Source organism: Chionomys nivalis, chromosome 18 (assembly GCF_950005125.1).
Source record: "Chionomys nivalis chromosome 18, mChiNiv1.1, whole genome shotgun sequence".
NCBI classification, from domain to species: domain Eukaryota; kingdom Metazoa; phylum Chordata; class Mammalia; order Rodentia; family Cricetidae; genus Chionomys; species Chionomys nivalis.
The window spans coordinates 50,197,059-50,341,237 of record NC_080103.1 but is presented as its reverse complement, the minus strand read 5'-3'; the positions used below and the strand labels follow the sequence as shown (position 1 = coordinate 50,341,237).

General features: G+C 39.7%; 6 protein-coding genes and 1 pseudogene across 7 annotated transcripts in view; 2 read left to right on the top strand and 5 right to left on the bottom strand.

Moving 5' to 3' along the window:
• Positions 1-10,965, top strand: part of LOC130889367 (guanylate-binding protein 1-like) — an 11,740-nt gene extending 775 nt beyond the window's left edge. Inside the window, exons 2-11 of the mRNA XM_057793006.1 lie at positions 1,730-1,857; positions 2,265-2,374; positions 3,112-3,308; positions 3,647-3,889; positions 4,445-4,725; positions 5,303-5,515; positions 6,279-6,381; positions 6,666-6,859; positions 8,961-9,054; positions 10,961-10,965. Coding sequence (XP_057648989.1) covers positions 1,730-1,857; positions 2,265-2,374; positions 3,112-3,308; positions 3,647-3,889; positions 4,445-4,725; positions 5,303-5,515; positions 6,279-6,381; positions 6,666-6,859; positions 8,961-9,054; positions 10,961-10,965 — 1,568 coding nt within the window. The remainder of the gene's footprint in view (positions 1-1,729; positions 1,858-2,264; positions 2,375-3,111; positions 3,309-3,646; positions 3,890-4,444; positions 4,726-5,302; positions 5,516-6,278; positions 6,382-6,665; positions 6,860-8,960; positions 9,055-10,960) is intronic.
• Positions 10,966-11,675: 710 nt separating this feature from the next.
• On the top strand, positions 11,676-23,681 carry LOC130889366 (guanylate-binding protein 3-like). The gene is made up of 10 exons (XM_057793005.1): positions 11,676-11,862; positions 12,774-12,901; positions 15,496-15,605; positions 15,999-16,195; positions 16,536-16,781; positions 17,807-18,087; positions 19,822-20,034; positions 22,068-22,170; positions 22,457-22,650; positions 23,475-23,681. The coding sequence occupies exons 1-10, from the start codon at positions 11,676-11,678 to the stop codon at positions 23,679-23,681; spliced, it is 1,866 nt and encodes a 621-aa protein (XP_057648988.1).
• A 17,372-nt stretch (positions 23,682-41,053) lies between these two features.
• LOC130890053 (guanylate-binding protein 2-like) lies at positions 41,054-60,818 on the bottom strand. Of its 2 annotated transcripts, XM_057793998.1 has the most exons (13): positions 60,800-60,818; positions 60,398-60,545; positions 56,927-57,137; positions 56,141-56,268; positions 55,214-55,323; positions 52,080-52,276; positions 51,490-51,732; positions 49,786-50,066; positions 48,343-48,555; positions 46,569-46,671; positions 45,705-45,898; positions 44,199-44,311; positions 41,054-41,175 (listed from the first exon to the last, which is right to left on the bottom strand). In XM_057793998.1, exons 3-12 carry the CDS (start codon positions 57,114-57,116, stop codon positions 44,201-44,203), a joined length of 1,770 nt encoding a protein of 589 aa, XP_057649981.1. In that variant the 5' UTR covers positions 57,117-57,137; positions 60,398-60,545; positions 60,800-60,818; the 3' UTR covers positions 41,054-41,175; positions 44,199-44,200. The 2 variants fall into 2 exon arrangements, with proteins under 2 accessions (XP_057649981.1, XP_057649980.1); XM_057793997.1 differs by lacking the exon at positions 41,054-41,175 and having other exon boundaries at positions 43,726-44,311.
• Positions 60,819-79,047: 18,229 nt separating this feature from the next.
• Positions 79,048-95,376, bottom strand: LOC130890051 (guanylate-binding protein 3-like). The gene is made up of 11 exons (XM_057793995.1): positions 95,327-95,376; positions 94,146-94,347; positions 90,542-90,669; positions 89,768-89,877; positions 89,376-89,572; positions 88,243-88,488; positions 87,117-87,397; positions 85,475-85,687; positions 81,968-82,070; positions 81,482-81,675; positions 79,048-79,734 (listed from the first exon to the last, which is right to left on the bottom strand). The coding sequence occupies exons 2-11, from the start codon at positions 94,315-94,317 to the stop codon at positions 79,516-79,518; spliced, it is 1,863 nt and encodes a 620-aa protein (XP_057649978.1). The 5' UTR covers positions 94,318-94,347; positions 95,327-95,376; the 3' UTR covers positions 79,048-79,515.
• A 4,863-nt stretch (positions 95,377-100,239) lies between these two features.
• LOC130889365 (acyl-protein thioesterase 1-like) lies at positions 100,240-100,914 on the bottom strand (annotated as a pseudogene).
• A 188-nt stretch (positions 100,915-101,102) lies between these two features.
• Positions 101,103-115,501, bottom strand: LOC130890060 (guanylate-binding protein 3-like). The gene is made up of 12 exons (XM_057794007.1): positions 115,468-115,501; positions 114,267-114,355; positions 112,512-112,707; positions 110,877-111,004; positions 109,830-109,939; positions 109,476-109,672; positions 107,769-108,014; positions 106,642-106,922; positions 105,624-105,836; positions 104,417-104,519; positions 103,912-104,105; positions 101,103-103,644 (listed from the first exon to the last, which is right to left on the bottom strand). The coding sequence occupies exons 3-12, from the start codon at positions 112,681-112,683 to the stop codon at positions 103,405-103,407; spliced, it is 1,884 nt and encodes a 627-aa protein (XP_057649990.1). The 5' UTR covers positions 112,684-112,707; positions 114,267-114,355; positions 115,468-115,501; the 3' UTR covers positions 101,103-103,404.
• Positions 115,502-124,253: 8,752 nt separating this feature from the next.
• Positions 124,254-134,508, bottom strand: LOC130890052 (guanylate-binding protein 5-like). The gene is made up of 10 exons (XM_057793996.1): positions 134,319-134,508; positions 133,500-133,627; positions 132,244-132,353; positions 130,091-130,284; positions 129,573-129,815; positions 128,035-128,315; positions 126,630-126,842; positions 125,741-125,843; positions 125,423-125,616; positions 124,254-124,474 (listed from the first exon to the last, which is right to left on the bottom strand). The coding sequence occupies exons 1-10, from the start codon at positions 134,506-134,508 to the stop codon at positions 124,352-124,354; spliced, it is 1,779 nt and encodes a 592-aa protein (XP_057649979.1). The 3' UTR covers positions 124,254-124,351.
• Positions 134,509-144,179: the final 9,671 nt, after the last annotated feature.

Below are 144,179 nucleotides of genomic sequence, written 5' to 3'. Positions count from 1 at the left end.
AGGCAGGAAGTAGAGGCTGGACAACCAGACAGGAAGTAGAGGAGGATCAATGAGAACAGGAGAATTGTGGGAAGAAGGAAGCAGATTCTACAGTTCTGGCCCAGCCACAGAAGAAGCAAGATGTGACCACCTCACCAAAAAAGGTACAGAACCATGTGGCTAGTTTAGACAAGAATAATGGACTAATATAAGTTATAAGAGTTAATAAGAAGCCTGAGTTAGTGGGCCAATTATTTTATAACTACCGTAGACCTCTGTGTGATTTTTTGTGGGGACTTAATGAATGTAAGAACTGGGTAGGACAGAAAACTCAGACAACACCCATCTGGCTCTAATACCATTTCATTTTTCCCTAGAGAAATGAAATCCATCCGGAACCAATCTCCTCGCATTATCTGACATTCTGTTTCTAAATTTGACAGCAGTGGGAAAGTCACATAAATGGACTCATTAGAATTGTCTTTGTAACTTATTTTATTTAACATGATAGTGTCAAGACTTACCATTACTAGGGCATGTAGCAATTTTCCTCCTTTTTTAGAGTTCAATAATTATATGTGCATAACAATTTTGTTATCTATTCATCTGCACATAGAAACATTGGCTGCTATGATAAATGCTAATATGAATGGTATAAAACTCCGTCTCAGTTTATGCAATTGTTTTAGGTTGTGTTCTTCTTGTTGCTCTGATGAAACACCTGAGTGAAACAACTTTAAGAAGAAGGATCTACTCTGACTCACAGTTAAGGAATATCAGTTCATTATGGCAGGGAAGACTTTCCACAGTAGTTTCATCCATTGTAGTGAAAGCTTATGGATTGTTCACACCACACCTACACAGCAAGAATTACAAGACCCAAGTTAGAGTCACTGTTAACAACCAAGTGTCTTCTACTAGTCTACCAGTCAATCTTCACCTTCCAAATGTCTACATCTCCAAAAATTAGCACTACCCACTAGGGACCACGTACTAAAACATATGAGTCTGAGAGTGATGGTTCACACACAAGCCAGAACATTCTGCCTTTGGTCCCTATTGGCTCTTGGCCATCTCAGAATGCAAAATTCACTGGATTCCATTTCCAAAATCCTCATAGTCATGACGTTCTGATGGCATATAAAATTCCAATGTCTCTTCTGAGATTCAAGGAAAATTTTTCTCTGTGATCTCATGGAAAATTAAAATGTCATTTATACATTTCTAGTATATGACAGTACAGAATAAAAATTCCTATTCCAAAAATAAACAGGATAGTTGGAAAGACCATACCAAAACAAGAATAAAGTCCTGACAAACGCCAAACCAAGCTTCATATCCAGCAGTCACAGAACAGGTAGAGGCTTCAGGTAGGTTCCAATAGGGTGTTTAGTTCTCCTCCTAACCATATCCTCCGTCTCAGACTGGCTACACTCAGTCCTCCTAGCTTTTCTCAGTGGATGTCACATAGTCCGGGCATCTCCTGCATCCTGGGGTATCCATAGCAACTTACACTTCACCTTCACAGCTTTATTCAGTGTACTCAGGAATTCAAATTTTTTCTGCAACCTTGGTGCAAGTCTAGATGGATGTGTGCCACTTGCACACTGAATGACTGGAAACTAGTTATTTTTCTGCTGAAACTTTAGTGTCAGTTAGCTGTCCTGGCCTTTAATATACTAATTTATATCAAGTTCTTGAAATACTTCTACTAACTATATTACTTTCTTCTCTCTTCTCTGCTTTCCAGGCTTCTCTCTGGGCTCCACAGTGCAGTCTCACACCAAAGGAATCTGGATGTGGTGTGTGCCTCATCCCCAGAAGGCAGACCACACTCTAGTTCTGCTTGACACTGAGGGCCTGGGAGATATTGAGAAAGTAAGAATTGAGGGCTCAGTTTACAATTTATACCCTCATTTCCTACGTTAGCTAGCTTTTAATGACATTTCATTTATCTAACATGTGTCTAAGTTTAGCTATCAGAGTAGAGGTAAAATGTTTACAAGAATCATAGAAGAACAATGTAGTTAATACACAGTGTCCATGGGACTAACAACAGGTACACAGCATTAACGAGAATCATTAACAAACAAAAATGCAAAAACCTTGCCATTTTCTTTGGACATTTGTGCTTGCATTTGGATGCATTGTATAGATAATAAGCATTATATAGGCTTCTCTAATTCTTTTAGAAACACTCAAGGTGATCATACTCTTGTTACACTTGGTCTGGAAAGTGGCAGAACCAAAACATAATCCTCACCCACATGTGTTCTGACTTGCAGGGTGACGGTGACAACGACTGCTGGATCTTTGCCCTGGCTGTACTTCTAAGCAGCACCTTCGTGTACAACAGCATGGGAGCCATCAACCAGCAGGCCATGGACCAGCTGCAGTATCCTTGATGTAGCACAGAGCAGAAATACACACACACACACACACACACACACACACACACACACACTGCAGACACATAAGGGGGTGGGGAGATTAAATGACTGAATCTCTTCTGTTCACAGGACAGTGGCTTATGTGTTTGTACAGTTAAATTATATATATATATATATATATACACACATGCACACACGTGAGCACACACACACACAATTATCCAAGTGCAGAAGAGCATGATAGTGACAATGTCATGTAAATGGAGACTGTTTGTTTCCTGACTGCTTAGACCCAAATAATCACACAGTAACTCTATTAATTACAACACTGTTTGGCCAATGACTCAGGCATATTTCTAACTAGGCCTTACATCTTGAATTAACCCATTTCTATTAATCTGTGTATCACCACGAGGTTGTGGCCTACCAGTAAGGTATGGCATCTTTCTCCTTTAGCAGCTACATGGCATCTCTCTGACTTTGCCAACTTTGTCTCTATCTCTCTGTTCAGATTTCCCTCCTGGCTTTACTCTATTAAGTGATTGGCTGAAAGAGCTTCTTTAATAACCCAGGGTAATAAAACATATTCATAGCATACAGAGGGGAATCTGACATCAAAGTCATACACCTATTAATCGGTTGAAAATTGGGTCAGAGAAAGGCAATGCGAAGTGTGGGGATGGAGGAGACTGATGTGAGGATTTGGACCCTGTTTGTCCACCCCTCCTCCTTAGCTTCTCAGATATGTGACAGAGCTGACCGACCGGATCAGAACAACATCTTCACCTCATAGCAATGGGACTGAGGACTCATCTGAGTTTGTGAGCTTCTTCCCTGACTTCGTGTGGACTCTCAGGGATGTGACTGTAAGGCTTGAAGCAGATGGACAAAGCCTCACAGCTGATGAGTACCTGGAGAATTCCCTGAAGCTCAAAAAAGGTACCTACCTGAATTGTTACTGGAAAACAGGGAGAAGAGCACCAGAAACTGCTTTTTGTTGCAGATGTTAATATTTACTATTTTACTTTTCTACATTATTTCTAAGAAGTGGTTTATGTATCTGTCTCAATATGTCAATTTTAATGATAGTGTTCCCTGGCAATGGAGGCACATTGACTTTGGTATTTGGTCAGATTATTTTAACAATCCTTTCAAGTTGTATAGAGATTCGCACCGCCAAAAACATGGAACAGAAGGAACATTTATTAGAAGAATCCCCAAGGAAACACATTAACACCCTACTAGCTGTGTGGCTATATTTTCTTTAATTTCTGCAGGTACCAGCAAAGAAGATAAAAATTACAACCTGCCCCGACTCTGTATTCGAAAGTTCTTCCCCAGGAAGAAATGCTTTGTGTTCTATCCACCCACTGAGTGGAAGAAGCTCTCTGAGCTTGAGAACCTGCGTGACAATGAGTTGGATTCTGACTTTGTCCAACAGGCAGCAGAGTTCTGTTCCTTCATCTTCAGCTCTTCCAAGGCTAAAGCTCTCCCAGGAGGTGTCAAGGTCAATGGAGCTCGTGAGTCTCCTGTCCAGTCCTGCTTGATAGCTTGAGAGAGTACACTCTTTGGTGGTAAAATAACACCCACACACTTCATTTTTGACAGGATTTCCAAATTCTAGATATCCTAAAGCTAATTCATAAATTTTCAGGTTAGAAAATGACCTGTAAAATATCTGTAGGATAAAGTAAAGAGACTCTTTACATACCATTTCTCTACTAGCATGAACTTGCACTGTGCAGTTTGGCATCCAAAGACATATATGTCTACATTTAATTTAAACGTAAGTTGATTTTAAAGAGTACAGATTCAATGTACATGTCCACCTTTTGACAGCAAAATAGCTTTATGAGGCTGGTGATAATGGGAGCCACAGATACAAAACATTGTTTACCTTAAGGTTCTGTTGTACAATACTGAGCTTGGCTAAACTGGAAGTGCTCGTTTGCTATCAGGCTTCTGGTTAATATTAATGCTATTGAAGAGTGTACTGATTATGCATGGACATGCTCAGAAAATATGGAGACTACTTCACTCTAAAACAAACATCATCACCTGTTTTCTAAACACAGGACTAGAGAAATTGGTGCTCTCCTACATCGATTCCATCAGCAGTGGGGATCTCCCCTGCATAGAGAATGCTGTCCTGGCCTTGGCAAAGATAGAGAACTTGGCAGCAATGCAAAAGGCCATTGCCCACTATGACCAGCAGATGAGCCAAGGGGTGCAACTGCCCACAGAGACCCTCCAGGAGCTGCTGGATCTGCACAGGACCTGTGAGAGAGAGGCCATAGAAATCTTCCTCAGGACTTCCTTTAAAGACGAAGACCATGCATTTCAAAATGAATTATTGGTAACTTTATGCCATGTTTAAATGGATAGGGCTTGTGAAATTCAGAAAATTATAAGGAAATATCAGGCATTTATTTTGAGAGGCACTTGTTACTAGATGGTGACTGTATCTTTTCATAATTATTAAAAAGAACTTACTTGTTATGAACTCAAATTTTGAAGCTTTTAAACAAATTTTATATTTGGATTTGTATAAAAATTGTATATTTACAACATTCATCCTAATTGTACACATATAAGGGATGTGTGGAGGCTCCGATTTGATAAGATATCTCCTGTCGTCATACTGATTTAAGGTCAAAACTAAGCAAAAGCAAAGAAACTTGACCAGGCCGATGTTGCATCACATGTATTCCATTTATGGTGATGATCTGCTTTAAGATGGAACTATTTCAACCAAGTGTTGTAAAAGCAGATGTAATTGTACTAAACACCCTTTAGATGGGCTGCAAGAGGAAGTCCAGGCTAAGAGCAAAAGATGAGGTAAAAAGAGTCTTCATGGAGAATTGCCTCAAGTTCTGTGGGTGAACTAAAGTTTTCCTGTTACTCCTGTTTTGCTTTTTATTTTTGGATTAAAGGCTCAGCTAGAAAAGAGGTGGGAGGACACCTGTAACAGGAATGTAAAACTATCATCGGAGCTGTGCTCAGAGTTACTTCGGAACATCTTCAGCCCTCTAGAAGAAGCAGTGACAAAGGGTGCTTATTCTCAGCCAGGTGGATATCTTCTCTTTGTTGAGAAGAGAGAAGAGTTGAAGAAAAAGTACCTTAGGGAACCCAGGAAGGGTATACAGGTAATCAAGAGCTTTATCCATTAACAGTGAAATGCTACTGACATGTCTGCATGGAACGCCAGTGTGACTAGATGTGATTGCACATGGATCTGAGGTTTTGTATGCATAGTACTTAGTTTCTAAACCAGTCAAAAAAAACCCAAAACCAAAAACCCCCGAGGGAGTCAATTAATGACATAAAATGAGTTCCAAGTGGTCACAAGTCAGTGCATTCAAATAACGTGTTTTATGAGGTAACTCAAAGTTACTGCTAGACATGTGATATTATAGAGGACAGAGATACAATGGTAGTTGCTTAAGTAGAGATGATACTTTTATAAGTTTAGCCTTCAAGCTGGCTTTAAGGGAAGCAGGACCTATGAGCGCAATGAGGGTCAACTATTCTACCTGTCAGGTGTTACCCCTGCCTCTAATTCCCTCCTGTCTTGGTCTATTTCAATTCCTCTAATTTGCTTTCCCCATAAGGCCTCATTCTTGAGCATCTTCGGCCTACATCCAGCCATAGTTCTAGTGTTTCCAGTAATGAACATAACTTTCTGTTTGAAGGGTAGCAAATTTGTTTCGATGTCCCTATAACTTATTACAAGACTCTTTCTAGAAGGTTTCACAATTCTCTTTGTGGCAGCATGTGATAAGGAGACATGAGCTCCAGAATTACCTAATACAAGAAGCATAGTTTCTTGATGAAATGATGACACAAACAGACAGAAACAAACACTTGTACCATTTCCTTCTGTTAACATGTGTTCTTGGGAACTCCAAGGCTGAAGAGATTCTGCAGGCATACTTGCAGTCCAGCGTGGTTATGGCTGAGACAATTCTACAGAGAGACCAGGCTCTCACAGTAAAGCAAAAGGAGATTGAAGGTGAGAATTGACCCAAGAACTTTACGTCCTATCTCATAAAAGTTTCTGCAATCTTCATTAAATCTGTTGCTATTAAAACCACAGCAAGAACAGCAAGATTGTATTGGCTTCTGGAGTCGTTGCTGAGTTTGGCAAATACACTCATCAACATTATGGTTACTTCAGAGGACAAACCCTTCTATGGAGTTCCCTTGTAAAAGTCACATAGCTTGCTCTTCAGAAGTGAAGAACAAGGAAAGAGATAATAATGAAGAGGTACTTACTCTTCTTCCCTTTTTCTCTAGCGGAACGGGTAAAAGCTGACTCTGCACAGGCCAGTGTAGACTTGCTGGAGGAAATGGAAAGGAAGCATGTGCAGATGATGAAGGAGAGAGAAAGACGTCATGAGGAACGAGTGAGGCAGTTGACTGAGAAGATGGATGTTGAACGAGCTCAGATAGTGAAGGAGCAAGAGAGGATTCTGGCCCTTAAACTGCAGGTATTGAGCTGGGTCATTTCAGCTTCATTATCCACTGTCCTCAGTCAAATGTACAGCAGAAGGCTAAATATCACAGTCTTCCTTAATCTTCCCCTTTAATTTGCATGAATTATTAATCCAAATGCAATTAATTTCATTAAGCACTGCAAAAACCCTCCTATGTCCCTCCATTGCCCCCACTTCTGCCCCAGTTTACCCTGGAGTTCTCTTCTATGTCCCCTTCCCAGGGAAATCCATACATCCCTCTTTGTCATCTAGCCTCCCTGGGGCTGTGGACTTTGTTATGCTGTATTTTGCTGCTAATACTCACTTAGGAGTGAGCACATATCATTTTTGTCTTTCTGGATCTGGGTTACCACACGCAAAATTATTTTTTTCTAGTTCTATCCATTTGCCTGCAAAATTCAAGAGGTCATTGGGTTTTTTTTTTTTTTTTAAACAGCTGTGTAGTCTCCATTGTGTAATGTAGCACATTTTCTTTATCCATTCTTCAGTTAAGGTTGTTTCCAGGCTTTGGCTATTATGAATAATGCTTCTATGAACATAGCTGGGCAAGATCTTTGTGGTAGGATTGAGAATCCTTTGGATATATGCCTAATATTGGTTTAGCTAGTTTTTGAGGTAGATTCGTTTCCATATTTTTCTGAGAAGCTGCCATATTGATTTCCAAAGTGTCTTACCAGTTTACACTCCTACTAGCAACGCAGGAGTGTTCCCCTTACTCCATATCCTCTCCAACATAAGCTGTCTTCAGTGTTTTTGAACTTAGCCATTCTGACAGATGTAAGACTGTATCTCAGAGTCATTTTGATTTGCATTTTCCTGATGACTAAGAATGTTAAATGTCTTTCAGTCATTTGAGATTTTTCTGTTTATATCCAATGAGGAGTTGGTGAAAATATTTTCCCATTATGTATGTAGACATATTCACTATGTCTATTGCCTTACAAAAGCTTTTCAGTTTCATGAGGTACCATTTATTAATTGTCAATCTCAGTGTTTGTGCTACTGGTGTTCTATCAGGAAGTAGTCTCCTGTGCCAATTTCATTCAAGGCCACTTTCCACTTCCTCTTTTGTCAGGGTCAGTGTAACTGGATTTACGTTGAGGTTTTCAATCCACTTGGACTTGAGTTTTGGGCATGGGGATAGATATGGATCTATTTACATTCTTCTACATGCTGACCTCCAGTTATGTCAGCACCATTTGTTGAAAATGCTTTCTTTTTTTCCATTGTATAAATTTTGTCAAAAATCAGGTGTTTATAGGTGTGTGGATTAATGTCAGGGTCTTCAATTCTATTCTTTGATCCACGTATCTGTTTTTATGCCAATACCAAGTTGTTTTTATTACTATAGCTTTATAGTACAGTTCCTTTATTGTATAAAATTTATTTCACTATTGTGGGTTTTTTGTTTTTCCATATGAAGTTGAGTATTGTTTTTTCAAGGTCTGTGAGAATTATGTTGGGATTTTGATGGGGATTACATTGAATCTGTAGGTTGATTTTGATAAGACCGTCATTTTTACTATGTTAATCCTACTTATTCAAGAACATGGGAGATCTTTCCATTTTCTGACATCTTCTTCAATGTCTTTCTATTTCTATTGGGTTGACCTTTCTCATATTAGTGTTCCCTCAGGTCAAAGTAAACCTCTGAACGAACCAATGCAATCCTGCTCATTGTAATACTGTCAATATTTAGATCACCAAATTCAAGAATGAGTTTTGTCAACCCTAGGGTGCTCTCTCTCTCCTCTCTCTCTGTCTCTGTCTCTCTCTGTATCTCCGTCTCTGTCTTTGTCTCTCTGTCTCTCTCTCTCTTTCTCTCTCCCAAGGTATGCATCCTATACCTTGAGTTCTAGAGAACCCTCCAAGTTAATGAATCCAAACTATCTCATAAGGGGATGAAGAGGATAATGGGTGATGAAAGTGACTAGAATTCATTATACACATGCATGACATTGTCAAAAATAACTAACTATAGCAACAGAGAGAAAGTATTGTAAGCTGATTGTAAAAAGAGGGCTACTTTGGCAGCTAAGAATAAATTCATTCATCTTGTTATCCTTGTACTTTTATTATTCAATTTTCTTCTTAGGAACAGGAACAACTGCTCCAGGAAGAGATGAAAGAAGAGAGTAGAAGGCTTCAAAATGAGATTCAGGTTATGGAAAAGAGAAACAAAGAGAAAGGTATTTTGCCTGCATGTTGTTATATTCTATAAATTCAAAAACAGAGTTTTCTCCTGTACAGTTTTTCCAGGACACAAATTTAAGAGCAACTCCAAGGCATCAGATGATTATCACTAAATGAACATCTACTCTTGATGCTTGCATATGTATTTTGCCTTCAAGTTTATAAAGATGAAGCCCAAGTAGGAAGAAAACATGTTAGCCACTAGCCACACAGTATTGGCTAATACAACCTTAACAGAATCCTTTGTGAAAAGTCCATCATAAGTAGAGGTGCTCTTTCAATTATATAATCAAGATGCTATTTAAAATAGGGAGTTCCCTGCCATAATCTGCATTACTTCCTTATTATCACCATGCTTCTATATGTTTTCAAACCAGAGCACTTTTCCAGAGTTTACCTGTACCTTGGTATGCACCTGAAGTGTTATGCATTATAGAATGAATCAGATGTGACTGAAAAATGTCTTTGGGTGCAGTTTGGGATCTGACCTGCTTTGTGACCAATGGTCATGTTCCCTAAGTTAGGAAAGTAGTCTGACTTTGGTGTGTAGACTGTACAAGTTCTTAGCTGGGTCAAGACAACATGGTATGTAGCCAGTGATCTGCATCCCAGCCACTGTCAGAAGAATGCTCACATCTGCGCATCACTGAACTTTTTAATCATCGAGGTTTAGCAACTGATGTCTATATAAAAGACATCAGTTGGTTAACTACCTTTGATTAACTACCACAGCTTTTCCTGATCTTACACATAAAATCATTCTACTACAGTGGTCTCAAACACACAGACACACTAGTGTTTATATAGCAAATGTGTTCTACAGTTTATAAAACTATCCATGAGTAAGGATTAAATGCAGTCAAGAGAAATGGGATTTTTTTCCAGTGAAAACTTAAGGTGACAGAATTCTTCTGTCTAACAGCAACAATAGCAAAAAGAAGAAGCTGTCACAGAAATGCTACATTAATTTTCTCATTCATTTTCCTTTTCAATCACACATGAAGAAGCTGAATATGCCCAAGCTACCATAAAAATGTTGGAGGATATGCACAAGATGGAACAGTATGTAATGGCTGAGAAAGAGGAGAGTCATCAGGAACACATGAAACAAGTCACTGAGAAAAAGAAAGAGGATCTTGGATGTCAGGTATTCTATCCCACAATATCACACAAAATAGGTAGGGAACACATAAAAATTACAAAAATGTGCTTACTTCATGTTTGGGAGGTGGACTGGTTTGATGTTTAATAATCTGTGCAGCGTCTCAAATTGATAGAAGGGTGATTATTGCATTATACCTCTGTCTTCTGGTTTCTACTTCTGTAATAAACACCATGGCCAGAAACAGCTTGGAGAGAATGGGATTATTTCATTTTAAAACTCTTAGGTCACACTCCATTTTGGAGGGAAGATAGGGCAGGACTTGAGTTAGGAACCTGGAGGCAGGCAGCTCTGGGAAAATTGAGTCAGCAGCACTTTCGACAATGGTTTAGATAGATTCATATTTATAATTGATGCCTTTATGTCTATGTTTAGAAAGGAGCTCATGCTATATTAGTTAAAGACTTTCACAGAAGTTAGAATGTGCAGTGATATTTCATTTGTGTTTTAATAAATAAAGCTTGCCTGAAGATCCAAAAGTTAAACAGCCACAAGGGTCAGCCACGCAGAGCAGGCAATGGCAGCCCACACCCATAATTCCAGTAGGCACACTAGTTTGTCACAGAAGCTGGGCAGTAGTGGTGCACACCTTTAATCTAGAACAGGGGAGGAATATAAAATGGGAGGAGACAGCTCTCATCTCAGTTTCATTTTGAAGATTCCTGGAGGCACGATCACCATTTTGGACTGAGGTAGAGGTTAGAGTCAGTGTCTGGCTATTCTGCTTTTCTGATCTTCAGGTTGAACTCCAATACCTGTCTCTGATATAAGAATGTAATGGATACAGTTTACAGTTGAGGCAATTAGGAACCTCATAGATACAGAAGGCATTCAACAGAAATCCTCCTGCTTCAATTCAGCAAGTCTAAAACACGGCCATAGGATTACTCATTCCAACAAAGGCTACTCTTCAAGAAAGAAAGGAATGGTTGCCTTTCGGTCCTCCAAGTTAGTGTCCAGATCCTAGCCACCAGAACCAGGTTCTCCAGAATTTCACCTCCAAAATTATTTTTCATGGCATTATTAAGTTATAAATCTTAAAATGAGACCACATTGGTTTCCTTTCTGGTGTGCACTTTGTCTAATTGACTTAAGTACTATAAAGAGAGAGGCAGAGGGGAGAGACAAAAGAAAGAGAAAATGAAATATCAATGAAATGACAAATGCCATGAGAAGCCTGAGTCAGCTGGCACTCAGAGATGAGCATTCACCCCCAAATCTTACCCACAGAGCACACTGCCATGCCCACTTATTAAACATTTTGACATTTGGCACAAACATGGGACAAGAAAACATTGGTGTGGTTTTCATGTGCAGCTTGTATCATCATGGTTTGATAGAGAGAGGCCCAGGAAACCAGTCCAGCTTCACAAGCAGGAAGCTCTGATGGACATGCATTGAGTGCCTTCAGGATGCAATATTGTACTGACAGCCTTTTCGATGTGACAGGTTGTTATGGCATCAGAAACCATGAAGGCCCCCATATGTCTGGTGGAAAATAAGAACAAGAAGCTGTCAGTGAATCGAAGAGCCATCGAGATTCTTAACAGTATTTCCCATCCTGTGGTGGTGGTGGGCATTGTGGGCATGTACCGCACAGGAAAATCATACCTGATGAACTGCCTGGCTGGACAGAACAATGGTGCGTGTTGTCTGGGACAACAGCCAATTGCTTGAACTCCTTACAGCTTAGGTTCTTATTGTGGTAGAGTCACATGTAGGAATGCCAATCTAGCTGAAGAAGGAAAATAAACCTTAACGTTGAGTTAATTATAGGCACCCATTCCTTTTCCTTGTTTGACTTATATCAATGAAGTAACTCATGCTGCTCCTCAGGATCCAATTAATTTGTTTAACCTTCTCTCACTCGACAGTTGTAGATGCTTCTCCTCTTTTTAGAAAAATGCTTTGCTTTCTGTGTGGAATATGCCCATCACTTTAAGGTGACTTTGGTACCTAACATGGAAAAACCCTTCTGGGCTCCACATTCCACCATGAGTACCCCATACCTCATTTACCAATTTTTTTAAAGTAAAATTATCTTCTTTCAATTTCTTTTCCACTCCCCCATAACCTCTATATCTTTCGAGTCACCAGTCTTCTATTTTACTTAAAAATTTAATTTAAACATTTATTTACATATACATTTGCTTTTTTGAGTCTGATTATTTCAGGTGTAGCAGGCTGGCCTTAAACTAACTGTGTCGCTGGAGATGATGTTAAATTGATCTTCCTGTCTGCACTCAGACTTTAAAGACTATTTGTTCAGACTTTTTCTTCATTAACACTCTTCACTTAACCCAGAAGATCCTCTTTCATTTCCATCTTGGACCCTTACGTGGCATTGTCCACATAACTGACTTCCTCTTGCTTCTTGAAATAGATGGTAAATGAAGTCAGATGCTTATAATGAAATGGAGATAACATTTTATTTCCTGGGATGTTCTGCCATGTAGAAATAAAACAGGTCCTTAGCTCTCTGGTCTATCTGATGATATATATATATATATATATATATATATATATATATATATATTCCACTCTTCCTTACAGGCTTCCCTCTGGGCTCCACAGTACAGTCTCAAACCAAGGGCATCTGGATGTGGTGTGTGCCCCACCCCACCAAGCCAAATCACACCCTCATCCTTCTAGACACCGAGGGCCTTGGGGATGTAGAAAAGGTGAGTCAGAAAGTGATGGCAGATGAAGTTACTCTTGATTTCTCTTTGTGTTTTAATAACCTCCTGAAATTCAACATATAGAATGTAACCTTCTGCCCAGAAACAAATCTATAGAAGATGAGTTGAACTTGATTCTTTCAGTCACACTTCTAGAGGAAAAAAACCACCAAGTATTGTATACCATTAGATAAGGCATTTACATATTTTCAAAGAAGGGAATAATTAGATTTCATTGAACCAAAAGTCTTTTAGAAGCTCAGTGTTAGTCCTTTGGTACCAACTTTGGAGACACTGATATAAAGAGGAAAAGGCTCTGCCCTGATGCAGTTCTTATCATGTGTATCTGGTGGTCTTAAACTGATGCTATTGATGCATCAATATTTAAAAAAAGATGGGTTCCCATAAAAGCAGACACATGGTGGGGGTTTATTGACATAAATCCCTTTATGAAAACCTGTGGGAAAGGGGGCAGTAGGAGAGGAGTAAGGTAGAGGTAAATGGGCACATTCTCAAAACTTACTCAATTTCATGAAAGTTATGTTTCAAAAATTATGCCTCTGCCTTGAACTGGAACAATTCATAATTGTAAATTTGTCATGGAGACATTTCTCATCACCTGCCTAACACCTGCAAGGTGTCAGTCATTCATCACCACTCATCAGAGCTTGCATGATAATTGCACTTTTGTTACCAGCTGCCCAGACCTGAATAATCACACAGAAGCTATATTAATTACCATACTGTTTTGCCAATGGCTTAGGCATATTCTTACCTTGCCCTTATATCTTAAATCAACCAGTTTATAATAATCTGTGTATCACCATGTGTTGGGGTCCAGGACCAACATAAATTATTTCTTATACCAGAGTGGAGGTGTGGGAATCAAAACACTATTCACACGAGAGTATCAGGAAGGAGTTCAGGGATCATTCAGATCCTGAAAATCTGAAATCACATCATAAAAATCACCCATCTTTATTTTTTAAACAGCTTTCATATCAAGGTAAACTGAAGGGGGCAGCTAATACAAACTTCTTAGCATTCTTTCCTAGGTAGCAGGTGAATGACTTAGGTCACATCCTGCCTATGTCTGTTTTGTCATGTCCTGAAAACACCTCTTCCACAGGCGACCTAATTTACAATAAAAGGAGCTAATGCATATCCTGACCACTTGTTAGGTTTGGTGTCAGGTTGTTTTACTATAAAAGAGCTAGGCAACCACCTCCTTGTGGAAGGTGCAAACTGAGCCTTGTAATTTGCTCAGATTCTCGGTTAATGTGGGATATGGTCCTCTATAAGTCGGCCCCATAGACATGAAGACATGAGTCTGTGGCTTACCAGAAAGGTTCTGGGTGTCTTTCTTCTTTAGCAGATACATGGCATCTCTCTTACTCCACCTACTCTCTTTCTCTACCTCTTTCAGCCTGGCTATATTCTGCCCTGCCATAGGCCAAGGCAGCTTCTTTATTAACCAATGGTAATAAAACATATTCATAGCATACAAAGGGGAATCCCATATCATCTCCCCTTTTCTGTCTAAATAAAAGGAAAGTTTTAACTTTAATGCAGTAAAATTATATATAACAAAACAGGTATCAAGCAAAAGCTATAGTTACAATATTTCTTTGTGAGGCTAAAGTTTCATATATAATTTATCTTTCATCATAACTAAAGAAAACTACAACTATCTGTCTTCAACTCCATCAAAGACCCCAGAGGGATATAATATTACCTAAATAAACAGGAAATGCATTGTAAGCAACTTCCAAAACTCTAGAATTGTCAGAGAGATCTCGCTATCTGGACAGTCACCCAAAGTTCCTCTATAACATTGGGGGAGACATCTTCAGCCTACAGGCCCATAGTATCAAGCAGACTTTTCAATGAAGCAGGAAATTTAAAAGACTGTTTCATCTAAAAACTGGTAGTTTGTCAAGCACTTTCTTTTGTGTCTTGTACAATATCTGGCAGGCTCTTTCATGAAGTAGGAACCCTGAAGGAATATCTCACATTCAATTTAGTGTATAAAGGTTTTATAATCCTTGTTTATTATTAATAAAAATTTCAAGTTTGTTGAATTTATCTTCTAAATTTACCATTTAAAATTACTTTTAATTTTTGTTCATGGAGTATATGAATAGTGTGAAATATCTAATTGACATAGATAACTCCTTGTTGTTTTTAATTGGATATAAGTAGAGGTCTCAATGGTGTCAAGTGTACAAGACTCAAATGTATTCTGATGGAATAAGTGTTAGTACCTTCTATTGAACATCTAATTTTATTACACATACCATGTTGGGTTTTTCTATGGATAATATATTACTCCATCTTATTGTTTATGAAACAAAGAGAGAAAGGAAGAAAGGAAGGAAACACTGTAAATAAACACATCATTCAAATTCTTTTATCAAGAAAATGTGATCAAAAAATTTCCCAATGCAATAGTTAAAGCTGAAATGTATGTTCATGTCCTTAGAACTCATTCCTCTGCAGAACTAATAAATGAAAGCTCAAGAATACAAAGATCGGATGAGCTTTAAATGAGAGTTAAGAAAAGTTAGATCCAAAGACTGTTACCATGTGCTTTCTAGGGTGACCCTACAAATGATGCCTGGATCTTTGCCCTGGCTGTTCTTCTGAGCAGCACTTTTGTCTACAACAGCATGAGCACCATCAACAATGATGCCCTGGAGAAGTTGCAGTATCCTTTAAAGAGCCAATGTACTATCCTCTATTGAAGGACTTTTAAGAATGAGATTCAGAGGCCGGGCGGTGGTGGCGCACGCCTTTAATCCCAGCACTCGGGAGGCAGAGGCAGGCGGATCTCTGTGAGTTCAAGGCCAGCCTGGTCTACAAGAGCTAGTTCCAGGACAGGAACCAAAAAGCTACGGAGAAACCCTGTCTCGAAAATCCAAAAAAAAAAAAAAAAAAAAAGAAAACAAAAGAAAGAAAAGAATGAGACTCAGATGTGAATGGGTCGCTATTGGAGGGTCAGATACTTTAGAAAATAAAGCAAAATGTTTATACTTACTTTTTAAATGGAGGGATTGTGGGAATTGTGACTTTGGATGCCTTTTCCTTAGCTGAAATCTAGTTATGTGACAAAGCTCACAGAGCTCATTAGAGCAAAGTCCTCTCCACGATCTAATGCTATAGAAGATGCTGGAGAGTTTGTGAGTTTCTTTCCGGACTTTATCTGGACTGTACGGGACTTCACCCTGGAGCTGAAGTTGGATGGTCAGTGCATCACAGAAGATGACTACCTGGAGAAAGCTTTGAAGCTAATTCCAGGTATCAGAGCTTGAACTAATACAGGGTATCTTAATATGGGGTAGGATCCATTGAACAATACCCATGATTTACGTAGTAACTGGCATTACTACTAGCACCTTCTACTCTAGATGTGCTAGCACACTCCTGTGGGCTCACATTCAGCAGGTGAAAGAAGAAGAATCATCTGTAGTGATAGAGTGAATCCTAGGTCAGCCTAGACTGGAATATTTAAATCCTTGTTTAAAAATCAAAACCAAACCAAGAAAAAAGAAACCAAAAATCTTTGAAAAGCTGTGACGTTTTTTTAAAAATCCATGAGATATGTCCATATAACTATCTGTTTTTTCCTCTTCCTAAGGGCAGAATCCCCAAATCCAGACATCCAACTGGTCCAGGGAATGCATCAGACAATTTTTTCCCAGGCGGAAATGTTTTGTCTTTGACTGGCCAGTGAGCGACCCACAGCTCTTAGCCAAGATTGAGAGCATACCAGAAAGTCAATTGAATCCTAAATTCCAGAAGCAATCGAAGACTTTCTGTTCTTATATCTTCACCCATGCAAGCACCAAGAAACTCAAAGAGGGAGTCCTGGTCACCGGGAACCGTGAGTTACTTTTGAAAGGCTTATGTCTTCTCAGGGTCAGTCCAGAGGGAAGTCTGGATTCTTTGATAGGATTAACAACCCAGTCAACTTAGCAAAATGTGTCAAGATAATAGACAAAAGAAGGAAGAGCTGAGCTCAGTGGTACAAAAAGTGCTTACAGTGGTCAAGGCCCTTGCTCAATGACCAGAATCAGAAAAAAAATGAACTAGTGGGTCAATTATTTAAATTAACAAATAGATATAAAACAGGGATGTAGACATAGTTCAATGGGAGGATTCTTAACCAGCATGCAGTAAGTATACCAGTACTATAATGCTCAGAATCACAAAACATAATAATTAATAAATAGGTAAATTAATAATTATTAAGCTAAGCTATGGATGTAGCTCAGTGGAAGAATGTTCACCTAGTAGCCTGCATATAGGATCATAGGTTCAATCCCCAGCTTCACAGTCCATTAGCCAACCAACAAAAGAGTTTAGTTGATTTACATGTGTCAGAAGAAGAAATAACAGACCTTGAATGCTGTGCACGGTTAATGAATGAGTGTGAAACAAAGTTGAACTTAATCGTCTTTACAGAGCTGACTTTGTAGCCATGGCAGCTCTGCAATAGGCCATGCTAAGATGGGTCCATGTTTCATTAACCTCTGCCTACTGCTCTGAAACTCCTGACCTTTTCAGACTAAAGGCTCTCCATTTTTATTTGAAAATGGGGCTCACAAATGAAAGATTTTTTTTGTGTGTGTAATAAGACACTTCATTTGTTTCTATGGGAAAGTATTCTAAGAAACCATCGATCATAGTGCTTTAATCATTTTAATTTTGTTGTATGGTGAAGGACAATGAAACCAAATAAATAAGAAATACAATTCAGATTTTTACATGAAAATGATTTCATAGAAGCAGGATGAAGATGGGAACAAGGAAGAAAATAAACAGAATAAAAAAAAACTTTATATTTAGTATAATGGGTTTCGGGGAGTGAAAATTTTCTAGTGTGCCCTAAATATCACATCTCCGTAGGACTGGGGACTCTAGTGGAGACGTATGTGGATACAATAAACAGCGGGACAGTTCCTTGCTTGGAGAATGCGGTGAAAACACTGGCCGAGCATGAGAACTCCGTAGCTGTGCAGAGGGCAGTTGACCACTACAGCGAGCAGATGGCCCAGAGCGTGAGGCTCCCTACAGACACTCTCCAGGAGCTGCTGGATGTGCATGCAGCCTGTGAGAAGGAAGCCATCGCTGTCTTCATGGAGCACTCCTTCTTGGATGACCAGTGGGAGTTCCAGAAGAAGCTTGTGGTGACATGCCTTAGCATTTGTCCTTACTGGTGCCTGTCCTTCTGCCATAAGGCGCTACACCTTGATCCTATGCTCCATCTTTCTTATCATGCAGGAGACAGGGTTCTTATGGGTAACAGAGTTCTTTAGCACAACTGTATCCTTTTCTCAATTAGATGTTCTTAGTTTTTAATAGTTCTTTTAAAAAATTAAAACAAATATGTGTAAGGGTGTTTTGCCTATTGTACACCTGTGTATTAAATGCATGCAGCATTCATGAAGTCTAGAATGGTACATTGGATTTCCTGTATCTGGATTACAGATGGTTTGAGCTCTCATGCAGATGCTAGGAGTTGAACCTTGGTCCTTTGGAGAAACAGTCATTATTCTTGACTGCTGTGCCATCTCTCTAGTACAACTTCATTTTTATTGCTATTAAATAGATTTTTATGTGCTTAGTGTCTTTAAAAATATATTTATATGTCACAGTTCTTCAAGTCGGGTGCAGCATTGGGTATATGCATCTCTGCTCAGTGAATCCCAATCTTAAATCCATGTGCCAAGTAGTCTTAGCCCATGTCTGGAGGCTCTGAGAATCCCTTCTGTCTTTGGTGTGTCAGTGGGGCATCTGTCCTTTCCTCACTTCTCATCTCTGTGTTTTCTTGTCTATAATCAATGGTAGAAAAGTGATTTTGACAGGTTCCTATGGTTAAGTAAACATTTCTTTTTTTCACCTTTGACAAAGTTTAAATATTAAAAATATGTTAAATGCTTCCTAAGCAGTTTATCAGACAATAATGTGATATCTGTCAATCAGAGCTGACCAACTGTTATTTCTCTTTAAAGTATCTCTATAAATTAACAAGTTCATGTATAATTCAGGGAGTTGACATATGAGCTCTTTAGGTTATGGCTGCACTTTTTGGTCAGCAAATTCAATTTCTTGAAGTTGGGCTGTGCTGTATAAAGATGCAGTCACAGGATTAATGTCCATCTTATTCTGGGACAATGAAGGATGTAGATGTCAAGTTAGGAAACTCTTGGGGAAGTAGCATCATTCTGATAACCAGAGATGCTGTCATAATGTTTTTTTTTTACTCTGTCTTTGACCATTCAAAACATGACAAACACCATCCATAGTGAGAACAGCAGCATGGTTATAACTTAAAAGGATAAATATTCAACCTTGAGTTCTTTTAACTTCGTACTCCTCACCCTCATTAAAGGAACTCTTGAAGCACTCACTGCTCAGTTCAGAATGAACCTATCTAGGACTGACAGGTGGATATTTTCACCCACACCAAAGCACATTCTCTGAGGAAGCTGTGTCCCCTCCTGGTTCAACTTTGCATCACCTTGTTTTATCAGAATTTTATGATTTGTAAGGCTGGGATTATAAGAGCATTGTGTATGCTAGGCAAGTAGTATACCAATGGATCTACAGCTTTTCCTGCTCCGTTATCATTCTTATTTATATTGTTGATGCATAGACACTCTTTATCCCAGCCCACAAAGAAGAACAGAGATGCTACGCATATTCGCCTCACTTTTATAGCTTTCGAGTTTGAGGCTAAGAAAATTAGGAAGGTTTCCCGAAGTCACTCAGAGCTCACCAATCCAGGCCTAAAGCTCTTCCTCCGATCTTCCTCCTGATCTAGTCTACTCTGAGGCTGTCACATTGCTTCACCCAAGACTACCACAGTGACACTTTCCTTCTAACAGCTTCTTTCTTCTGTCTTCCCTACTCACGTGCAGGCTACCGTAGAGAAAAGGAAGGAAGCATTCATGCAGCAGAATGAAGCAGCATCTCTCAGTTACTGCCAGGCCGAACTGGAAAAGCTTTCGGAGTCACTGACGGAGGACATCTCGTGTGGAGCTTTTTCTGTTCCTGGTGGGCACAGCCTCTACTTAGAAGTCAGGAAAAAGGTTGAGCAGGCCTACAAACAAGTGCCTAGGAAGGGAGTGAAGGTGAGGAAAGAGGGTGGGGAGGGTGGATATGGTCCTACAGCCGGGGCACAACTAGAGAAGTAACTGACTGCTGCTCCCGGGATCTAGTCATCTTCTCTGGAGAGAAATCAGAGTATCTTGTATCTTGGACATTCTAGTCTTTGCATCCACAAAATACTGTATGATACTAGATAACTAATAAATATTCATTTCTTCAGAACAAATTTATAACATAAATCCAAATGAAAGAGAATATTAATTTACTTAATAATTTACTAATTTTTTATTAGATTATATATGTTATTATAGAAAGAACTTTTATTCTCAGGAAGCTTATGATTTTAGCTAACATGAACAAATAGAGCTTGCTTGTTAATTAGGAACTAATTATTAAATGTAAAGAGGTGGTGGTAGAAGTGGAGATGATGGTGGTGGTGGCGATGACGCTGATACTACAATATTGAGTACTCATTTCCTAAATTAAGTTAGTATTATTTTTCTTGGGAAAAATCAGTTTATTACAAATGAAAGAACAAATCAGTTTTTAACAATATCTCTACTGTACAGTTGAGGGTGTGGTGAACAGAGAAACTCCCACAGATTTGCAAAAGAAGCAAGACAACTTCATTCAGAGCGAAGCAATCATACAGATAAGAGAGGAGTACACTGTTCAGATTGACAGAGATCATATAAGTGAGGGTATTCAAATGACCCAAGTTCCGCGCTGGGCCACTTCGAATAGCTCTGAAGGCAGAGGCAGTTACTGTGGTCATAATTTGAGTTGTTCTGTACATTAAAGGATAGATTAGGCCATACGTTCAATTTCCCTAATGCACATGCCTGTTCTCACAGATAGTGCATCTGATTTTAATTATGTGAATGTTCAGCAGTGCGTGGGCCTGATAGCCCTGTGCATGCACTGAAAGCTATCAGAGACCAGATCTATTCTATAGGATGCATTGGCAATATACTTGAATCTAATCTGTCAAGGCTTGATTGATTTAGGGGTGGATACTTATACTATTGTTCATAGGGAAGTGTCATCCATGCTGGAATGCTGGAGGGACTGGGGGATCGGGTGAATTGTTTGGAGAGGGGTATGTGTGCATAGTACACACAGGTAAAGAAATAAGTTTTCAGTATGCATTATTATGAGACAGGAAAGGTTGTAAACCAAATAAGGTCTAAGATTATTAATATATTCCCTAACCCTGCCTGCCTCATATGTTTTTGTGGGACTGTGTAGATTTTTTTATATTCTTTATTCTTTTGACTCTTTGCTCTTTGGGGGTCTTTCACCAAGCTCCAAGTAAATACACAGAGGCTTATTATTATTTATAAATGTCCAGCCTTAGCTTGGCTTATTTCTTGCCAACTTTTCTTAACTTAAATTATCCTATCTACCTTCTGTCTCTGAGCCTATTTCTTTTCTTACTACTGTACATCTGTCTGACTTTCACTCTTACTCCATGGCTGGCTGTGTGGCTGGCCTCTAGTATCCTCTTCTCCTTGTTCTCTCGCACCCTGATCCTCTTTTCCATCCTTTTCTCCTTTTAATTATTATTTCTGCCTGTCAGCCCTGCCTATCCTTTCTCCTGCCTTGCTATTGGCTGTTCAGCTCGTTATTAGACCAATCACATGGTAGACAAGCAAAGTAACACAACTTCACAGAGTTAAGTAAATGTAACATAAAAGAATGTGACACATTTTTGCATCATTAGACAAATGTTCCACAGTGTAAACAAATGTAAAACATCTTAAAATAATATTCTACAAAAGAACTGCACACAGTTCTGGTTGGGGCTTGTACCCCGACTGGCTAGTGAGAGACATTCCTGGGGGAAAAGGCTGGAGAGCTATCAGAGGGCTGTTACAGAGGGCTTCTTAATCTCAAAAAAGAGCATAGACTTTTTACAACCACAGAATTAAAGGATTCATGGGAACTAAAGCAGAATTCAAATATTGCAGTCAGGTTAGTAATCTCATTTAATGATAACTCTTTCATCACAAGAAAACATCTTGTCAATTAACATTTTCTCTCTTTTGGTACCCAGGCAAATGAGGTGTTCCAGAACTTCCTAAAGTCACAGATAACTATAGAAGATTCCATCTTGCAGTCAGATAAAGCTCTCACTGATGGGCAGAAAGCCATGGCAGGTACAGAGATGGGCTCAGCCCTCAAAGAGTTCCTATAAAGCCCTCTGATATCCCATACACACAAACAAGGATATCTCTTCTGTATCTTCCCTATCTAAAACCATAATTGGGACTGGTGTTGCATGGTTAACCTTTCAGTACATTTCCATCATGTATGGTATCAGTGCGTACTGATGGGAAGATGCAGAGAGTTCCTATAGGGATATCAGCTTGGTCTCTGACATCAGGAGGGTAGTTCTCAATTCTAATTATCCTTTCTTCCCTCTGCAAAACCCTTGTGTGACAGCTGAGCAGGCCAAGAAGGAGGCAGCTGAGAAGGAACTGGAGCTAATGAGGCAGCAACAGACAGAGCGAGAGCAAGCAAAGGAGGCTCAAATGAGAACTTTGTCAGAAAACATGGCCCAGCTGCAGAAGAAGATGGAAAGTGAAAGGGAGAACCTACTGAGAGAGCAGGAGAGGGTACTGGATCACAAGATCAAGGTGAGGATAGATGGGGATGGAAGTACCTGGTAGACCATGGCACCCTAGGGAAAAAAAGTGTGTCATGGAAACCATGATCCCAAAGAGAATCCCCAAGGGCACACGATCATGAAAAGCTCAAATCCACCTAGATCCTGGTGAAGCTCTTAATTCTAAAAATGCATTGCATCCTGCAGCATTAACAATCTAAGGGGTGATGGAGTGAAGAAGAAAAAAACATTCACAAGACTGTTCGTGTATATTTTAGAATAGTTTCATTTTACTCCAAATAACAATACCTCAATGCACCAGGACTCCTAAGAATTCTGCAGAGCTGTCCAGGATACCCGTCTGAAATTATCAGATTAGTCAGCGTAAGAACCTGAAGCTCTGAGCCCAACAGTGTCTGTTTCTAGATCTGGTTGGTGTATTCTACAGAATGAGAGTAAAGTGCCTCTTCCTCCCCAGTCAGAGTTTGACAGCTCTGCTTTCAGAGCAGTGGTTAGTTACCATCATGTGTTACACAGATGGGGTCAGCTTAGCTCAATGAAGCTGAGACTGAATGAGAGTCACAGATCTCCAAAATGGCATTGTGCTTTACCCTATAGTTCTCAGGGCTGTCCTAGCACCAAGTCTCCTTCATCCCAGAAAGAGAATTGTAAGCAAATATCAGTCATAGCTACTCTCACTCTTTGGTTCCAAAACTGTGAGGTGTTAGGCAAACATGTCAAATACTATTTTTTAGAAATGAAGGAAACATGTACACATATGCTCAGCTGCTGATGTTGTTAATTATGAAATATTTAGTAGTGTATATTTTTTAAATGGACTCTCTCTTTTTGTAGGCTCTAAAAGAACTAATTCTTGATGGAGTTGAGGAGAAATATGATGATTTAAGAAGAGAAATAAAGCTAAAAGAAGAAGAGATTGAAGACATTAAACACAGCTCCATTCAGAATATCCTTGATATTGCTAGCAATATATTAACTGAATCACTTCCTGTGTTATGTAATATAGGGATGCAGATTCTCAGCTCCTATGTCCTAGGTTAAGGTTTCCTATGAAGTATGGCATGAAGGCCTCTTATGTGGTAGTAAAACTATTTTTTATTATTGATTTTTATTGAACTCTACATTTTTCTCTGCTCCCCTCCCTGCCTATCCCCACCACTTCAACCCTATACACACGTTTTTAGTGTGTATGTCATAATGAGCTTATTCAGCAGATATTTCAAAGTAAATAATTACCAAAGAAGATCAGAAGCTGACAGCTTCCCCACCAAAAAGTAGAAACTCAACTAAAATTTTGTTGGGTAAATAGAAATCATTCATGAAAAAGATGTAGTTAAGGCACGAAGGAAAATAGTCTATCTATAAATTCTCACCAACATGACTGCCCAACCAGGATCTGAACAAGTACAATAAACTTGCCAAGGAAGACAGGAAAAAACCCAAGCGCTCTACCCTATGCAAAGAGCTACATATAACTAAAAAATGTTGAGAGCAAGACAAATACTCTTCTTCAGAAAAGAGCACACCAATTGCTTATCCAATATCAAATGGCTAACACTGAAAATATACACATAAATAACATTGTACAGACTGTACAGCTTATATTTAAGAATATACATGTATATACATATATGCAGGCAATAACAATTAATGAAAAGAGAAGCTATGAATTTGAAAGAGAGGAAGAAGTATATTGGGAGGGGTGGGAGGGGGAAAGTAAAGGGAGAAATATTGTAATTTCAAATTAAGTAATTACTTTTAATGTAATTTCTATAATTGTAATTTCAAAAATTAAAAAGGTCAAAAAAGTAAATATTTGCAATGCCTGTTTCAATCCTGTGCATTATTTATTATTAACCTTTGTGAGAAGAGACTATCAACTACCTTTTTAATAGGCATAAATATCAGGAAAATATGTTTTTAAGGGAATAAAATCCACAAAATATAATTAAGAGGTTCACATTTTACTTGTATTTTGAGCAAGAAAGAAGCATGTTGGCACAGCGTGAGTTAGGGCTTTATGGAATTGACAGACTCTCATGTTTGGTGGAAAGGATGGACATATTGAAATTATACTTCAACATTTAATATGCATATAGTTCTGACCTGTAAAATCCACAAATCATGAATTTCATAGGTCATTTCTCCAAGTGAAAATGACACTTGTAGTGGTAGATGTGTGGCTTAATTAGGATTTCTATTGCTGTGATGAAACACCATGAACAAAAAGCAAGTTGGGAAGAAAAGGGCTACATCATTGAAGGAAATCAGGACACCAGTTCAAACCGGGCAGGGACCTGGAGGCAGGAGCCGATGCAGAAGTCATGAAAAGATGCTGCTTACCACCTTGTTGCTCATGGCTTACTCAGCTTGTTTTCTTATAGAACTAGGGCCACCAGCCACAGGATAGCACCACCTTCAATGGGCTGAGCCCTCCCCCATTGATCACTAATTGGGAAAGTGCCTTACAGCTGGATCTCATGGAGGCATTCCTCAATCGAGGCTGTTTTCTCTCATGACTCTAGCTTGCTTGCATCAAGTTGACACAAAATCAGCCAGTACAGAGATGTGTTACAGAATTATTGTCTTGTCAAGACTCTGGAACAACTTTAGTGCTCATCTGTTAGCTCTTGGTGATGAACATAAATGGAAAGAGTACTCTACTCAAGCTAAAGGGAACCACTATCTGTACTGATATGAGAAAGTCTTCAGGATTTACTATCATTGGAAAATGATACACACAGTTTGTAATTGCGGCACTGAGCTAAGAAAATAATGAGGATTTGAATGTGTCATTATTAGTGTAAAGTAAAATACAAAATAAATTAGTATTTACATCTACCACGAGTGGAGATAGCTGAGGTAGGATAGAAGAGAACCACTAACATTGTTAGCTATTCTTTGAGTTTCACATTTCTCGTGAATTTATTACTCATTCACTCAAATACTTAAAAATGACAAACATTAAAATGCAAACAGATGTACAGAATGAGAGCATTCAGGACAATATGGAAGTCTCGAATGTGACTGCAGACAGCTTGAGTCCGCCTGTAGGACACAGAAAGCCTGTGCCATGTCTCATTCTGTTTCAAGTCTCTCAATGAGGACTTGAAATTCTAATTCCTATACTTTACAATATATGACACCCTGTATTAGTGCTTCTTTAAATCCACGTCTACACCATATGTAAAGATGATGAATCACAAAAGACATTGGTTTTTTTTTTTTTGTATCAACTCAATATGTTGAGAATCTTTTCAGAGACATAGTGGTCAAGACTGCGGTAGGAGGATAAAAGTCAAGTAATTTCCACTCTTGGAAGCTTTCTCTTGACTGAGCAACTGCATGCACCTGCACACACACACACACCTTGGAACAACCAAGCTTCTCCATCCCAGGCCCTTAATTTGAGTTTGTTTTTCCTTAAAGCCTTTCATTTCCTGATTTCTAGAGACAAAGTGAGATGGCCTGCCTCTGTGTTGCCATTGTGCCAGCTTATCACAATTATAAAATTATCTACTTCTATGGCATTGAAAAGCAAAGCAATCTGTGTCCAGCTTTTTTTCCCTGCTGTTCCTTGTTTTCAAGTGTTGATCATATTCATCATCATACCTGTGTGTGTGGTATGTGTGAGTGTGGATGCATGTGTATGGATGTGTGGGTGAGTGTGTGGGAGGAGGAGTCTGTGTGTGTATGTGTTGGTAGGGGTGGTGGTGGTATGTGTGTTCCTATGACAAGTTGGGTGTGGGTGCCATGATGTACTTTTGGAAGATAGATGAAAACCTTGGGTTCCAGTCTGTCTTTCACCTTGATTAAATAGGTTTCCATTTTGCTGTTGAATGTACCAGGTAGCTGATCTTCAGTCTTCCAGGGATTTTTGTGTCTGTTTTGCATATCTCTGTAGGAACATGGGAATCACAGACATGTTCTCCAGAGTCTGGGTTGACAAATATTCTGGGAATCCAAACTCAGGTCATCATGCTTGCAAATGTCAGCAAGGTGTAGTGAAACCACCAAGTTAGATCACTCCATGGGTAGAAAGAACAGTGTTTGGGCAAACTGCCAAGCTGCCTCAGAGATTAGAGAACAGCAGCTTGGTGAGGAAAGTCCTGCCAGTTTTACCTGGGCAGGTAGCATGAGAGGTGAGTAGGGGTCAGAACAGCTGGAGCTTTAGTGTGAGAATTTGAACTCATACTTGATTTGGGGATAATTAGGAACTAGGTACATATTGCTGTTGGTAATGGAGGAAGGAAGTAGATGCTTTTCTCATAAACAGAAACTTGACTTAGAGCCATGATTCTTAACCTCTATGTCGCAACCTGTTTTAGGGTCAAACTACACTTTACTGGGGTCACCTAAGACCATCTGCATATCAGATATTTAAATTAAGATTCATAATAGTAGCAAAATTACTGTTATGAAGTAGCAACAAAACTAATTTTATGTTTGGGGGTCACCACAACATGTGGAACTGTATTAAGGAGTTGCAGCATTAGGAAGGTTAAGAACTGCTGTCCTAGAGAATACTGAGGAAAGCCTACTTTAGGTTTCTCTTTACCTCATTACAGTCCTTCTCTTCACCTGAAAGACCCTGACCTGTTTTGGAGCTAGGTTTCCTCTTAGAAAGCTATAAGTGGCACTCAGTTTTGTAGCCTGCTTTGTGACCTACCATTCTAGCCATTCATTGATAAGGGTGATGATAATCCTCTGTCTACCCTCAGCTCTGAAGGGATATCACATCGGATAGGTGGATGAGGGGTCTCTAATTCTTGTCCAAAGTAGGGGTTCAAGCCTGCAGGTAATGGTAGGAGACTTGAGGAAATTCTACCAGAAGTGTCTGTCCCTTGGAAGAAACTGAAAAGACAGGAGCAGTCATGATTATCAAAAATACAGGTAAGAGTAGAAAAGATCTCATCCTCAGAGATAGGCAGTGGTCAGGAGACCATAAACATTAATAGTTACATTAACCCAAAGGAGCATTTATCAGGCCAGGGGTCAAGAGTTCATTTGAATTTTCATAGATAGATCTGTATCTCAACTCTCTGAAACTCAGATGCTCTTGGTATGTTAAGGATGACCAAATGTGGACCCATCCCATGTTGGTCAAGGGCCTTGTGGAGGCCCAAAAATGTGAACCTATTCCACCTTTTCAGAGAGCTTTAGCTTGCTCAAAGTTGTTGACAACAAGTGTGACTACAAACCCTGACCTGGGGTGTAGTTAGTTGGTGTTTTGGAGATTAAGACAGCCTATAGAGGTTTATCCTCTCCACCACGAGACCAAACATCAGATAATTTAAGCATACTTCTGCTCCTTTTGAATTAGGAGGTTTGACCTAGGAAGTGGCTTCCTTCAGGATACTTGATCTAGGGTATCTTCACTGTCTAAACAACAGAATGCTTTTCATATGAATTAAACACTCAAAGTATTGAAGCAAAATCTGTTTTAGTTGTTCTTTGTATCATGTTAAAGCAGTCTTTTGCCTTCTTCTCCCCTTTGGTATTGGGGAATAAAAGTATGAAAAGTTAAACATGGGTGAACCCAGAACTGAGAACTTCGTATGTATAAGGCACTGAGTGGCCTTCCTGACATGATCCTATGCCTGTGACTTTTTTATTATTCCAGTCACTCCTACCTAACTTTTCTAATCCTCATGACCCTACCCAGGAATGTATAGACTCACCATGGCTAGAAGCTTAGCAGAAGTCATCCCAAAAAGGTGGCCCACGACGATATGGCAGCCCAACTTGACGTGACTTATGACATATGGCATGGGGCTGAGAACTCAAGACAGATAACACATGCACTTACGTTTGGCCAGCAGTACAAGGGGAAAATGTGGTGGACATCACCCACAAATAAGATACCACAGGTATAAAAGTAAGAGGTGAGTACTCATGTAAATGTAGAAAATTCATATAAAGAGGTAATAATTATGTCAAGGGTAAAGCTGTAATATGGTACAAAAAAATTGTATTCAACTCTCTGTGCAGTTGCTTGCATGTATTTTAATAACCAGAGGAACTGGGGCAGAGCAGAAACAAATGCAAAGATTTTTAGAGTTTGTCGATACTGTAAACAGTATACTTCCTGCCCCTCCTGCAGCATATCTGCAGCTGTCCTCAGGCTGCTTCTGGACTTGGCAGGAACCAGTGGAGCTAAGAAATGAGTTTCCATCTATGAACCATGGACAGCTAGGTTGTGGCCCAGTGATGTGGGATTTACCTCTATATTCTATGATTACCATTAATGAATAAAGAAACTGCTTTGTCCAGTTGATAGGACAGAACTTAAGTAGGTGGGGAAAACAAAACAGAATGCTGGGAGGAAGAAAGCAGATTTGTAGAGATGCCATGGAGCCGCCAGAGTCAGACATGCTCAATTTTTCTGGTAAGTCACTGCCATGTGGCGATACACAGATTAATAGAAATGTGTTAAATTAATTAAGAGTTAGCCAGTAAGAAGTTAGAGTTAATGGGCCAAGCAGTGTTTGAATTAATATAGTTTCTGTGTGATTATTTCTGTTCAGGGCAACTGGGACAAACAAGCAGCTTTCTCCTACAACAGAGGGCCAATAGTAAATTGTGGAGTTTTGTAGGCAAGGGATTTTAGGCAGGAATGGATGAGGGTAGTGACCTTGGGGAGGAGTGTAACAGGGTTGAGAAGAGGGCAAGAATCAAGTGAGATACTAGGATTTCCTAAGAAGGTGATGTGGAAAAGTTGAAGCTTAAAGGAGGAAAAAAATAGAGGCTTTTGTGTGAAAAGGGATCTTTGAATTGATGCGTTAGGAGGACACACAGAAGAGGTCAAAAGTGAGTTTAGAGGCCTCCTGTGACAATGAGGAAGCTGTGTCTAGGACACGAATATAAAGTTGCTGTCACCTAACTGCTATATGAAGCTGTTTAGAAAGATACGTGACAGAACCTTTCACCTATTCCCAAACCACATGTCCCTTCACCAGTTTTCAGTGGTATAAAAAAAAATAAGGGTTCGTCATGATTTCAGTGGTATAAAAGATAAATGTCCTTGCACAAAGCTCGAGGAAATAGCAGAGAAAGGAGGGTGTTACAGGTCTCAGGGTGAGTGGTTCCTACTACTTCCAGGCATTGTGTTAAAACGCTCTTGTACAAAGGTTTTCCAGCTAAGAAAAAAAATCCCTTTTTGGTTTCCAACTTTTTGCCTTTTCTGAGCCAACCTGGACAAAGTAGAATGTCTTCGGGCCTCTACATTAAATATACAAACACTAATGCAAGCTGAAGAGACAAAGGAGTTTGTGCATTTTTTTTATATCTGCCACTATAGATAAGAAAAAAAAAAGGCTTTAGATAATAAGGGCTGGAAATCTCTGCAGGTCAACTAAAGGTTGCTGGAAATGTAAAGTCCTTTATCTGTTGCTCACCTGCATCCAGAAAGTGAAAGTAAAGAAGAATTACTCAGGTAAAAAGAGTGGACTCACTTCTGGAAAATCTGCTTTTTTTTTTTTTTTTTGTTAGATCAAAACAGGAGCTTGCTTTGAAAAATGAAATTCCATTGCTTATTTCATAAGGAGCATCCAAGGAGAACTAGCATACACTACACCCACTCCATGTTGAGAAGAATGCTCCATGATATGCTACACTAACACTATACTAAGTACTAAACCATTGATGGGTTGAGGTCTGGGCATTGATATTTGATGTCATGACACCTATGGGCATGTGAAAGGGGATGATTCCTGGGACACTGGATACTGCAATTGTGAGGGAAGTGTACTTACTAGTAAGGGAAAAGGAAGGACTGAGTGAGACAAGGAGAATGTAGGATAGAATGTCAGGAGACGAATGAGAGAGCATAGTCCTGCTCACATCTAATGAGCAGCAAAGGTCTCAAATGAACCATGCAAGTGGTGGAGAAGATAAGCCATTTTAAACCCAAGAAACCAAGAAAGCCAGTGGAGTGTTTAAAACATGTGTGAAGAACTGAGAACATAAACTCTAGAGTCCAAACTGTTCTGAAGAGGATCCATAAGGTAGCATGGAAGTCCCAGGGCAGAGAAAAGGAGGCATCTGTGTTAGTACTTCTATTGCTGTGGGGAAGGAAAGGAATTATTATATCATGTTACAACTCTTAGGTCACACTCCGTTAATGAAGTCAGGGCAGGAACGCAAGGTTGGAACCTCGAGGCCGGAGCTGATGCAGAGGCTATGGAGGAGTGCTGCTTACAGTCTAACTTTATTATGGCTTGCTCAGTTTGCTTTCTTATGCCATCCAGGACCATCTGCCCAGGGGTGGCATCACTCACAATGGGCTGGGCCCATCCACATCACTCATCAGTCAGCCAATACAATAACCTCACAGATTAGCCCACAGGCCAATCTTAGTGAGTCATTTTCTCAAGGAAGATTCCATTTCCAAAATATGTCTACAGTTTTGTAAAATTACCAAAATATACCAACACATTAGACAACTAAAATTTCTCTCTCTCTCTCTCTCTCTCTCCCTCTCTCTCTCTCTCTCTCTCTCTCTCCCTCTCTCTCTCTCTCTCTCTCTCTCTCTTGCACGTGCACACACACACACACACGCTCCAGTTTGTAAATGGAATATTTTTATTGTGATGATTTTCTGAGCTATTCTGTAGAGAGATTTCAATTGTAAGTACATCTACCTCTCTGAAATATCAATGAGGATGTGAGTAAACCAAACTGCAACTTCTCTCTGGTGAGTGTCTGCACACATGAGTTGTCCACTGTTCAGAGATGTCACTGGTAAGCTGCTGTCAGGTGCTCAACCTTGGTATCAGACAGTAGTGGTTCTCATGAGACGACCACACAGTATGCCGGGCCTTTGCTTTTATTGTATACATGTAAGGTTTACAGTTCCATAACTGACGTACATATGTATTATAAAATAATTGTCATAATGAGGCTTATGAACATCTGTCACTGTATAGTTAGCTTTTTATGAAGATATTACTTCGATAGGCTTCCTTAGCTGTCAGTATCCGACATTCTTTGATAACCCTTAATTTAAAACTACCCTTGAATGAATATATTGACCTACATACTAAAAACGTGAGTCACCATGCCTTCGATTGCTTTATCCAGCTCTCAATAGTTGAAGTGAATACGTTCACCAGTGTGTCATGCAGTACAGAAATACCGCATTCAACAATCTTGAGAATGGTTTCAATCTCTTTTTCTCTTTGCTCTGTTTCCCTTCTTATTATGTAGTAATATTGCTTCCCAACTCCTTCATGAAGTAGTTCTTTTAGTACCTACCAAAAAGAGAATCAACTTTTAAGAATACAAATTAGTAGTATTTCATAATTAACAACATCAGCAGATAAGCTTATTATACATGCTTCCTCCATTTACAAAAATTAGCATTTGACAAGTCTATCTAACACTTCACAGTTTTGGAACCAAAGAGTGAGAGTAGCTATGGCTGATATTTGCTTACAATTCTCTTTCTGGAATGAAGGAGACTTGGTGCTAGGACAGCCCTGAGAACTATAGGGTAAAGCACAATGCCATTTTGGAGGTCTGTGACTTTAACTCTCATTCTGTCTCAGCTTCATCGAGTTAAGCTGACCCCATCATGATGGTAACTAACCGCTGCCCTGAAAGCAGAACAGTCAAGGTCTGGGTGAGGAGGAAGAGGGCACTTTACTCTCCTTCTGTAGAAACACCAACCAGATCTGGAAACAGACACTGCCGGGCTCAGAGCTTCAGGTTCTTATGCTCACTGACCTGATAATTTCAAACAGGTATCCTGGACAGTTATGCAAGAATTCTTAGGAGTGGTGGTGTGATGAGATATTTTCATTTGGATTAAAATAAAACTGTTCTAAAACATACAAAGAATCTCCTGTGGATTTTTTTTCTTATCACTCTTCAGATTTCTAATGCTACAGAAAGTGATGCATTTTTAGAATCAATGGCTTTACCCGGATCTATATGGATTTGAGCTTTTCATGGTCACATGTCTTTGGGGTTCTCTTTGGAATCATGATTTCCTTGACAATGTCACACTTCTCCTTCCTATGGAGTCATCATTTTCCAGGTACTTCCATCCCCATCTATCCTCACCTTCAGTTCGTGATTCTTCTCTCTCAGAAGGTTCTTGCTATCCCTCTCCAACTTCTTCTGCAGCTGGGTCATTTTTTCTAACAAAGTTCTCATTTGAGCCTCCTTCACTTGCTCTTGCTCCTTCTGTTGCTGCCTCCTTAGCTCCAGTTCCTTCTCAGCCACCTCTTTCTTGGCCGGCTCAGCTGTCACACAAGGGTTTTGCAGAGGGAAGAAAGGATAATTAGAATTGAGAACTACCCTCCTGATGTCAGAGACCAAGCTTGTTTCCCCATAGGAACTCTCTGCATCTTCCCATCATTATGCACTGATTCCATACATGATGGAAATGTACTGACAGGCTAGCCATGCAACACCAGTTCCAATTATGGCTTTCAGATAGGGAAGACGATACAGGAGAGATATCCTTGGTTGTGGGGGGTATGTTTCTGTCCATACATCAGAAGGTTTTACAGGAACTCTTTGAGAGATGAGCCCTCCTCTGTACCTGCCATGGCTCTCTCTTTATCAGTGAGGGCTTTATCTGACTGCAAGATGGAATCTTCTATAGTTATCTGTGACTTCAGAAAGTCCTGGAACACCTCATTTGCCTATGTAACCAAAAGAGAGAAAATGGTAATTGACAAGATGTATTCTTATGATGAAAGAATTATTATTCAATGTGATTACTAACCTGACTGCAATATTTGAATTCTGCTTTAGTTCCCATGAATCCTTTAATTCTGTGGTTGTAAAAAGTCTATGCTCTTTTTTGAGATTAAGAGGCCCTCTGTAATAGCCCTCTGATAACTCTCCAGCCTTTTTCCCCAGGAATGTCACCCACTAGCCACTCCAGCTAATAACCCTAGCCAGATTTGTGTGCAGTTCCACAAACACATATGAGGCAGGCAGGCTTGGGAAAAATATTAATAGTCTATGGCCTTATGTGGTTTAGGGTATACATCTTCTGCATCTGGTAATGATGCACTTGCCAGCCTGGTTCCGTTACCTGAGGGTACTATGCACACATACCCCTCTCCACACAACACTCCTAACACCTCAGACACTCCTGTTGCAACTCTGCATTGGCTACACATACATTCCTCTGTGAGCAATAGCATAAGTATATCCATCCCTAAATGGAGTCAAGACAGGTTTTATTCAAATATACATCCTATAGAATAGATCTGGTCTCAAGTTGCTTTCAGTGCATGCACAGAGCTATAAGCAAACTTTGTCCTTCAAGTAAAATTTTACAAAGAATATTTATGCTTAGCATTTCATGCCTATGCACAACTGAGCATTCACATGATTAAAATCAAATGCACTATTTGAGAGAAAAGGCATGTGCATGGGGAAATTGAATGTATGGCCTAATCTATCCTCCAATATAGAGAACTCAAACTATGACCATAGTAACTGCCTCTGCCTTCTTTTTAATCCATTCAAAATGGCCTTTTGTGTACTGTGTACACTCAAGGAGTAAAACTTGAGTCATTTGTATATCCTCACTTATATGACTCTTCTCTTATCTGTATGATCTTCACTCTGAATTAAGTTGTTCTGCTTCTCTGCAAGTCTGTGGAAGTTTCTCTGTTTAGCATACCCCTCAACTGTACAATGGAGATACTGTTTAAAACTAAATCCTTCTGGCCTGAGCAATAAACTGATATTTCAATGAGAAAAAATAACACTAACTCAATTTTAAAAACAAGCACTCAATATGTTATTATCATCATCATCACCACTGATATGTCTAGGTTCTTTAAGGTCATTTAAATATGATAACTAGTCCCAACTTATCAAACAAATTCTATTTGTCTATATTAGCTAAAACCATAAACTTGCTGAGATAAAAGTTCTTTCTGTAATAACATCTATACTCTGAACAAAAAATACCACATTTATTGAGACACCAAGTTGGGAGCCTTGTTACCCTGAGGTAAAGCATATCATCACTGTAGCTGCCGCAGGGATTGATGGGAGGAGTGGGAGCTGAATCTACTGTTGCTGCCTGCTGGCTGGGATTCCTTCTTCATGGACATTAGCTGCTGAGGATGAGCATTTCATCACAGTAAATGTTTGTTGCCTGATAAAGACAGCCAACCCATTCCATAAACTGTAGAGTACATTTACGTTGAGTTCAAAGTGGCACAAAATGCATACATTCTTGAGATTTCTTCTAAGTTTTTAGTGTATTGCTTTGCCTTTTGAATCAGAGAGATGCAAAGTTAGATAAAGAATGGCTCTTATGGATGAGCATAAATGCAAGCAACAGAGATTGGACAGAATTTGTGAAGGTATTTGCCCCCAGATCATGAATGGCCTCTTGTACTTCAGCTCCTTGGTAGTACTGGGGCACCAGCAAAGACTGCACTGTGAAAATGCCCATCCTGAAGAACCTAGCCATTGTGGGCTTACACAATTCACAGTCCACTCAGGAAATACAGCAAGAGACAATTAGTGTTCACAGGTTGATCTACCAGACAAATGGCTCTCTGGTGGGGAGCCCTACCTGGAAAGGCCATGAGGTTACTGACTGTAAATGACCAGTTGCTCCTGTCTGTATTTCTCTTGTGTGCTACTTTATTTCTTCCCCAAGAACTGCTGTGGGTATTTTGCTCACTGCTTGTCTGTTTATCTCATGTAAATATTCTATCTTCTGTGCACACATATAACTGTGAATGGACAGAAGATGGTTTCTGATTAATCTGTATAATTTTGATAAGCAGAAATAATACTAGGATATTTTTCATTTTTCATACTGACATAGGAAAGTAATAGTTTCTTCAGTCATAAACACAGCTAATTTTGTACTTCAGAACATACTCAAAATAAAGTGGTTACCCCTGGAGACGAATACGCAAGAACAAACTCCCAAATGTTGCTTATTACTGAATCAAGGTCAGAAACCAGGTAACTTTGGTAGACATAAACCTCATGAAGTAATGGACTTTTTCTGCACATATTCCCTACCACTCAAGGTTCTATTAGATTACTGATATTAAGTCTTGAACTTCAATGTCTTTTCCTGTCTGGGAGCCCTAACCTTTTAGGTCATGTGCATGACCAAGTGTTACTCACTGACCAGTCAATGTGACATCCCTCGCCTAAGAAAAACTGTGAGTTATCTTGTGTTATGAGAATGGGTCAGGCCTTGAAAATGTAAAATATGCTAGTCCCGAGTTCGGCTGTGAGAGGAGCATTGGCAGTATACAAAGGAAGTCGTGTTGAGCTATATAGAGAGTTGCTGGAAAAAGTTGCAGAACATGAGTGAAGTGTGTGTGTGTGTTGTGTCTGTTGTGTGTGCATGTGTGTACTATGTGAGAGATGAAGAAGCAGATATGTATATATATATACCCATATGTAAAAAATAACTGTGCAGAGACAGAAAGATTCTCAGAGAGCATTTTTAAGATGAAACAAAAGAGAAACCAACCATCAGAAAGTGTCTGTGTTTCCTTATTATTTTCTCCTCAGATAGAAAAAGTTTAGCCCTCAAATAGGTTAAGAATTTTTCCCAAGTCCTTACCAGATTTGTGGACGTTTTTGTGTATCCTGGGTACTGGCTGGAGGCTGCCCCTCAATCATTTATATTTCATTTTCTTTTTCATTTGGATTTATGTTATAAATCTCTTCTGAGAAAATGAATATTTATTAATTCATACAGTATTTTGTGGCTGTAAAGACTAGAATGGCCAAGATAAAGTCATTCTGATTTTTTTTCCAGAGAACGTTCTTAGATTCCAGGAGCAGCAGCTACTGCTCTTGTGGTACTCATGCTGTGTGACCATACCTGCCCTCATTCCTCACCTTCACTCCCTTCCCGGGCACTCGCTCATAGTCCCGTTCAACTTTCTTTCTGGCCTCTAAGTAGAGTCTGTGCCCATCAGGAACAGAGAAAGCTCCACGTGAGATATTCTCCCTCAGGGACTCTGCAAGATTCTCCAGTGTAGCCAGGCAATAACTGTGAGATGCTGCTTCATTTTGTCGCATGAAATCTTCCTTATATTCTTCTATGGTGGCCTTCCAGTAAAGTAGGAAAGACAAAACAAAGAATATTTTAGAAGAAAGATACCACTGTGATATTTCTGGATGAAGAAATGTGATAGTCCCACAGCACACTTGGACAGAAGGAAGATTGGGAGACTTGCTTTATTCCCGGTTTGGTCAGCTCTGAGTGACTTCCAGAGACCTTCCTAATTTCCTTGGCCTCAAGCTCAAGAGCTATGAGAGTGAGTTGGGTAGTCATGAATTCTGTGTCCTTCAGAAGAAGTTTCCACACACCAATGAAGAACACAAAGTTCAACCAGGAGGAGACACAGCTTCTTCGGAGAATGTGCTTTGGTGTGGGTGAAAATATCTGCATAGCAAATCCACCTGTCAGTTGTGAGTAGGTTCATTCTGGACAGAGTAGTGAGACTGTTCCTTCAGGGAGAATGAAGGATGCGAAGGTAAGGGATGAAGATGCTAACGTGGATCCTTATAAACTGCAATCAGACTCTCTTCTTCAGGATGAGTTAATATATTTTTGTTACTTGTAAGATATTCAAATAAAGACTGACAGACAAACTGTGTGTGGCAGTGTCCCTGCTCATTAAAATTAAGAGGAAGTATTGGAGTTCTTTTCCTTTCCTCGGTGTCTTTGTCATAACATGAGATAAATGGTGATTCTCAACCTTACTGATGGCTGCAGCCTTTTAGTACCGTTCCTCATGTTGTTGTGACTCCCAAACATAAATTCATTTTTGTTGCTACTTTATAACTGATTTTGCTACTGTTATGAATGGTAATGTAAATAACTGATATGCAGGATATCTGATATGTGACCCCCTGTGAAAAGGTTATTCAAGCCAAAGAGTTTGTAGTCTACAGGTTGAGAAGCACTAACATAAATGATAGATACTCATTATTTTATAAACTTTGGGACAAAGAGCTTATTTAATGATACTAGTCCTTGAAAATCACTTGTCTATACCTGATTGTAGACAAGGGAATTCAGAGGGATAAGAAACAGGGACAGATAGAATACATTTTTATATTTTGAATATTGAAGGAGTTCTTAGAGCCTCTAGGTGAAAGCCCCTTTTGCCCCTTGCTTTAGCTTGGTGTACAGCGATGCCTTGTGCTGTATCTCAACAGCACGACCCAATAGATGCACATTGTTTCAAGATGCTGATGAAAATTAAGTGTCACATTTTAGCTCCTTAGTCACTTCACCTTTCCAAAGTTCCTTGACAAATTTTGTTGCCCCTAAGAACCCTACCTCCTTCCATGATAAGAAGGACACAACATGAGAAAAAATCCAGGGTCTATGAGGGTGACCCTAGCCCAAACTCCTAGCAATGATGAATATGGAACCTGAACCAGCAATCTCCTGTAAACAGACAAGACTTCCAGTGGAGTTATTGGGACTGCAATGCAGCAACATAACCTTTCACCAACAATTTGTCCTGCCTGCAAAATATGCAAGGGTAAAGGTGGTTCAGAAATTATGGGAAGGGTCAACCAATAAGTGGACCAAATTCAGGCCCATACCATAAGAGGGAATCTCACCCCTGACATTGCCAGCACAGCCAGAACCCAGAGGGTGGACAACCCAGAAACCTAGGATAGAACCAAACATCACTGGCAAAAAGAACATAGTCAATGAAATGATTCCTAAAAACATTCTGCTGTACTCATGGATTTATGCCTAACCCAGTCGTCATCAGAGAGTCTTCACTCAGCAACTGATAGAAACAGATCAGAAACCAACAACCAAACACTAGGTGGACACTGGAATCCCATGAAAGAGAGGGAAGAAGGATTGTGGAAGTCAGAAGGGTCAAGGGCACCACAAGAAAACCCACAGAATCAACTAACCTGGGCTCACAGAGACTGAACCAACAACCAGGGAGCCTGCATGGGACAGACCTGGGCCCTCTACACATATGTTACAGTTGTGTAGTTTGATCTTCTTGTGGGACTCTTAACAGTGGGAGCAGGAGCTGTCCCCAACTCTGTTACCTGCTTTTGGAACCTCTTCTTCCCACTAGTTTGTCTCATCCCCATTCAATCTTAACAGGAGAGAAGGCGCTTAGTCATGTAAACAGTAGTGCTAGTCTAGTTAGGAGTTTCAACTTGATGTAGCATGACTGGCTGTTACACATGGGAAGACTGACCTCTGAAGAAAAAGGAGGAGGAGTGGATGGGAGAGAGAGGTCGAGGGAGGGACTAGGAGACAAGGGAGGGAGAGGAAAATGTGATAGCATTGGAAAAAATTAATTAGATATTAATTTTTTTAAATGCAGGGTCAAAGTCACATTGAAGAATGGCAGGCAACAGTAAGGAGAAATGTTAAGGCATATTACCACAAGTTTCTTCTGGAACTCCCGCTTGTCATCCTTGAAGGAGTGCTCCATGAAGACAGCGATGGCTTCCTTCTCACAGGCTGCATGCACATCCAGCAGCTCCTGGAGAGTGTCTGTAGGGAGCCTGAGTTTCTGGACGATCTGCACAGTGTAGCACTCAGCTGCCTTCTGGACAGCTGCTCGGTTCTTATGCTTAGCCAAGATCATCGCTGCATTCTCCAAACAAGGCAGAGTCCCACTGTTGATGGAATCTATGTAGGTCTGCACTAGAATCCCCAGTTCTGATGAGACATGACAGGTAAATTCCCATTTGTGTTTCGTTTTATGGTCTACGTGCTTAAATGGTACATTATACTAAAGACACCTTTTTCGTTTTTCTTCATCTTTGACCCCATGTCATTCTATGAATCCTCTTTTATGGAATATCATAACCATTTTCTTGTTCATTTTGTATTATATTGTTCTTTAATTCATTACATTATAAAATTAAATTAATGATTCAAGAGCATTATGTTCAGATGTCTTTTGGAAGAACATTTTACTACAGAAACTAAATTAAGTGACTTATTAAATGCTTTAACTTGTGAACCCTCTTTCCAAGTTGAGTCCGTGTCAAAAATGTCTTTAATTAGAAGGCAATGAGACAACAGTTAATGTACAATGAGCTTGTTAGAGTCATGAGGCAGCATAAATGACAGAGGGCAGACAGAGACCATAATCTAACCTACTACAGACAGCATTATTGTTTGTACCATACATAGTAAGGTGTAACCTCTCTCTCAGGGGAAACTAGGGAGTCTTCCAGGGGAGAGAGCTTCCTAGGACCCTTTATAGGGCCGCAGTGAGGGGCTTGGGCGTGAGGAAATTATTGCATCCATAGCCTATATTTCTCTACTTCAGTCTCCTTCCTGAAATTAATTATTTGCCCAAGGTGAGGTGGAATGTCTTGGGAGACGGGTTGTATCTACCAGCACTCCTCTCTGTGCTGACCACTAAGACTGGGCAAGGCCACCAGCAATTTCATAGGAATCCTGTTCTATCACCGAGGTACTCTATCAAGACCAACTTCACTACGGTCACTGTGATTCCACAGGGGTGTAATGTCTACACATGAATATCTTACTATTTGTGTGACTTTGAAATGCACGTATAGCAGTAGCCTGTATTATCTACTAGTGAAAGACCCTCACCCACTTGGGTGCAGGCCCAAGAGGGAGAAGCCCCACGACTCAATTAACCAGTCCAGCAGATGCAAGAAGCAAGAGGCTTTATTAACGATAGCGCCACACAGTGTCTCTAGTCTCCAAAGAGGTAGAGCACCCCGAACAGCAATTCCAGCAAGTTTTTGTAGGCAAAAACCGCAACATTAATATAATGGGTATGGGGTACAGCATGATTGGATACAACATCAGCATATTGGGTCAATCCTAGGCCACAGTTGTTTGTTTCATCAAATTTCACAGAAATACCATAAAAGATGGTGACAACGGCCACGAACTCTGTCTGTCCTTGTTTTGACACTAGATATTTCCTGACTGGTGGGTAGAACAAGGTACTGCGGTCAAGGTGCAAATGACAATTGGAGATGGTTTGCAAGTTTTGCAAGTTTTGTGCTTTTCCACTGCTGGTTGCCACTCTTAGGTGTATGCTGAAGAGAAACCAGGTGTCCACGCAAACCTTGATGCACAACTGTGTAAAATACTATTTATAATAGCTAAGTGGTTAAATCAGAGCAAAAGATGAACTGACAAATGGATAAATATATGTGGTGCTAATAACATTTATTGTTTGTCAACAAGATAAAGAATCAATACATGTGAACATTGGTAAAACTCAAAAGACTGTGATAAGATTAGAGATGGGGGAGAGTATGCATTTTATCTTTTTATTTATATGAAATGTAGTAATCAGCTAAAATTACAGAATTAGAAAGCATACTAGAATTTTCCAGAAGTTGGGGTGGGGTGACAGAAAAATGTTATACAAAAACTCTTAATGGCTTGGGGGTTCTGTTGTGGTAGAATTTCTTTAACAAGCGTGCTAACACCATTGGGAGTAGCAGACAGGACATATCCCTGATGAGTCCAGGGAACTCCTGAAAGGCTTCTGTGCCAGGTCCGGTTTGAATTCTCATGGTAACTCTAAAACGACAAGGTAAGGCAGGAAAGCCAGTGAGACTTCACAGGAGCACATGTGTCAGTCAGTCTTTTGTCTTAAAAGGCATTGGTCGGCTTGACAGCTGGAACCTTTTGGGGTCAGGGTGCCAAGGCCAATGACGTGTTGTTTCAACAATTTTGCCAGGTTGTTCTGTTCCAGGTAGCAACAGAAGTCATGCATGGAAATGAGCAATATAAACTACTAATTGGTTTTCCTAACTTATTCTACTTTATTTCTATTTAGAATGTTGGAAAAATTAAAACTAAAGAGCTGTGACATCATACAGTATTTCATGCCCAGAGATTTTATCGCTAAGATTTTTTAAATGATATATTTTATGTTATGTCTATGATAGCATAGTAACTTTGACAAAACTAACATGTGGAAACGGATTGGAGCAGGCCCCAAATGCTTCTCTAAAATGGTCACATTCTCTGTTTCCATTTTCAAAGGACTGACATCGTTGTGTTTAGTTCTAGAAAATTACAACAGAGAGAAGTGGCTGATGGCCTGAGACGTGCCTCTCAGGTTTTTACCCGAGCGTATACACTTCCTGTTACTCTGTCTGAAATGAAAGAATAACTTCACACTGACTTAACGCTGCTTGTCATAGTCTTTCATGAATGTGTAATTTAGTCTAGCTGAATGCCGTGAAAGGCCATGTAATAATTGGTATGCTCTAAAAGCCACATGGTCAGATGGACCCCAGCAATGGTCCCCCTGTGGGTACCAATGTTTTGTATTAGTTATTTTTTTTTCTGCTGCAACAAAATATTTTACAAAGGGAACTTGGAGAATAGAAGGTTTCCTTTGGCTCTTGGTTACAGGATACAGCCCACCATGGAGAAGATGTCATGGTGGCAGGAGTTTGAGGTTGCTGGCACCTTGCATCTGCAGCCAGGAAGCAGAGACAGATGCTGGAGTCCTGCCCAGGCTCCGCCCATATCTGAGACCCCCACCACTGTAATGATACTGCCCACATTCAGTGTGAGTGCTCTAAACTCAATTAGCCAGTCTTGAAATCCTTTCACAGATGTGCCCAGAGGTTTGCCTCCCAGGGGATTCTAGACTTTGCCAAGTTGACAAACAACATTAACTATTATATCCAGGCAGAGACAAAGTTGACGGCAGTCTATGGAAATTATGGAAAATCATTGTCACCAATAACTGAAAACTTCCTCTCAACTCACTGCCCACTAGAACCAGACACATATATTCACTAACCAAATGCATTAGGTGCTGTGCTGATGGTTAACCCCCTCTCAGCATTTCCACAGCAGCAGCCTTTAACAAGAAAAATACATGAAATTTCCTTTCACTGTGTGGTTTTTTTTATTTTTCTGCCTGCTTCTGAGTCTCTGTGAGATCCCAATAGTGGCCAATCCCTCGCTATCAGAATCTCTGAACAAACCAACACCCCTGTTCTTCTCTGTATAGCCTCAGTTACTTGCAGTTTTCTCAGAGGTCCTACTGAGGCATTTAGCAGTCTGTTGCTATAGATCCTGTTCTGTAAGCAGTAGCTGATACCTTGTCTTACTGCTCAGTTTGTCCAGGATGTGATGTGTGGTAAGACAGTATCATTCCAAGCATGGAACTCCTGGTTTTGTTACTCCCTCCATGGACCAACCTAAGCTTCAGTGCTTGATACATTCCTGAGTTCAGACTCTAGCCTGAATACATGGCTCACAATGCCCTCGTTCTACTTCATCACTATCAATAAAAACATTTTAAACATTCCCAAAACATCCTGTATTCTTTCTTACTCTGCTTTGAAAGGAATTTTAGCAAGCTGCAGCTGAGCCAACGAGACCAGCCTGGTCTATAAGAGCTAGTTCCAGGACAGGCTCCAAAACCACAGAGAAACCCTGTCTCGAAAAAACCAAAAAAATAGCTTTCATCCTCATGTGCATGCTTGTTAGGCACTATACCGACTGAGCTACATCACCAGTGCTATAATACACACTTTGAATAAAGGAAAGTTTTGGTGTGTGAGTCAACCTATCAACTCTAATTAGCTGAAGATTTCATCACCCAGATGTGATTTCCAGGGTCAAACAGTAAACTCTCCTGTTGTGCTACCCAAAAGGCATTGCCAACCTGTTAGCTGTAAAAAAAAAAATTCTTGATTTAGCCATCAGAACAGATGCAAGTAATACTATAATGTAATTCTATCTCTTTCCAGTTAGAATCAACATTACAGAACAAATAACTAGCGTGTGCTAGTGAATATTGGGAGAAAGGAGACAGAGTCAGAGAGAAGCCATGTAGCCCAGCTGGAGCCAGACAGAACTTTACCTGGCAAGCCACAGCCACATGGTGATACACAGATTACTAGAAATGGGTTAAATTAAGATATAAGAGTTAGCCAGAAATACAGTTAAGCTATTGGCCAAACAGTATTGCAAATAATATGGTTTCTGAGTGATTATTTTGGGTTTGAGCAGCCAGAACTATCAGCCTTCTTACAACAAAGTACAAATTAAATACACATTCTGAAACAATTACAGTGGGATAATACTTTTTATTAACTTTTGTTGAGAATCTTCAAGGCATGATGTCACAGCAGGGAAATAAAAGGGAAAGTAGAGGTGGGGTTTAGTTTTTGAAGGACTGTAGGGAAAAAAATCAGAGTCCTTAGAGAAATGAAAAGGACTTCATTTTGAAAGTTAGTTAAAAGTTGCTTGCTCTGTGATTGTAAATGCTATACTGTAGGAAAGAAAAAAAGAGAAGATTATAAAGGAGAAACATACGTGACCTGGGGGTGGTGCAGGTCAAGAAGACCTCTGAAACACAGAAGGCAGAGCTTCTGCTCATACATGCATTCTGCACAGAGGGAGACTTCCTCTGACATTGCCCAGGGGTCATACAGTGACCATAGCCTGGAGTTACAGGTGATTTTGAGTTGATGTGAGTTGAGTTTAATAGCAGTTGTTTCAAACGCTGAAGGTTCTCAGTCGACATACTCCTTGATAAAGGATTGCTCGACAGAGCAGTTTGAAAATCAGACCTTCAGAGTATGGTGCAGCCCTTAGGTGGTTTGCTACTCTTGATTTTGTCGATCTCTTGATGAAGTTTCCTGCTCTCATTCTGGAATCCTTCATTGAGAAGTCGCTTCTGTTCCTAAAATGGAGATGGAGACTGAACTCAGACAGCTTCCCACATTTCACAGTGTCTCACAGACTCTCTGATAGTTATATTATTTTTTGGAGTAATTTTGGTGTTTTTCTTGACACCTTTTTTTTCTTTAACTTCCCTTTCCTTCCTCTTCCTCTTCCTCCTCTTCCTCTTCCTCCTCCTTCTTACTCTCTCTCTCTCTCTCTCTCTCTCTCTCTCTCTCTCTCTCTCTCTCATCAGTTTTCTATGATTTCTCCAGCTTAAGAAATGTTGTCTAACAGTTGCTAAAACACCAGTGGCCCACAACTCTTCTGTGACTTAGTAAAATTCATTTTTTTTTCTATAAAAGCACCAGCTTCCCTCTTCTTTCTTGCTTCATCTCTGGTTTGTGTTGTTTGAACTCTCAAACACATCTAAGATGGGTATAAACCAAGTGAAAGGTTTCTACTTGATTCAGAACCAGGGCAGTTATTCAATCAGGGAATTTAGTACATGTCTAAAATTTTAATAACAGAGAGAGATGACAGAAATATACCGAAGCAACTGTAGTCCGCAGGCCTAATGGGACATTCTGGGATATCACTGAGACTCAGAACTGATATAGAGGAATTCATGAATAACAGGGCAGCACTGTAATTTGAGTACTTAACCAATGTGCTTGAGTGGGTAGATGGTTAGGGACTCTTGCTACTCATTAGAATATTTCCAGACACAAGGTCATATTAGGTGTGGCAGAAATGAAATGGGTTCCATTTAGTAAAGAAAATAAGCTGTATATTGTATCATGTATTTTGATAAAATTGCAATGTCTTCATCTAGCACAAAATAAGAGACCCGAGTTATTAAATGGAAATAAGCAGGAGACATGTAAGCAGCGCTGAGTAATTCCTAACCACTGTCTGTGAATAGCCCAATAAAGGATTTCATCCACCCATAAGCAGCTCGTACTACTCACAGCTCGAGATAAGCCGTGAGGGAAGGGAAATGTATCACAGCATCTGAACTATTTATGGCATCGCACGAGTCATAACCCAGGCTGACTTGAACCAGTCATCCTCCTGCATCAGCCTGATAAGCTTACGTTTTGGTTTTCTTGTTTGATTTTCAGATTTATTTGTGTTAACTGCATGAGTGTTTTTGCGTGCAGCGTTAGTAAATGTACCACATATGTGCACTGTCTGCAGAGGCCAGAGGAGGGACTAGGGTTATGGACGCTTGTAAGTCACTGTCCAGGGTGCTGATTCCCAGACCTGGGTCCTCCATAAGAGCAATGAGTGCTTTTAGCTGCTAAGCTGGTTTTTTTGTTTGTTTGTTTGTTTGTTTGTTTGTTTTTCAGTCCCCTGATGCTCTTATTTTTGATTGGCTCACAGGAACTTACTGAGAAGATATAACCAAGTACCTGAAGTTTGAGAGATATAATTTTGTCCTGTTCTCTTATTAACTGTTCCCGTTCCTGCTGCATCTTCAAAGTCAACTGCTTCACATGCTCCTGGTAACTCTCTTCCTTCTGCTGCATCATCAGCTCATACTTCTTTTGCTTCTCTTCTAAGTCTCTGTTGGCAGCTTCAGCAGCTTCTGCCTTTATTCGTTCCACTGAGAAGAAAAAGCAAAGAATCCAAACACTAAATTTTATGACTTTACTTTTGTTTTTTTTTTTTCTCTCCTTTAGAAAATTCTCTTGTCTTTGATAAAATTTCTTGTGGTGATTTTTGCAGGAAATAACTACTTAATAGGGAAGCAGATGACAATATATATATATAACAGTGTAAAAACAAAACACCATGAATGATACTTGTGATCCTTTCTCTGCAACGATGATTTCACATGTGTTGGCCGAGGCTGTTTGCTCATTCCTGGCCACCCAGACACAAAATAATCACACAGAAACTATATTAGTTATGATACTGTTTGGCCTATTAGCTCAGGCTTCTTATTAACTAACTCTTGCATCTTAAATTAACCCATTCCTATTATTTTATATTTTTAGCACAAGGCTTATGGTTTATCAGAACCTTGGTTCCAGGTCGTCTATCTCCTTTGGCTGCTACATGGCATCTCTGTGACTACACCTATTTTCTTCTCTATCTTAAAATTCCCACCTTGCTCTATTCTGCCCTGCCAGAGGCCTAAAGCAGCTTCTTTATTGACCAAAGGTAACAGAACACATTCACAGCATACAGAGGGGAACCCCACATCACATGGACCACTACTGCTAAATGTGGCAAGAGTTTCCAAGCACCTGAGTTTCTTCAGCAATTCTCACCTTCAATCTCCTTTGCTGCTTCTGTGAGTGACTGATCCGCCTTTAGAAGTGTTTCAGCCACATCGTCCTTGGAGTCAAAGTACTTTTTCAACATCTTTTCTGCCTGGTAGTATAGAATAAGTTGAAGACAAGCCAATGTGTCTATTAACTGACATTCATGTTACCAGTTAGGTAGCAATTCAAATAGCTTCTTATGTTTAATGGACCTAAAACTGACTTAGAGACCCCTCCCCAAATCCTCAACTTTCCATAGCATCATCTTTTAGCAACTAGTAAATCTTTTAAACTAGTTGGATCTTTGATCTCTTTTCTTAGTTGCTTCACATATCTTATATGTGACAATGAGCTGATTTATCATGTTGGCTCTAGTTTCAAATTACAACCTCAGTCTTTTGCTTGTCATCTGTGGCATCCAAATCTCACAGCTTCAGGTCTTGTTTCCTGATTGCTGCAGATGATTCAACTCACAGTAGCCAGAACTTTGCCATGTTATGTTAAGAACAGTCCTATTATGCCAGTGCTCTAAGATGACTTTATAGTTCCTCCAAACGAGCAACAAGCAGTTTTCTGTGTCCTTCAAGATTCACCTTGTCTGGATTGTGACCTTTTTCACCTCTTGTTGATCTTTGCTCTGCCCACCATCTCCCAGAGCCTCAGGTTTCTTGTTGACCCTCAAATACACATTAATTTACTCTTATGGACTAGTTCTGTTGCTTGAGATTTCCGACCTCTACATAACCACTTATCTTTCTGTCTAGTTTCTTTAACCACTTTACTAAATCTTTGCCTCATAGTTTATCAAAATAGTAAAATACAGTATCTCTTGAAAGTCTGGCATGTCCATAGGATTAAATTCTTATGAAAGGTATACAGTCAGAAAAGTGTCATGGTGTGCCTTAGACATTTTAAAAGGAGTTGATATACTATTCTTTTGTCCTTTTGACGCTCCTCTTTGTTTCAAGGTATAAATCTGAAGTAAACCCTGACTCTCTAGCTGCTATCTCAGGGCATGAATGCAGCTCGTAGATAGAGTCCCTGGACTAATGTTGTAAAGAACAAAGGAAGAGACCTGGGAACAAGTAGGTGGTGGAGCCACCACAGCAGCCCTGGGGTCTTCCTGTGTGACTTGTTGTCCAGAAGAAAAACAAGAAATACTCAGCCATTTAAAAGACATTGGTGTTTGTAAATAATTCAAAGTCAAACCTAATCTTAAACTCTATTATCAGCACAGAGCAGTCTGGAACTGAGGGATACAGTGATACTAGCTGGCATTGCATTCAACAGTTACTGGTCCTTAGCTGTGTGATCTTAAGTGAGTCTTGTGCTTCGCTCTGCCTCATTTTCGTTCTCTTTATGACATACTGATAATGCATGGTTTATGTGAGGATATGAAAATTAAGAGAAAAAACCTCTAAAGCCCAGGGGGAGCTATCTAAGTGCTGACAGCTAAAGATTATTTGTCCAAGTACTTTGAATGACCATAACTTTTAACTAGTTTTCCTTTTTCGTTAATCCTCTTGTCTCTAGCAACGTGAGAAGCCCTTGTCACACAAAGCCAAATAAATCAATGAATGAATTCTGCAAACATTCCTGAGATATCCTGTTGTGCTTCCAAGCAGAAAGATGCTATCTGTCTCCTGTTTTGCTCTCTGCCAAGATGGATGTAAGACAAGGGCACTCTCCACCAACACCATGGTACTTTCCTTGCTCTCATTAGCATTCAAAAGAGATTCCTCACAAAGCACCTTCGCATGGTACCAACTACTCGCTTTACCTGCAGCCCCTTTCCAGGAATCTGGTTATACTTTTTCTCCAGCTCTTGCTTCTTTTGAAGAAAGAGGTAGTAACCTCCTGGTTTAGAAAATGTCCCCTGTTTTACTTCTTTTTCCAGAGGTCCAAAAATATCCTCCAGCAAATCTGAGCAAAGAGCTGATGACATGTCCATGTTCTTCTTAATAAAGGCCTCTAGCTTGGCGTCCAGCAGGGCCTGGGTAAGAAGAAAATCACACAGATGGTTGAGAGGAGGGAGATAACACAGCAGACCACTGGAGAATGTCGAAATGGGGCCATGCTCTTCACCTCATTGTGAGATCCAAGGTATTCCTGAGGAGGGTGCTGGCTACAAAAATTGACACTTCAAATTTTACTCCCTAGAGAAATTCTCCCCTTTCTCCTGCTTCAGAGATATTCTCAGAGCACAGACACTGTTTCACAGGAAGTCTCTGTCTACTGAAGTCACTAATTAAAGAAGCATGTCAGATTATAAAAATTAGACCTAGGCCAGCCTGTGTAGATTTCCTGAACCCACCATTTTGTGGCTTCATGAACATGTCATTAGTGTACTAAGGTTTCCTTGTCTATAAGGATGGGGTAACACCACCAATCCTAGACATTTCTTTTCAGACTGTATGAGCCGATACAGAATACTAAGCCCAGAGTCTCTATAAAAACACTCAGTAAAGGGTAATTGACTATGTAATGTTTCCCTGTATTTTCTCACCATATAGCCAATGAAAGTATTGAAGATGACATGATGAGTTCTTCTGTGTTTGGAAAGGATAACAGAAGAGCTAGCTCTCCATATGACATCAAGCAAGTAACTAAATAGTAACTCCTGTGTTTCCTTTGTGTTGGAGAGTACTCAATTGCTCGTTTACATTGACTACCCTGTTTTGCCAGAACCTCTGAATGAAACCACTTGTCCTTTGTAAAATCCAGCCTTGGTAATCTGAGAAGCATTATTACTGATCAAATGGCAAAGAGTTTGTAAACATTCTTACAACTGGTTTGTCATTACAAGTGGGGAGCATAAAAGCAGTGTATTCCTGAACAATAAAAACTATGGTAGAAGTGAATATGATTAAAAACACATTACATTTAAAATTCTCAAAGAATAAAAATGTTATATTATGTAAAAGTAAATGAAATAATCCTTTATAAATGCAAAATTTGTGTAATTAATTCCCTCAGTGACTGACATTGTTGTTTCCAGAGTGGGGAAACTAACAAAAATGTAATGTGTGTAGGCGTAGGTATGTGTGTGCGTGTGCAAAATGTGACTAGTTATGGTGTCATTCTTTTTTTTATCAAAGTCCAGAAGAATCTAGTCTTTCAATAACCATTGCAAATATCTGCATATCATGGGGTATCACTAAATAATGCTCAACCCAGAAAAGGATGTTTTTCTTTGTTTTATGATTTTGGGTACCACACATACCCCTAATTCCTTCTGGAACTTTTGGTCTACATCCTTAAAAGAATTCTTTATGAAGACCTCAATGGCCTCACTCTCAATAGGCCTCTGCAGTTCCAGCAGCTCCTGGAGGGATTCTGTGGGCAGCTGGACCTTATGATTCATCTGTTCTTCATAGTGCTCAATGGCCTTTTGCACTGCAGCTGAGTTCTCTATCTGGGCCAAAGTCAGGACGGCATTTTCCATGCAGGGTAGTTCTCCACTGCGGATGGCGTTGACATAGGTCAGCACCAGGCTCTGTAGACCTGTTACAAAAGTTGAGAAAATGGCTGTCATTTGATAGAAAAAGCACTGTACAATTTTCAGGATTCTCTGAGAAACAAGAGCAGCATAATAGTTTATTAACGTTAAGATCCAGAGGATATTAAATCCTCTTTTTCACTCTCCTTTGTTTGTTTCAAAGATAGACATTTGATTGAGTAACTTCTAGTATTGGGAGGGAAAAGTTGTGATACCAAACCTTGTTTCTTTATTACCCTTTCCTCTCTCTTCTTACTCCATTTCTTTCCTATCATTCATTTACCCTTTTATTCTTTATTGATTTTTTAATAGCCAAAGTATCAGTTTTGCTTTTTATGCCTTTTTTTTTGTAGTTGTTTTTAAAATGGTACATCATTCTAGTCCTTTTTCTAGTTTGTATAAAGGTATCATACCGGACACTCCTCCACAGAGCTGTAAGTAGATATGCAAAATATCTAGGTTTGCTCATAGTTTGTTGATTGGTTGAAAGCATCACACTACAGTATTCTACCCTGCTCCTTGATAACACAACAATGTGTTGTATGCAGAATACTCCAGAGAGTGTGGCATGTAAACCAGAAAACTTTACTTTGTCCTCCAAAGTTCCTGCCTGCCAAATCCTCCATAGAACTAATTGAAATTTCTGGAAATCATGTTCCTGTCTTTTCAGGATATCACCGTTGCATACCTTTCCAGTGGGGGACTCTCCCATCCACTGTCTTCTTTTAGTCACCTGACTCTTACTTTCTTGAAGTCAGAAAGTTGTGTGCTGCTTTGGGCCTCCCTCTGTTGCACTGCTACCTCGGGCATTACCCTCTGTCCTTCTGGGTAACTGCTACCCATTTCTAACTTCTCACCTCACTGAGTTTATGAAACCAAAGTGTTCTCTGACTCCCTGGACTTAGATCCCACTTGCATAGACCTCTTGTTACCATGTAGCAACTCCTTATTTTTTTATTAATTATATGAATTATGATTTATCACTATGAATTTTGGGGTTTCTTGTTTGTTTCCTTTTAACATGTCCTTTTATCATGCTGTGCGGGGAGGAGGATGGAAACCACATCTTTTTACCCCTCATTAAACACAATAGTTAGATTTTTAATATCACTACTAAACATTTTTCTGTACATGAAAGTTTGAAGTAGAAAACTTCACAAATACGGTATTTTCACTTTCCCGACTTTTAATAATTTTTTAAGTGGGAGCCATGAGTGAGAGGGATAAACTTCTAGGGTTGGATTAGATTCTAGTTCGTTTCTCTTTTTCCTTTTTGCTATTACAGATATGAGATGGTGAGAAATGGCTTTAGTTCCCAAGTAAATTCCATCATGCGATAAACACACTACATTTTCAATGACAACATCACTTAGTATCCTACAATGAGCAGAAGAAAAGCCCAGGTAGAAAGTAGAGGGGGTGACTTACGTGGCCCATTGACTATGATGCCACCAGACAGAGTCTTGACATCAGAGGAGCTGAAGATGTATGAGGTGAATTCTCTAACTTGTTCTACAAATTCTTCATTCAGATCTTCCTCTTTCATTGTCTCTAGTTTGGAAAGATACTTCCTCTGAGCAGGCCTGTCGAAGACGAAGCACTTCCTCTTTGGAAAGAACTTCCTGATGCACAGCCGAGGCTCATTAAAGCTTTTAATTTTGTCATCCGATCCTGCAAAATTGAAAATTAGATATAGTAAAACTTCAAATGAATTCCTTCAATGTATGACACTTCCAATTCCATAACTTCCGTAAAGCCTATGTAAGCTGAAAAACACCTAATACAGACAAGCGATACAAACTTAAAGAAAAGAGAAAGGAAACATCCTTTCGCTAAGAAGAAGCAGCTTGTGAAATTTCAAATGGAGTTCAAATGATGCAGGGAAGCTGTGTTTCATTTCCTGTGACAACTGTCAAGATAACAAATTTACAAAATCAAGACCTTTGTCAACCAAGCAGAAATGACATTTATGAAATTGTTTTCTCTTTGTATCAGAACATTCCACCAAACTCGGGTACCTTTTTTCAGGGTCAGTGAGTGTTCCAGGTATTCATCAGCAGTGATAGGTTTTCCATTAGCTTCCAGCTCCAGGGAGAAATCTCTCAGTGCCCACACAAAGATTGGGAAGAAACCTACAAAGTTAGCCGAGTCGTCTACCCCACTCTCCTCAGGTGATGACTTTGACTTGATAAGATCAGTCAGCTCTGTAACATAGCTGAGATGTTAAATTAAGAAAACTATAAAAGCAAGTTTAGCATTTTTATGATAAACACCTTACCAGTGCCTCCCCAAATTAATTTTTGTTTTTATTTTTAGCTATATTGGTTAGTTTTTGTCTACTTGACACAGCTGGAGATTCCTCAACTGAGGAATTACCTCTTTCAGTCAGGCCTGTGGACATGCCTCTGAGGACATTTTTTTCAATTACTAATTGATGCAAGAAACCCCAGGCCACAGTGTGTGGTGCAATCCCTAGAAAAGTGGTCTCTGACTGTATAAGAAAAGTAGCCAAGCAAGCCACAAGAAGCAAACCAGTAAGCAGCGGTCCTTCTCTGCCTCTGCTCTGGTCTCTGCCTCTCAAATTCTGTTTTTGATTTCCCTTGATGCTAGACCGTAACCTGTAAACCAAATAAATCCTTTCATCACCAAGTTGCATTGGGTTATAACGTTCACCACAGCAACAAAAAGAAAACTAGGACATTAGCTCATTCATTTACAGAATCCAGCCATTTGCAAACATCTAGTGAACCTCTGCTATGAATCAGGCAGAGCCCCAGGGAATAATTTTTAAAATAAATGAAAGGATTCTACCATCATAGGGCTTATAATGTAGCAGATGAATATTAAAAAACAAGTAAATAAAGTATTTTAAATTCTCAGATATTTACTACCATTTTTGATGCAGCAAAAGGCCTTAGGCAAAAATACTAGAGAATAACTGTCTAGGTCTAGTTACTCAGAGAACTTCATGTGCTTTCTAAAGTCCTTGATTAGCAGAAATCTACAAGAATTAGAAGAGTCATCTGTGAAAGTTCGAGTGGAGTGGCTAGAGAGATTGCTCAGTGGTTAGAAGCAGTTGCTGTTCCTGCAGAGGACACGAGTTCAGTTCCCTGGTTCAAGTTTCAGGAAATATGATACCTCAGGTTTTATCAGGCACCTCATTTGCACAAAAATGCACAAATAATACCTTTGAAACTTCTACTTGGAGAACATTCCAGGTAGTAGCCAGAAATCCTTTGATATAAAAATATGAGTGTAACTGACATGTATGTATATGGACTTTGGTATATAGGGTACAAGTGCTAAAGAAATAACTGCCAGAACAGGCAAGTTTTGAAGGCCAAAGTAAGAAGTTTCAAGTATGTTTTCTACTGAGTAGAAAGCTGGTGATGGATTTTGAATGTAGAGGAGATAGATATGATAGTATTTCAAAAGATCACATTTCTGAGAGTCCAAAAGGTAGTCAAGACTGTCAGGAAAGAGCAGCTTGGTCTTTGAGACAGAACAAGCAAAGCTTAGACAAGAAACAATGGAGACAAGATGAGGAGGTTGGTCTAGGGAAGTAGCTTTGGTGATGGAGTTTAAAACATGTGAACTAATACTTTCTAGAATATGAGTGAAAAGATCAAGGTGATTTCTAGCGTTTTGATCATAGCAACTTTGTGGAACAATTGGGAACAGTTGGGGAAATGCTTTTGTAAATTTTGAGATTAAATTATCTCTTAAAGATCTATGTGAAGATGTAAAAATTTGAAGTTAGTCACAGCTGTAAATAAATATTTGATGGTCACTGGAATACAGGTGCACAGAAGCCCTTCAGACAGAATGACATTGCCTGGAGACTAAGAGCAGAGAGTGAGGAGAAGTGCAGTAACCAGTAAGCTGCAATATTCAGAGTCCACACAGGCAATGGAATAGTTTGCCAGAGAAGAAAGTAGAATATTAGGAATTTTGAAATTCTAGATGCAAGAACCTAGTGGCTCAGAAGAGGAAAGAATTGATATTTGAAATGCTGCTGTGAGATGAGATAATATGACTTCTGGATGAGCACAGTGATATGAGAAAGAATGCAGCATGACACCCGAAGTTAAGTTCATAGAAATTCTTGCAGCACTGATAATGACATGGGTGGGTACTGAGAAGGTAGGGGCTAAGGACACAAGGAAAAAGAACTGGGGGAGAATAGTAGAAACCTGTGTTTATTGGTTACCAGTCTCCAAACAGTAGGGGTTAACATATTCAGCAAAATAAGGCTATGTGGACTGAAGGATTGATCAAAGACTACAAAGAACAGTGATGTGGTCTGAGAGGCTTGGCTTCAAAGAAGGTCATCTTTCCCATGAACAAATGACTGTGAGCTGATTGGAGAAACATAGAAGACTGACACTGGAAGTACAGACTAAAAAGCAATCACTATCTCAGATCCCTTGATGAGTCTGTGAGGCAGCGCAATAGCATAAGCACAAGCAAGCACATGAAAACTCATGATGAGTAAGCAAAATTGGCCAAAGCAACCGGTAAGAGGATCAAAGGCATGGTAAGTAATGACTTGCGCTCCTAGCCCATCACAACACACCAGCAGTGAGCACCAGTTTCAAAAGGACCACCCAGAAACATTCCTGCAACAGCTTAATTTTCTTACCCCCCCCCCCCAAAAAAAAACCAAAACCTGTTTACAATAAAGAGCTTCTGTATTGGAGTCTCCTCGGTCTGTGCCTCGGTTGGCCTCCGCATCTTATCACCCCCTCACCCCCCCCCAATGGTGAACGCACAATAGGCAGCAGCAACAAGCCTGCAAAAACTATGAGTTTGCAGGATAAATATTACCGATAGCATTCTGTGGGAAGTCAGGAGATAGGTAACATTTAGAGATGATAATGGTGATTATTGAGTACATGGGTTCTAAATCATGTTGAGGATTTGGACAAATGCAGGATATTGACCTATTAGTGATGTTCTCAACAGTGTACCGCAGGAAATGGGTGACTTAAGAAGTTTGAACTCATAGTGAAAACAGGTAAAATCACATGATAAGTATAAAAGAGTTGGTTAAATGACTTAGAATTAGTTTTTGCCTGCCTGTCTACCTGATGAAATAATAAGGCTGTTCTTCCTAGGTTTAGTACTGTTCTAGATCACACCCAAAGGATACTGCAGCTGGTCCATGGCCTGCTGGTTGATGGTTCCTATGCTGTTGTAGATGAAGGTGCTGCTGAGGAGGACCGCCAAGGCAAAGATCCAGCAGTCATTCTGGTTGTCTCCCTACAGGCCAATGAGTGAAGAAGAGTAACTAAGAGACTGTCCATCAACTCACGTAGCCAAAGATGAATCTTTGTTGTATCCCATTAGCTATGGCATCAAGAGTAAGTCATTTCTACTACATAATAACTTTTTATCTGTGTGATGATTTTATGAATATTCAATTCGTGCCAGTTTAGATTTTAGTAACTGATCACCATATGACCTTTAAGTGTGAGTGTCCTTCACACATTCATACACATGGATGTGTATCATCTTATTTAAACTGGCAATGCTAAGCTATATTTACTTTGTATGGTAAGGGGCATTTTAGCACTAGTGTTAGCACTAGTGAAAGTAAGGTCCTTCAATGAGAGTTTTATTGGTCTCAATAAAACTTGGGAAGAGTAACACATGATTCTCCCTGAACAAAGAATTGTTGCAGATCTTACATTGTTGTTCTATTGCTGGCAGTCCTTTGTAAAAGTGGCCATTCTTTTAAAATATATTTTATTAATTTTTTGAAAATTTCTAACATTGTATTTTTATTAGGGTTCCACATTAAATAGTCAGTCATGTTTATAGTGTGCACAGGCAAGTTCATGGTATCATTAGCAGTTTCAACCAAAGTATTTGGTGTAGAAAAAAAAGACTGAAATATTATTATCTATCATTATTATAATATCATCTAAATGTTGGTTCATTATTCTCGGTTCTTAGAACAACTTGAAGAATAGAACATTCATTTAATTATTTAGAAGCATATATCCAGGAGTGAAATGGGTTCTTCAAGGTGAGCTATTGACAAGCTACAAGTAGAATCTGAAAGATTTATTTTTACCTTCTCAACATCTTCAAGGCCCTCAGTGTCAAGCAGAACTAGAGTGTGTCCTGGTTTCTGGGGATGAGGCACACACCACATCCAGATGCCCTTGGTGTGAGACTGCACTGTGGAGCCCAGAGAGAAGCCTGCAAAGCAGAATGGGCATGGGATCGAGAGGGGAGTACATAATGGTGCTTCTGGTGTTGAGTTACACTTGAAAGAGTAAAACAACTTCAAATATTGATTTTAATTACTACCCCAGAAATAGAATATTGATCAATGCATTCATTCCTTACAGCTAGACACTTACTCCTCCTATGTGGACGGTCTAATAAACGTTTTTGTTTGTTTGTTTGTTTGTTTGGTTTTGGTTTTTCGAGACAGGGTTTCTCTGTGGTTTTGGAGCCTGTCCTGGAACTAGCTCTTGTAGACCAGGCTGGTCTCGAACTCACAGAGATCCACCTGCCTCTGCCTCCCAAGTGCTGGGATTAAAGGCGTGCGCCACCACCGCCCAGCCTAATAAACGTTTTTTTTTTAATTCATCAATAAGGAAGTTAATTTTCTCAATAAATGTATTTGTTCTTTCTCTAAAATATACATTTAACTTTAAATTTGAAAACAAAGGTGCTGTTTAAAAACCAGTGAGTAGCGATAATTCATCAAAGAGAAATTCCACTAGTGGATAGACATTATCCTTTCACATTTTTCCCTCTTTCTGACTTTCTTTCCTTACATTTGCTTTTAAGAGTCGGGCTACATGGGTGGACAGAAGGGACCCAGCACAGCTGTGTTGGTTTCACCCACCTGCATTCTTCCCAGCCAGCTTGTTCATCAAGTAGGATTTGCCTGTGCGGTAGAAACCCACGATGGCCACCACCACCACTGGCTGCTTGATGGCGGACAGATAACCCAGAGCCTCCTGGTTGACCACAAGCTGCTCCTCAGTGTTCTCAATGAGGCACATGGGTTTCGTCATGTGGATGTCTGAGGCCATGTCTAGCGTGTTCTTTTGTCTCTAAGGAGAAGATAATTGAACAACAATTTCTTGTCAATAAGAGGAATGAAACAGTATGTGCTAAAATTTTCCACCTTTGAAATGTGTTCTTTGCACACTTCTAAATGTTTTGGGCTATTTATGGTTGTCCTATATGCTAGACACTACTTTCATTTAAATACAACCAATCGAAGTCCATAGATAACCAGAAAAGTCATATAATGGGTTCAAAAGGCTGAATATACCATTTCTCCATCTTTTTCCAATGTTAGTATCTTACATATCCTCAGTGGAGTAACTGGCTAGGCTTTCAGCATTTCTATAACACTCTTTCTAAAGCTGCATACCTTATACCTCCTCCTTTTCTTAAATAAGATTTTGATGATGTCCTTTTTCTGCTTTATGATGTAATCCAGGATCCCTCCCTAATCCTCACATCTCTTTACCTTCCCCTCATCTTCAGTAGATTCTTGTTCTTTCTTTACCCTTCATTACTTTAGATCCTCGAAGAGTGTATCACATTTATATTGTAGAGTATTTTCAGTGATATTTTTAGTTGTTTTTTTAATGATAGTATGAAATTATATTGGTACACACTGGGCAAAAAGGTTACAAGTCTGATATTCTGTAATCTTCGTTGATCAAATCAAAAATTAGTGATGCTGACATGACTGAAAATACTCTTTTGAATATGGTCTCTTAGTTAAGGGACTACCTGCCAAGAATTGTTTACTAGTTTGCATTTAAATGCACTATTTGAATAGCAGATAAATATTTTGGTAAAATGTCTAAGCATCAAGGTTCCGTCTCTCCCTAAGAATGTGTAGCCTGAAGAAAAAAAATAACAAGTGTTTCCAAGGGTGTGAGAAAGAGAACCCTTATGCATTGCTGGGGGGAATGTAAAGTGGTGCAGCCACAGTAGAAAGCAGTATGGCAGTGTGTCCAAAAACTTAGAACTATCAAATGACCAGATATATCACTCCTGGGTATGTATGTATGTATGTATGTATGCCTACACACACACACACATATATGTGCGTGTGTCTAAAGGATTGTAAGACAAAGATACTTGTGTCTTCATTTTATTGCTGCACTGTGGAACCAGTCTAGCTGTCCATCAGTAGATAATTGGAAAACTGAAGCATAGTACATATACCCAGCAGAGTTTTATTCAGCCATAAGAAAGGATGATGTCATATCATTTGCAGGAATCATGGATGGAACTGGAGACCACCATGTTAACCAAAATAAGCCAGAGTCAGCAAAAGAAACATTGTATATTTTCTCTTACACATGAAATGTAAATTTAAATATATAGTTAAATGCATATTTATAAATATGTGTTCAGACACACATAAAGTGAGAAGAGCAAGAATGAGAAAGGAGGAATAATTCCAAAGAGAAGAGAGAGATAGTGGTGGATGGAAAAAGAGGGGAAAAAACATGACAAGAGAAACAAAGACAGACTAGCACACATTTCACTCTTAAATGCATGAGTATGTTCATACACACATATACACCCTTTTGTAAAAGCTTGATAGGAACTATTTGGGGGACAGAAAAGGCACCAGGGAATTGAGGTTAGGAGTGATAGGGTTATTTGGGGGGCAAATATGGATGAAACATTAAAATATATATTGGTTTAAATGTCCCAATGAAGTTCATTACACTGTACACCAATTGAAATTGTTTTTTAAGTGTGAAAGCAAAAACAAAGAGAAAATTTTGAAGTTTCCATTTGGAGAGACTCTAAGACTCAGCACATGTAATTTTATTATACTTCATGGGCTTTGGTCTCTATTTTTAGCATTTACTAATAATGCATGCTTATAAAATAAAGCCACTATAATGTCTGCTTAAGATGACCGTCTACTCTTATCATGCCACATACTTTTTAATTGGAGGTCTGCAGAGAGTAGGAGTATTGCTCCTACTGTCAATCACTCATTCATTCATTTGGCTACATCAGTACGAACTCCTAGGTATTTATTTTATTCTATGTGCCTTTGAACTGTATGATCATTCTTTATTTTATTGATTGGTTTATCCCCTTTGTTCCTTGAGGCTCTTTCATCTGGATCCCGTGTTTGGCTGTCAGACTTCCATCACATCCTCAGTGCTGCGGTACTTTCCCCCACCACAGATTCTTCCAGAGACACCTCACATTTTTCCTGTGTTGCCCTAGAGTTGAGCATTCCTCCTAAAGTTTTGGTTCCTTTCAACGCACAGTGGTACTTATACCAAAAATATACATGGAGTACAGTCATTGCTTCAAGGTGAAACATGATAGGGTCTTTGAACTCATGAAGTCACAGTAGCTGTGGTTGCTTATAGAAAAACCTACATAAAGCCAGGCAGTGGTGGCACTTGCCTTTAATCTTAGCCCTCGGGAGAAAGAGGCAGGCAGATCTCTGAGTTGGAGGCCAGCCTGGACTACAGAATGAGTTCCAGGACAATTTGACCTACATAAAAAAAAAAACCCTGCCTCAAAAAACAACAACAAAAGAAAAGAAAGAAAGAAACCTGCAGAAAATTCAGCAGCCAAAATTCTATTATGGATGGGTAAGAGGCTCAGGGAGTCCCATGGTGTAGTTTAGGAGCTGTTGGCATTGATGACTGACTGCTAAGGGAGAGACAGTTGGTTTTCTTCTGTGATGTGGCCCCTGGTAATTTACCCAACCTCCAGTAGATGGCTTTATGCACATGCCCAAATGACCCACAATAACCTGACTCAATGAGGACAGGAATTTGTGAAGTGAAAAAAGCTGGGGGCTGGGGTGGAGGAGATGGAGGAAAAAATAGGAAATACATACAATCAAAAACACACTACATATATGAAATTTTCAAAGAGTAAATACACACATATTTTAAAAATATATAATGGTTTTATAATTTCCTTAACTATCACCTGGAGAATTGTCTCTTTTTACAAACTCCAAGCAGTCTTACTTTACCCATAGGCAGACACTAGCGACAAGTAGAGAGAATTTTACCTGAGTTTCATTAGACAATAAAGATGACCTACAATCATCCCATGAATGCAGTATCAATCTTCAAAGACTCATACATACCCTCTCCGTGGACTCTCCCTTACCAGAGCCTATTTAACTCTACATAGTAGAGACCTTGGCTCTAACAATAAAACTACCTCTGCCAACCCTGCTTTCAAGAGATCTCCTCTTCCACTCATGCCTGTCTAGGTTTCAGCCTCCCTTAAAGAGGTCTTTTTAGGGCAATGCAGCAATCTGGTACAGCCTTTCCCACTCCCACCTCTGTCTTACCTGAAGCAAAATCCTTTAGTGCTAAAGAAAGCCGCCTGTGTGAAGTGTTGAATGCTGTCTGCTTTGCTTGTGAGTCTGGTTGCTGAGCCCTCTGTCCTCTCTCACAGTTGCTGTGACAGCTCCGCCCTCTGCAATAGCCTAAGAAGTTCTGGGGTTTTCAGCAGAGAATTTATGGTTCAGCAGTGTTTAGAAGATGAAAGTGAAAGTTAAAAAATAACACTGAACAGGAAAAATGACTCAACCACTTGACAGGAATGAAGGAATAAAGGATGGCTTTAGGGGGTTTCTCAACTAGAGACTTACAAATGATACAGTTTAACTCCAGAGTTTCTGTGGATGTTTAGAAAGCTAAGGTGATGCATTTATTGAAGAAGGCATGGTTTTGAAGTCACTCGCTCTTACCTTCCTGCCCTTCTTGGTCCATTAGTGTTTGTTTTGTGAAACTGCCCATCCCACTGAGCTGCACAAAGGCAGTAAGAGATTGTGCAATTCAGAGTTGGACACGAATTTGTTTAAAATCCATGTCTCTATACTGTGAAAGAATAGAGAAGAAAAGAAATAAAAAGGTGGAGTTAGAAGGAACAGTTAAGGAGGAGAGGAGGGAAGGAGAGAGAGGTAGCAGGGAGGGAGGGATGGAGAGAGGAGAAAAGGAGAGAGGGAGAAGGGAGAGAAAATATTACTGAAAGTGAAAGTGAGCCTGAGTTCTTTTAAACAAATCAAATGCTGGAAATCAGCTGGTTTGCTCTCCTTTTGGACTAGTAAACCTGTTACCATTATAATCTGTTAGCCTATAACATCCCCCAACAATTTAGCACCTGTTGAATATTTGTCAGTCATGTGGAACTTAAGGGTAAACAAAAAGGATTTTTGTGTTTGTTTCTAGTTTAGGGACTGGGAGTTTTCCAGCCTGTGCAGCACGTTTGTTTCTAAACTGAGGGGCGGGTTCTCCAGTCTTCTTTGTACCCTGTTTCCTTACAGATAAGTAAGCCAGAGTCCTTTCTCTGAACCTCTCAGTGGAAATGTTTGAAAAGCCTAGGAGAGCCACTGCCAGTTCTAAATCTGAGATATCTGTGAGCCTTTGAAATGTCCCAGCAGGCTGGGAATGAACAAGGCATTGACAAGCTGCCCTGGGGCTGTGAACAGCAACTGAAACAGTGGTTTGAAGTTTGGGAGACATTTAATTAACCCTCATGCTGATCTATCCATGGACCAGCACTTAAAACTTTCTGTCTGAAGCCGGGCGGTGGTGGCGCACGCCTTTAATCCCAGCACTCGGGAGGCAGAGGCAGGCGGATCTCTGTGAGTTCGAGACCAGCCTGGTCTACAAGAGCTAGTTCCAGGACAGGCTCCAAAACCACAGAGAAACCCTGTCTCGAAAAACCAAAAAAAAAAAAAAAAAAGCTTTCTGTCTGACCTAACACAAATCAGAAAACGGGCCCAGTTCTTAATTTTCCAGCTACAAGAGTTAGCCATTTCAATAAGTCCCCATGATACCAATGTGCACTCAAACGTGTATTGAAGAAGCACTATACCACTGCCGTTATTCTCTAAGTATTATCAGAATTACATCTGTCAAAGCCTTAAGTTTGATACCAGCACCAGCAAAAGAATTATACAGAAAGTACTTTTGTGTTTCTATATTCCACGAGAGTGATGAGACCCACAACTCCGACAGTTTCTTTTTGTGGTGCTTTTATTCTGAATGTGTGAATGCAGAGCCAATGTTCTCATCATTGGGTGAGTGTGTCAGCTAACAGTCTTCAAATTAGCTCTCTTCTTATAGAAATTTAGGAGAGGATTCTATTACTTTATGAACCAATGTTGTGGTAAAAGTAAAATGGTGTCATTCCCCCAGTTGCTGCAGTGGGCAGTGGGCAAAGAGGAGCAGGGAGCCACGTGGTGGGTAAGAGACCAAAACAGTTGGTACGCCATGCAGAGTGAGGTTGAATATTTATTTAGTGGGTTATGGAAGGGAATGGGAAGGGGGAGAAGGGGAGAATGAGGAAGAACAGAGAGAGGCGGGGGGGGGGAAGGTAAGAAGTGAGGAGAAGGGAACACAGAGCTACCTCTTCTGGGGAGAGACTGAAGAGAGGAACTGAGGCTGGAAGCAAAAAGAAAATCTGCTTGCCTCAGCAGATGGGGGGAGTGGGCAGGGCTTGTCTCTTAAAGGGACAGGTCAGACCATTACAGTGGTGAGACACAGATAAAAATGGAGATAAGTTTCAGAACAGTTGAGGATGTGGTCATCATCCTTGGAAGAGTAGGAATGGAATTTATTTTGAGTTCCCCATTCTGTGACGACAGAAGTCATTCAAAAACTGTAAGAAGAAGAAAAACTTTTAAAGTATTAAAAAGAGGGAGATTAGAAAGAAAATGTAGTTGACTAGAACATGATGCAAGCTAAGAAAGCCTCAGCTCTGGGAGATGAAGATTCCACCTGCACATGCATTCTGTATGAAGAGAAATTTTCTCTGCCACTATGCAGTGGTCCTTCTCTGCTCATCCAGCATCCATGCAGCCTTCACACGTTGAGGACTGCCCAGTGTCTACACATGGAACAAATGTCAGGGTCCACACTTCCTTTGTCTATAAACAGCATGAAATCCAAGGAGCACAGAACAGTTGTGAAACTTCACTGTGTCCTACAGGTATGTTCATATTTTTCTCACATTTACAACATGTCAGTCTCAGCTTAGGAAAAAGCTAGATCCTCGAATTACTTATGAGTATGCAGCAAAGAATATCCGAAAAGGAGTATGTGTGATACAATAAAGTGTACCCAAAGAGACCCGTCATACCACTGTGCTATTAAAAAAAATCCAATGACACAATGTAATATCTCTGTGTAGTCTATGTTTATAATTTTAAATATAAGATCCAATTAAAGATCACATTACTCTTTAGTTCTAAAATAAACATGAACTGAATCACTTATTAAGGAAAACACTATTTTTATACTTAAACTTAACTTTGTTAATTTTATTTCCACCCTCCTCCCAATAGAGCACCATGCTTTCAAGTATAGTTCAGTGACAAGTTGCATCATAGTCCAAAGTTGACTTTGGAGAAAATTTCTTGATGAGTCAGACCTGGGTGCAGAGGTTTAGTCGTTTTGAAGTTTAGAGTATGGTGCATGATGAAGATGACGTACTGCTCCTCATTTTCTCTATCTCTTTAAGAAGTTTCCTGCTCTCCATCTGAAGTCCTTCCTTGAGAAGTTGTTCCTGTTCCTAAAATGGAGATGAAGAGTGAACTCAGACAACTCTACATGTTCCCCATGTGTCTCACAAGCTCTAGTTCGGAAGTTATACTAAACCCTGAGGGAATTTTGAATTTTTCCCACCATTGTTTCCTTTCTCAACTTCTATGTTTTCTCCCACCATCTCCTCATATGGCAATAAAATTCCTGTGGTTTCTCAAGCTTTAGAAATGTTGTCTATCAGTTTCTAAAACACCTGTGGCCCACAACTATGATACCAATACTCAGATCCTTTGGCTCATCATGGAAAGCACAATTTTCTATAAAATCAACACTAGCTTCCCTCTTTCTTGCCTCATCTCTGATCTGTGTACTTTGGACTACCAAACATATGCAACAAAGTGACAAGACTGACAGAAAACCAAGTGAAGGTCACTACCAGATTCACAATTAGGGCAGGCATACAATTAAGGACTTTAGTACATCTTCAAAATGTTTAGTGTCCAATAAAGGAGACAGAAACATATTAAAGCAACTGGGAAATTCAGTGCTCAGTGCTCACACACTGTTTTATTAACAACCATGAAGGTAAAGATGTGGAGGGATGCTCAGAAAATAGGATGTTCCTGGCAATGTGAGCATTTAACCATTTTCTGGGTGGTTTGAGACTATTTCTGTTCTTTAGAATAATTCCAGAGATAGGGTCACATGAGGTGTGGCAGAAACAAAATTTCTATGGGTCGCATTCCATAGAAAAAAATAGGAGTTGAGTATTGCATCTTATAATTTTATGCAAAATTCCTTTTACATGAAGCAAGTACTACTTCTCTGTCTAGCACAAGAGAAAAAATAATTCTTAATGGGTTAATTGAAGATTTGGTCACAGAAATCCTACAAAACACATGAAAAGAATCTGCAATTCCAAACTATTGTTTAACAGAGATCCCCTGATAAAGGGTTTCATCTAGCAATAGGCAGCCTTACAAAGCCTGAGGTGGCAGAAGAAAAAGCAGCAAGGGGCTGAGACTGTAGTAGAGAATGTAAATTATTCACTCCACTTTGGAAGATCTTGTGTTATTACCATTGTATTTTGGGGTAGGGGTGTCACAGAGTCTTCATTCACAATCCGGTGAAGCCTTATCCTGAATCTAGTGTCTCAGGTTCCTGATAGACATTGTTGATTGGACTGCAGAATCTGAAAATTACAATGATGCAGCCAGGTACCTTAAGTTTAAGGAATAAAATCTTTTGTTGCTCAGCTATTAACTCTTCCCGCTCCTGCTGCATCTTCTCAGTCAGCTGCTTCACATGCTCGCGGTAACTCTTTTCCTTCTCTTCCATCATCTGCACATTCTTCTTTTGCATTTCTTTTAGTTCTCTGTTTGCAGCCTCACTCAGCAGCTTCAGCCTTTATACGTCCATCTAAGAAAAGAAAAAAACATGAGAAGTGAGATCTATTAGCTGCGTTTGTCTATAGTCACTTTAGGGGGAAAAAATCCTATCATTGACAGAAATTTTCTGTGGACTCTTTGCCCTATAAAAGCAGTTAACAAGGAGGGAGATGGCCACATCTAATATTTTAAAATCAGCCACCATGAAGCTAAGAGAGACATTTGTCATCTTTCTCTGTAATGACAACCTCATATGTGAACAGTCCAAGAATAAGAATATAGAAATGTAGGTTCCAGAAATAGGAATCTAGAAATAAAGAGCTACAAAGTTGTAAGCCTAGGAGATGAGAGCAGACTGTCACAGCTTTCTCAGCACTTAAGGATTAACTATGGACAGTGCATTACCTTGCTTTACAACTGGCAGCTCTGTCTGCAAGGCTGAAGTGGCCCTCTGCAAACTGAGGGGACCTCTGCAAACTGGAGGTCAGCTTTTACATAACCCCCTGGCCACTCATGACCAACAACTGATGAGAGCTGGGTTAACTTTTAAATGATGGGATATATGTGACTTTTGGTTTTGCATTATCCCAGCCCTTCCCTGCTATGCAAAACTGGTAGTACCAAGGAAGTGCAGAGCTTCAGTAAACACCATGACACAGTGCCAGAAAGAAACAATGGACTAAATACAAACACTAGTTTAATGGAAAATCCTGTTAATGGAAAAGCATGAGAAAAAAAAAAGAAAAGAAAATAATTTCCAACATCTGGAGCCTTCTCAGCAGCTCTCATCTTCAATTTCCTTTTCCTTTTCTGTGAGCGACTGATCCATCTTTAGAAGTGTATCAGCAACATTCTCCTTGGACTCAAAGTGCATTTTCAGCATCTTTTCAGCCTAAATTCCATAAGAAATTACAATGAGAAAGTAAGAATGTGAGCTGAAGACAAATCATGTCATCTTAATTCAATTTAAAGCTACCAGCTATAAACACATACATTTCAATTGTTCAAACTTTACTAACAGGTGACTCCATTCATCTAGTTGTATCTTTGATGTCTTATTTCTTTTGAAGTATCTAGTCTATAAGATACCATCAGCTAATAATTTGGATTTTGGCTTCAAAATGCATGCTTTTTTTTCTTTTTTCTTTTTTCTTTTTTCTTTTTCTTTTTTTGTTTGTTTTTCGAAACAGGTTTTCTCTGTGGCTTTGGAGCCTGTCCTGGAACTAGCTCTGTAGACCAGGCTGGTCTCGAACTCACAGAGAACCGCCTGCCTCTGCCTCCCAAGTGCTGGGATTAAAGGCATGCACCACCATCGCCCGGCTAATGCATGCTTTTTTTAATTGAGAAATTTTTGTTATACAATATATACTGATCACATGTGCTCTTTCCCCAAGTCCTCCCAGGCCCTGCCCATCTCATACCAACCCAACTGTGTGCCTTTTCTTTCTATCCCTCTTTATAAAACAATAACCAATCCCAAAAAAGGAAAGAAGAAAAAGAAAATCAGGAAACTGACACACACACAAGACAAAACCCACCAATGTATAAGACACCATGAAGTAAATTCACACTTGAAAGTCATAATGGTGAATGGTGACTAAACTCTAACTGGTGTGCTGGGTTTCACTCACAGAACATATTGTGGTAACGGACTGTCTTAGTCGGGGTTTCTATTGCTGTAAAGAGATGCCATGACCATGGCAACTCTTATAGAGTAAAGGCTTTATTGGGCTGCTTAGCTCAGATGTTTAGTTCACTATCATCATGGTGGGACATGGCAGTGTGCATGCAGACATGTGCTGGAGAGATAGCTGAGAGTTCTACACCTTACATTGGCAGCAGGAAGTGGTCTCTGACACTGGACATGGCTTGAGCATATATGAGACTTCAAAGAGTGTCTCCACAATGACACATTTCCTCCAATAAGGCTACACCTAATCAAAAAGCCACACCTCCTACTACTGCCAATTCCTTGGGGGTGGGAGAGCATTTTCTTTCAAACCACCACAGGGATATTTAGCACTAGAGAAAGTAAGGTCCTTTAAGAGAGTTTGTGTCTCTCAGACTGTAGAGAGGAATGTTACAGGAGGAGCAGGCTGCTTGTCGTCCCTGCCGCCCAGCAAGCTCACACCCAAAATAATCACACAAAAACTGTATTAATTAAATTACTGCCTGGCCCATTATCTCTAGCCTCTTACTGGCTAATTCTCACATCTTGATTTAACACATTTCTTTTCATCTGTGTATCACCATGAGGTCATGGCTTACCAGGAAAGATTCAGCATGTCTGACCTGGAGCCTCCATGGCAGCTCTCTCTCTGACTCTGCTATCTCTCTCCCAGAATTCAGTTCTGTCTTTCCTGCCTATCTAAGTTCTGCCCTATCAAAAGACCAAGGCAGCTTCTTTATTCAACCAATGAAAGCAACACATAGACAGAAGGACCTCCTACAGAGGAGCAATGTGATCCTCCATGAAAAATAATGTTATTGCAAATTGTGCTGTTTGCAAGGCAATAACCTCCATAGGCTCATATATTTGAATGCTTACTCATCGTTGATGGAGTGAGAAAGTTCAAAAGAATTGGAAGGATTAAGAGATGAGACCTTGTTGTATCACTTGGGGTGGGATTTGAGGTTTCAAAAGCCAATGGCAAGACTAATCTCTCTGTTGCTCTCTCTTCTGTCAGTCTCTATGTCTCTATTCTCTCTGTTTGTCTCTCTTTGTCTTTGTCTCTTTCTCTCTCTCTGCTGCCTAGGGATCAAGATGTAGCTCTCAGCTACCTCACCCCTGTTGCAATACCGTGCCTGTCATTAGTGCTGCATTGTTCCCTGCCATGATGATAATGGACTAAGCCTCAGAAACTGTAAGCAAGTCCATAGCTAAATGCCCTTTTTTTAAAAAAAATAATAATGCTAACATTGTTCATAGTTTCTGTTCACAGAAATAGAGTGCTGCCTAAATCTAGTTTTTCTCTCACTAGTAATGCTGTATAGGAATTATAATTCTTAGCATTTCCACAGGCTCACACTTAAGAATCAGGTATGTTCAGAATATATATAGAGCCAACTTAAAAAAAATCATTAAGAGTCTCACCAAGACATTGTGGGATGGTGTAAAAGAAAAACGACAAAAAAAAAACCATTGTCCATTATTATTATGAAGACTGACTGGCTACTAATCAGTTGACTTTAATGTCTACTCTTAGATCTTTTGTCAGATGAGTTGAAAAACGATATTCAAGATAAATTCACCAGGACTGTAAATGAAACACTGGGAGTGAAGAACACAAGGTGAGCTACTGACAAAACATGAGTAGAATTGGAAAGATTATGTTGTACCTTCTCTACATCTCCCAGGCCCTCAGTATCAAGCAGAACTAGGGTGTGTCCTGGTTTCTGAGGGTGAGGCACACACCACATCCAGATCCTCTTGGTGTGAGACTGCACTGTGGAACCCAGAGAGAATCCTGTAGAGTGGGGATGAAATAGGGAGATAAACAGCACATGCTTCATGAAATCTCATTGCAATTAACATATTCACCACTTATAGGAGCCCAACAAGGTACAAGTATTGCTTTTAAATACAAGCCTAGAAAAGGGGATGGGAGAACATCCAATACTGATCAGTCAGTCATTCCTACCTTAGACATCAGTGGACACTTGCTTTTCCTAGATAAACACTCTAATAAATAGTTTATAATTCATGATAAAGCAAGTTGACTTTATCTATGAACGTATTATTTCTTCTATTAAAACACTCTTGTACCTTTAAATGAGGAACTAATGGGCTTTGGGAGGAACCAGTGAGAAGACTAATTCAGAAAAGAGCAAGCCCACTGACGGACAGAAACCATCCCTCATTACCCATGTCTCTGACTGTTTCTCCTCCCCTCTGCTTGCTGGATACTGACAGTGGGAGTGGGAGGGGCCAGGAGGACTCAGCAGAGCTTTGATGATGTCACTCACCTTTCTGCTTTCCAGCCAGTTTGTTCATCAGGTAGGATTTTCCTGTGCGGTAAGAGCCAACTATTGCTACCACCACAACAGGCTGCTTGATAGCAGACAGGATGTCTAGTGCTTCCTGGTTGGCCACCAACTGCTGATCAGAGTTCTCGATGAGGCACACTGGGCCTGGCATGTTGATTTCTGAGACCATTTCCACAGTACTCTTATTTTTGTAAGAAATGATAAAATAGGAAATAGTTCTGGATTGGTTAGAAGAACTCAACTCAACAACATGGACCTAAGGGTGTAATAGTGTCATGCAAACCTTTGCTGGGAACCTACCCAAGTACCTAATGCTAATGAGGCCATAGATCATAGAGGAGACTCTACTACTGCCATTTTAGGAACTCAAAAAGGCAGCATCCTGGAGACAGTGGAATAGAAGCATAAGTATGGCAAAGAAGTCCAGTGTAGTTAAGATGCCCAGAGCTAAGAGATGTTCAGTACCAAAGTCATGGCAGGGTCAACTATGTGGCTCACAGGAAATTTGTGATGGAAATTGCTACAGTAGAATCTTGACAGTCAGACTAAGCCAAACACTGGGGATGAGCTCTACTGCAACCAGAAGCCTTGACTGAGAACCTAGTGCCTTCCATTTTGTTTTGTTATTCATTTGTGGTGTATCTTTTTAATCTCTAATTTGTTATTAAATTTAAAATTTTTATATCCACATATACGGATATTAAGGATCTATAATACACTTCTTTGGAACTTTTTGTAATTGATTACATTCTGCCCCCTCAGCGTGCATGTGTTGTAACTTGTATCTTGGGAAATGGTTTGTGTGTTTCCTTCTTTTCTCACAATGTGGTGAAGAACCTTTCTCTCTGCTCTTCATGTGTGATGAACACTTTCTCTCGGCTTTTTACATGTGAGACCAATTGCTTTTTATTTATCCTTACTCTATTTACTCTAATACATTATCCCAGTCACTGCTCTCCTCACTGCTGTAATACATTACATTTTATCCTGATTGGGAAAATCAGGGGAAAGTGTCTCTTCCTGCCAGGAACACAGGGATGTCTAAAAAACTATCACAGCTGGTTCTGCAGCTGACCTTTGCCCTCAATATAAACATAAGGAAACACAAGCTACTAGAGATTCACATAAATCTTTAAAGTGAAAAAAGAAAAGGGAAAGCCTTCAACAAGAGAAAGAACTATTAGAATGAAATCATGACTGTAAGCAATTTCCAAACCCAGGGAAGCACGAAAAAGACGTATTCCAAGCACACTGATAGAGATTAGTAATAGAGGGAACACACAGCCTACAGAATGGGAGAAACATCTTTGCCATCGGCTCTTCAGCATGTATTATCCAAAAAATAAAGAAATGTGAAAAAATAAGCACCAAAAAGAGCACTGTAATAGGGCCAATGAACAGAACCGCCATTCTCAAAAGAAGTACAAATGACCGAAAAATAATTTTGAAAGTGTTCAACATCTTTAGTCATCAGAGAACTGCAAATTCAACTGACTTTGAAATTCTCTCTCATCTAGTCAGGTCTATCATCAAAAAAGCCAAGAAAAACAGTGGTTTATGGTCACAAAAGCATTTATTACTTCTGGTTTGCTCCACATAAATCCCAGCCTGCCTCTGTCCTGCTTCCTGTGTCATACAGGGGAGAGGACATAGAGGCCAACCAAGTTTTTGATCAGGACATTTCCCACTGAACCATGCACCCAGGAAGATTACAAGCTGATAGTTTGAACATAAATTATGAAAATCCTTCCTTTTAGTTATGTTTGTGTGTTTACCACACATTTGTGGATGCCCACGAACACCAGAAGATGGTATCAAATATTCTGGAGATGTAGTTGCAATAGTTATGAACTGCCCATTTGGGTGCTGGGTACCAAACAAGGCTCCTCTCCAGGAGCAGCAAGGCCCAGTTGTGCCACCGTAAATTGGGAAGAAACCAATAATATTTTCTGCAGGAAAAGTGTCTGCAGAAAAGTTCATGATCTCCTGCATTGTCAATGGGACCAGGGTCTGTTTTCCATGCCCCAAGTTGCCCAGCTTCATTTTTTAAGAGATGTGCTAACTGGCAACAATGAGAATGAGATGTATGAGAATTTTTATGCAGCAAAGATTATTTAAGGAGCATTCAGGTGAAGGACAATGAACCCTGAACCCCTGAGGTCCTCTCTGGATTTCATTGGCTGGAGCCTATTGAGCAGAGTGGAAATGGGGGCACTGCAAGGTCACCTTCCCTCCTCCCCACAAACCCTGGATTGTAAGGGCACTGCTGACCCACATCCAGAGTGCAGCATCCTCCTGTGAAGAGGTTTCACAGGTAAACAGCAGTGTCCTGGAAGCCTTTCCACCCTGGTCCCCTGACTCATCTGGAGCAGGAATCCTCTACTTTGGGAAGAAAGCAGTTGGGGAAGTTAAGAGCACTAGGCTTCCTCAGTCCTGAATCCGGATCCACTGGTTTATCACCTCTTGCACATGGAGTTTGCACCTCCAATTTCTTGGGCGGTACAGAGCTTTAGCAAATACTCTCTGCTAAGGCAGCTGAACTAGAGGTACTTTAGCAAAAACATTTATAAAGGAGAAAAGTGAAAATAAAAACACTCATGGGTGACTGGCGGAATTCAGGGAGAGTGTTCACTGACAGATAAATGCCATCTCAGGTTTCTCAGAATTTTCCACCTGAAAGAGTGCTGAGAACCTGCTGATAGTCGGGGTGGGGGTGGTTAGATTTGAAGCAATACCTTACATCCCATATTTGGTAGCCAGCTTGAGAAGTGTAGGAATAAGAATTTTCATACAGTATTTTGGGGGGTTCATTTGCTTCTAAAGCTAAACACACAGAGGATTTAGTTACTCAAGCTAACTCATCTAAGAGTGTAAAAACTCTAAGACAGTGCCCACGTTTATAGAATTCTGAATGCTGTAAACCAAACTCCTTTCCTGGAACTTGGTAATGAAGAAAAAGGACTTGGTATTGAAGAACAAAAAAGTATTAATGAAGATAGCTGGCACATGTACATTTTTGATGTGCAAAAGATTTTTAGCATGGATAATAACATCTAATTCTCACAAATAATATTCTTGCCACAAATAAATTTAGTAATTTATTAAAATAACAGAATCATTAAGCAAAATTTGACTAGAAGATCACTTGTCCCTAATTATATACATACATACAAACATACCTACCTATGTACATACACACGATATTAAGATATTAAGATAAAAGACAGCACACTGAGTTGTCTTAAGGTGTCCACACTTAAAGTGTCAAAACCACCCCAAATCAAAGGAAAGACAAAAGTCTTCAAACTGTTTTGAAGCCAATATAGCACTTTGTCCCTTTATTTGGTTTCCTGCACCCCCAACCATGGTTTGTCTCCTTCTGTTACTATGCTACTAGTTTTTTTGTTTGTTTGTTTGTTTTTTACTATAAATTTTAAGGGCTTTGTTTTATTTCTCCATCTTCCAGTCATCTGGTGTATGTAAAAATATTTTCATTACAGAGTCATCACATTTCTGGTGTCTTGCTCTTTTCCCCTTATATAACATTTTTCTTCTTTTCATTTAAAAAAATTTAATTTCCATCTAATTTTCCCTTTAGGTTTCTCCTTCCTTAATTTCATTCATTTCTTGGTCCTACATTTATTCTAAATAACAGTACACTTAAAGAATTCTAAGGAGCATACTACAGAGCACCTTTGCACACCCATGTTTATTGATGTGCTAGGCACAGCAGTCAAGTTGTAGAAACAACCAAGATGTTCTCCAACAGCTGAGTGGTAAAGGAGGTGTGCACACACATAGCAGAGTTTTGAGGAAAGTGGATGGAAATTTAGCTTATTGTGTTACAATAAATAAGACAAATATCTCATGTTTCCTCCTGTATATGACATTTATTATAATATAAATGTATATGCTACACATGGCATAGAAGTAGGGTGGAGAAAGGAAGAAGATAGTGGGCAGAGGACAGAGGATAAAGCTGCGGGAGAGGAAACAAGGTCAGATACCAAAGGGACAAGAGATGGACAAAACCAATGCTTCTCTACTCTAGACTGTTAAAGAAAGAGGTAAAACTACATGAAGCGAGTGAGAGAAATGAGTGACATGTGTTTGGGGGGAGAGGTGACATGGCTGAATGTGAAAGTGGATCTGAAGTTCTTTGAAACGTATCTAATGCTAGGAAACCAGATGTTGTTTTCTCTAGACCAGTAAAACCTGTTAGCAATAGATAACCCAAAACTTCTTGCATCTTGAATGTTTGAGAATCGTGTGGAATTTAAGGGCAAAGAAAATTGATTTTTTCTGGTTCTTTAAAAGTTTAAATGTCCTCTTTGTAGCATGTTTCTTGAGAGATGACTGTGTCGGTGTCCTTTCTCTAAAGGACAATAAAATTTCTAAGTATCAATAAAATTTCCCAACAGCTAAGGAAAACCATAGGCATCTTTACATTCACAGTGTTTGAGTGCCCTAGAATAGTCACAGTTAGGGCACATTGTGATTACTAAGGCGTTGGCCTTGAAGATGTCCAACAATGACTGGTTACTGATAGAAAGGCCAAGGATCCAGAAGTTACTCAGTCCAAACTATCCCAATGGTCTTGACCTGAGTCAGAAATGACCTCTATAATCAACTGTACTACATTTGGCATCCTATTTTGCATCTCGGGCTTCTTATGATGAACTCTTTTTAGGAGAAAACTGTCACTCTCAGAGGCAGCAATGACCTTGCTCTGAGTCCAGCTTGAACAGAGACAAAAGCAGACTTGTTTTCAGCCTCAGCAGAGCCAACCTTCCTAGAATCTTCTCCACAAACTCCATCCTTCTGTATTAGGAACTCCGACACAGGCAGAGCTCAGTGCTGTCTGTCACTTAGGAGTCATTCACACATCTGTCACGTCTGCAATCATATGTTCTCTATCCTTCATCTTATTTTTGTATGTGCTATTTTTATTTTGAAAATCTTAAGATATGTTAGTTAAATTGGTACAAATGAGTGAGATTGGCTTGTGTGTGACCACCCTCTACCTTCCGCTCTCACCACTCCACACTTCACTCACAGTGCCTACTAATCAGTTTCCTAGTTTCAGATTAACTACATACAGTGCAATAGTCCCCAAGGTAAACACATTGTGCTCTCTCTAATGGAAGACACAGAGAAGTTGGCCGTGTAAGAGTCCACTATCATCAACTTCTTTTTTTATTTCCTATACTTTAAAACTTTATTCATTGACAATTTCACACAATTATATGATATGTTCTCATCATATTCCTCCTTCTACAACCCCTTCTTGGCTTCCTCTCACCCCAAGCCCTACTTCTACCACCAAGCATTCACCCCACTTTTGAAATAAAAATGTCGTTTTTCATTTTGGTTCTGCTTTGTGACCCAAGGGGTTTAAACGGGATCACATGTGTGGGCAAGAAGTGGAAGGCAGCCAGTGGAGCATGAATAGTTCAGCAGAGGCTGCAGGACCAAAGACTTTCTCTCCAGCAGCGCTCAAGAACCAATAGGTTTCCTGGGCAGGGCTGGCCCTATGTTCCCCTCCTCCACCTGTGACTATAGTGGAATTCCAATTGTGTTTAAATAAATAAAGCTTGCCTGAAGATCTGAGAGTAAAACAGTGCCATTGTTCAGCCTTAAAAAACCAGGTAATGCGCCGGGCTGCACACCTTTAATCCCAGCACTCGGAAGGCAGAGGCAGGCGGATCTCTGTTAGTTCGAGGCCAGCCTGGACTACAAGAGCTAGTTCCAGGACAGGAACCAAAAAGCTACGGAGAAACCCTGTCTCGAAAAATCAAAAAAACAAAACAAAACAAACAAACAAACAAAAAAAAAACAGGTAATGCTAACATACACCTTTAATTCCAGTATTCACACTAGTTGCCATAGACCAAGTGGTGCATGCCTTTAATTGCGGAACTAGAAAGGGTTATGAAATGGGCAAAACAGCTCTCAGACATCATTCTGAGGTTCTTAGAGGCAGGCTCACTATTTCAAACTAGGGTCAAGGTAAGAGCCAATGACTGGCTGCTTTGCTTTTCAGATATTCAGGTTGAACCCCAATATCCGTCTGTGAGTTTTATTAATTGTGCTTCATGGGACCGAACATCAATGGCCTCAGTCATGTGTGAACCCTATGTTGGCAACCACGGGTGGTTTGAACTTACGAATGTCGTGGCGATATCATAAGCACTGGATAGTTTCTCATGACTCCCATCCTCAGTGTCTGGCAATGACATTCCTTGAACACCCTTTGGGGGAAAATAGGGTAGCCTCTTGCCTGGGGAAGTATGCCCCATGCCAACTAGAAATGTTGCTGATGAAAATGCTCCTTCTGTTTGGATAAATCAGCAGTAGGAAATGTCATCCCAGCTCTCTGGCCACTGGCTGCCTGCACATACTCAACTCTGCTTCCTTAAAAATAAAATAATATTCTTTTACATATTTTTATGAAGTGGACATTTTTGTTGGTAAAACACAAAATTTTCCTGAAATACAAGTTAAATTTATATCATCTTTCCAACCCTGTCCTGATGAAAGAAATTTGTTGGCTCCTGTACAAGATTTGGATGTGTTGATTGAGAATGACTCATTTCAGAGTCTACATAAATCCTCCCACTCATAGATATCTTCCAATTCAGTAACAAAACATAAAGATTTAAAAGTACGCATGCTGCAAGTTTTATGGTATTTGTAGCTTATTCTTGAGCCTGGAGATTGCTTTTAACAGTATACTTTGCTTAGCATAGTGATTATTTTCCATCATTTCTTTGTTATATAAAAACACCTTCATTGTAGGAAGTAATTTCCCCTTTGAAAGTGTGAACCGCATATTTTTAAATGTATTTCTTTAGTTTTTATTTATTTGTGTATATGAAAATGTGTATGCATGTGGACATATATGGACAACAGAGCCTGCATGGAGGTCAGAGGAACAGTTATGGGAGTCAGTCTTTCCTTCCATCATGTGGGTCCTAGTGATCAGGAATCAGGCTTGGTATCAAGCACCCCTACTCACTGAGCCATTTCTCTGGTCCTCAAGAAATATTCCTACCAGGTATTGTTACAATCCCTAGATTAGTTGTTAGATACACATTTAATGATTTATGATTGTATACCAACTGTCATGATATCAATGTTCAGGTGTTTATGGTTCTTACAGCAAAGGACAGAGAGCAGAGTGTGTTTAATAGTTCATAACACTTATGACACATGCTGTGATCTGTAGCTGTTGCTCCATGACCACCACTCTACAGAGAATGGTACCTCTGGTCTGACGTTTGCACTAAAGAAGTGAGCACAAAACCTACATATACCTCCCTCTACTGGTATTTGCTTAACGGTGGTCTCTTACCATCTGTGGGTAGGTGATCAAAAGTCCTTCCTACCTCTCCTAAGCAATGCCTGCCTATATGGAAAAATTTAGTCTGGAGACACAGAGACTGATGAGACTAAGCTGTGCTGCCTTTTTAGCATTCCTGCTTCCTCCTTTCTAGTGTTCACTAACAATCTTGCAACCTATTTTGGTTTGCAATAATCCACATGCCTCCTCTTTCCATACATGGGCTATACCACTGAGATTTAACTATTTCTTTGCATTTCTAATGATTCCCCCCCCCAAATTTCAGTACACAGAAAAGGTTTTTAATGAATCAGTTCTGCTGGGGTACTGAAATTTTCCCTAATAGGTGAGAGGGTAGCATATGGAAGACACACTACAGACAAAGTCTGAGAAAATAACCCAGGTAATGCAAGAATACTAAGTTTGACTTCCTACAAAGTTACTGAGAAAGTGATTAAAATTGATCTGTCATATACCCAAACTATAATTCTTCATGAATTTTCAAATGTGTGAGAAGCCTTTTGCCTGGAAACTTTACTTAACAGATGACAAGGGTCGACTGAACTTCCAACAGGATGGAGACTGATTTGACCGTGCTTTTGTTGTTTTGTTTTATTTTTCTCTCACTGTCATCTCTTCCTGGTACAGAAACAACTTTAATTTCAAGCCAATAATCCCTTATGTTTGGCTTCATATTCCTATTGTTAGACATATATGTTTGGGAGACTTGAAGCAGCAACAGGGTGTTTCCCACATCCTTGTGGTCCTCATTTTTCCTGTTGTGAAAAAAACATCGAATCAAAGTAATCCAAGAAAGATTTCCTTTTAGGTCATAATCTGAGATGTTTATCATGACAGGGAAGCATGAGATTCAGGTTATACTGAGTGCCAATCTGACAGCAGAGAGAAATTATTACTACTTCTCAGTTTGCTTTTCCTTCTTCATTCAGTCCAAGACACCAGAACATGGGATGGTGCTTTCCACAGTTAAGGTGAGCCTTTCACTGCTACTAATATAATTGAGACAGTCTCTCCCAGACATTCCTACAGGTTTATTGCTTAAGCAATTCTAGAACCTGCCAAGCTGGCAATTAATATAAGCATACAGAGTCCACCCCTTGACAATTTGTTGCACACGCATCATTTTAATTGATTATTTTCCACTCTTTATCCCCATATACTCACAGCATTATAAAATGCAAAAATGAATTCAGTTCACACTCAAAGGTCTTTAACAGTTTCAACACTGCTCATAGTGCAAGTCTTACCTGAGATTCTATTGTAGTAACTTAACTTTGATATATTACAACATAAAAAACTATGAAATTCCAGGACACAGTAGCATAGAATAGACGTTATTATTCCAAAATGGAAAAATGGGAATAGGAACATAGCAAGTAGTGACCATGTCAGAACAAGGTGAATACCCACATAGAAAACTCTAAATTTTGCAGTTCCACATAAGGATGGAATTTGCGATGCAATTCCCTGGGTTCTAAAGAACCTTAGTCGTCCTGTCCCACCAGCTCTGAGACTGTAGAACACCTAGTCTTTCCCTTGTGCTGGATTCATTCCATGACTGTATCTTTCCTCAATGAATGTCCCACCTCCCTAGAATCTCTAACATCTCCACTGAATCCTAGGTATAACCTTTGCAGTCTCATGTGGTGACTTCTGGGAGATCTCCTTTCAAAGACTGATCCTCTCACACATTGACTGCCCTCAACAGTTCTCTAAAAATATGCAGCAAGACTGTATGACTCCCTTAATCTTTCATGCCTGCAAAACTAGTGCCATATTGCTGCTTCTGCCCCCAAGATCTGGTCCTAACTTGAGATGTAGCCAGGTTCCATTGGACCACAGTGGGAAAAACTTCTCTATGCTTTGGTATATGTAGCTACAAAAATAATTTCTAAGATAGTTTGTTGATGTCGTTGTTTTGGTTTTGGTTGCTGTTCTTAAAGTAGGAAACCCTTTCTGAAATATACTCTTAAGACCGGATTCATCTCACAGATTAATTTCTATTTTGTATTTTTATAAGTTGTTGCCTTTGATGGGATTGATTGTGCTTTCTAGACTAACCACTTATCCGAATGAAGAGACTGGGATGTCTCTTTCACAAGGGCAGATATAGCCATTTTTCTTTCCTTGCCTGAATATTTAAAGTTGCTTACACAACTTTTCCTCTGTAAACTTTGTGTTTTCTTTATTTTAAAAACTTCTTTCAGATCTTAATTAAAAGACTCCACAGCAGCCATTGCAAGGTCTAATTGTTGTAGTGTGTTCTGATTTTCCCCACCAAGTACTTCTAAATTCTCATCACAAACACATGCGGTACACAGGGAGAACGCAGCCGACTGTGGCAAGAATGGAGCAAGAATGACCTAGAGTTCCCAGTCGAGTCCTTGTTTCCCTCTGAAATTCAAAGAGCCTAGCCTCCACTGTACATGTTTCTCTCAGCATTCTGGTCTCCCAAATAAAATGTGCATTAAGTTCTGCTGACAGCCTTCCAGGGTTTTCCTATCCCAAGGTTCTAAGTTCATCCATAACTCTACTCCAAACTAGTTCAAAACACTCAATGTCAGGATTCTTGGTCTCTCTAGAAAATAGTAGTGATTCTCCATTTCAAAGACACCTTATGGACCAGATTCCTGTCACATAACAAAGGTGACACAAAAGATTCACAAATTTTAATCTGCACAGTTTTTATTATCAAAAGGCCTAATGTTTTTCTCATACTTTGTCCTAAAATTTATCTACTTGTTAATTTTTACAGGAGTTCTTCACAATGAATTATTTGTATAACTGGGGTACAATTGCCACACTTTTCCATTGGACCATTTTTCTTTTTTACTTACATCCTTTCTAGAAATAATTTCACTATATTCTGACTGGTTTTCCACTTTACTATATAGATTATGTCAATGAAATTTGATTGGATTTATGAATGTCATTTCTTGTATTTTTGAGCCAATGATTTGTATTTTTAATCTTGATTGTAACTGCTAATGAAATGATACTGACTCTCAACTCAAATAAGGTGGTGTCTCTTTGATTATTTAGCAATAGTGGGAGTTCAGACCTCATATATAGCACTGCTTATTAAAGTAGCGCATGCAGTTTTAAAACAAGGCATATAGTTGTGGTATCAAAATAATAGAATCATAGCTTTATCAATCCCTTCCCAGGAACTCCCAGGCTATCTCATAAATGAGCTGAGAACCTTCATCCCTACACCCAATAATTTACCAGCTCCTGGTAAAACAATAAGGAACGCATTGCCAACTGTGTCAAAAATTTGTGCAAACAGTGAGGGTTTGTTTTTAGTTCTCTCAATCTCTTCTCTCAGATGACTTATTTCATTCATTAACATTTCAGACTTCTTTTTAAATCCTTCAACAAGAAGTTCTTCTTGGATCTGTAAAAAAATATCCTCCATTACTCACATGCGGAATTTTGCATTTAACTTTAATTTACATACACTATCTATTTCACTACCACCTAAGAAGGGTCTTTGATATTTTAAGACATTTATACCTAAAAAGAGGAATATCCACAGTTTACACATAAGTAGGGAGAATTTCTCAGGATCTCCCCATGGAGACTGCCCCAATACACACAAAAAATTTCCCTTTTGAAGACAGGTGAACTAAAACTTACTCTCAATTCTAAGGAGGTGTCTCTTTGATTATTTCATGAATTATGGTTATCCTGATCTGCATAGAACACTCTAAGATAGGACATATAGTTTATTTTATATCAGCTTACATGATGAATCAAACAGGCATAAATAAATAGTGCAATTTATGAGATTGTGCCATGTTATATTTTATTCTATCATTTTATTATATTTCATTTTTCAATTTAATTAATTCATCTCTCTTTTTGAATGCATGTGAGCACATGTGTAAATGCATACAAATGTGTATGTTTGTCGGTATCTATGGAGGCCAGAGGTTGATGTCATGTATGTTCTTCAAATGCTTTCTCATTTTTTATTAAATGTATTTTTTTCATTACATGTTTGACTATTTTGCTTACATGTGTATGTACCCTGTGTGTGCCTGCTGCCCATGGATATCAAAACAGCATATCAGATCCCCTGGAATTCTAATTCTGGACAATATAAGTGCCATGTTATTGATGGAAACTAAACCTGGGTCCTTGGCAGGAACAATAAATGCTCTGAGCCAACTTTACAACCTCATTTTAAAGATAAAGTCTCTCCTTAATTCTATAGCTAGTTGATTCTACTGGGCTGGCTAACTAGAAAGCTCCAGGGGTTCTCCTGTCTTTTTTCTGAAGGTCACTGGTAAATGCCATGTCTTCCAGGTTTTTTCCATGGATTCTGAAGATCTGAATTAGTTCCTCATACATGTACAATGAGAACTTCAGTGACTGAGCCATCTCCCCATCCCATCCTCCTCCTCTGTTTTATCCTGGGCTAAAACGCTGTTGTCTGAGGTTTTCTGTCCTACCCTGTTCCCACAATTGTTAAGTCCCAAAACAATCACATAGAGTTATATATTAATGATAAACTGATTGGCCCATTAGCTCAGGCTTCTTATTAACTCTTATAACTTATGTTAACCCATTATTCTTATCTATGTTAGCCACATGACTTGGCACCTTTTTCAGTGGGGCAAGTCACATCTTCCTTATACCTGTGTGTCTGGGCAGGACTGGAGAGGAATGGACTTCCTCCTTCCCAGACTTATCCTGTTCTCATTGACCTGCCTCTACTTCCTCTCTGGTTGTCCTACCTATACTTCCTTACTGGATACTGGCCAATCGGCTTTTATTTAAAATACAATTGACAGAATATAGATATTGTCCCACACCACAACTGATATATTCACAGTAGATGGATCCACCTCATTTTCTTTGAAGAACAAGTCTAGAATCCTAAAGACTATTGGAAAGGGTCAACTGCAGCACAAGAAGACCATCCTAGAAATTCAACAAACAGCAACTCAGAACCCTGGGGACATTATTTATACACTTGAAGTCTAACCCTACACAGATACTGGCATCTTATGTGCTCAGAGCTTCAGTAAGGCCCATATGAACTTTGATGCAACATTCACAGTTTGAAACTGACAGTTCCCTTGTTGGGAAGTCACAGCACCATCTGTCTGGCACTGACACACCCCATCTGCACTCACCTTCAACTTGTGCTCCAACATCTTCTCCTGCTCACCCAGAAGAGTCTCCCTTTCCTTCTCCATCTTCTCTTGAAGTTTAGCAATGTTTTCTCGGAAGCTTCTCTCTTGAGCTTCCATCACTTGCTCTTGCTCCTCCTGTTTCTGTCTCAGCAGCTCTCGTTCCTTCTCAGCCACCTCCTTCTTTGTCCTCTCAGCTGTTCCACAGATGGTCGAGAGAGGAAAGAAATCAAAGTCAGAATGTAGCTATACTATCCAGGGCCCAAAGGGAAACCTGTGAGTACTCCCATTAGCCAGGCCAGCAGCATCAACGGTTCCTAACACGATGTAAAGGCACCAATTAACTGGACACAAAATACAACACCAACACCCTATGTGTTTGCACATCTAGGAGAGGTCAAACACACAGCAGGAGGAAACTCCTGTCCACCAGTCAGAGGGCTTTGCATAATGCACCCTCTTCTCTAACAGTTGGACACTCTACCCTACCTGCTATGGCCTTCTGTCCATCTGTAAGGGCTTTGTCTGACTTCAGGATGGAATTCTCTACAGTACCCTGTGACTGTAGGAAGCTCTTGAGAACCTCATTTGCCTGGAGACCCAAGAAGAGAAAATATAATTTAGGCAGAAAAGATTAAGTCTTCTGCTGAGGTATTTATTGAAAAATAAAACTACTAATTTGTTGAATCCTGTCTCACAAGGTCCATTTAATTCCAAGGCCATAATCACATTCTGTTTAGGGTGTGTCCCCCTGGAGCCACACAAAACAAAACATCCAGGTGACTTGCCTCCTCTTTTTTTCCTGCGCTCCAGGATCGCTAGAACCCTGGGTTTGTAAGTTCTCTTTCTTCTGTTTATTAAAAGCTGAATCTATTATATTAAACGGTTCTGGTTAATTCTAAATACCAATTGACCACGCCCCAACAATTGGCGCCAGAACGTGAGGTTTTTGCCTCCGCCTTCGAGCCTCCAGTCGCCGCAAGGCTGCTGGGAGCCAGCGACCTCTCTCGCCGGGGCCTCCCTCCCCTCCACACAGCCCAGAGCTGCCCTCTGTTCATGACCTCTCCAGTGCTGCTGAAAGAAGCATGACTCGGCTTGAGCCCCTGCTATTGCTGAAACAGGAAATCTCTACAGCACATCGTAGCAAACAGCAAAAAGCTGTGTTAATCTCTCTCTCTCTCTATCTCTCTCTCTCTCTCTCTCTCTCTCTCTCTCTCTCTCTCTCTCTCTCTCTCTCTCTTTTAAAGCCCTCTCAGGGTTTTAAGTGGATTTAGTCCATCACGTTGGAGTGCCAAATGTAGAAAGAATGGCGGGCTGAGTCCCGCCACCCAGCTAGCTTTACCCAAAATAATTACATGGAAACTGTATTCTTTTAAACACTGCTTGGCCAATTATCTCTAGCCTCTTACTGGCTAGTTCTCACATCTGATTAACCCATTTCTAATAATCTGTGTAGCACCACAAGATGGTGGCTTATTGGGAAGGATCTTAACTTGCGTCCATCTTGGAGAGGAGAGCTATAGTGTCTGCCTCACTGCCTTCTTCCTCCCAGAATTCTGTTCTGTCCACTTGACCTATCTAAGTTATGTCCTATCAGGCCAAGCAGTTTTCTTTATTAATTAACCAATGAAACAACAGATAGACAGATGACCCTCCTCATTCACTATGTCTTATAGCTATATGTTCATATCTCTTAATGAATGTCTCACTTTTTTCTCTATTCTCAATCACAGTATCATTGGTCCCCAGTTGGTACAACTATTTGGGAAGGATTAGGAAGTGTGGACTTGTTGGATAAAGTGTGTCACGGGGGTGGTCTCTGAGATTACAAAAGTCCACATCAGTCTCGGACTCTTTCTCTGCCTGTTCCCTGTGCACAGAATGTGAAGTTCTCAGCTCCAGTGCCTGTCTGCTTCCCACCATGATGACTACGTATTACTCCTCCAAACTGTCTTAAGTACCACGTTGGGCTGCCATAAGTCATGAACCATCTTTTTGGGCTAACTTTTGCCACAATCCTAGGTGCAGCATTTTTGTATGTTCCAGGTTAGGGGCATGAGAATTAGAACTGCTAGGTAAGAGGCACAGAGAAGAAAGAAACAGAGACATGCAGGATAGTAATAGAAAGGCAACTCAGTAAACACTGAATGATGAATTTTGAGTGATGAGTTTGCCCACATTTATTTTTCATACACTTTTATGCCCTGATACAAAGGGGGGGGCGAAAGAAGGCAAAAGACTGCTTTAACGTGATACAAAGGAAAACAAGTACTGTTATTTGTTTCAATACTTTAGACATTGATCTATTATTTCCTGAGGAAAGTATTGGATGTTTGGGGAAATAAACACACCATAGACCAAGTGTCCTGTAGGCAGCCACTCCCTAAGTCAAACCTCCTATTTCAAAAGAAGGAGAAGAAGTATGCTTGAATTCTATGACCTTCGATTAGGGTGGAGCAGATCTACTTCTATGAGCCATCTTAATGTCCAAAGCCTTCAGGCAAGGTGGAATAGGCTCACATTTTTGGGTCTCCACACAAAACTACAAGTTAGTCCCCATTAGTTACTTTCCTTTATAAGACTAGCCTTGGTCATAGAGCCCCTCCAAAGCCATAGAACAGTAATAATACAGTTAATATTTGTTTGTCTTTCTTTGTTCCTCTCTCTCTCTCTCTCTCTCTCTCTCTCTCTCTCTCTCTCTCTCCATGATGCCACTGAAAGTGAGCCACAACATGCAGTATTTGTCTTCCTGTGCCTGGCTTATTTCCATGAATATACTGTCTTCTAGATCCATTCATATTTCCACAATTGGCAGCATTTTTAAGGCTGAATAGTGATTCATCATATGGATATGAAATAGATAGTATATAGATGATAGACAGATGGAGAGATAGATAGATAGATAGATAGATAGATAGATAGATAGATAGATAGATAGATAATAGATAGATAGATATGCTAAATAGACAATATAATATGATGTACTTTTATTATTAAGTAGCAAAAACAACACGGTCATTGCATAAAAACAGATATATAAACCAATATAAGACAACTGAGAGAACAAGACATAATGAAATTACATCTCTGTATTGTATTTTCCACTTAAAAGAACTAAAAATGAATTAAACCTAAGACCTGGTATTTTAAAGTTCTTAAAGCAGGGAATAGATGAAAAATGTTTGAACAAAAGTTGGGGGGCAGTCATATAGCATTAGATTCATGAGGGTGTTTTAGATTTAGTACCAAAATCATAGACAAGCAGTTAAATGAGACTATAGCCAACCATAAACTTCCTGTACAGTAAAGGAAGCACTAGATCATATCAAATGAGAGAAAATGTTTGCAAGCCATATACTGATAAGGAGTTAAAATATGAAGATAATGAAGAACACAAACAGTACAAAAGGGAAAACTAGCATGCTTAAAATAACATGCAATTGCCCTGAATTATAATTTTCAAAATAAGAAATTCAAATGGCCAATAAGCATTTGTACTCAGTTTTACTAATCATTCATGAAATAACAAACTAAAACCACAATGAGGTGTCATCTCGCTCTTGTGGCCATGCCTAATATTAATAGGCTCAGACATTTTGATTGAGTTTCCAAAAAACTTTGTAGATCTCTTAGTGAAATGAAAACTAATTAAAGACATTATACATAACAAAATAAAGATTCCTCAAAAACAGAATTCTTAGATTCTGTTGGCTGACCTGCCAAATCTACCAATGAATGGTCATGTGGACCTAGGAAATGTGTTCGGGCACTGGCACATCACACTTGTGAGAGTGGGAAGCAGAGCTACTTAGTTTATAGATCTTGAAAAGTAAACTGGTAATCTAGCCAAGTCATCCTGAAATGATTCTTGTGCCAGAACTGAATGTTCAGGGTCGGCCAACCATGAACTCATCTTCACCTTGATTAGTTACACCAGAACCTAGTAGCTACCACTCTAGCCGAACTCTGTAAGCCATTGTTTCTGTCATTTCTCACCTTTACTCCCTTCCGGGGCACTCGCTCATAGTTCTGCTCCACCTTCTTCCTGGCCTCTATGTAGAGACTGTGTCCGCCAGGAACAGAGAAAGCTCCACTTGAGACACTCATCCTCAGGGACTCTGCAAGCTTGTCCAGCTCAGCCTGGCAGTGACTGACAGATGCTGTTTCATTCTGTTGCATGAAAGCTTCCTTCCTTTCTTCTATGACAGCCTGCAGGGCAAGAGGAGAAGGAATAACAGAACTGTTACAAGTAAGGTGTGGTGGTTTGAAAAAAAAATGGTCATAGGGAGTGGCACTAATAGGAGGTGTGGCTTGTTGGAACAGGTATGGCATTGTTAGAGGAAGCATATCACTGTGGAAGTGGGCTTTGAGGTCTCTGATGCTCAAGCCCCACCCAATATCACAGTTTACTTCCTGTAGATCAAGATGTAAACCCTCTGCTATTTTTCCAGGACCACATCTTCCTGCATGCTACTATGCTTCTCACCATGATGATAATGAACTAAACCTCTGAAACTATAGGAAACCCTCAATTAAATGCTTTCCTTTTTAAGAGTTGCTGTGATCATGGTCTCTCTTCACAGCTATACAAACCATAAGAGAAAAGGTACTACTGTGATTATTCTGAATGAATCAGTAAGACAGCCCCAGAGTGGACTGGGAAAGGAGGAGGGTCAGGAATTCCAACCTAGTTAACTCTGTGTGTTAATTTCTGGAAAGTCTGTCAGCTTCCTTGGGTTCATACCCAGCATCTGGGTATGAAGACATAAGACTATTTCCTCTGAAAATGGAGGTTGGTGTAGCAAAAAAACCAATTCTTCAGAGCTGAGAGAACTGTACTCGTAGGAGAGTTTTGAACACTCATGAATTTTTCAGTCATAACTTAAGCGTTGGTATGCTAGAACATGTGTGTTTTGTTTCTTTATGTATTTGTTTGTGCTCGTAAGTGATAATCCTAATTAATTTCCTCAATATGAACTAAAAGATTTTTGTCCTTCAAGGTTCAATGTCAGATAAATGGAAGACCAGAAACTCTCAGGGAAGCGGCTTTTGGTCTGATAGGTCATGGTAATCCCCTGAGAGTTGTTTTCTGGCGCCAATGCTCTTATCACCCTGGGCTGGTGACTGTGGTGGACAGTAATCCTATGGTGACATTATATTACATAACATAAGGAGATCTAGCCACCCAAACCCTTCAGAATGTAAGTTTTGACTGTTTGTGGCTGAAAAAGAAATCAGAACAACTAGAAAAATAGAACACAGTGATTCCTTGTGTTTTGCTAAGGGAAAATCTTTGGCCCAGACCTATATATCAGTGTTAAATCAGTCAGAGAGCACATTTTCTGTTTTCAGTGCATCAAGCAGAGACCCACATACTCTTGCTTCACCTCTCTTTTGAACTTTGAAATAATGAAATGCACGCTGTCTCAAGGCACTAAGTACATGATGTCTTGTTTCATAGCAATAAAAATAATAAAATGTTATTGCTTCAAGAAAGGGAAAAGTCTAATGCAGAGAGTTAAGTTTTCCATAAAAATTTCAATGAGAAAGATTCAGACCTTGAGATTTAAAAAAGTGGAGTCTAAGGGTTGTATCAGAAGGGCAAGGATCAGGCAAGCTAAGTGCTAGGATGTGTTACCACCAGTCTCCTCTGGAACTCTTGCTCATCGTCCTTGAAGGAGTGATCCATGAAAACAGCAATGGCTTCCTTCTCACAGTCTACATGTACATCCAGAAGCTCTTGGAGAGTGTCTGTTGGGAGCCTCAGTTGCTGGGCCATCTGCTCACTGTAATGATCAGCTGCCTTCTGCACAGCTGCCGAGTTCTCACGCTGAGCCAGGGTCATCACTGCATTCTCCAAGCAAGGCACAGTCCCACTCTTGATGGCATCCAAGTAGGTCTTCACCAGAGTCCCCAGTCCTAAGAAAAATATCATTAAGAACTGGTACATTCTCACTAATTATTATTTACAAGTTTTAGGCCCAATGTTATCAAAAGCAACAAAATTCTATTCAACAGGAATTTCTCTTCTCTTCTAACCTCTTCCGTATCTTTCGTTCTCTTTTCATGGCCTCTCAGAATCAATAGCTATTTAATAAAACTGACTTCTTCCTTTGCAGTTTCCAAATTCAATGCACTAAAAATAATCACTGATTCTAACTAAGAGGTTTCAAGACTTTTTTGGAGGGAAAAAAAATACGCTACCAAATAATTAAAAGTGTGTTAGAATAAGAAAGCAAATTTCATTTTTCGTGAGATCAAGTTCCAAATGAAAATTCAAGTCCCTTCAGAAAAAAAGTCAAAAGTTTGAAGACAGAATACAGAACATGAAACCAAGTATGAGCCCATTTGAGCAGAGACAAAACATGGTTACACAGGCAGAATGTCTATGGCGCTTAGAATATTTAAACTTGTTTCTCTAATTGAATGGGACCCTTGACCTGCTGTGTTCTGACCAGTGTCAGCCCAAAAGTAATCTGTATAGTCAAACTGAATCACTCTTCCAGGGGGACTCAAGTTATCTTGCAGATTTCTGTCCACTCATCTGGACATCATTATAGTAATTCCTGTGTAACACAAGCTAGACTTCAATAAACACTCATATACAGAAAGTTCAAGTATGAAACTCGTATTTGTGATCTGAACATTTGCTTCCTCCATATTCTTTTATGTAATCATACAAACAGTTTCAATACCACAAAAGAATCATCGCTTCATTGCATGTTCTAAGCCACAGGAACGTGGCTGCTACAAAAGAAACTCACGGTTTCCTGTGACAGTAATCCCCCCTCTCAGCGTCTTGATCTTTGCATTGGTGAAGATGTAGGAACAGAACTTTTTTGATTCTACCTGGAAATTCCATTCCAGTTCATTTTCTGGAACTTTTTCAATTTGAGATAGTAAACTTTTGTCTCTTGTAGGCCGGTCAAAGACAAAGCACCTCCGTACTGGAAAGAAATATCTGATACATTCTCTAGTGGTGTTGGACTTTTGGACTTTGGGATTGTTTCCTGTAAGAGAGGGGGGGCACTCAGTGATGGGGCAGCTGGAAGATAAGATGATTAAAAACTTTCCAAGAATGTTTTCCAGGCTGCAGCTCCAGGACATCTGAATGACTGTGCCAACAGCTTTAAAGTAACGAGTGCATTTGGAGACCTCACTACTTTGCCATTACATTGGACTTGACATTCTTTTGCAGAGACTCTCAATGACATAAATTAGTTACTTAACATCAATATTTCTCTAAATAATAGATAAATGAATAACAATATTGATTCTAGGTACTTATCTGTCCCACTAAACATAATACATGTAATGAATTTGTAATGTTAACATGCCATCATATTGCATCAGGCAAGAAGGTGAAATTTCAGTGAATAATGAAGTATTGCACATTAGTGGAGACATACATCTTCTTCCCCCACCCCCATGCACTAAAAGAAATCCATGACAAGGTATAACTATTTGAGCTAGTAAAACATTCAAGTGAGAAAAATTTTTTAAAATATTGTCAGTAGATTTCCCTGTAATTTTAAGGTTTTTTTTCACTTATTTATTTGATGAACCAGTTTTTCTCAAAATAGGCTATGAAAAACAATTATATTAACAAATAAATAAGGCTCAGGAAGTAGCCTTGACTGTAATCCTTATCTATTTTTGTTTCTGTTTTTCATTGTAATACTAAAAGTACTTAATATGATATATTCTAAGATAAAGTAAGTTTAAATCTTAACTCTGAATATTTTCAAGTAATAATGATTGCCAAAATTATGGCTATGTGCCAATTGTCATGACCATTAACAAGGGTTTCAGTGCAGTCTAAAGTAGAGATGTCAAGTGCTGAACAGCGTTTAGTGAAGTCTACGTCCCTGTTGAAACTTCCCTTACGCAATGATACCTGGAATCAGCTTCAGGGCATTCTCCAGGTACTCATCTGCTGTGATAACGCGTCCATCTAACTTCAGCTCCAGAGTGAAATCCCGAACAGTCCAGACAAAGTCCGGAAAGAAGCTCACAAACTCACTAGAGTCCTTTACTTCATCCTCTCTGGGGCTGGCCTTTGCCCGGATTAGTTGTGTTAATTCAGTCACATAACTGGAATTGTAGCTAAGGACATGAAACAAAACACCTTCTAGATATCATGTCGTATCAGTTATTAAAACTATTCCCCTTTGTCCTGTGTCCACTCAAATTCAACCAAGACTTTTTGACTTGGACAAGAGAACAAGAAGTAAGATGCCTTCATCCTAAACTTAAGGGAACATGTTAGTTTGGTCCGTGAAAGGATACTGCAGCTGCTCCAGGGCCTGGTGGTTGATGGTGTTCATGCTGTTGTAGACAAAGGTGCTGCTTAAAAGCACAGCCAAAGCAAAGATCCATGAGTCATTCTTAGGGTCACCCTAGAGGACACATGAGGACATGGGTATTTAAGAGTATAATATTCATTCATTCATCCAAATGGTCCTTCATTCTTTCAGATAAATTATTAGTGGATCTGAGAGAAATAATAAAACCTGAACACAATTCTACATCCAATCATCATTGCTCACTCTTACACTGATCCCTCTCAATGTATAGCTTGTTTAGCTAAGTTACCTGACAGAGGTGGGCTATAAGTCAGTGGTAGGAAGCTGAACAGTCATGCGCAAGGTTCTGGATTTGGCTCCCAGAACTGACTGATAAAATATTCAATGCATATAGAACATTTCCTAGGTGCCTGGAACACAGCAGGTAATGACAAGCAGGCAGTTACGCCTTGATGAGTTTTGTCACAATTATAGACACAGATCTTATTCAGTTAAGTACAATTCATCACTGTGCTTCTGACAAAATGCAGAGATACATTTGGTGACTATCGGTTTCCATATAGTTGCCTTCTAGAAGATGAATTACTACAATAGCAAAAAAGTATGCCGACATATACATACGACCACAGTAACACTGTCTGCCAGAAAGAGTCAAAATTATTAATAACAAAACAGCATAGAAAAGCACATAAAGAGGATGAGTTAATCTGAGAATTTAGAGCAAGAAATCATTACATCTGGTAAGATTCTTCCTTACCTTTTCTATATCACCAAGACCCTCTGTGTCCAGAAGGACCAGGGTATGGGTTGGCTTGGTGGGGTGAGGCACACACCACATCCAGATTCCCTTGGTTTCAGACTGCACTGTGGAACCCAAGGAAAAGCCTGAAAGGAAGAGCAATAAACAGAAAAGGTCAGAGCAGGAAGACCAAGGTAGTTGAATGCTGAGAATATTTAGCAAGCAGCAAGGAAAAGATGTGTTTTTATTTCAGCAAAGACCATGAATTCAGTCCATAAATAATACTCTCCCAAGAAATACTTGTGCCTTCTACTTACCTCATTCTTCCAACTTTTCAAAATGGATTATGTTAAAGGATAAGTTTAGACTCTGTTAATTCTAGTAGTTATATATGAGTTTAAAAAATTTTGTGTCCTCTTATTTCTGGTAGAGTCCAACCACTGGAGCACAGGAGTCAACGGCCACCTAGCAGGCCTTGCCTTCACTCACTTGTACTCTCGTGAGGTACAGTGCACCCGAGATTTATTTCTCATATTGGTCACAGTTCCTTTCATGGAGTTCCATCCAATGTTTCTCATACCACATGTTGACACTCATTTTTACCTGCTTCTTTGGAGGGAGGAGCGATTAATTCCTACCTGGTCATTCATATTGCGACTTGTCAAGTGCTTGCTCACACCTGTTAGCTCCCTTTGTCCTCCCTGCATCACTGTGAACAGTACCACCATTCCATATCCTTCAGTTACCTCGTGAATGCATGGTATAGTTTGGATGTGGAATATCAACCAAAGGCTCATGTGTTCAAGGCTTGCTCCACAGAATGCTGAAATGATTGATTGTGTAAAAACATTAAGAGATGAGGCCAAGTAGGAGGTCTTTGAGTTATTAGGGGTGTGCCTTTAAAGGAGAGTGTAGAACACTGTCTCTTAAGTATTGCTGTTGTTTTGTTATTGTTGTTTTCTTCATGCCACGCTTGAAACCAATAGAGCAGCATGGCTCTGTCACGCGCTCCCTGATAAAGTTCACTACGTTCCCCCACCAAATCCAAAAGCACTGTGACCAATTATCCAGGAAGTGAAGCCTCCAGCAAAGACAGCCAAAGCAAACCTTTGTCTTTGTCATTGATTTTTCCCATACTTCAGTCATCATAGTGGACATCTGACTGGCATCGTAGGCCATCATGCCAAGCCCCTGATGGGAATAATAGCTTTTGCCTTTGGTTTTGTTTGGTTTGGTTTTGATGCCCCTTCCTCCCTTAGTTTATTCATCTGTTGAGCTCTGTGGCTATCGCCTTATCAATGTGGAATAATCTAAGGGAGAGAGAGGAGCCAAGTGACACCTTGTTCTTTATTTTCAAAAGTTTAAACCCACAGTTTAAACTTCTCAAAACCAGTGGACAGTGGGCTGTGTCTGTTGCTCCCAGACTTTGCCCATCTGCCATTCAAAACACTTTCTTCCCCCAACCAAGAAGAGAAACAGGTGGCATATAATTCCTAGTATGCCATGGTTCAGCATTGCCACACTCTACAGGAGAAACGGTAAAGTCTGCCTTTCTGCAGACTTCTGGACCTGACTTCTGTTGAATCACATGGAGAGAGACTGCTGCCTGAGCAACTGTTGTAAACATGGTAAATGTGATAGGAGACCATTTTTTCAGTCATGTGGGTAAAGTATTTCAAAGTGAGTCACCCACAGAGATAAAGAGTGACATGAACCTGTTTCTGGACATTGGTTGGGAACTAATCTCCTTCTTTACTACTGTAACATTGGAAAGTATAAATATAATCAAGAGCTCTAATGGCAAATTATCTTAGCTACCAACATTGAGTAGAAAATGAAAGCAATACTGTTGAAACTTCCCAGTCTAAAACCCATGTCTTGGGGCTCTCAAATGCACATGACTCAAAAGTTTATAAAGTTATTCAATCCAGAAAAAGAAAAATACCTCCCCCAATTGATGGTCAAGAGTTCCTCTAATAGAAAGATAAAGACAAATGGGTTGTGTGGGAGGCAGAAGGACCGAAAGCAGAAAGGGTTGAAAGGGGAGGAAAGTTGAAGGACAGAGGAGAAGGGGAAGCAGGTAACCAGAGGGAAGATAGGAGGAAAGAAAGAAGGTAGGAAAGGGGATGAGAGAGGAGGAACCCTGGAGAGATGCATCCAGATGAAAAGTTTTGCAGTCAAGTTTAATCAGAAAAGGTACTGAATCACTGATGCATAAACTAAGAAACATATTAGGAAGAATGCTGCCTGTGGGCTTTTTAAAAATGAAAACATCAAACAGAATCATGAGAAGAAAGAAGAGACAACTTAGTAGGGAAAACAGCATCCTTTACAAACTAGGAAATAAAGGTCAAGATGCTCAACATAATTTTAGTAGGTTAAGTAGCATACAACTGTGCAGTGCATAGGTCAGAAAAATTAAAGATGTATCTTATGTTCCTGACATTAGGGGACATGTGTGGAATGCTAGGAATAGCACCAGTGTTCATCAACAACAAATGGATAAGTGGTATGGTATCCCCAGACAACCACATGCAATAAAGTGGTAGAAATAAACTGGGGATATGTATGACAATTACAGGACACTCAGTGTCTTCCTCTGACCTGTGGATATGCACATGATACACATACTTGTAAACACACAAGATCATATACTCCCTTACACACAAAGAAAGAAAGAATGAACATATTCTCTATAAATGAAAGTATCAAGGAGCTGCAGAGAGTATGTGAGAGAGCATGATTTGTGTTCATGTGGTTAATAGAGTTTTATTTCCAATATCTAATATTTGATCTGGGTATTGATCTGGATGCTCACTTCATATTCATTAACTCCATTGTCAATAATTCATAAAAAGTTTTGCTATAATAATGAAGCCAGTCTCAGAAAGACAATCGTGTTTCCTCTGATTTCAGCAGATACCTCAAGTCTGTGTAAAGAGGACAGGAAAGTGGAAGGGGAATTGTATTAGGAATGAAGGAGACTGGTGGGCAGGAGAGAGAGGAAGGAAAAAAGGAAAGATAACTGGGGGAGATCTGCTGAAACATACATCCATGCATTAAAATGTCTGTATGTAGCACATTACAGCAAAATAACAAACAAAGTATGAAAAAGTTTGTCTTGAAATAAAAAAAGAAAAGAAAGGAAAAAGGAAAAACACCAAAGCCGAACCCCAGAGATTGGATACAGCTCAGTTAGGATTTTGGATATATAAGAACCCTACTACACATCCTTCTTCATTCCATCTCATTTGTTCGCCTGTTTGTTTGTTTTTATAGACCAGGTGAAACAATATTCACACTTGAAATGTTCTTGTAGCTTGAGCAAAGACACAGGAGGAAGAATGGGGGCTCTTGACAGAGTTCAGCTGTTGATCAAGTCAGAGTAGAGGGAGTCAAGAGGAATTTTAAGGTGGATCTTTTGATAAAGTTGGGGAACAATCATTATACAGAAGAATGTGATCTTTTCCCATAGTTTATAAATTATAAATTTGAAGATAAGAATGGGGAATTTTCATCCATGAGAGGGACTGGACTCTTCCTTGATGAGCTTAGAAAAGTGTGCTCTACCACCTACCACTGGTCCAAGGAAATGGTCTCCATGCATCAGAAGCACACTCACCATGGTTCTGTCCTGCAAGACGGTTCATGAGGTAGGACTTCCCTGTCCGGTATAAGCCAACAATGGCCACCACCACCAGAGGCTGAGATATCTTCTCAAGAATGCTTATAGCCTCCGGGTTTACCGTCAGCTCTTCTTTCCAGTTTCGCACCAGACAAATGGGTGTCTCCATGGTCCACTGAGATGCCCCGGCACCCTGTAACTGAGAGCAATCACTCCTTGAGATTCACGGTCTAAAGGTCATCGTCATTATTCACGGCAGATGCATCAGCTTTTGTTTGTGCACCACATATATCAATTTCTGTGTGTTTCTATAGGGAAAAAAATGAGCTTAGCATTTCAAAGCCTGTTACAGTACTTAAAATACAGTATCTTACGATTCTTTCTCGAACTATACAAAGGATTGTTTTGTTTTTTAAAGAATAAAATGAGGAAAACAAAAGACTGATATATGAGTCCCGAATGCACTCAGGTTTTGTAGAAAGTGGAGCAAAATGCACATAAAAAACTTGCAAAGTGGGTAGGAAGATTTCCTGGCATTCTAAAAGAATGAAGTCTCAGTATGTGAAATTTACTGAGTACTGGCCATGTGTTGGACACTGTCTTGGGTGACTAATATCAAGGAGTAAACAAAATGCGAGCAAATTCCTGCCTTGGTGACTCTCTACTCAAATGTGAGAGATAATTGTAGAGAATGCGCGCGCGCGCACACACACACACACCTACCTTAGAAGAAAATGAGTAGAGAATGAGGTAGGGACTTTGGAAGCCGGCTTCAGATGTATGTAAACTGGGACCGACTCAACCAAAATAAAATGAAGCCTCTTGGTGACATCTTTGAGGACAGATGTCTACCTTCAGGAAAGCATTGAGGGCACAAGGAAGGAACTTGGGAGAAGCTACCCCACCAAAGAGCCGCTGCAGGACTGTCGGGTTTGACTCCTGGATCCCAGACAGTGCAGTGCTTCCTCTCCAAGTTCTCTCCAACAAGAATGAGACATAATATTCTCAGCCTCCCAAACCAAGAGTTCTGAGAAAAGCAGCGCATGCACCGTTGGGACGCCAGGAGGCGCTCTGCACCGGGCGATACACCGCGGAGTCGCTTGTGTGGTCTACCCTAGAATAGAGTGCGCCCTGGGAATTTCTTCCAGAGGTTGAGTGAAAGGCTTAGGAAGACTCACCAGCTCTGGCGCGACAGCAGGGACCAATCCTCAACTGACTAGGCTCCTTAGCTGGATTGTCTTCCTGCTTCAGGCTCCTTGGCACAGCCACTCTTAGAAGCTGCAAAATTACAGCCACCCAGACGGAAGCTGAGACAAAGAGAAGTGAAATCGAAACCATGCTCCTTTCCTGGTAAATCAGTAGCTGAGGGACTAAACAAGATAAGAGTTTGCAGCCTGAGCTGAGCTGAGCAGAGCTAGAGGAATTTCCCAGATTCCTCTGGACTTTCTGAAGGTACCGCGATCTCACAGACTGAGCATTGCTCTGTCCACTCCACAGCACGTAAATCAGATAAAATTAACCCAGAAGTGATGGTTCACACCTGCAAGCCTGGCAGGCAGGAGGCTGTGTCTGGAGCCTGGGCAAGAGAGTGAGTTCCAGACCCTGTCTCAAAGAAACAAAGCAAAACCAAAATCAGATAAAATTATGCATGTGCCACACTGCTGACCCATGCAACTCTTGGAACGACTCAGGTTACACCCCGAGTGCTTAAGAAATAAATAAGCTTCAGGAACCTAGTAGAAACCCCATGTATTGTCGCACAAATGTGTATGTGGACCAGCTAGCACGTAAGAAAGACTCAGTGATTCAGTAGATGGGGCTCCCAGAGACAGATTCAGGCTTTCTTGGAGAGAAAAACAATTTAAGTTAGTGCTATACTTGAAAAATGACAGTGAGGTGGGGTGGGGTGGGGTGGGAGGTGGGAGTGGGAATGAGTTCCCTTTTATTTATTTGCTCTATTGCAGATTGATTTCTTATTTTTATTATCATGATAGGTATTTGTTGTTTGGGGGCTGTTTGGTTTGGTTTGGTTTTTATTTTCTGTTCTTATAAGAAACAGGGTCTTATAAAACCTAAGCTGTCCTCCAGCCTGGCAGAGAATCAATGGATGGCTTTGAACTCCCGATCCTCTGGCCTCCACTTTCCAAGTGTTGAGATTTCAGGCATAAGCCATTTCAGGTGATTGCATGAGGTGCTCAGAATTAAACCCAGGTTTCTATGCCTGGTAGGCAAGGATACCAACAACAGAGCTACCATCTCAGCCCCTTCGAACTATTTCTTTTCAATTTGTGACTTGATGACAGAATTTCATTCTTCGTTGGGAACTTCCTACTCCAAACCCTCTTTAGTCCCACTTACAAAGGAAGAGGTTATACAGGAAGACTGCTGGTTTTTCCCAGGGAACTCGTTCCATCACCGCTGCCCAACAGGAGAAAGCAGAAAGGCACAGCATACACATCTGTCTGTGGTGCTTTCCAGAGAGCACTACCAATCAGCCATTGCCAGTCAGTGTGCTGGGTCCCTTGGCCTCTTGGATCTAGACAACTGCATCCACAGTGTGGCCTCCTCCTTCCCCTCCACACATTGCAGAACACTGGGGAAATGATCCCTCTCGGATGGAGCAGGAGAGAGCTGCACCAACAGAAAACAGTCCAAACCCAGGCTGTGTATCCTTGCCAATGCAGATGGCTGGATTTCCCCCATCCAAAGCAGCCCTTCCTTCCCCTTTTCCTGTATTACCTACCAGTGGGCAAGGGAAATAGAAGCTGAAGCTATGTCCTAACATAAACCTGCTTCATTGAGGAAGTCAAAGATGAATGTTCAAGCTCAAGTCCTTGATATTTTTACCTTCTTCTTATTTAAAAAAAAAAAAAAGGTCTTGAATTTCTTTAAAATGATTATCTGCTGTCAGCTCCACATTCAGTTCTTTGACCAAGGCTTCCATTGTAGAAAACGATGAGGCTGTGAAGACAGCCCTATACTCCCAGAGCAGTTTGCTTGGGAAGGAGAACACATGACTCAGTCAAGTCTGTCCATAGAGTTAACAATACTGGGTTGTTCCTTCTCTGCCCCAGTTGACAAGAAAAGTTCTCCGTGTGCTCCCCTCCACACTTTCTAGAGACTTCCCAGACTACTCTTTCTTTTTCAGTACCATTGTGTATCCCTAACCTTAATCTACAAATCCAAAACTTCAAATCCCCCCAATTGCTGGTGGCCATGTCAGAGAAGCAGCAGATGGCAATTGAAGTTCAAGGTCTTGAGGACCCACTGTTAGGGTCCTCAGGAAGTCCTGAAAAAACTGCCAGACTCGATGCTATCAGCAAGAGCAGGTATTATCTAGAAGAAGGTACTACCTAGAAGGTAAAGTGTACTGGGGCCGCACCTCCAACAAAAAGCAAAATGGTGACCACACATCAGACAAAGAGGCAAAATAGTCTCCTTTTAAGCACAACCAAAGGAATTTTAAAAGCAGTGTAACATTCTTCTTTGGATTGGCTTGCGGAAGTGACAATCATATTAGTACATTTCTAGTTGGTTAGGGCTGTCAGAGGTAGGCTAAGACTGTAGTTTCTCCATTCTAGGGTCGATCTGGACAAATCCTAAGCTTCTCCTTATTTGGTTATACCTGTAGGGGAGGAGGGACAGGAGTTGACCCAGGCATACTTGCCTCATACAGTGTCAGGGATATTGGTGATTGCTTGCCTTTTGTTTGTAAACTGAGACCTAGTTCTTAATAGGGTTATTAGGAGCCACTCATGGTATTTACCTGACCCTCCTACCAGAATCTTGGTTACTCAAGGCCCCTGATACCACAGGTTACAGAATGTCTTTTGCTTCTGTTGCTGCTATCTTTCTGTGGTATCTGGCATAGTTGAATGGGTGTGGTGAGATTCCAGATGGCCATGATGTGATGTGTTTAATCTCATGGAAACATCCAGTTGAACTGGGTATTTTTACTTGTGGATTATCATAAAGATACCTCCTAAGGTGTACTGTCTAACTGATAATAATAATATTAGCACTTCTCTCACTTTCGCCACCTTTTATTAATAAAACTCTTAAAGTGGGTTTTATTGTATATCTCGTGGTCAGTTCTTATGCATAGTAATAACGCAAAATTCTTAAAGGCGTTTCAGATTATTACTATTCTTGCTTTTTCTGATTTGTATTCCACCATGAGAAATGGAAAGCTCGTATACAAATTGCTCCATTCAACTAATCACAAAAGGAATGAACACAAAGCTTACACTTGAACCTAACTCAAAACCTAGTATATACAAGTGAATATGAAAAAAAACAAGGTTGGAGCGCTAGGGAGTCATAATGGTGTATTTCAGGGACAGGGTCAAAGAGACTCGGAGAACCTGGTCGATTAGTCTGGGGTAAGAAACAGTAAGCAACAACAACAAAAAAATAAGAAACCCTGTCTTAAACAAGGTGGAAGATGATGCCAGAATCAGAAGGGTCCTACATGCCCACATTCACACACACACACACACACACACACACACACACACACACCGTATAAAAATCTTTCCAGAATTGTATTTTATTACACATGAATAGAACCTATGAAAAACATGACATTTTTCCATATTATAACACAAGAATTCAATGGAATGTGTCTTACTTCAAGTAAAAGTTGACTATGGTATAACAGAAGTAAATTTATGTGCTTCAAAGTAAAACAAAATAGCAAATTATTGTTTGAAATTGTTTGAAATCTAGACATAAGCATTTTGCTTCATTACTCACATCCTATATCTAGTCCATACCAAATCATTTCCATATCAGCTAGCACTCATTAATAAAGATGTTTCTTAGCGTGGTCTGGTTAGTTGGAAAATAGCAGGAAAAGCAACAGTCAGAAATAACCATAATTTTTAAAACATATTCAACTGTGTGGTAGCCAAACTACATATATATAGTTCTGCGCTATATATGTAGTTCAATCATTATCACTCCATAAATTAATTTAAATAATTTTCACCAATATTCTGGACATGCTGATGGTTTAAAATCAAGTGGTTGCTATCCTTTACCTAAGATGAAAGTGTCAAATTAGTTTGTTACCAGCTTTTGGGTTCAAGCATAATGCATGGTCAGAAAAGGTAAATTTAAACTCTACGATAAGATACAGCTGATGTAGAAATTAAACTTCAAGACTGGTCTTAAGTATTTATTTCTGAACATGCCAAGACATTCTTTACCCTTTCAGTTTTTCACAGAAATGAAAAACCACACAGTTATTACCAGGACTACAAATTCTGGTAACTCTACACTCTAAAGTTGGAATAAGATGCATTTATTTGAAACACATGAGCTTAAGTAATGTGTGATTTCTTTTTCACATTACCTAGATTTGAAATACCCTTTGCCTGTATTTCAGAATATGAAATTATAGTATAAATTGACAGATTTTTATAATGGCAGATAGGTAATATTAGTCTTCTAAGGAAAATCAAGAAAGAAAAATCTATTTTTTTTCCTTGGGTATAAAAAAAAAATTAAATAGAAGAAAAAACAACAGCCTGATTCCCTAAAAAAAGGCCATAACTGAGGAAAACAGTATTACTTTTTAGACACTTAAAATCATTATCCCTAGCATCAAGAATAATGTAATACCACCTAATTCTTATGCACAACAGTCACATATGTATGTATACACACACACACATAAAAAATATAAACATTGTGTGGCAACTAAACACCTGCAGAGTAAAACCGGAGTCTAACTCAGAGCACAAACAAGTCGCTTACATTGTAACAGCTTGTTTAGGCGTGCGTGCAGACTAGCAGGTTTTAAATGATGTAATGAAACTCTGGTTGTGGCACTTTATTCTGGTAGCTGCTCCACTTCATCTTCTTCAATACTACTACATTCTGGATCGTATATTGCAAACACGCGTATAGAAACTTGGAGGGATCTTCCATTTTCCGTGAGGGAGACATCGTTTAGTGCGTATCATTGGTACATATTTGTAAAACATTTTGACATTGTAAACATTAGAAGTTTTATGATCAGGAATGGAAGGTGTATGTTCTACTATAGTGATGTTGGTGGTTGTCTACACAAGGTGTTTGAGTGATGTCAATCAATCAGAGGTAGGGCTTTATCAGTGAATTGCTGCTGTCATGAGCTGTGCATCAAGCCTTCATAGCTTTTCAAAGTTGTTTGCCTAGAATTAAAAATGCTTTTAGTTTTTCAGCAGTAAGAGAATCAAGCACCAGGGGAACTAGAGGGTCACATCTCCATGGCACTGTCGAAGAGAAATATCTTTTTTCCGAGCTATGGATAGGACCCTGTGGGAACAAATTCCAAAGTGGAATCCAGCATCTGAGATCAGTGATGCCAGCCAGTTTCTGTCATGTGAAAAAAAAAGCAGTGGATAAAGATAATGTGCCTCCCTGAGAAAATGGCCCTAAATAATTCTGTTAGAAGGAATGCCACGATTCAACTCTCGATCTATCAAAGCTTTTACATTTTCTGCTGCCTGTTTCGTTCCAGATTCATACTCCTGGGAATCTGGTGATAGTTGGGTAACACCAAACCAAGAAGGCATAGCCATATTCAAATTCAATGTAATAGGCATAACAGGCACATGGACAGATGCATTTCATGTGGGAACTTCCGATACCTACAAAGGCTTCTGCCCATCTGTGCCCAGTTTCTCCTCGCAATCTGAAAGGAAAATTACCAGGGTGGTGACCTTCTGGGTGGCTTCTGAGCAGTGGGCAGTGGGGCAGCCATGTTGTTGCCATACATCCACTGACTGGCAGACAATGCACACTAAATAAAAATTTTTTAAATAGATTGCTTTTATTTTTCTTACTTTAATTGAAAATTAAATTGAATATACATTTTTATATTTAAATTTATAATTTGTATATTTATAGTTTAGTTGAAATATATATATATATATATATATATATATATATATATATAAACCAGGATTCATATCAATGCAAATCTCTATGGCATATCCCCCTTTAAATGAAAACACACAATTATAAACAATATTTGGGAATATGGTCGTAGTTCTGTCCATACTGCTTCCTGCTGTTTGGGGGCGCTGTTAATCAGATCTTTCAAGGTATATCCCGTGTGTTAGGTTCATCTCAGTCAGCAGTTGGGCGAAGTAATATTTTGAGGGATGTTCAAGACGATCTTTCAGGGGGTCTTATTCCATGAAACCACATCAGTCTGGAAGCAATCCATAGGTTCTCATCCTCTGTGGAAACAAGAGAAGAACCTCTTTTCCAAAGCAACACATCCTTAGACCCCAATTTGGAAGTCATGATACCTTTATAATATATATGCTGGTTTAGCTTAGCAGCCCATACAATAAAATGTCTCTGTGTACTTAGCTCCTTCACAGTCAAAAACTTCAAAGAAAACATAATGATATACATAATCTAGACTCTCTGTCTTGGTTTATTTTTTTTACTCCTTTTAATCTATGACTGTCTTTACTTTGTCTCTTTAGAGTCTTTTTTTTAAAAAAAAGATTTACTTCTTTTCCAACTCTCTATACTCTTTTTCTTCTTTCTCCCAAGCCTATGTACATTTTTCCAAAACTGTGACCCATTTAGAGTTCTTTTATGTCTGAATCTGTCCTTATTGCATTATCTGTAATTCTTTACTGTCTTGAAAAGCTTTTAAAATGATAAGCAGCTTGGTTGCAGCTGCTCTGGATGCTGGCTCCACCTCTCTCCCATTTTAAAATGGTGGAGGCTCTCTGGCTCAGCACTTTAACCCTGAGAATGAGCAGCACACAAACCCTTTTCATCTGAGTAATAGCTAAATCTGCCATGTAGAGCACAGAGCAACCTGGAAATATCTCTGTGTATGGAAGCAGGAATCTGCCATGCTCTCCTGCTTGTGCACACCTAGTAGACATGATCTTGCCGCCTGCCCAGGCAAGGAGTGCCAAGCTGTGGGCAAGGTCTCAGCTACTTTCCTCCCAACTCCAAGTGGGCACACAAATACTCAAGCCCACAAATGCCATTCAAATGCTCCATAGCCAGAGTTTGCCCTGGCGCCATAGTCCAGGAAGCCATGTTTTAAAACCACGCAGCTTTTTGTCTGCTATGGCTGAATCAGGAAAATCTCCATTAAAGGAGCCATGCTTCTGCCGACCTCTAGCAAGCTGAGCTCACTCAAGAAAATGCCTCTACCAAACCATGCTTAACTCTGTTCTTTTGTCCATTTTAAGCTTTTTAGGTTTTACATGGATTTAGCTCCACCACTTTGGAACACCAATTGTTGCAAGGAACCGCTTGTTTGTTTCCACAGCCCAGTTCCCAGCTGCCTGGCTAGCTTAGCCCCAAAATAATCACACAGAAACTGTGTTCATTAAATCACTGCTTGGCCCATTAGCTCTAGCTTCTTATTGGCTAACTCTTACATTTTAATTTAACCCATTTCTACTAATCTGTGTATTGCCATGTGGCTGTGGCTTACCAGCTAAAGTTTCAGCATGTAGTAGTCTGGCAGCTCCATGGCATCTCTCTATCTGACTTCCTTCTCCCAGCATTTAGTTCAGTTTTCCCTGCCTACTTAAGTTGTACCTTGCTATAAGTCCAAAGCAGTTTCTTTATTCATTAATGGTAATCACAGCACACAGAGGGGACTCCCACATCACAGGGGTCTCTATTTGTTTCTATATGCTGCAGGAGGGAACTTTTCTAATGATGGCTGAGCAAGGCCCTGATTTATGAGTAGAGCAGAATGACATTAGGTGTCGTTTTATTGCTACTTTGGGGTGAAATGTATAGGAAAGTAGTATTTAGTTTTACTCTAAGCTCTCTGGGCTATTTAGTCTCTGGTTCTTGGTCACACTAGCAGTTATAGGATTCATTCTGTGAAGTGGACCTTAAGTCAGATCAGAGATTGGCTGGTTACTCCCAAGTTTTGTGTCTCCACTGTACTACCATACTTTGCAGGCAGGACACTCTTATAGATCAAAGGGTTTGAGGCTGATTGATGTTTGTTTTTCTTTGGTAGCATGCAGAGTGTATCCCTGTTCCAAAGATGTTAGCATGTGGGGTGAAGGTTCTATGGGCACCAGCTTGACTTCTCCATGTTCAATGAGTTGAGTTATGCAGGTATTGTCTTCAGCAATGGGGACTTGACATCAATTTGTGGACAGTGACTTATGTATATTCTTGGTTTTTGAAACTTAATAAATGAAGTTAATATGACACAGAGTTCAAAAATAATTCTCAGGAATAAAGACACCATACCTACAGTTTTCTAAGAAGGATTTTTTGACTTTTTCATTTGACTGCTTAGAATTTTCAGCCCTACACCAAATAACTTACCAGCACCAGGCAATACTGAAATTAGCACATTTCCAAAACCATCGAAGACTTGTGCAGCTAGTGAGCTACTCAGATTCCGATTTTTTTTAATCACATTTTGTAGTAGGCTTATCTCATCACCCAGTGCCTCATATTTTGTTTTAAATCCCTCTTTAAGCATGTCTTCTTGGACCTGTAAAAAGGAAAATACACTTGGAAAACCATTTTTTTTTAAGGTTGGGGGTTTGCACTTGCAATCCAAGTAATTAAGGACACATATCTATCACTCTACTAAAATGCATTCACTAATGAATTTCCCTAATAAATGGGTATGAGAAATGGTCAAAACAAACTGTATCCTGTATTTTCCTCAGCACCATTTTGCAAGAGTGGAGATGTCAGACAAGACCAAACCTGAATACTGTTCCTCTGATAATTTCTAGGGCTCACACGAGCTTACCTTCAACTTGTGTGCTAGCATCTCCTCTTGCTCTCTCAAAAGGTTCTTCCTTTCCGTCTCCATCTTCTCATGTAGTTGGTCCATATTTTCCTTGTAGCTTCTCTCTTGAGATTCCATCACTTGCTTCAGTTCTTTCTGTTTCTGTCTTAGTAGCTCCTGCTCTTGTTCCGCTGCCTCCTTCTGAGCCCGCTCAGCTGTCCCACAAGGGTTTGAAAGAGGCAAAACCCAACAGTCAGGACAGAGCTCCCCCTTCTTGGGCTAAGAGACATGGGTGATTTTAAAAATATCTAGGGAGAACTCTGAATTCTAGGGCCCATACCTCAAGGGCACATTTCAGAATGATGCTAAAAGACACCCGCTACACTAGCTGAGTGAGACCATGCCTACCCTTCTTAATCTCATAGTAGCAGAGTATGCAGTCTGTGCAGAAAGACCTTCCTGACCATACATCAGCAGGCTTAACAGAAGCCTTCCCATCCCTGTGAGAGTCAATCCTCCTATGTACCTTCCATGGCCTTCTGCCCATCAGTGAGGGCTTTGTCTGATTGCAGGATGAAGTCCTCTATGGTAACCTGTGACTGTAGAAAGCTCTGAAGGACATGATTTGCCTAAGGAAACAGAAAAGTGAAACTAACAGGCCACAAAAGCACAATGCTGCCCTCTAAGTCCTATATATTTTCTCACCCTTCTTAAGATCCCCCCTTCTGTTTCCTTTGCTTTAACAGTAGTAATTCAAATCTCTTCTGCAATTCTTGAAAATCTTAGGTGGTAGCCATCTCCCAAGTCTCTCTTTGCAAATAGTGTTTCACTTCTCAGACCAGGTTACAACCACAGAGCCCTAGGCAGAGCCTCAAAATTGCCCTCTCCATTGTTTAATGTACCCACACAGTTCTTGCCTGCTAGAATCCTTGTTGTGTTTTTATTAGACAGGTAAACACCCATTGATAATCTATCTTTTCTCTGTATCTTCTTTTAGGGGAAGCTTTGCTAAGCTGTCTTCTGATGTCTGCATGGTTGCTAAATATATTGAGATAACTGTTTTTCTGTGGCCTGACAATGCATTAGTGTCTCAGTCACTCCATCACACACCTCTTAAATGCACACAACAGTAGTCCATAATCACACCCTTATTCTGAGGATTGAATATTATTGCAACCACCACGATATTAATTGCATCATTATTTCTGCTCTCTTTGTGCCAGGATAGTTCTTATTCTGAAGAATCCAACTGACTATAGTGAGGCAAGATCATCAGTATCTCATGGACAAGGGTGCCTTTTATCTTCAAACCCCACTATTTAGTTCAGAAAATAATTGCCTGGGTTAATCAATGGAATAAGTATTCTGCTCCAGTTAGTGTTATCCATTCTAAAGTCCTTTCAGGGAAAGACTAATTGTACGACTTTATTGAAAGAGAAGGATAGAGCGATATGGGGAATATTCTTACCATACCATATACATGAGTGTGTGCATGTGTGTATGAAAATTTCTTAATGTAACACAGTACCATGCACAGTATATACTATGAAATGTATAAACAATAAAACTTTTAAATAAATACATAAGGATTATTAACTCAGAACTTTATAATCTGGAAGTGCATAGGTAGACATACTCAGCCTTCTCCTCATGAGAAGTTCAGATCTAAGGAAGAAGGATAATTCCTAGCAACCCTGAGCCCATCTCCCTGTTGCTTATTCCTCATTTCTCACCTTCACTCCCTTCCTGGGCACTTGCTCATAATCCTGCTCCACCTTCTTCCTGGCCTCTAAGTAGAGACTGTGTCCACCAGGAACAGAGAAAACTCCACGCGAGATGTTCTCCCTCAGGTGCTCTGCAAGCTTCTCCAGCTCAGCCTGGCAGTAACTGAGAGATGCTTCTTCATTCTGTCGAAGGAAATCTTCCTTATGTTCCTCTATGGCAACCTGCCAGGGGATGATAGAGACACCAGAAAAGGAAGCTGTTGGAAAACGGATCCAACTTTGATCTTGGGAGAAGTAATAAATTTAGATGTGAAAATTACACCATGGGTCAGGAAACTCTCTTCACTGCCATATCTGAGTCACCATGGACACCCCATGCCTTTCCAGTGGCCGGGCTCATCCCCTGTGAAACAATGAGGTCTAACCGCAGGACTTTTGGCTCTTTCAGCAGCACTGGGATTAACAGTGAACCATTCGCCAGCTGAACAGTGGGGCATGGTTGGCAGGAGTATCTCCTCCAAGAATTAATATGGAGGAAAATACACCTGTGAAAAAGCAATTCACACAGAACAGGAACTTTACATAGGTTCATGAGCCCTTCATTAATTCCTCCATGAAGAACATGAGTGTGTAGAGACAGAATAATAAAACTTTGTATTATACTTAGAAATTGCAGTCCAAGGGATTCCCTTACTTATGAGGCTCCCCAGAGCTTTCAGGTGAGGGCTGAATTCAGTTTACAATATGTTTCATTCTCCTGATGCCCTGAGCAGAGCATGCAAGCCTCCCTGCACCGTGCTTATAGTCTACAAAACTGAGTGGATGTATATGTGCTTTCTCATCCTGATGTGTTTATTGAAAATTCTTTTGTAGCAATAAAAAAATTATCAAGTCCCTGAATTTGATCTTGTAGAAACCTGTCACTCACAAGAATCCAGATAAATGATAAGGTCAAAGTGGCAGCCATTTTTCAACACTCTTAAAGGTGGGTATCAGGAAGGAAAAAGAAAAGGCACAGAGACAGTACCACCAAGTTCTTCTGGAACTGCTGATTTTCATCCTTGAAGGAGTGTTCCATAAAGACAGCAATGGCTTCCTTCTCACAGGCTGTGTGCACATTGAGCAGCTCCTGGAGTGTGTTTGTGGGGAGCTTCACTAGCTGGGCCATCCGTTCAGCATAGTGGTCAGTTGCCTTCTGCACAGCTATGGAGTTCTCACGCTGGGCCAGAGTGGTCACTGCATTCTCCAAGCAAGGCACTGCTCCACTATTGATGGCATCCACATAGGTCGTCACCAGAGTTGCCAGTCCTGACCAAGGCAAGAAATTGAAGGTTAAATATCAAGCTAAATATTGTTAATTTCACATGATTCACGCAACAGCAATGAAATATTAAATCACTTAGGCAATGAATATTTCATGCATGAGAGTAAAGCCTATTTTGTTGGACCCAACCACAAATGAAAGTGATAATGTTTTTTGAAAATTTTGAATTTTAGGACAATAAGAGAGCATTATGGGAAAGGAGCAGCTCTTCTGCCTATGGGCATCATGTGACTATACAGAAATATTTCATTGAAGCACACATGTATATTGTGTTGGGGGGCTTATGTGGCTGCAAGGTTGCATGTATTTGTGTGTGTGTGTGTGTGTAGAGGCAAATGACAAGCCTTGATAATCTGCCTGTCTCTGTTTCCCCAGTTACAGGTGTGCACAACCACTCTTAACACTTTCAGGTGGACTCTGGGAATTGAACTCATGATTGTAAGCTAAGCACTTTACTGACTGAACCAATACTTGAGTCCAAAATTAGTGAATTTTTAGCTCAAATTCACAATGAACTTTTAGGAACCTTGGTCTCTTACTTCCTTTAGAACTGTCTTTTCTAACCAGACAAGCAGCTGTGTCCTTGAACATTATTTCAAACCAGGTATTCCCTTTTTAACCTTAGTCCTGCTTCTTTGATCATTAGCCATTTCATAAGCTTTATTAGGTTTCAATAAGACTCCATATAGAGAGATACTATTTCAGAAAGATGAAATTTTCTGAATAGCATAAACAACTCTTTCTCTGTATGAGACATTAACCTTTAATCAAAAATTTTTGGCACACCATTTCAAAGTAGAGAGATATTTCTTAGCCCAAAGGTAACTCACTGTTTCCATTGACAATGATTCCCTCTTTCAAGGTCTTGGCCTTGGAACTGGAGAAGACGTAAGAACAGAATGTTTTCGATTGCACTTGGAAATTGGGATCCAACTCATCTTCTGGTATTTCCTCAACATGGACTAAGAGTTCTTTCTCTTTTGTAGGTCGATCAAAGACAAAACATTTCCGTTGTGGAAAGAAATGCCTGATGCATTCCCTAGGCATGTTAGCATTTTGGGCTTTGAGACCCCTGCCTGTAAAAATATGTAAAAGAAATTAGTTCTTTAACAAAACAGCCCTCAGGCTCAGGGCCTGATGTTTTCATTTCCAGAGAACCTGGGGTCACAGTTGTTCTCTCCTTCATCTCCTATAATCCACCCACATGCTCTTCATTTGAGCATCTTGGACAATGACAAATCTATTTCTGCTTAAAAGTAAAGGGCAATAAAGCAATTATGATGATAAAGAGTACCAGCTATCCATGGGATAAAGGCAACTAATTTTTGGTCTTCCTAGTGTTTGGTACAGACCCCAGTGGATTAAGAATTTAGCAAACATTTACTGGACAATTAACTAGTGAAATCAAAGTGTTCAAAGAAGTTTTCTGACTTTCCAAAATCCTTGTCAGAAATGAAATTTGGACCTTAAAACAAAGTGATGCAGAAAACAATAAGATACTACCAGGAAAAATGAAAGATGATATATGATATCAGGTCAGGAGAGAAAAGCACAAATATCATAAATATAGACACACACCATAAATACTTCAGAAGATTCTGTGCCTTGACAATTATGATGAGTAATACTAACTTACATGTAATTTAAAAACCTCTTTTCTTTGCTAAATAAGAGTCTGTTAGTGTTGACTGAGAATTACAGCAATCCCGTGCCATACAACTATTCAATGAATGTTTGTTGAGAGAAGAAAATAAATGAATGAATAAAAATGCAGAGAGATCTCTCTTAATATCTAAATATTGTATATTTAAAAATAGATACAATATTAAATATGTTAACTGTGAGGCTGTCAAGAAAAAAGAAGGTTATGAGAAATGGAAAATAAAGATTTAAGTTCTCTGTAAGAAAATATTGATTTTTTTCTGAACTATTCATAATGCATCTTTATCTGACAAATATTAAGTAGTCAAGTAATAATAAATATACTGTACAAAAGAATTACAATTTGGAATAGATCTCTTCATTTCATGTGATTTTATATCATCTGTGTACTCTATCTCTGTATATATGTGTATATGTATAAAGTTAAATATATATATGGTTTGAATATATGTATGTTAAGGTTAAGTTATAATATATATCATATATGTTATCTATATTGTGTGGTTTTGTGTGTGTGTGTGTGTGTGTGTGTGAAGAGAGAGAGAGGCGAGGGAAAGAACACAGAAATCCTTTATAAGGAGCATAACATGTGGGATATGAACATTATAGAAAGTATTACCATCCAAATAACATTTTTTCACAATTAATTGATTTAAGATCATTTGGTCAAATATTTGAGCCTCATTGTTTTCATTATATTTAAACTCCAGCAGCTGAAGATTGTCCAAGATAATAACCATGGAAAATGCTCACTAATTGCTTTTCAGTTATCAGTTTATTACTGGCTAAGAGTTCAAATTAGGGTAAAAACAACATTTATGGCAAGTAATGAATGAGACAGTTAGTGCCTTCCCTCCCAAGCCAGGCTCTGATACCTGGAATCAGCTTCAGGGCATTCTCCAGGTACTCATCCGCTGTGATGACGCGTCCATCTAACTTCAGCTCCAGAGTGAAATCCCGAACAGTCCAGACAAAGTCTGGAAAGAAGCTCACAAACTCATCAGAATCATCCATTTCTTCAGATTGTGAAGAGGATTTTGTTCTGATCAGCTCGGTCAGTTCAGTCACATAGCTGGGACCTTTGCTAAGGAACAAAAGGCAACATTCTACCCTCCTAGAGTCTTCTACACACCCATTTCCTCAATCTGAAGTACTGAGTAACATAAGCCATATTCCCAGCTGTCACTCTTTTAAATTAATAAAACATGGTTAGGTCCCTGGAAGGATACTGCAGCTGCTCCAGGGCCTGGTGGTTGATGGTGCTCATGCTGTTGTAGACAAAGGTGCTGCTTAGGAGCACAGCCAGAGCAAAGATCCATGAGTCATTCTTAGAGTCACCCTAGAGGACACATGAAGACGAGGGACTTCAGAATCTAACCTCCATTCTTTCACTTGTTTATTGGCTGCTTACGCAGAAATACATCAGACTGATAGAATGAAAAATAATGATTTGAAGAATAAATATTCTTATTTCCCTTTCAGCATTGAAACTGACCTTACCAGTTTCCATAACCAAAATCAATGACACTGTGCAACTATGCAAAATATTTGCTATAGTGCTTAGTACAGTATATGTACAATAACACCATACCATTTAATTAACAGGTTGTCAATTATGTCAATTAGAGGCAGTTATATTTACTCAGATTAAACAACTATTCATGAAACATCTACAAAATACGAAGTACTACATTCTTTTGTAAGAATGCAAATTTTCAAGTAACAATAGGAAGAGGCAGACCTATAAGGACAGAAATACAACCATGATGGCCAACCGTGCCAACAGTAGAATGCGATGCTAGTACACGGAGAAATATGATTAACTTTAGAAGTGAAATGAGGGCTGTCTCACTTCAGTGTGACTGTGTACCTGGGCTATGATGGCTATGGTAGAAAAACAGCTTCTTTTTAAATACTTGCTGGTAGATGTAATTATAGATTTAAATAAGGCACACATGTGGCAAGCTTAATACTCAGTAAATAAACAATATTATATCGCACTGGTCATATTAATGCCTCGCATATCTATTTGGTTTGACCGAAGCAGAGGCTACGTGTGAAGATTTGGAAGTTCAGGCTGGAAGCAATATTTGAGGTAAGATGTGCTACTCTGAAAACCAGGCAAATAGATTAGATGCTACCCAGTCCCACAAACTCCAGAGCCAGTGGGTTGTACTCTATCATGTTTGCGATTCTTGCAACCAGCACGGAAGGTGAACTAAAGCTGCAATCAAATGGCTAGACTCAAGGCTAGACCCCATAACTCTCTGACTTACCTTTTCCACATCACCTAGACCCTCTGTGTCTAGAAGCACAAGGGTGAACTTTGACTTGGTGGGGTGAGGAACACACCACATCCAAATGCCCTTAGTTTCAGACCTCACTGTGGTACCCAGATTGAAGCCTGCAAGAGAGAATAATAAAGCCATGTTCATTCATATTAATCCTTAGAATATAGGAGACAGAATTTCTACCCACAGTGACACTGAGCTGATCTAGGTACAAAATATTAGGAAGAAAGAAGCCCTTGCATGTTCCTTATAGGAAGAAGAAGGTAGTGGGAAAGGGCAGATTGAATGACTTAAATTTTCAAAGACCTGAGTGTATATTTTACAAAATAAGGCATGAGAATTACTAGATATGAAGAACTGCCCCACCTTGTCTATAAGCTGGTGGCACAAACCCAAACTAGTCACATTAGCAGAAATTAAAATCAGACGGAGTTTTTATTTTTTTAAAAAAATGCAGAATTCTCTATTGTTGTTAATAAACATGTGAACTACATATAAAGTTTAAAAAGCAATTTGATGCCATGAGGAAACACTGAACATGCAAACATCCTGAAATCTAGATTCACTTCTGGTTATGTTACACTAAGAGAAGTCTGTGCAAAAGTGCCCCAACATAAAGACAAGCTTGTGTGTGAAAACCTTGTCCTCCAAAATAAGCTCTGCAAAGAAATTCATGCTCACTACAACAAATGATATTTTCACATATTGACATACTATAAACTTTTAAAGTAATTTAATAATACTTTCAACAAACAGGATGAAGTTTACAAATTTGTGTTCAAAGGAAGCCAGAGACCTCAGACAACATGTGTTGAATGTAGTCTGATGCATTAAAATAGACACATATGCTTTATATAAATATATATAAGTATACTTGTTAAGAGGTTTAAAAGTAGGTCTGATTTTTGTAGATGCACAGTTAGATTTTATAACTGATTTTGTGAGCCAGTGGGGGAAGTTTCATGAAAATAAGAATATTGATGAGCCTTGGGAGAGTATAAGATGATAAGCACATACTAACAAAGTTTTATATTTTGACCTGGCCAGTAAAGAAATAAGAATTATCTTTATTAATTATGCCACATACTGTATGTAATTTATGTAATTATGTATTGCTACATATACATATTGGAAAAGACTTCATAGAGAAATGTATATAGTTATTAAAATGCTGTGATGAAGTAGGGCAGAAAAATAAAAAGGTAACTCAAAAAGAATACAACACAAACTCAAATCTTCTCTTCCCTTTCCCTCTCCTCTTTTTCCCTCCTCCCTCCCTTTTCCCATCTTTCTCTCCCTCTATTGTTTGCTCCTTCTTCCCTCTCTCTTTGTCTGCCTCACAGAGAGATGCTTTCAAAACCTAATTGCCCACCCTTCCTTTCTTCCCTCTCTCTCTTCTTTCTTCCTTCCACCATCCCATCTTTATTATTTTAATAAACAAAACACAGTGAATTGCATTTGCATTGACTCCATAGTAAAACTAAGATGAGAGAAAAGGGAAGGTGATGGGAATTGATCTGATGATTGATCAATCTGATGATCAGGAGAGAATGACTAATTTGCATTGCCAATGATTCCAAATAAATGGCCTCTGTCCTTCTGTCTGAGGACAGCACTCACCATGGTTCTGTCCTGCCAAGCGGTTCATCAGGTAGGACTTCCCTGTACGGTACAGTCCTACAATGGCCACCACCACCACAGGCTGAGTAATTTTCTCAAGAATGTTTAGTGCTTCGGGATTCACTCTCAGCTCTTGATTCTCATTTTCCACTAGGCAGATGGGAGCCTCCATGCTGGCACTAGATGTTATGGTAACCTGCAAACCCAAAAAATATTCTCAGGAGAGTATGAGATCTCCAAGCCACCTCTAGTGGCATGTCAATTGGCACGTATTTACACAATGAGTGCATCCGTTTAAGTTTTTTGGTATGGGATTATTTTATCTTTGTTGGGGTTGAATGATAATTTTTCAGGAATCTCTCTAAAACAACCACTCCAAAACCAATGAGAGTAGAAGAGAAGACATGTATTCACCAGTGGACCAAGGTCAGGATGGAGTCTACTTTGCATTCCCATTTATACTGGCAAGCAGGCAAGCAAGGGCGACTTTTTTTTTTTTTTTTTTCCAGAAGCACACACGGCAGAAAGCTTTTTACTTTACAAAGATGTATGTTACATTTGTCAGGAGTAAGCTTTTGGGGTCAGGTTAAGGGCAACAGCCTGTTGGGTTTTATCCATTTCTCCAGGTTGTTCGATTCCAGCGAGCAAATGAAGTCACGCTTGGCAACAAGCAGTACAAACATGGAGCTTTAAGTCAGTCTAGTAACTGGTCTTTCCTGCCTTATTCTACTGCAACAAAGCCTTATGTGATCCACGCAAGGGCCAAACTTTCTATATAGCATAGACTGGTCTCGAACATCTAATCCTGCCACCACACACTTTCTTTTTCTATTGAGATTACACACATGCATCATCTTACTTGGCATTCTAATTGTGATTTTTCTTGTTGGGGTGGGCAGAAGTTTTGCTATGTTTTCAATTTTTTTTTTCAAGTAGTATCTCGCCAAGCCCAGGATGGCTTCTAATTTTTTAAATTTTTATTTTATATATCTATTTTTTTTCAGCAGCAAAGACTGATCTTGAACAATTGATTCTGGTGCTTTCACTTCCTGAAAGGCAGGAGCGTGGATGAATAACACCATGCCGAATTTATATGCTGCTGAGAAGTGAAGGTTTATCAACCTAGGCAAGCAATCAACCAACTGAGAGCTGCCCCAGGACCTTCAGCTTTCGTCCTGCACAATGATGATAAGTGACAAGTGTGTGTTCTTACACTGACAACTCATCATTCCACATCTGCTTCGTGTCCGTGATGTGGAAGATGACACATGAATATTATTTCTCTCCAGTGGCAAATTTCTCTGAAAATGCATCCTAATCAATAAATACTTTTTTGGGCAAAGGTCTGATGGTGGTATCAGATTGACATTATCTCATAAAAGTATCCTATACCTTAAAGACTATTTATTGCCTTTCTTTTTCATATGCATTGGAGGTCATACAGACATGCAAAAAAATGTTTAGGGAGCCTAAGTTACTCCATGGAATAGGGAGTCAACACCACTGTTCCTATCTCCATTTTATAGACCTTACCTCCAAAATTTCCCTGTCAGAATCAACTTCCCCAATTCAAACTTCTAAACTGATAAGCTTCTTAATTGAAAAGTACCAAATGGTCTCTACTGATTGGTGACCTGTTATGATATAAAGTGCAATCTGATTGGCTGCATAGCACGATTAATAAAAGCACAGAGACAGATATTGAGGTTCGACCTGAAGGTCAGAAAAGCAAAACAGCGAGTCACTGGGTCTTACCTCTACCTCAGTCTGAAATGGCGATCCTGCCTCCAGGACTCCTCGGAATGAGCCTGCCTGAGATCTGTTCCCGCTGGAGAGAAGTCCCTCTGTAAAGTTGGGAATAAAGATGTGCACCATTACTGCCTGGTTTCTATGGGAAACTAGTGTGGCTACTGGGATTAAAGGTGCGTGTCGACACTCCCTGGTCTCTAAGACTGACCAGGATGGCTGTTTTACTCTCTGATCATCAGGCAAGCTTTATTTATTAAAATGCAAATGAATTATCACCACAGAGTGCTGTTTGTCTTGTGATGGCAACTTAAAACCTTTGTTTTTTTACTTAACGTCAATTTAGAACAGGTATCAAATGAGAAAGTTCACCATAAATTCTGTGAAAAGACATTACCTTAATGATCAGTTCTCTCTCTCTTAGGATAATATTGATGAGCATGTCATTTTTTACTCCCTGCTCTCAAGCAGATCCTAATAAGAAGCTTCAAATCCACATTAAATAAGTAGAATTACATAGCTCCAACTGTATCATGTAAATCAAACTTGGTTTCTAAAGGGATCTGGAGTCACACAGAAGACAGTTAAAAAACTGCCTCAGACCTAGATTTTTCGCAAGTTGTCAAAGCTATATAAAGCTGTTCTTGGGTGAATGATACCCTTTGAAACCATACATGAAGGTACTCAGGCTTAACTGCTGTTTTTAACCTTTGACTAAAAAGAGTGTGACTGACTCCACCCCTCAGGGCACGGGAGTGTAGCTGGTACCACAGAGATGTTTCAAACCCGCATAGCGGATTTAGTCTGTCTGACATAACATGACATGGCTCTGTTTTCTGTTTCTTCAACTTCAGGAGGCACTCAGGGAGGGAGCAACTAAGGAGCCTGGGGTTAGGTCCCTCTGTAGTAGAAAGAACTTCGCCCCCTTACGGTGGAGATGTGCACAGGATTGCACAGACTAAAGCTCATGTTCCTCTCTCGCATCCCCCATCCCTGACTGTGGCTGATGCACCAGAGCCACTGCGCCTGTGAATCCGTGCGAAGCAGCGCGAGTTCACAAGACCTGGGGCAACGGAACCGCTTCCTGTCACCTTCAGCCATCCACCAGTGTAACCTTAAACCAGGGTAGAATTTGCGCCCTGGGACCTCAGGACCTTGCTGTAGCCCCTTAGAAATTTGTGCCTTGGATACTGAGTCGCAGGGCACTCACCTGACTGCAAGGGACGAGTCTCTGCTACCCTGGCTCAGCACTCTCAAACTTGCTGCTGCGTCTGGCCTTCTCCAAAGTTCTATTCTTTAGAAAGAGGAGTCAAACAGGATATTGCACCCACCCAGTTGTGGGGATAGAAAACCGAAATTGAAACTGCCTTAGCCTGTTTATGCTTGCTTTCTGAATTTTGCACTGTTTCCAGGAAAGAAAACGGAATCTGTTGGAGACCAGAGGAAAGTCCATAGTTCTGTGCCAGATGACCAGGCGAAAACAAAAATAATTTGCTGAGTCTCCAAATATGGACTTTTATTGGAGAATAACAGTGTGGCAACGGGGATATGCTAGCTCCTACCACAGTGAGCTATTAGCTTATTTGAAGATGTTGATACAAATGGATATTTTTAACTTAAAATTTTTCAGCCCATGCACATTAATACTGTACCTTTTAACAGGGTAATGGATGTTTACACATGTTTACACACATGATGTGTGGTATAAATTGGGTTAACAGAGTTAACATTTCTTTTTGAGATGTGTATCCCCACTGTCATCAGTACTCGCCTCATTGGGCAGCTGTACAAGAGAACACTGGCTTCTCTCTTTTCTACAGTCCCCACTGTAAATTAGCTTCCTATGTCTCCTACCATGGGAGTTGTTTAAAGGCAAAAGTGAAGTGATTGCAAAAGATGTTTTGAAACAAGTAAGCTTTGCCCTCTGTGCCTTTGCCCAGATGCCTGCTAACACACAACAGTCTGAGCTGTCATCTTTGCCTGGTTAAGTGTTTGGTGCACTTTATTTTAGGATGATTTTATGATTGGAATGTAACCTCATGTTGGATTGAGGAGCGTATATATTTAGACAAGAATAGTAAAGTGTCTGTGCTCGATACCTCTCTGGGGTTCCCTAGGCATCATCTTACTGAGCTAGGGGCTAGGGCAAGCCTGAGAACCATCCCTCAGTATGTCTAAAGGTTACTCTTCAGTTGGGAATGTAGGTTTGATGCCCATCTGTCAGTTAACTGAAGTAAACTTAGCCCACGAAGCAATGGAAAATGTGAACTCTGTAAAATACTAGTTAGTGGTCAGACTCAAGGCTGAGACATGAACGCAATTTATTGCAGTTAGTCAGGGTGATTTGGGCAAATTGCGGGAAAAAAATACAAGCTTGATAACTTTCATGACAAAAAAGCATTTTTATGGTGCTTTTTTCAAGACCAAATGAATCCGTTTCAGATTGACTTGTTTCCTGTAGCAAGACGGTAAAAACTATGGGAATGTAGAACTAAGACCCTATTCAATGGAGCACAATGAGATCTTCCTGAAATTCCCAGAAAATAATGACCCAGCATGTGGGATCACTGTAATAAGGTGAGTTCAAGGACTTCAGCAGAATCTAGATGGATTTGAGACTTTAATGAGCCATATGTCTGGGCTCCAGCATCCTCTCCTGCTCTTGAGTGGTTTTCTTTTCTCCTCTCTATTTCTTCCATCATTTGATTAATACTTAATTTGAAGCTTCCCCCTTTATTAGCCACAGCTGGCTCTTGCTTCTCTGTTGTTCTTTACAATTTTTTTAGTGTCTCCTTCATGGCTCACTTAGTGCTACGTAGAGACCATGGAAGACAAAAGACTGCCTGGGCTAATTTCTCCCTGAGCCATTAAGAGCTGAATTTGCAATGCAGTGGGAAAGGCCATGCTCAATGATGTGAAACCACAGCTAACCACTTGTTAGTTTTCAGATTCACCACAGTGTGCACGCCACGGAAAGAGAGAAATACCTTCTTCCTGTTCAGCCTCCAAAGAGATGAGCTCTGCCCATTACCTTGTGTAGCTTGTATTCGTCAGTGAAACTGCTAACTAAAGGATTGATTTTCCCATTGCTGTCTTACTGTGCAGGAATTTCAAGAGTAACGCCACTGCCCAAGGAAGCACAAAGAGCAGCAAACACGACTTCAGCCTCTTTCTGAATACATCATTGTTCTATGCAATCAGACACTGGACCCAGTAGACTTCACATCCAGATTGCCATTGTGCTTTTGACTCTGCCAATTATTTACTGTCTATTTTACTCAGTCACTGTGTGGTGTCTGCCCCTGAGTGTTTCTTAAATGTTTGTTGAATAGTTGATGGATAAAATATTTTAAAATCTCAGAATTACTTCTGATCTCTGTGAGTTCGAGACCAGCCTGGTCTACAGAGCTAGTTCCAGGACAGGCTCCAAAACCACAGAGAAACCCTGTCTTGAAAAACCAAAAAAAAAAAAAAAAAAAAAAAAAAAAAAAAAAATTACTTCTGATTGTTATCATAGCGCCAGGATTGAAAAGGAGACTTAAATAAAGTAATATGAGAAATAGGGACAGCATTTTGAAAGCAAAAAGATGTCAGGATGAAAACAAGTTATTGAAGTCAATATAGAAGTAGATTGTAAACATAAGCAAAAATTGCCATAAGCATCTCCACCCACTTCCTTTAAATTAACCCAGAAACTTGAGGTTTTTTTTTCAGATCTCCACAGCACATTTATCATACGTGTCCAAACCCAAATATGTGTCTCTGTGATATATATCCTATGCTCAAATACACATTTATTCACATAATAGGTAATGAATAAATGAAATAAATATCTCCCCTAGATGCCACCAATTATCTCTGCTGGTAAATAGCACATGTTAGTCTTATAATGTTAAAATAACTCTTTACATTAGGCTAGAGAATGAAGATGGATCATATGAAGAAATAAACAGAGGAATTTAATGATTTTACTGAAAAGTAATATCTATGATTTTTCTGCATCATTTGCTGTCTGAATTTCATTTGTTTGACATATGAGATAGTTCATCCAGTAATAAAATATATTGCATGAAATAATTTAGGTATCATTTGAATTCATTGTGATTTTCTGTTTATAGCAACTTCCAGTCTGATGAGCTATGTTTAACATTAAAAACAGGTCAAAACATACAACAAAGAGCATGAATTTGTAAGCGTTAGAAAATTATGGCATTGAAAGCTCTCTATATACTTTTATTCTGTAGCCGCCTCGACGGGTTACTCTGTCTAGGGTTTGTAACCCGCCTGGCTGGCCAGTTATTCCAGGGTCACGGAGAGGCACCACCTGAAAGGCATAGGCTGATGAGAAGAAGGAGGCTAAGCGTATTTGTCAAAGCCTCAGTTTATTAGGGTCATGGTTACAGCTTATATAGCCCCTGAATAGCTTGGGGGGCTGGGGCACGGGATCTTGCCACGTGGTCCACAGAGTCTGAGAGGTTACGATGGGTCGGGTCACAATTCCTTGGTCGGGAAGTCACAAGGTGACACACCTAGTTGCCTAGATAGTTTGAAATGTGAGGCAGGTTCTGCTAAGAGATAACTCTCTATTAACAGTTAATTTGGGTGTGGGATAGGCTTGGTCAATAAGACTATTCTCAATACAATTGAAAAGTAAAGCCCTCTGCAAAAACTCCTCACGGCGGTGCTTCCTGTAAATTTTGGGGGGACACAGCTCCTGACATTATTCCATACTAATTCTATTAACATGACTTAGTCCAGTGCTGAGTAATAAATTTCCTAGATGATTTTAAACTCCAACCACTAGAATCTTTCATGAAATAACAATCCACAGGAACCAACCACCAGTCACCAATATCAGAATAAAACTTGATGTCATTGGAAAATGATAGGGCTTAGAAGTTTCTGCCTTCTTCTGAGCCCTTCCTTTCCCAGACCTTGCTCTGATAACTGGGATCAGTTCAAACTCTCCTCTAGGTTGACATCTTTACAGATGGACTCTTTCTCTGTTTCCAGATACAGAATAGAATCCTGATTACATCAAACGAGATCTGGAAAGAAACATGTAGATACATCTGAGTCTTCCCTTCGCCCCCACCCCCAACTCCACCTCTCATTTTATTTCAGATCAAAGAGGATTTGGCCTCTGTTAGCTCTGGTTCAATTACATAAATGGGTCACAGATAAATGCTTATATTATATATTTACAAACCAAAATTTAAACTACATTGGTAGTATTAGCTTTTGTCTACTGTCTTTTTATTGTAACTAAGTTTCAATAAAGAAGAAAGAAGTGAAATATGGAAGGATACTGCAGCTGCTACAGGGCCTGGAGGTTGGTGGTGTTCACACTCATGCAGACAAGTATTGCCTAGAAGCACAGCGATGCCAAAGGTCCATGAGTCATTCTTTGGGTCACTCTAGAAGGCACATGAAGGCAAGGAACTAAGGAGCATATTCTTCATTTCTTCTACATGTATTAACTATTTGAGCTGGACTTTATGCCGTTCAATAGTAAACAAATCACAAAAGTTTGAAGACAACCAAAAATGTCAAATCTAATTCTGTATATTAGTATCAATCCTTTCAGAACCTCAGTTACACTATCTTGTATGTAGAGAAGAAAATGACATTTTTTTTCAGTGTCAGTGAAATGCTTACTATAGTCCATTAGAATATAATAAGTCCAGAATTAAAAATTGTTTCTGTAGAAAAATTGTGTTAACTGTGGTTATATCAGGGGCATGCATGCTACTCAACTAAATTCAGAAAACTGTCAGTACCCATTTATAAAAAGTTAGACATTGTCTTCATTATACAGATAAATATTTCTTTTTTTTTTTTTTTGGTTTTTCGAGACAGGGTTTCTCTGTGGTTTTGGAGCCTGTCCTGGAACTAGCTCTTGTAGACCAGGCTGGTCTCGAACTCACAGAGATCCGCCTGCCTCTGCCTCCCGAGTGCTGGGATTAAAGGTGTGCGCCACCACTGCCTGGCTAGATAAATATTTCCTTAGCACAACAATATGATTATTTTCAGAGACAAACATGCAAACATAAATGTAAATATTATAATCATCTCCAGTAGGATTAAAAGAGTATAGGATTATATAAAATAAAATGAGTAATTTAGATGAGGGAAACAGTGTTACAAAACTTGAGACCTGGAAGACTGCTGACAGATAGGAGGGAGGTTGCACATTTATTGGCAATATCCAATACCATCTTACTGAAGAGGAACAAATCTTGGTTCTTTGTACTTGGAATATAGCAGTGAACACACACATGTACACACACACACCTTCTACTGAGTCCATATGAACATTATTATTATTAGCATTGCTCATATGAACATGTGTCCAGAATTGATCACTTGGAATTTGACGATTTACATGGGAGCTCTTCCTGGAAGAACTGATTCTCCCTCAAAGCAGCCATTGCCGTCCTGCTCATTTGGAGTGCAGTTATGTGGAATTTCCCATCCATGTTAGCACCGCATCTGGTGCTGCCAATATTCTGATCTTCTCTAGAAAACAATAATGTTGTGGGTTTTGGGGTGTGTTTTCCCTCTTCTGTCTAGAGGACACTGTCTGGAGGCAAGGGTCCTGATGCCCTCTGCATATTACAATCTTCCCGCCCTTCTTCCACAGTTCTTTCTGAGCCCTACGAGTAGGTGTTGCATTGCAGGTGTATATTACTGATTTCTAAGGGAGAGAATATATGAAATATATACAAAGTTATAAGGTGTAAGGGTTTTGTTGTTTATTTGTTTGCACGGGGATTTTTGTTCTTACTGCAAAGGAGAACTAAGATAATAAAACCTAAGAAGAGATTTTAACTCCAAATTTAACTAGAACGAGATTAATTCTAGCATATTATGTTGATGCATGCATGGGTCATACATGTTTTAAAAGTATAGGATAAAGAAATGAGAGCAAACCTGTGAGTTATTTTTACAGTTACTTAATCCAAAGGGATATGAATATTCCATATTATTGTGGAATATGGCTATATTTTTAAAAACATACAAAGTACAAATTCCAGCAACTAAGCCATCTGGAAGATGAGCATCTTTTCTATTTTTGCAAGGCCTGACGGAATATGTCAAGACGGATCTGAGATTGAAGTTAGCAGTCAAGAAGAAACCACTGTACTGCAATATCTCTGCAGAGAGCCTAGGGCTTAGTCTCTCATTCTATAAGCCCGCTTTAGGAAGAAGATAATGGGGTGCACATTCCTGCTCTTTTGCTGCAGCCCCTGGTGAAAGCCCAAAGAGGTACAGTGTGTCCTGAGATTCAAGAATGTGGAAACCAAATTCAAAGGCTGAGTTATGGGCATAACACGCAGCTGTAGAACCCAGCCATGACAAGCTCAATAGAGGCCTGAGTCTCAGTAGTTTACCCTGGTTCCAAGAAAAGACCACAAACTGAGACTGCCCAGGCACCACCCAGGAACAGACCACCCAAGGGAAATTCCTAACATTCCAATCATTGTAGATGGGATCACCTGTCAGTAAACACCCAGTGCTTTTTCACCAGGACACTCCTAGACAAATGTCAGCCAATCAGGTGTCCTGAACCTTAGAAATCCCTCACCCTTACCTTTGCTACTATAAAAACCCAACCCTAACTGGGCTTGGAGTTCTCCAATCACTCCAATACATTAGGCACACAGAGAGTCCAAGTTTACAAACTTAATGTAAGAATAAAGACTTTTGCTCTTACATGCAGAATTCAGTCCTTTAGTTGGTTATTTTGGAGGGGGGGAACTCCATGATCTGGGCATAACAGCAACATCTAACCACATGCCATCGTTTGGTCACCTAAGTTGGTTCCTTCTGTTTTTATCCAACGGTCAGTGTGGAATTAATAATTTATATTCATTTCTTCTCTTTTATTTCACCCTCACTATTCCTTAAAAACTACTGATGTTATTAACATAACTTAATCCTTTCATCAAAATAGGATAAACAGACAGACAGACAGACAGACAGACAGGTGATGAATAGATAGATAGATGATAGATAGATAGATGATAGATAGATAGATAGATAGATAGATAGATAGATAGATAGATAGATAATAGATAGGAGAGAGAGAGAAACAGAGAGAGAGATCCTATATATAAAAAATTCCTAATGCTATTCTCCAGAAGTAATCACTCATTTTGTTGAATATTCTTGTAGATTGTTTTCTCTACTTATTCTGAGCTGTCTATCTGGACTATAATGTCTTGGACCTAGTTTAACTTAAGTTCCTATTCTAAACGAAATAGTCACAATTCAAGCTCAAAGGTAAACATTTAATTAAAGTGAAAAACATCCTAACCATCATATTTGTAAATGCTGAAAATGTTTCATTTTATTTCAGTTTCATTTCTTGTTTCTGCTAGGATGTTTCTGTTTTATTATATATAAATTTCAGTATGAGCAAGAATTGTAGTATATTAAGTTGAGGCATACAGAAGGATCAATTTAAGACATTTTACATTTACATTCAATTTTATTGAGCAACAGTATGAGCCTTACATAAGCAAATTCTTTCTCTCTGTTGACTTCTTGGTGGATGCAGGCAAGAGCTATTCTACTAGAACAAACTAAAGTCTATTTACATCTGAATAACTACAATGAGCCAATGGTCAGAAGCATCTTAACAGAAAAGGGAAATGCACATTCCAAGCATAAATCTGTAAGTCTTAGCTCTGCTACCAACAAAGCACAGCATTTAATTAAAAGAATGGTGAGACATACAGAAAAAACAAGTACAGTTATATATTTTAAAGAGATTACCAACTAGATGTGTGCATAGAAGACAGAATGATCAGAAATCATTTAAAATTTCTAATTTTTCAATTGCTAAAATGATTTAAAAATCAGTATAATTCCTATTTAAGAATCCAGTGAAAAGTGAGCAATATTCATGGGCAGGTGTAGACTTTAAGGAAGAATTATTGAAATGGACAGAGCCAAATGGCAATTCTGTGTATCAGAAGCACTGTATTGTGAAGAAGAATTTCTTTAATGAACATAACAAAAGATAAAATGTGCAGCTGGTAGAGAAGACAATCAGTAGAAACAAATCTATCTGTAAGTCAATGACATGGTACCTGGGCCTGTGACAAGGTTGACTATAATGTTATTGGGCTCCCAAAGGAGAAACATAGACGAAAGAGAACATGCAAATGACCAACTTCCAGTACTGAGGAATCACACTGCCCAAAGACTACCACTCCATCCAGTTGAGAAATATGCATTGTTTTTGATTTCTCACTAGTACTTTCTTTCTGTCTGAAAGACCTGGATAAACCCAGGTATCCCCAAAGAAAGCCCTGGATAAATCCAGGTTCCACACCCGCCCCCCCTGCACCAGGAAGAAAATAGCCAAAAATCTAAGCAGGAAGAGAAAAACCAAAAATCTAGGATTAGCCGGTTCAGTGACTGTGTTTCAGGAACTAGCTGAAGATAAAGTTAGATTGTAATCTTGAGAATAATCTTGAAAAACAGGGAGTTTCCCCCTTGTGATTATCATTGGTATTTTTGGAATACTGTGTTTCAGGAACTAGCTGATTATGATCTTGAGAGTGATCTTCAGAGGCAGGGAGTTGCCCCCTGTGACCATCACTGGATTTTCGGAATTTTCTATGACCCTTTTTCTATGACCCTTTTGGATTACTGGGCTGTGGTTTCTTCCCTTAAAAACTCCTTCTCCCAGTCACTAGGGGTCGAACTCATCCCCTGCGTGGGTTATGAGTCTCGGCCCCAGTGCACTGGTTCAAGTCTCATCGATTAAAGCCTCCTGTGATTGCAGCAAGGACCGTCTCTTGTTAGTTACTGGGGGGGTCGTGTTATCCCGAGACTTGAGTGAGAGTCTCCCCGCACTGGGGATCTTTCATGTCCACCAGCAGGAGAGATACATATGTGAGTCCAAGATATTGATCAGGTTAACACTGTGTAGGCAACATAAAATACCTTAAGACAAATATGACAGTTAGACAGGGGCATTGGGGTTTTATAACTACTGGGTTGTCTTGAGTCCTTTAGTCTCTTGCTCCTTTGTGTCTTCAGTGAGAAGCAGCAAGGAAAGGAAGTCCTTCCTTTGGTGGTTAGCTTAAGATACATTGGTTATGTGGTCGTGAGTAATAGACCGTTTCTCTCGCTTTTTGAAGCTGTTCATTGATTTGTCTGATTTGAGCTTCTTGTTCTGCCTTGATCTTTGCAGCCTCTTCCTAAGAAGAAATAAACAGAATTGATGGAGCTTGACAAAAATAAATAACACTAAACTCTTTTCTCATTTGTTAATCATTGGCTCATCCATACTTACTACTCGAAGGTAGCAGCAATAGACAATCCCTGAACAACTCTTCATCCGTATGTATGCAGTTACTTCTATCATTTTCCAGCCCTTTTCTCTAGTTCCAGACACAGCATGTTTCAGTCTCTGAAACGTTAGTGTCTCTAGAATTCCACCCCAACATGACCTTCTTCCTTAGACCAAAACATTACCTTGGCAATCTCAGTCACCTATTCTCTTCAATTCTCACACATTGGATATTGTCAGATATGTTTCTACAAGAAGAGTCTGTACACAGAGTGACAAGGTGCCATCCAGAGTGTCAAACACGACCATCTGAGTCCTATCTAAAAAGTAGAGTCCATGTCGCCACACTTTGACTGACAGGAATGATGGCCATCTCTGCCTTTCAGGAAAGCAAGGGAATATGAAAAATAAATAGTAATAGTTCCTGATAAAGCTAATACTGTGGATATACTGGTAAGTCAGGGGATAGGTAGGGACAGTTTTATGAGTGGTGACTAAGAGTGCCATACTATCTCTGCAGAACCAACCATGTTTGAGATTCCATTTGCAAGCCTATGTGATACCAGTATTGGGGATATTCTTGTGGAAATTCACTTAATTCACTTAGGATCTGGGAACACAGTAGTTCTGCTTCATGGTGACTAGAGACTGCACTAAAGTATAGAAAGAAGAGGCAATTTGCATAGACACACATTTAGTAAAAGGTGATACTTGGGATTGACATCCAGCAGTTTGACTTCAGGGTCTCAGCTGTCCCTTGAGACTACCTTTCCCTTTAGGCCATCATGCTGTCACCTTGACAGATGGGAGACTGAGTAGCTGAGTAACATCCAAGAAAAAACAGTTCAACAAGTACCTGGATCCTCTGTTCCCTGATCCTCTTTTGCTCTGCCTGGAAGTTTGCTTTGTCAATCTCCATTTGCCTCTCCATTTGCCTCAGTTTCTCTTGATGGAGTCTATCCTGCTCTGCTCTCTTTTGTTCTTCCTGGATTCGAATTGCCTCCAACCTCTGTGCTTTAGCCCTGGCAGCCGCTGCTCTTTGTTGTTCAGCTGAGGAGAAAAGAAAGTCAGTCACAAGTCTCTGGTGTGAGAACAGCGACCTCTCCTTGCAAATGCAGGCTGTGTTAACTTTCAACTTCTTGTGCACCATGCATTGCTTCCATTTCCTTCTCACCTTTCCTCGCATTCTCCTTGGCTGTGAGAGCCTGGTCTGTTTGTAGAATTGTATTGCTCAGTTGTTCTTTGGTCTTCAAATACTTCTGAAGCTCTTCCTCAGCCTGGGAACCCCAAATCATGCTGTTAGAACTAGGAAATGCTATTTTGCAAACCAGAAAATGTCTTTCTTTTCCCACTATCTTTCCCTCCTAGGGGATGCTCAGTCTGTACATGATGGGTCTGTCCATTAGTCTTCAGCCACGGAAATGATGTTGCCTTTGCCAATCAGAGCACCCAGGGATGCCACACCTAACAAACTTACCTATAGGTGGCTAATCACTAAAATGTGGATGTTTTAAAAACGAATGTGGGTGCTGCAATAGATATGCTTGCCCTCCTCTGAAATGTCTCTAAAGACAAGTTAAACTAGGGCCATGTCAGAGACTTTTGGATTTTTTTTTGTTTTGGTTGGTTGGTTGGTTGGTTGATTTTTTGGCAGGGGAGAGGGAGATTGCTTGAAAATGAAGTTAACAGTCAGGAAAATGAAGCAGAGGTTGGAAAGAAATAAATAGAAGGAAATGGATGACGTCACTTGAACTTTGGCATGTATCTATACTTAAAATAAAAACCTTTCCAGACAGTCAATTATTGGCTTTCCCTAAATTGGCTCACTTATTGAGATTCTGACTTGTGTAATCCTAACCAGCCCCGCTGATGTTGATAAACGCTGATGACTACAGCTGAAGTCTAGTGATGACAGCGATGGGCTGCTTTCTTCTACAGCTGCCGTGGAAGTAGACATTCTCTGCTAGAACATTGAAGCCAAGTGCCTTTCACCCGAAAACAAAGTAACTCATGGACAGAGACAGAGAGTACATCACTGCACCTGTACCAGGAATGAAGAATACCTGTGTTCCCTTCCCCGGCTGCTGAAGATACTGTGCCTTCAGCTGTTCCATCTTCTGAAGGAAAAGACTGTGGCCTCCTGGTTTAGCATAGATCCCCTGTGCCACTTCTTGTTCCAGAGGCTTAAAAATACTCTGAAGTAGGTTTGAGCAGTGGTCTGCAGAGGCTTCCTTGTTCTTCTTACAAATCTCATCCTGCTTTTCACTTAGTAGGGTCTTTAAAAGGGGAAAAAAAACATGAAAATGTTAGGTATACTTCAGTGCTCCTGGGAATTGTTTTTCAAAAGAATCTGCATTTTATTTCCTTAGAAACTTGGACAAACGTGTGTAAGATTATATCCTTATCAAAGCTGGAAAATTTGCAAGAAAATACTTTATGAGAAGTTATGTTTACTTGGCAGTTAGAAATGTTTTCCTTTCTAACAGCTATACTAAGTTGTTTCTTAAGGAGCAGTAAGAAAGAACTTCTCTTATTATTGTTTTGTTTTGTTTTATTTTGGTGGGTTTTTTTTTCTTGGTGACAGGATTTCTGTGTGAAGCCCTGGCTGTCCTAGAACTAGCTCTATAGACTAGGCTAGCCTTGAACTCACAGAGATCATCCTGCCTCTGCCTCCTTAGTGCTGGGTTTAAAGGTATATACCACCACTGCCCAGCATGCTTGTATCTTTAATCTATTCATCTTGATATTTTCCTACATTTATGTAGTGAGGTTTACTCTTATTTACCCCACACACTTTTCTTATCTTTCTCCTCCATCTACTGAAACCCTACTTATTCTCAGGAAGTCTCTCTCTCTTTCTCTCTCTCTCGCTCGTGTGTGCATGTGTGTGTGTGTGTTCCGCAGAATTTAATTGAGGTTACTTGAAACTCTTTTCTCAAGATGCTATTTCCACTTTAGATGTGATTTTGTGGTTTCAGAGCTCTCACTTGCCCCATAATTTTAAATGTAACCAACTGTTTAATGATGTTTCTTTCAGAGTTTTCGACTTCTAGGTGTGTAAAATTGAGTCACTGGCTGCACTATCTGCTTATTCTCCTAACTCTACTTTTACTGTATCTTAGTAGATGCCAAAGCAATTCTATCTACTTGACCAATAAAAAGTAAATGCATTGTTAATGATTATTTTCTGTGAGGGGAAAAGAAATTCAAGGTTTTTTTAATGGAGTGAGTGTGTGTGTGTATTTGTGTGTGTGTGTGTATTCTGAAAATGTCAGGATTTTGGGGGCCATATACTTTTAGACTTTCCTATTTTGCAAATTAACTCACATCAAAGCCACACAAGTGACTGTCATTTCTTTCCCATCTAGTGGAAACTGATTTTTTTTAATTAATCCTATTTTCCAGTTGTAGAGTATTCTTGCCTTCTGTTGACTCTGATATCTACAAACAAATACAGAAAGTAATGACCTCCAACTTCTTCTGGAAACATTGGTCCTCATCCTTGAAAGAATGCTTCCTGAAGATTTCCATGGCTTCGTTCCTGCAGGTCCTGTGCAGGTCCAGCAGCTCTTGGAGGGTCTCTGTGGGCAGCTTCACCCTCTGGCTCATCTGCTGGTCATAGTGGGTGACAGCCTTTTGCAATGCTGCAGAGTTCTCTCTCCGGGCCAAGGCTACCACTGCATTCTGTATGCAGGGCAGAGCACCACTATTGATGGCATCGACGTAGGTCAGCACCAAACTTTCTAGACCTTCAGAGAAGGAAGAGATGTTTGTATCATTTGCAGAAAAAGTCTAAGATTAATATAGAATCATTCTGAGAATGCTAATTATGTTTTGCCTGCAGTTCTTCAGCATTTTACACAGAATTCAAGTGACCCAGAGAAGTTCTTTTGAAGAATTATAAGATGAAGATGACAAGTAGTTATGTCCTTGAGGAAAAGCATATAAAAATAACAAAAACCTAGTCAAATCTTTGTTGAAAGAAGAAAACAGAGGAATTCTTAAGATATATGTGATTATCTGTATTTTATCCTTCTCCTCAGAGAAATAAGATGATCATATAAAAGTCATGAACACTCATCTCATTAACATGCTTTAGATTTTTGATTCTTTAAGCTTCCTATGCTTTTTTTCTCTTAGTTTTCTAGTCTATTCATTTTTTCCTTTTGCTTTATTTTATCATGGTTAAGGTGGTATGAGTTACTTTCCTCTGTAAATAGGATTCAGCAATCTAAACCTTATTCTTCATCAAAAGTCCTGTGTTTTTCTTCCTTGTCAGCTTCTGCATGGAAGTAATTCCTTTCACAATATTTGAAGTATTTGCCAAGTTCTAAAACATGGGGTTCTAAATATCAACTACATTAAATAGCATTTATATACACCTTTCAGGATTGTAAACAATGTGGGATTACATTTAACATCTGTAGAATTTTTGCAACAGAAAATTTCTGTTTCTACAGGGAACATGTATGTATTTATCTTACCTTATTTTATCTTATCTCATGCATATTAAATACTATGTCACATAATAAAAATATAATTAATATATTATGGAAATTTTGTCAACACACATGAGTTAGTCTGTTTCTAGATAAATGGGTAAAACTTCTCTAATTAATGTCATCATTCTTAGGATTTTATATGATACAACTTTGAGGTTTTACTAAAACAACACTAGAGGTAAGCTTGGTATCTGTGGTACATTGGATTTCCTTCCCAGCAATGACTGACCCATTTGTCAATCATCAACAAAAAAACTCTATGTGGCCGAGCGCACGCCTTTAATCCCAGCACTCGGGAGGCAGAGGCAGGCGGATCTCTGTGAGTTCGAGACCAGCCTGGTCTACAAGAGCTAGTTCCAGGACAGGCTCCAAAGCCACAGAGAAACCCTGTCTTGTAAAACCAAAAAAAAAAAAAAAAGAAAAAAAAAAAAAAAAAAAAAAAAAAAAATCTATGTGTCCTCAATTCTTTATGAGTTGGCATAAAGTTCTTTAAAAAGTACTCACAAGGTCCATTGACTTGGATGCCTCCTGGGAGGGACTTGGTCTTCGAATGTATGAAGATGTGAGAACAGAATTCGGACAACTCCTGCACAAATTCAGGACTCAGCTCATCACTATTGAGTGTTTGAAGCTGGGAAAGCTTATTTCTCTTAGTGGGGGAATCAAAAACAAAGCATTTCTTCACTGGGAAGAACTTCTGTATGCATAGTCGTGGCAGATTGACTATTTCAGTTCTTTCATCACTACCTGCAGAAGGAAATAAAGGATTTAACATAATATAATCTATATCTACTTTAAATAAATGTCCTTTCTCCTAATGTTACATTAAACATAAAGAATAAAGACTAACTAGGAAAGGAAAGCAAAACAATTAGAGAAATTTGTTCAATAACTGGAGACTAATAGAATTTTGTGAAAGGGTTAGATGGGTAAATATGGAAAATTATATACTTAGTTGCCCATTTAAAAAAACAAGTTCTTGGGTACTTTTCTTTCTTTTTCCCAGACTGAAGCTCTGTTACCTTGCTTCAGCTTCAGCGACTTCTCCAGATACTCATCTGATGTGATGGCACGCCCATCTGTTTCCAGACTCAGGTAGAAATCTCTCAGAGTCCACACCAAGTCTGGAAAGAAGCTCATGTCAGCCGCTTCTTCACTTTCATTAAGGTCAGAGGAGTTTCTTGTCCGGAGAAGATCTGTCATTTCTGTCACATTGCTGAGACACAATTGAGGAAACTGGCAAAAGTGGGGCTGTATCTAATGCTTCCTTAAGCCTCTTTTGCTCCCTTCTGCACGTAACTGAATTAACACTGCACTGGTGACATACTCGAGGGCTCATTTCCTTGTGTTTCTACTCTGTATGATATTTTAATGTGTGCGTGTGGTAGAATATTATTTTAACTACGTAAAGGTGTGTTACATTTGTTTGTGCTGTGGAATATTGCTTTAATTGTGTAGAGCTGTTTAACTTTTGTTTATGTTGCATTTGTTTAATTATGTACAGAAGTGTTGCTTCTGTTTCATCATGTCTAAGGTACCTGATTGGCTCAATAAGAAACTTAATGGCCAATAGCTAGGCAGGAAAGGGATAGGTGGGGCTTTCTGACAGAGAGGAAAAATTAGGAGGAGAAATCCAGAAAGAAGAAAGGAAGAATAAGAGAGAAGAAGGAAGAGAGAATGAGGGACACACCTGGGACAGAAGCCAAGCAGATGCCAGGCAGCAGATGTGAGAACCACTGAACGTACACTACACAGAAGTAAGATAGGTAAAAAGCTCCAAGGCAAAGGCAGATAAAGAGAAACAGGTTTATTCAAGTTAAAAGAGCTAGCCAGAAACATGCCTGAGCTATCCTGAGAACTCAAAACTAATAAGAAATCTCCTGTCATGATTTGGGAGCTTGTGGGTGGCCTAAAAAAACTGGTGTGTGTGTGTGTGTGTGTGTGTATGTGATGGAGGTGGGTCATTTGTCTATGTGTTGCTTTCATTGGTTAATTAATAAAAAAAACTGTTTGGCCTTTGATAGGACAGCAGCTTAGATAGGCGGAGTAGACAGAACAGAATGCTGGGAGGAAGAGGGAAGTGAGGTAGACGCTATAGCTTTCCTCTCCAAGATGGATGCAGGTTAAGAATCTTTCCGGTAAGCCACCACCTGGTGGTGCTACACTCATTATTAGAAATGGGTTAATCAAGATGTGAGAGTTAGCCAGTAAGAGGCTAGGGCTAATGGGCCAAGCAGTGTTTAAGAGAATACAATTTGTGTGTTGTTATTTCGGGTATAAAGCTAGCCGTGCAGGAGCTGGGCAGGAACGCAGTCTGCCGCTCCATCTACATGTATGTGTGTGTATATGTGTGCATACAGTTTTGTGTGTGCAGATGTGTATATCTATTGAGGCCAGACATTGGTATTGGATATCTTCTTCTAGTTCTCTCCACCTATGTTTTGAGACAGTCTCTTACTGAATGTGAGACTACCTGACTGGCTCTACAGCTGACTAGGAAGCCCCAGGAGTCCTCCTGTCTTAGACTCTCCACCTTATTCCCAGTCTTGGAGTGACAGGTACACACTGCCATGCCTGGCTCTTTATTTATTTATTTATTTATTTATTTATTTATTTATGACACTCTTTTTTTTTGTTTTGTTTTTGTTTTGTTTTTTTTCGAGACAGGGTTTCTCTGTGGTTTTTGGAGCCTGTCCTGGAACTAGCTCTTGTAGACCAGACTGACCTTGAATTTACAGAGGACCGCCTGCCTCTGTCTCCCAAGTGCGGGGATTAAAGGAGTGCACCACCACTACCTGACTCCATGCCAAGTTTTTTTTTTTTTTTTTTTTTTTTTTTTTGGTTTTTCTAGACAGGGTTTCTCTGTGGCTTTGGAGCCTGTCCTGAAACTAGCTCTGTAGACCAGGCTGGTCTCGAACTCACAGAGATCCGCCTGACTCTGCCTCCCGAGTGCTGGGATTAAAGGCGTGCGCCACCATCGCCCGGCTATGCCTAGATTTTTACATAGATGTTATAGATCCAAACTCCTGTCCTTATTCTTGGGTGACAAACATTTCTCTGACTGAGCCATCACCATTGCCCCTTTGTTTTAACTGTTATGAGTCCAAAAAGTCTCACAGGTGAATAGATGGTGTGTTTTCTCCACTGTAGGACTGGCCTGGACCACAAAGGATACTGCAGTAGGTCGATAGCCCCCTGGTCAATTTTGTTCATGGTGTTGTATACAATGGTGCTACTGAGAAGGATTGCCAATGCGAAGATCTGAGTATCATTGTTTTCATTAATCTAGAACAGAAGAAATTTGAGTCATGCATCGGGACATTCTTGGGTGAATATCACCAAAAATAAAATGTTAATATACAGATATTAAACAAAGAAAAATAATTTGCATGCTTTTCCCTTTGGTAATTTTATACTACTGATTTATCATTCTTTGCTAACTCACTAGTCTTCCCTCTAATCACACTTAGATGGTTGCAAAATGAATAAGTTAGTAGGGCAACCAGAATACTTAAAAGTAAAGTTTTACAGGAGCAAAACAGAACTGCCTTATATGCATGGTACATATATCTGTATTACTTATTACTACCCATAAGGTGGTCTCATTAACAATCTTATCTCACTCCAAGGCAATGTTGAAGAATGAGTTTATAATAACTTTTCCTATGCTGCAGATTGAGTCATTCACATTCAAATTATGGCTTGTCATCTGTGAATCTTGACAAAACAGAAATTTTAAAATGAAGAAAAAGCAAAAACAAAAACCTTTTCACAGTGGACATTCAAGAGAAAGGTCTAGTAATGTCCAAGAACCAGCTCATACTGGTTAAAAGGCATATCTCCCCAGGTCCAAATTGAACTCTACATTGGAAACTTGAAGTCAATAAGAATGGGAACATTTAGGAAAAAGTGATGTGCTTTAGACTGAAGTGTTTTATTCATGGTGAGTGGTGTGTTAAATGCTTACCAGTGTACAACTAGAAAATGCCAGTGTGTCCACTGTTCACATAATTAGTTGGGAAAGACAAACAGAAAAACATTTGGAGAAACATCTTTTTTGTCAAAACCATGGAACTACAGGTACTACAGGCATGGTTTAGCAACTTGATCTAACCAGTAGCCAACTATTAGTCCACATTCTCTGTAGGACTGGGTTTGAAGCAGTGATTTAAATTCCACTATGCTTCAGTACTTAGGAAATACTTAGTTCATCATCACTCTAGTACTCTCAGTATGGACTCTGCCTTATGAAGGTATTTTCTCACTCCATGCATCCAGGCTCTACCTATTAAAAATAAAGGGCAAAAGTACACTCAGCAGGTCAACTGGAAATGCCAATTTTATGGGTAGTGAGAAGAGAAATTTCTGTACTAAGAGTATTTAGAGACCCGGGAAGATAAATCTAATCCAAACAGACTCCTTTCTCCTTACCTTCTCAACATCTCCCAGGCCCTCCGTGTCAAGCAGAACTAGGGTGTGGTCAGGCTTCTGGGGGTGAGGCACACACCACATCCAGATGCCCTTGGTGTGAGACTGCACAGTGGATCCAACAGAAAAGCCTGAGAGGCAAAGGGAGTGGAATTGATGTAAGAGGGCATCTGGAAGTCGGGTGGTGGTGGCACATACCTTCAATTCCAGCACTCAGAAAACAGAGGCAGGCTGATCTCTGTGAGTTAGAGGCCAGCCTGGTCTACAAAAGCTAGTTCCAGTATAGGCTCCAAAACTATAGAGAAACCCTGTTTCAAAAAACAAAAACAAAAAGATAACAAAGAGGGCATCTGGAATTCAGGGATTCCCTTGAGAATTTAAGCTAGGATGCAAGAGAAACAAATTGGCAAGACAAAAGAACAGACAATTGGTGATATAATTAGAAGTAAAGGAATGGGCAAAGAGTATTAATGACTTAAAGTTGGCATCTGATGCTATTTTAAAAATACAGTCTTATGCTCCTAAAAACTTAAGAGTTTGAATTTATTTCATTGGATTTATTTTGTTGAATTTATTTCATTGATGTCTTAGTTCTTATAAAGGTAATATATTTTACTTTTTCTGGGAAGATGTTGAGGAATAAACACATGCTAAGTCACAGACAGGGAGCTTCCCTTTAGCTACCAAAAGATGCAAACAGTGGCTGTGGCACAAACACAGAATCTAGATGGGTCCCCAAGGTTCTCTCCTCACACCCTAAGCTGGATGCTCACAGTTTGGGTGGATAGAGGGGACTCAGCAAGCATTGTTGGTGTTGCTCACCTTTCTCCTTCCCAGCCAGCTTGTTCATCAGGTAGGATTTGCCTGTACGGTAAAGGCCCACGATGGCCACCACCACCACCGGCTGTGTAATGGCTGACAGAATCTTCAGAGCTTCCTGGTTGGCCACTAGCTGTTCCTCATTGTTCTCAATGAGGCACATGGGTTCTGGCATCTGGATCTCTGGAGCCATGTCTAAAATGTTTCTTTGTCTTCTGGAGAAGAAACAGGATGACCTGAAATTCCTAGTATTTAAAGAAAGGCATTTTACCAACTGAATCCTGGAATAAATGATCTGAAAGCATTGCCTGAGTTTCTGAGATATTGAAAACTAAAAACTAAGAACCAAAAATAAGTAGCAAAGTACAATAGCTCCTGCCTGTTCACAGACCTGTAATAGCATATGCTACAGCCTCTTAAGTTCTTGATAGACTCAGGAAACCTCTATCACTAGCCTACCTTCTAACAGTTTGGGTCTAGCTCATTCCATTGGCTTCCAGCTTGCGAATGTTTCCTGGCATGTACCTACCGGTATCCTTGAATTGCTTGACTGTGACTTGTCCTGCACTCTCTTACTGAGCTATATGACCAAACTGCACCACTTCCTTGCCACCAAGCCATAATTCTAACATATATCATTTTCAAAGACATTATACATGTTTTCTTATTAAAGTGGTACTTTCAAAAACATTTTTACATAGATATGAATGTCCTTTATTAATCCCAAACTTCAAAGCATGATCATTTTATAATTGGCAAAATGATTGAAAAGACATCATTACTGGTAAGCTAACAACTGTCTAATAAAATAGTTTAAGCTGAATGATAAAGGTAACACATGCTTTTCAGCCGCACTTATCAGGGAGACAGACAGCTATCTTCCATTTTAGTACTATTTAACAGAGAAGTTAAAAAGCCATGATCTGCATTGAATTCACTTTTCATTACAAAACAGTAACAAGAAAACATCTGAGTTAGTTGCACGAGCAAGCCATGAAAAAGGATGGGTTTCCTTGCGGTTGTATTTAATGGTCATAAAGACACATTTCCTCCTCATGCTCAGAGCCAGGGCAGGGTAAATCATGCCTGTGACTAAGAAACTGAAACAGAAACTGTTTTGATAAGAGCAGACAGTGGCAGAAGTCACCACAGATGGCAGATGTCAAGCCATGGGCATTAGGAAGTACCTAGTGCAAGCCCATGCCAGAAAACAGCCTTATCTTAGTGAACTGAGAATCTAATGCCAAGTGCTTGCCCATTCTAACCAATCTCTGGTGTGATATTGCTACCCTGTATCAGTAGTTGCCTTATCTATATACAGCAGGAATTAAAATGATTTTTTGCAGACTATATAGATGTAGCTTTCAGTGATGACCTACAATTAGCCAAGACAAGAAAGATCACATCTGCACGTGATATGGAGGTTTAGAGGCCCTTGTAATTTTGGATGATGTCAATAATGGAGGAAATAACTAATTTAATTGAATGTTCAGCCTTTATAAAGAGCATTAGTACTGTGTGTCTCTAGTATTCATAGTATTTTACATGTTAACACCAAACAGTGTCTGAATAGAATCCTTAATGCTTTTACTGCAGCCAAATCACGAATGTCACTGTACATTTAACGTTCTCCAGGCACATTCCAAAATTCACTACTCTGCCTTGCATAGATCAGCCCAGGACTCAGGAATATATTCTCTGTATCTGTTAAGAGTCCCATAACTTTAAGGGAACTGGAAAGATGGTTCATCTGTTAAAAAGAACAGACAGCTCTTTCAGAGGATCAAGGTTTGTTTCCAAGAACCTACATGTTGGCTCACAACTGTCTGTAGCTCCAGTTCCTTCATCTGGCTTCCAAGGGCACCAGGAACCCATACACATAAAATAAAAATAATTTGTAAATTTTCAAAAATTACATTTTGGCTTTGCTGTAATTTAGACTTGACGTGCAGGCTCAGACTTGCAACTGTCTAGCATTATGATGTCACTCAGCTCTTTCAGTATGCTTCCTACAAGTCAGAAGCAAACAAATCAATATACATTCATATCAGTAGAGAGCTGGCTAGAGTGGTGGATCAGTGGTTAAAAGCACCTGAAGTAGAAGACCTGGGTTTGGTTGAACCCACCACATCAAGTGACTCAGCTACCTGTAACACCAGTGCCAGGGGACCTGATGCTCTTCTTAGCTCTATGGACAGCTGCAGTGTGGGGAGCGTGTGTGTGTGTGTGTGTGTGTGTGTGTGTGTGTGTGTGTGTAGGGGACTACAGAGAAGAAAACTGCTAAGAAATCTGAGAGAAAATGCTGAGGAGTTCTGGGGACAAACCTCTGGAAGAAAACAGTTCCTTGTAGATATAGTTTTAGTTCAGGGTTTGCAGGACTGAACTGAATGCAAAAGAGGTTAAAAAATGAGTGGCTGCCAAGGAAAAGAGAGCCTGGAAACTTCAAGACACCACAACAAAGCTGAAAGCCCACTGCAGTGTCAGCAAGTGTCTCCCTGCTGTGCCTTGGAGGTTCACCTTTTCTTTCATTTTTGTTTTGTCTTCAGCATCTTAGATATTTACATTGCAACTCAACCTTTGCTCTTCCTCATGCCAAGAAATAGCCTGCTGTTCTAAAAATCCCCCAGGTCACAGACTGAAAGGGCTGCATCAGGTTTTTTGGGGGGTGGGATGATGCTTTGATCCCATTTTTATTTTTTAGCTATATTAATTTTCTAGCCCTTCCAACTTTCATTTATTTTTTAAAATTTATTTTTGATTTTACATACCAACCCCAGTTCCTCCCACTTCCCCTTCTCTGTTATGTGACTTGATCTTTTGGGGAGGGGGCACCAGGACCTATCCCAGGGGCATGACCTGCCTTGTTAGAGCCCATTCCCTGTGCTGGGACACCTTGCTCAGCCTTGATACAGCAGGAGGGGCTTGGTCCTGCAGCAGGTCTTAAAGACAGAGGAATTTAACCAGTGATTGTGGATGCCAAGAAGTTATAACCGAGCAATGAAAGAAAAACAGCTGGAAGGCATTTCTAGCCTTCAGTTTAGTCCCTACCCAGGCTGCCTCTCATCGTCAGGAAGTAAATGGGACACTGAGTAAACCCTCTGACTGACAGATGAACAATTGTTTGTCTGCTAGCACTGTGACTTAGTCTTCACACTTAGGGCTGATCCAGCATCGCAGGCTAAGATGCATTCCATCCTGAATAGAATATTTTAAAAACTAAACCCTAACAGTCTCTGCCCACGCATGCATGTCCGACCTTACCTTAACAAAAACTGAGGAGCCAAGTCAGAGCAAGAGCTGGGAAGAAAGCAGCTTCAAAGAGGACTTTGCCAGAGTGCAAACCTGTTTTCAGCTGTGCTTGTTTCTCTTAAATACTGGCCAGTTTGGGAATTCCCTTTCTCCTCCCAGAGCACTTACTTATGAAATATAAAGAAAAAACTCACATGGCTAGTTTCCAATCCTGAAAGGAAACTGAAACTACCCAAGCTCAGAGTATTCAGCTGAAAGATTTCCTTTAACTGCACTGTCCCATGAAAGATGTGGATACATTGAATGGATTTCCCAGATGCTGCCCATTGTTGCTGAAATAGAGAATTCTCTTTCAGAATTGACATCTTTCTTAATTATTGGGAGCATATTACTCCTTTTAAATTAGAGTGATGTTATACCTGGTTTGGAGGTTGGTCCTTTTTGAGGACAAACCTCACTTACTACTTGAGGACTAATTTCTTGCAATCGTATCTGCATGCACTTAGGATAAAATTTGTATTGTTGGTAGTAGGTTGACCGAGAGTCACAGGGTCTCTTTTGTGAGTTCTAAAATACCATATACAAAAGAAATAAAACCAGGCTTAAAAGGAAAGTTCAGGACCATTTTATTGGAGTTCAAAGAAAAAAAGCAATGGGGGGGAGGGGGGGACACGCAGACAGCAGCTCTCATCAGGAAACCAGAAGTGGGAGGTGGGGGTAGAACAAGAGCATACCATGCTTTCCAGGTTAGAGGCCAAGCTATCAAGCAGGCAGAAAGTCCCTAAGCATCTGCATGGGGTGTGGACCTGCCTCCTGGCAACAGACAGCGAAGATGTTAAATCCCAAAGTTGGGTTGATCCAGGAGATGATGACAGCCCAAGCTGGAATCTTGAATCTAGCCTGTGAGAGACACTGGAGTAGAAGAAACACTAAGCCAGACCTGGATTCTGATGAGCTTAAGAAACTGTGATTTCAAAAGTGCCATTGGTTCAAGCCTGGATGCTTTGGATAAAGGGGGTTGGGGAAAAACATCACTAATAAGGAACCATCTGACATCTAACACTGTGGGTGGCTATTGTCTGGGGTTTTGTAGTTTTATAACTTACCTTGCATTTAATGATTGGCTTAGTCTGTTCAACATTTTATTTTAGAATCCTCCAAGTTTGAAGGTGCAGTAAAATATTTTGCATATATACCCAGGAATATAATAAAATAGTCAGATAGTGTGAATTTGTCCACATTATGGAAGAGAGTATAAATCATTCTGCAATGTGATTTCCCAAGTCAGTGTTCCTGCAGCAATGAATGAGAATTCACGGTGCATCAAATATTACCATTAGGAAATGCCAGAATTCTACATTTTTATCACTCGGAGGAATTCATGGTTTTAATTGTTGGGTTTGTTTTGGTTTTTTGAGAATGAATTATAGTTAGGAAAGTAAAAACCCCTTTCCTTGTCATTGCTTTTTAGGATTATGTGTAACCAAGACACTTGATGTTTTTTATGTTATAAAGTTTTAAACTCCACTTACAGATTAATTTAACTGCATGTTCTTAATATGAGACGTGTGTATACTAAAAACTGCAGTGTGCCTTTTTGTTCTCTCATTGTGTCTTAGAATGAATAGGAGGTTTTAGTGCTAATCTGACTAAACCAATGGGTTCTTTGTTGATATCTAGTGCTTTTATCTCCTATTTTCCATCTTGAAAGACCTGGAACTAACCATTTCTGAAAATGCCTTGTCATTCACACTTTTAAAAATCTACAATCCTCTTAATTGATTTCTCTGTATGCCAGTAGTAGTAGTAAGCTAAATTTTGTCACTCTTAAATGCAAGTGCAAATGACTTAACTTCCTTACTGACAAGAGCATCCTTCCCTTTTAGCTGCAATGTCTTGAATCACCACGTATGTGGAGTCTGCACATGTGTATTTATCTCATTATGCTCACAACCACATTATCCTGTATTAATTCCTCTAGTCTTGGTTCCGGTTTGAAATCACTAATACAATTTGTGATGTTTTGTTTTTCCCGGTTGTTGGGGTTGGGGTTTCTATTGCTGTGATGAAATACCATGAACAAAATGCAAGTTGAGGAAGAAAAGATTTATGTGGCTTTCATATCCAAAGGCTCAGTTCATTGAGGAAGTCAAGGTAGGAACTGAAACAGGACAGGACCAGGAGGCAGGTTTCTGATGTAGAGGCCGTGGAGGGGGTTACCTACTCGCTTTTCCTAATGGCTTGTTTAGCCTGCTTTCCTATAGAACCCAGGACCACCCCCCAGGGATGGCCCCACCCACACTGGGCTGGGAGAAAATATGCTACAGGCTTACCTACAGCCCCATCTTTTGGAAACATTTTTTCATTTGAGAGTCTCGCCTTTCAGATGATTTTAGCTTATATCAAGTTGACGCCTGTGGATTTTATTAGTTGATTAATTTCCTCTGAAAGAGTCATTGGAGTTTTGTTTGCTATTGCATTAAAAGTGAAGATGAATGTGCATAGAAATGTCATATTAAAATAAAATAAATTTTATAATCAGTTTTCTAGATAGGCCTGTCTATTTCTTGACTCTTTTGAAGTCATCTAGAATTCTTGCATAATTGTCTAGATACAGTTCTGAAAAAATTTATAACATTTATTATGGAGTAAGTATTGAGTAAACTTGTCAAATACAACTATATCCAATGTATACATTTTACAAGTGTACAACTTCATGAATTTTCTTAACACACTATCAGAAATAAAATAAAACGACAGCATGCCAGGGGATCCCCTCATGTCCATGTTCAATATCTACCACCTCTGCTTTGCCCCTTCAATGAAAACAAATAACCCTGCTACAAGCATCATACACTGAGTTCCATCTAGTGACTAGTTCAGTGTTATTCATTGTTATTATGTGAGACTTTGTCTGCCTCCTTTTCATTTAGCAGCTGTGTAGTGAAGATATAGTTGGGGAATAAAGCAAACATCATATCTTGGCTATTTTGTGTCTTTTTGCTTGTTATGACAAAATGACAATCTATGTCATATACATATTTGTTATCAATATTCTATTTGCACTTGGTTATATGTTTCACATAGGTTATGTGTGTGTTTATTATTTTCTTGGAGCTATTAAAATAATATTTACATTTGCTTATAGTACTAATGTCAGTTGTTTGTGGTTTTGGTTTTTTTATTTCTCATCTTGTTTTTTCCTTATTTACAGAACATTCACAGCTTTCCATAGTGTGTCAGCATCAGCTCATCCTCCTATACCAGTGTCCTGTGATGCCAGGAGCTGAGTCTCTAGGGATTTCCACTGAAACACAAAGACTCTGGTAAGAAACTTATTTTTTTCAGCTGTCAGTTTCACTCTGTGCTTATCTATGGGGTCAATGCAGCTACAAACAGAGTCTAGAATTTCTGAGATAGATGTCCACTCACCTTCCAAAGATTCCACCCTATGGGATTCCTTTAATAGACTCCTTTTCCACGGAATCACTCTCTTCCCAAGACAGAGTAATCTCTAACTCGAGTGTGTAGTCTCAGAGTACATGACCTCAAAAGAAAAGGCAGATTGATGACTCATTTTGTTTTCCTATGGTGCTTGAGTGAACTCAGAGGTAGAATCAGATACAGTCCAACCACAGATTGAGTTGTACAGTGTCAGCAGGATTGTTGCTGTCTTCATGAGTGTGGTAGTCCCTTGGTTTGGGGACACTAACTTAACATGAGATAGAGTTGGACTGAGCACTTTATGGAAGCCCCACTCCCAAATGGAAAACTCCAAAACTCACAGGCGAGTACAGGAATTCAGCTGAAGGTCTAGAATGTTGGTTGTTGTTAAGGCCTTCACCATCACATTTTGAGGGAACCCATGGACTCTCACTCCTCTGCCCTTCCTCTTCCACCTAGCTCCTTTCTCTCCATTGCCTTATTCTCTCACCCTTCTCTAGCTTATTGTGCTTTGAAGAGCAAGAATATATTATCTGATGTGACTTTGGTTTAGGTTTCACCAGTATATATAATCATCTGTCACCCCCTGTCCCATGACTACATGTATGGAAGAGATTCTATAAACACAAGCAGAAACCCTCTTTATCAAGAATTGTCAGATCATGTTTTAAAATAACAAGCTTCTGGTTTTGCTTTTGTTATCCTGTTTTTCCAATAGCTCTTCTGTGACAGGTGATAGGAACGCAGTTTAGGACACCAGCAACTGAAAAGAGTGACCACCCTGACTTTGAAAACCCTGTGGAGGACAGGGGCACAGTTGACAGTGAGCAGGCATAGTGATGGCTCCAAGCATTTGGCCAAGTTCCCAGCCAGTGACACTGTCCACGCCATGGAGATTTTCTAGACTAGGAACTACAGATTGTCCCTGTAGAAGAAAGTGTTAAACAATAGTCTTCGAAAGTACCCTGGCATCTAGAGATATGGCTTAGCAGGTAAAGTGTTTGCCATGCAAGCATGAGGACCTGAGTTCATATCCCCACAGGCCATATAAAAGCCACATGCTCTACTGTGCTTCTGTCATCCCAGCAATCCTAACATCAAAACAGGAAGCACATAGGATTACCTCAGAAACTTGTGGGGCCACTAGCACAGCTTAGGAAACAGAAAGCAACTGAAGAGGGACCCTGCCTTAAGGTGAAATGCTACCCTCCCACATGAGTGTGTCACACACGTGGCTACACTTACACACATTAACATGCATACATACACACCAGCATACTTACACACACATACATAACCAGAGAGAGAGAGAGAGAGAGAGAGAGAGAGAGATCAGACACATACACAAGATAGAAACAGCATTAAGTCGTTTAATTGCCTGTGGACTTTAATTTTGTAGTTGGCTCTCTCTTTAGATTCTTTAAAAGAAAACAATCACATTTCCATTCTGCAATCAGAGAAAAGCAGCCGAATTCCTAGAAATGGCTAAGTTAGAGCAGAAGTTCAGTTGCTTTCAGTTTCCATGAGAATTATATTTCAGGAAATGCCTTCACAAAGAGCTTTGCTTTGGCGCAACAGTTCATTTTCCTGCTGAGAGAACAATCCTGCCAAGCTGCTGGAGAACACAACTCCTGGAAGTGTGTTCAGTTTGGAGGGAGAAACCTCGAGGGTGGGATCCCAAAACTCCCCGCCTCACTACTCCTTATGAGCTGGTGTATGGCACTGTCTGTTCAGCATCTGTCCTGAATTAGACTATGTGTAGACAAGACTATGTATAAAATGTAGATAGATAGGCCTTTTGCTAGGGCTTGTCACAAGCATTATTCAGCATTTTGGGTTGTTATCAATTCATTCTCTGTAAAAGACACCGTGACTTAAAACACATACACGCACGCACGCGCGTGCGCGCACACACACACACACACACACACACACCACTGAATAATCACATCACTTGCTGAATAGTCCCAAACTCTTTCTATTGCTCAGGATAAAAGTTGGGCATATTAGTGTACAGTTTTAATCCCAGCAGTAGTTATGTGCTTCTCTGGGTTTAAGGTCAGTCTGATTTACAGAGTAAGGAGTGAGGTCTAGGATAGCAGCTGGGGCTACACAGAGAAACAGAGAAACCCCCATCTTGAAAAAAAAAAAACTAAAGGAAAAAAAAAAGCCAATTTGCAACAACTAACAACAAAAAAAGCCTGCAAAAGCTTGTGCAGTCTGCCCCCTGTTGGCACTTCCTAAACCCTGTCTGTCTCCAACTCACAACCTGCATCTAGAAATAACCAAACTCTTCCCCAACCTGGAGTTTTGCACAAAATCCTTCTGCCTAGAACTTATTTTTACCTTTCACTATCTAAGTAAATTGTGCTTCTCAAAAGTTTGATTTAATTCTACATTTCTTGGAGAAATATTTCTATCCAAATAGTCTCTCTTTTCTATACAACGCTTAGCAGAAATTGAAATATTTCATTTGTTCACATGACCATTTAGTGTCTTATTTCTAAAAACCAAAAGAAAGCAGCACTAGAATCATGACTGTTCTGGTTGAGAGTATATCCTGGCTACCTTCCCTCACATCCAGCCCGTGTCAGCGGTCAATACCTGTCGTTATTGAATGAATGGATGCAATCATTTTGAAAAGTGCTACTTTATTTTTCCTTTTCACACAAGAATTTTGCTCTTTGCACATGAACCTTCAGCAGAAATTCTCCCCCACATTACTGGAAGCAGGACTTTCTGAATAGGAGATCTCGTTGCCACGATAAATGTTGCCCTTGTTATAGTCATCAGCAGAGTCCAATATCTTCCCATTATGTTCAGTTTTGGTCTGGGAATTCTGCAACACAAAAGAAACCCATGACTCATAAATAAACAAACAAATAAATAAGTAAATAAATAAATAGGAAATCCAGTTAGTTTAGGGCTTTCCTACTTGCTTTATAATTTTAATGATTGTGCTGCATTTAAATCTAATACTAATTATATAATCTGTTGAACAGAAAATGAAAATAATTGTGAGGCTTCTGATCTGGTGACTTTTTGAGCTGGATGATGAGAAAATTTACTAAGCAGTTTATAACAAAAATAACTCAGGTGAGCATTCTTATCCCAGTGCATCAGCTTGCTACGGGTACCATAATTGAAGACTACACTACTGTCTTTGGTTTC

Excerpts from the sequence above, each read along its gene's own strand:
- LOC130889366 (XM_057793005.1), top strand. The coding sequence starts at position 11,676 with ATGGCATCAGAAACCATGAAGGCCCCCATATGTCTGGTGGAAAATAAG. Across the intron at positions 12,902-15,495 it reads GCCTTGGGGATGTAGAAAAG|GGTGACCCTACAAATGATGC; the intron begins GTGAGTCAGAAA and ends TGTGCTTTCTAG. Across the intron at positions 16,196-16,535 it reads AGCTTTGAAGCTAATTCCAG|GGCAGAATCCCCAAATCCAG; the intron begins GTATCAGAGCTT and ends CCTCTTCCTAAG.
- LOC130890053 (XM_057793998.1), bottom strand. The coding sequence starts at position 57,116 with ATGGCCTCAGACATCCACATGACGAAACCCATGTGCCTCATTGAGAAC. Across the intron at positions 52,277-55,213 it reads CAGGCCATGGACCAGCTGCA|CTATGTTACAGAGCTGACTG; the intron begins GTATCCTTTGGG and ends TTAACATCTCAG. Across the intron at positions 48,556-49,785 it reads AGTTCCAGAAGGAATTAGGG|GCCCTGCTGGACGCCAAGCT; the intron begins GTATGTGTGGTA and ends CTTCTTACCCAG.
- LOC130890051 (XM_057793995.1), bottom strand. The coding sequence starts at position 94,317 with ATGGAGACACCCATTTGTCTGGTGCGAAACTGGAAAGAAGAGCTGACG. Across the intron at positions 89,573-89,767 it reads CAGGCCCTGGAGCAGCTGCA|TTATGTGACTGAATTAACAC; the intron begins GTATCCTTTCAC and ends CTACAATTCCAG. Across the intron at positions 87,398-88,242 it reads GATTACTGTCACAGGAAACC|GACTGGGGACTCTGGTGAAG; the intron begins GTGAGTTTCTTT and ends TATTTTTCTTAG.
- LOC130890060 (XM_057794007.1), bottom strand. The coding sequence starts at position 112,683 with ATGGAGGCTCCCATCTGCCTAGTGGAAAATGAGAATCAAGAGCTGAGA. Across the intron at positions 111,005-112,511 it reads CTTGGCAGGACAGAACCATG|GCTTCAATCTGGGTACCACA; the intron begins GTGAGTGCTGTC and ends TCTCTCTTGCAG. Across the intron at positions 109,673-109,829 it reads CAGGCCCTGGAGCAGCTGCA|CTATGTGACTGAACTGACCG; the intron begins GTATCCTTCCAG and ends CAAAGGTCCCAG.
- LOC130890052 (XM_057793996.1), bottom strand. The coding sequence starts at position 134,508 with ATGGCTCCAGAGATCCAGATGCCAGAACCCATGTGCCTCATTGAGAAC. Across the intron at positions 129,816-130,090 it reads GTCGCTGAAGCTGAAGCAAG|GTAGTGATGAAAGAACTGAA; the intron begins GTAACAGAGCTT and ends TTCCTTCTGCAG. Across the intron at positions 126,843-128,034 it reads GTTTCCAGAAGAAGTTGGAG|ACCCTACTAAGTGAAAAGCA; the intron begins GTCATTACTTTC and ends CCCCTTTTAAAG.